This window comes from Pelophylax lessonae (genome assembly GCF_965119305.1).
Source record: "Pelophylax lessonae genome assembly, chromosome: 7".
Taxonomy (NCBI): domain Eukaryota; kingdom Metazoa; phylum Chordata; class Amphibia; order Anura; family Ranidae; genus Pelophylax; species Pelophylax lessonae.
This window is the reverse complement of record NC_138774.1, coordinates 194,821,402-194,965,580: the sequence shown is the minus strand read 5'-3', so window position 1 is coordinate 194,965,580 and position 144,179 is coordinate 194,821,402. Positions and strand designations below refer to the sequence as shown.

The window sequence follows — 144,179 nt, the reverse complement described above, 5'->3', positions numbered from 1 at the left end:
TATATATATATATATATGTATAAATATAAAAATAAATATATCAAAGAAAGTGTCACAGTGAACAAAGTGCACGTGCTGATATTCATGTGACAATCATAAATAATATAAATAATCCAAGTGATAAACCATAATCAAATGAAAAAATGTGCCAAGTCCATAATAAATTCAAAAAATCTTCTGTGCTGTGCAAATAAAGCAATAAAGGCTGATTTTATTTACACTTTATCATCAGATAATACACAGTGGCACTGAGCCAGGTCTCTGTGCTGGGGGTGCGCTGTGAACACAAACACATCAGTATATACAGGTGCATCTCATAAAATTAGAATATCATCAAAAAGTTATTTTATTTCAGTAATTCAATTCAAAAAGTAAAACTCGTATATTTTATATAGATGTGTTACACACAGAGTGATACATTTCAAACATTTCTTTCTTTTATATTTGATGATTATGGCATGAAGTGTTCTAGAGTTTCCTGCTAGAGGGCTGCGCTGACTTTGGACTTGATAAAACACAGTGGACCAACACCAGCAGATGACACAGCTTCCCCAATCATCACTGACTGTGGAAACTTCACACTGGACCTCATGCAACTTGGATTCTGTGCCTCTCCACTCCTCCTCCAGACTCTGGAACCTTAATTTCCGAATGAAATGCAAAAATGTCCATGATGATTTGGGGAGCCATGTCAGTTCTAGAGCACTTCATGCTTCCCTCTGCTGACCAGCTTAATGGAGATGCTGATTTCATTTTCCAGCAGGACTTGGCCTCTGCCCACACTGCCAAAACTACCAATACCTGTTCACATGATCACAGTATCACTGTGCTTGATTGGCCAGCAATCTCGCCTGACCTAAACCACATAGAGAATCTGTGGGGAATTGTCAAGAGGAAAATGAGAGACACCAGACCCAACAATGCAGATGAGCTGGAGGCCGCTACCAAAGCAACCTGGGCTTCCATACCACCTCAGCAGTGCCACAGGCTGATCACCTCCGTGCCACGCCACATTGATGCAGTAATTCATGCAAAAGGAGCCCCTGCCAAGTATCGAGTGCATACTATACTGTACATGGACATACTTTTCACTAAGCCAACATTTCTGTATTAAAAGTCTTTTTTTTTTTATTATTGGCCTTTATTGGTCTTTTGTAATATTCTAATTTTCTGACATACTGAATTTTGGGTTTTCACTTGCTGTAAGCCATAATCATCAAAATTAAAAGAAATAAATACTTGAAATATATCACTCTGTGTGTAACGCATCTTTATAACATATATGACTTTTTGAATTGAATTAATTAAATAAATTAAAATTTTTATGATATTCTAATTTTTTTGAGATGCACCTGTATATGTGGCCCCACAGATAAAGACCCATTTCTGTGTGACTGTATATTTGGGTACGGCCATCAGGAAGGGGTAATAAAATGTAGCAAAAAAAGTATATTTATTAAATGTTTGCATTTAGACCTGCAGGGTGCTGCGTTTGCAATCAGTGCATCATGGGTGCAATGAATAGGCTCTTGCATTGTTTACTCCAGCCCTAGGACTGTACAGAGGTGTGGTCCATGTGATAGGGTTGGAGGATGGCATTTGTGTGTATAAAAATGTATTTATGTTTTGCTTTTTTTAAATTTAAATCCATTTTTTATTATATTCATAATAATGGGGCACAGAAAGGAAGAAGGGAAACAAAACAAGGAAGTGTATAATATAATAAATCACTTGGCTATGATCACACACAGCATTGAAAGGGGACAAGACTGAGCCCATGTTGCATGAATGCAGTGCAGTATTGCATAAAATGGCCTGGTCAGGAAGGGGGTAAAACCTTCTGGTCCAGAAGTGGTTAAACATAGAGCAATCATTTGGCCAGCCTCTGCAATACCTCTTGTAAGCCACAAGATGTCAGTCTCCTGGGTTGAATAATCCCCAGTGTCACTTGGCCTAGAAGACTGAGGAAAGACAGTGAGTAAAGAGACTTTTTTTAGCCTAATGTAACCACTAAGGCAACCAGCAATCCTAAAAACAGCCAAACAGATGGAAGCGTAGACCAAAAATGTTATACCAATGCACGGCATTGACAAACACTGCCATTGGAAGGTTGTATTAATCTATTCGGCTGTTTTTGGATGTAAGGCTGATTAAATATCTGGGATAAGGCTTAGGAACGCCAAGCTGAGGAACATACAGGAGGAATATACAAAGCATTGCATGAGATTTCAGCAAGCCTTCAGCTCCAGCCTGGGAGTGTTGAATGCAGATCCTACATTGCTATTCATCTTTATTGGCCAGAAAAGTCTTTAATTTTCCCTCTGATTCAACTTCACTTTGCTGCTGGGGCCTAATCCTCCCTGACCTTATGGCTAGGCCATGCCCAGCAGCCATTTAATTAAACTGTTTGTGACCAGTGGAGGCCAACTGTCACCAGACAGGGGAAGGCAATGGGAGGCCATTACACCATGGAGGTCAATTCCCATTGAGTGCTAATGTTGGCTGCAATTCTTGGACAAGGTTATAGCAGATTGATTAGAGATAAATGGGTCTAATTTTTGTGCCAGTAATGATTTATCTACACTTACCTAAAATAAAGGGTGCATCCAGAGAGAATGATCTTATGGGCTTTGAAGTCGCCGTCATCCACCTTTATAGTGACATCACAAAATTGGTCCTCCAGCCGCAGCTCATTGAATGTGGTCCAGGCCATTCCTCTAATTGTCTGTTCCAGGATGTCAGTATTGGAACAGGCTGAGAGAGCCCCGAAATCCCAATCCATGGCCAGCGCTGGGGGTCCTGCTGTGTCCGTCCGTGACATGTCTCTGTCTCTACTCAGCTGACAGTTGGCTGTACTGCTGAGGTTACCTGACATCTCAAAACTGACCAATCACAAGCCGCCTTACTACTCTAGGTTACATTATAAAGTTTTGATGTCTGGCTATTACAGACAACGCTATTGGTTTTCCTTTCCAATGATATCAAGTCATTACCAATATACAGTACATCTGTCACTAGAAAGCCGTATTCAACCCAAAAGCAAACATTTATTATATTGCAGCTTTAATATTTTTAGATGTGGTGACTGCATTAGTATTTTTTTAGATTTTGTTTCCTTTATTCTGGTGATCCAGCCAGTAAGTCTGCTGTTTTCCCAAAAGGTCAATCTGTCCTGCAGATGTAGAAGTTAGAGGGATGAGACAAACCATTTAACACTGACAGGGGTGCCTACAAGGATCAGCTTTTATTTATTCATGTAAATCCTTTATCCCAAAAGCAACATAGCTGTTTGCTGTAACTGATTATAAAGTATTAGCTGGGGTTCAGCTTCAATTTGTTAGTGTATCTAAATCTGCCAGTCTGTCTAACATTCCCTTCCCCCCAAGGCTGACAATGCTGCTATCCCAAAGATGCCCCCTGTGCTCCTTCATCCAGAGTGAGGCGCTCTAATACAGGAGGTGTGTTACTGACCAGATCACCCGATGATAGCAGAGGGGGGAAAAAACCTAAGAAAAGAAAACAAATGCGGCCACCACATCTAATGACTGGTAAGCTGAAATATATTTTTTGTTTTGGGTTTAATACCGCATTAAAGAACTGAACCAATTTGTATAAAATCAGGCAGGCTGTTGCACTATTCCATTGGCGGTAGAATTGGGATCAGGAAATATAAAAGATTTCAATTTCTTCCAGTTCTGTTATTTCATTCTATATTCGCTTTCATGCCTCAGACTGGAAGAGGGAAGGGTAGCCCTGGGAGCCAAAATGGCTCAACAGCAAAGGAGAGAGCTGTCCGAGTTTTGATTTACTAATACAGGAGTTGTGTTACTGGTCAGATCACCAGGTGAAACCAGAGAGGAAATAAGGCTAACAAAAGAAGACTAATGCAGCCACCACATCTAATGATTAGTAAGATCAATAGATTACATTTTTGGTTTTGGGTTTACTATCGCTTTGATTTGATATGTATCGCCTGAACGAAATTCTGCAACTTTTATATGTGTTATTTACCGCTTGCCAACCGCCTGCCGCAAATATACTGCGGCAGGCTGCTCAGACACAGCGATTCGCAGGAGCGGTCCTGCAGGTAAGCGCGCACCCGCTGCCACTAGGTAGTGGGGGTGCCGATCCATGGGACCGATTGCCGCCGGGCACCCGTGATTGCTCCCCGCTGAGCAGAGATGTATAGTAACTAAGTAGAACTACTTCACTACTGTACTTAAGTACCGAAATGCGGTATCTGTACTCAGAGGCGGCTCTAGGCTCTGTGAGGCCTAAGGCAAAACTTGGACATGAGGCCCCACTCACGCCCGTAATGGGAAAAATAATTCAAGCGATAAAGATTAACTGTATAAATTGCATATATTAATAGACTTAACCTTTGTACTATGAATTCACAGTTTCTAGAATTTTCTCTAACCAATTCTTCTTTAATCAAAGATCATTAAACATCGGGTATGCATGTATATATATATATATATATATATATATATATATATATATATATGTCTGCTCTTACATCACAGTCCCCAGCATTTCCCTATAGGTCATGATTCCCTGAGTCCCTCCTTACATCAGAGTTCAGTGTCCCCCTTACATAAGAGTTCTCCTTTAAATCAGATTCTCCCCAGCATCTCCTCCTTACATCAGAGTCCACAGAATTCCTCTTTACATTAGAGTCCCCCTCTTAAATCAAATTTCACAGAGCCCCCTTTACATCAGAGTTTCCAGAGTTTCCCCCTTACACTGTAAGAGGGAACTCTGAAGACTCTGATGTAAGAGGAGTTCTGGGAACCCTGATTTAGGGGGAATGTTGGGGACTCTGAAGTAAGGGGAGTTCTGGGAACCCTGATTTAGGGGGAATGTTGGGGACTCTGAAGTAAGGGGAGTTCTGGGAACCCTGATTTAAGGGGGAATGCTGGAGACTCTGATGTAAGGAGAGTTCTGGGAACCCTGATTTGAGGGGGAAAGCTGAGGACTCTGGCGTATAAGAGAACTCTGTGGTCACCAAAGCTCCCCCTTGCATCAGAGTTTCCAGAGTCCCCCTTACACTTCCCTTCCTCAATCCGCCACAGTCTAGGGCACGACAAGTCCCACTGCAGAAGGCTGCCATACCTGAGTCCCCACAGAGGGCACTGTAAATTCCAGTATAGTGCACTGCCATTCCTCCCTGCTATGCTTGGACTTGTACTGCTCTCTGTAGGGGGCTGAGGAACTACTGCCTGCTATGCTAAGACTTGTAGTGCACTCTGTGGGGACTAAGGCATGGCAGCCTGATATTCTGGAACATCTAAAGGACCACTCCAACCAAAACTACCAATAATGTACAGAGTCCATATGTTATGTAATGTCACAGCCCCGCTACCCCTCACCTTCCACCTCGGGTGCTGTCATTGTGTAGGGCTAAGGGCTCCAGCTCCACCATGTTTGGCTTTGATGTCAGATATGCAGGACTGGCACAGCTCCACTCTCTTCCCTGGCAACTGACTCTGGCATCATGGGGGGCCTCTCCTCCTCCCCCAGCCACCCAGGGGCCATCTCCTTCTCCCCCAGCCACCCAGGGGCCATCTCCTTCTCCCCAGTGGCTCTCTACTTCTCCCCCAGCCACCCAGGGGCCCTCTCCTTCTCCCCCAACCACCCAAGGGCCCTCTCCCTCTCCCCCAGCCACCCAGGGGCCCTCTCCTTCTCCCCCAGCCACCCAGGGGCCCTCTTCTTCTCCTACAGCCATCCAGGGGCCATCTCCTTCTCCCGCAGCCACCCAGGTACCCTCTCCTTTTCCTACAGCCACCCAGGGGTAATCTCCTCTTCCCCTAGCCACCCAGGCGCCCTCTCCTTTTCCCCTAGCCACCCAGGGGCCCTCTTCTTTTCCCCATAGCCACCCAGGCGCCCTCTTCTTTTCCCCATAGCCACCCAAGGACCCTCTCCTTCTCTTCCAGCCACCCTCTCCTCCCCCAGCCACCCAGGGCCTTCTTCTTCTTCTCCTCCTCCACCAACCATTCTAGGACTCTTCCAACTTCCCTGGGACTACTCACCCCCTTTGCGTAGTAGACACCACAAATCTATGACCAGCCTGCAGAGTGACAAGTCGGGCCTGGCTACCTCTATGTTCCCGAGCCAGGGCAGAGCTCTCCTCCCAGAGCAACAACCGATGATAGCAGAGTGAGCTGACCGGGCAGTCACTTCCTACTGATGCAGGTACACACCCACCGATTCCTCCATATCTTAGGGGGTATGTGATCAGACGGCCAATCCCCAGGCAGGGAAGGCGGGGTAAGTGTCAGCGGACAACAGACACCTGGCAGCTGCAGTAAAGGGACTGCAGCACACTGCTGCAACTTTTATATCCGAGGATTTAAAGCAATATTTTATTTGGGAGATTTCCCTGACTGCGCCCTTCTAAATGTTATTGCTCCGCCACTGGCCGCGAGGCCCCTGTAGGTGCGAGGCCTTAGGCGACCGCCTAATTTGCCTAATTAGAGAGCCGCCTATGTCTGTACTTTCCTAAAGTAGAATTTTTTTCTCCTACTTCCACTTTTACTTCACTACATTTTTTCAATGATTTCAATACTTCTACTCCGATATTTTTTTTTTGTGCTGCATAGTTACTCGTTACTATTATAAAAATTACCACTGCCAGAACAGTAGATGGCAGGTTTCATGAAGCTCAAAACATGTGTATTATCAGTGCATATGAAAATAAATGCTACTGTATGTATAAATAAAAGCTGCATTTGAAAAAATAAAAAAACTATATGATGTTCAAACTTTTGACTTCTTTCTTTAATAACTACATAACACAGTACTTGTACTTTTACTTTCAGTACTTGAGTAGCAAAATTTAACCACTTTACCGCTGAGTACATGAATAGTACTGTGGCAAAGTGGCTCGTTCCCGTCTGACGACGTAGACCTACGTCGCCAGACTCCTCCCCTGTAGGCGGCGCTCGCGAGCCGCCGGAGGCACGCTCCCGCTGTTTTCATTCACAGCGGGAGTCGGGCCAGGGGAGGAGCAGCGGCGATCGCCGCTGCTCTGCCCCGATCGTCGGGGATCTAGTGTGGAGTTCCGCCCGCCTGTGTAAACACAAGCGGGCAGATCTCCTCAGTGACAGGGAGTGACAGATCGGAGTGTTCAGCATAGCTGGACATCCGATCTGTCCCTGTCTCACACAGTCACCTCCCCCCCCCACACGTCAGTAAGCACCAGGCATACATTAACCCCTCCCTCTCCAATAAAGTTAAACCCTTCCCTGCCAGTGTCATTTTTACAGTAACAGTGCATATTTATAGCACTGATTACTGCAGTAATGTCACTGGTACCCCCAAAAGTGTCAAAAATGTCAGTCAAGGGTCCGATCTGTCCGCCGCAATGTCGCAGTCCCGCAAAAAAAATCGCAGATCGCCGCCATTACTCGTTAAAAAAAAAACACCAAAAATGACATAAATCTTTCCCTTTGTTAGTAAACGCAATAACTTTTGCGCAAACCAATCAGAATACGCTTATTGTGATTTTTTTTACCAAACATGGGTAGCAGAAAACAAATTGGCGAAAAATTTAAAAAAAAATTGGTTTTTACATCTTTTTTGGGGGAATTTCATATAAAAAAATTTGAAAAATATTGTTATTTTTTCAAAATAAACGCTATTTTTTTGTTTATAGCGCAAAAAGTAAAAATCGCACAGGTGATCAAATACCACCAAAAGAAAGCTCTGTTTGTGGGAAAAAAAGGACGTCAATTTCGTTTGGGTACGGCGTCGCACGACCGCGCAATTGTCAGTTAAAGTCGCACAGCGCCGAATCGCAAAAAGTGGCCCAGACGTAAGACAGCAAAATGCTCTAGTGGTAAAGTGGTTAAAAAAAACTACTTGCAATACTTAAGTACAAAAAATGTTGAATACTTTAGTACTTCTACTCAAGTCACGTTTTGATCGAGCACTTCCACTTCTACTCAAGTCACTTTTTGATCGAGCACTTGTACTTTTACTCAAGTATGGGTTTCGAGTACTTTATACAACTCTGCCGCTGAGAGAGGATGACGGTCAGCTGTTGTAAACACAGCAGACCGTTCTTCTCTCTGAAATGATCACAGAGCGCCTGTGATCCTCCTATTTAGGATCACAGGTCTCTGTGTTCATTTCACAAGTCCCTCCCACTCACAGTTAGAAAACACCCCCTAAGCTCACACTTAACACTTTTCTCACCCCAGGGTTAACCATTTCCCTGCCAATGTCATTATTACAGTAACAGTGCATATTTTTAGTACTGATTACTGTAGTAATGTCACTGGTTCCCCCAAAAGTGTCAAAAATGTCAGTTAGGGGTCCGATCTGTCCGCCGCAATGTCGCAGTCCCGCTAAAAATCACAGATCACCGCCATTACTAATAAATAAAAAATGAAAATGAGATAAATCTTTCCCATAGTTTGAAGACGTGATAACTTTTGCGCAAACCAGTCAAAATACGCTTATTGGGATTTTTTTTTTTTTTTTTTACCAAAAATATGTAGCGGAATACAAATTGGCCTAAAAGGATGAAAAAAGTTGAGTTTTAATTTTTTTTGGGGGGAATGTTCTATAGCAGAATGTGAAAAATATTGTTTGTTTGGTTTTTTTCCAGAATTGTCGCTATTTTTTGTTTATAGTGCAAAAAATAATCGCAGAGGTGATCAAATACCACCAAAAGAAAGCTCTATTTGTGGGAGTCAAAGGACATCAATTTTATTTAGGTACAGCGTCCCACGACCGCGCAATTGTTTGGTAAGGTAACGCAGTGCCGAATCGCTTGCAGACCGCCTCATGTAGAAATACGGTGGGAGAGCGGCTCTGCTGTGCTGGATCACATTTCTAATAAGTGATCCAGCATTTCCAGGTAGGGGACGTGCGTGATAAGTCACAGCACAAGCCGATCAGCGGTTGTCGGCCGATGATTGACCACTGGCACTCACTGATCTGCGAGGAGGAAGACCGGACAGAGCTCTGCATATATAAAAAATACAGAGCTCTGTCCTATCAGTGGGGAGGTGCCACATCCCTTAGTAAGAACACCACACAGTGAATACACCTAGCACTGTTAGGCACACATTGAACCCTTTGATCGCCGTAGATGTTAACCGCTTCCCAGCCTGTGTCATTAGTACAGTGACAGTGCATTTTTTTAGCACTGATCACTGTATAAGGTTCGGTTCATACTGCTGCATCCTGAAAGTCACGCGACCTATGGTGAGACTTATGGTGACTTATGGTGAGACTTTCCCAGGAGACTTCCTGGCGACTTGAGTTCTACTTTGAGGCACAAGTCTGATAGAAGTAGTACAGGAACCTTTTCTAAAGTCGGAGTGACTTCAGAAGTGCTAATTAAGACATCTCTCATTGACTAACATGGAATATCACATGTCATGCGACTTGGGGTCTCACAAGTCGAATCCCAAGTCGCGGCAGTGTGAGCCGAACCTTAGTGTCACTGCTTCCCACAAAGTGTCAGTTATTGTCAGATTGCCCGCCATACTATCACAGTCCCGCTACAAATCTTTGATTGCCGCCATTACTAGGATTAAAAAAAAAAAATTCCAATATATTCCCAGATCATCTCAAACTCCTTGTTTCAGATTCTCGGGGTCACCTGTACATTTCCTCCTGCCTGGCTTGCCATCTCTTCTGGCAATTTTATAGATAGACAACTCCTATCCTCATATTGATTATTGGTTACAAATTAATAATGACTGCAGTAGGGAACAGACACAAAAAGCATCTTTCCAAAATAAATGTTCTGATTTATTTGATGCAATTGAAGGTTTTTATACACATGATTACGTGAGTATCACATTAATATTACAATTGTACTTTTATGATAACAAGGGGCGTAACATAGGCAGGCTAATTCTAATCAGGACAGAATGCAGACATGTAATGAAAAGATTATTAGTGCCGTGTGCAATACATACAAAATAGAATACAATAATATACAGAACTGACAAATTTCCTTTACAATACCATAGATTGTAGATGCCATAACGTTCCTGCAGACCAATCAATATAGGCTTATTAGGATTTTTTTTTTACCAAAAATATGTAGCAGAATACAAATTGGCCCAAAATTTATGAGAAATTTTTATTTATTTTATTGGTTTTACATCAGAAAGTAAAAAATATATATTTTATTCTGTAATTTAAACTTAAGTTTAATTTAATTTAAAAAAAAAAAGCTCTATTTGTGGGGAAAAAATGATATAAGTTTCATTCGTGTACAACGTTGCATGACGGCGCAATTGTAAGTTAACCACTTCAATACCGGGCACTTTCACTCCCCTTCCTCGCCTGACCAATTTTTAGTTTTCAGCGCTGTCACACTTTGAATGACAATTGCGCAGTCATGAAACACTGTACCCATATGACATTTTTAATATTTATTTCTCACAAATAGGGCTTTCTTTTGGTGGTATTTGATCACCACTGTGGTTTGTTATTTTGTACTAAACAAATAAAAAAAAGACCGAAAATTAAAAAAAAAAAAAGTTTTGCTTCGATTCTGTTAGAAAATGTTGTAAATAAGTACGTTTTCTCCTTCACTGACGGGCACTGATGAGGCCGCATTGATAGGCACTGATGAGGGGGCACTGATAAGGAGGCACCAATATGTAGCACTGATGAGGAAGCACTGATGGGCACTGATAGGCGGCACAGATATGCGTCACTGATGAGCACTCAGGCCCTGTTCACACCTGAGCGTTTTTCAGCTTGTAAAACGCTCATCTCTGAAGTTCCAAAACACCCAACAAGCAAAATCCCATTCATTTCAATGGCCCCTGTTCACATATGAGCGTTTTGTTGCTTGAAGTAAAACCCCTGAGGCTCAGAAAAGTACATGTTTTAACCTACCCAACAACAGGATAATAATTGGTTGCTGGGGGTACATAGAGGCCTATAGTCAGAGCTTTCATACTGGCTTATCCTTTCCATTGGTATGCCCAACTAGGATGCAGCCTAGCCAATAAAAATTGAGCTTTCTGACAATGTAATTAACCACTTCAATACAGGGAACTTTCCCCCCCTTCCTGCCCAGGCCAATTTTCAGGTTTTACCGCTGTTGCATTTTGAATGACAATTGCGCAGTCATGCAACACTGTACATAAACCAAATTTATGTCATTTTCCCCCCACAAATAGAGCTTTCTTTTGGTGGTATTTGATCACCGCAAGGTTTTTTCTTTTTTGCCAAACCAAAAAAAAAAAAAAAAAACGAAAAGTTTGAAAAAAAAATGTTTTTTGTTTATGTTATACAATTTTGTAAATAAATACGTTTTTTCCTGCACTGATGAGCACTGATGAGACTGCACTGACAGGCACTGATGAGGAGGCACTGATGGGGTGGCAATGATGGGGTGACACTGATAGGCGGCACTGATATTCAGCACTGATATGTGGCACTGATATGTGGCACTGATATGCAGCATTGGTGGGCACTGATAGGTGGCACTGATGGGCACTGATAGGCGGCATTGATGGGCACTGATAGGTGGCACTGATGGACACTAATGGGCACTGATAGGCGGCACTGATGGGCACTGACGTGCGGCACTGATGGGCACTAATGGGCACTGATAGGCGGCACTGGTGGGCAATAATGGGCACTGGTGGGCAGCACTGATAGATAGGGATGATGGGCACTGGTGGGCAGAACTGATGGGGAGGGCACTGGCGGGAAGCACTGGTGGGGAGGGCAAAAGGGGGCTCCCTGAGCCCTGATTGCCATCCCTGGTGGCCATAGTGGGCATCCCTGGGGTCATGGGTGGGCATCCCTGGGGTCATGGGTGGGCATCCCTGGTGGTTCTAGTGGCCCCCCCCCCGAGGGTCTGCACTGGTAATCAATGATCTGATTACCAGTGCCGACCCCCCCCCCCCCCATCAGAGGAGATGCCAATCGGCGCTCCTTTACTCATGCCTGTCAGGCACGTACTGAGGAAAGACGATCAAGGGCTCTTCCTGTTTACTATGTGACCAGCCGTGATTGGACACGGCTGGTCACATGGTAAAGAGCCTACGTCAGTAGGCTTTTTACCGAGATCGGAGATGCAGGGAGTCAGTGTGACACCTCGCATCACCGCTGTCATATGACGTCCGGTCAGGATAATGCAACCACATTCCCGCCGTCATTCTGTTATAGGGCGGGCGGGATGTGGTTAAAGTGTATGTAAAGCCAATACACATTTTGGAAAAAGTAGGGATTTAGAGTAGCACTAAAGCTCCATTCACACTACCGCGACTTGTCAGGCGACTTGTCAGCCTGACAAGTCACGGTCCCTCGCGGTCCATGCAGTGCTATGGGACCCGTTCTAATAGGAGCGACACAAGTCGCCCCGACTTAGAAAAAGGGTCCTGTACTACTTTAGGGCGACCTCGGAGCGACTTGCATAGACATTCATTATATGAAGTCCGTGCATGTCGCGCCGAAGTCGCGGTGCACGGGACTTCACAGGTTGCCCCCGAAGTCGTGCAGAAGTCGTGCCGCTGCAGTGTGAATGCGGGCTTAAGGCAAAACTTTGTTGTCATTTTGGACAGAGTAATGCCCCATACACACGTGCAGATTATCTGCAGACTTTTGTCTGCAGACTTACCAAAACCATATAATATGAGGTCAAACCTAAACACTTTCAATTTGTATGCAATCCGGCAGGCCCTTGCACTACATAGAAAAGGTAAGTCTGCAGATAATCTGCACGTGTGTATGGGGCATTAGGGAGGGCAATAACCCCAGACAATTGTCTGTGTCCCATTGAGGAAAATTTCCTTCACTTCCTGTCCCATAACCAAAACAGGAAGTGAGAGGAAATCCCTCCAAAGAGGGAATCCCTGGGTGTCACTAAGGTCACAGAAACAAGTGTCCCCATTGCAAGATTTTCCCTTTATTTCTGTTCTGGTATTAACCCATAATTTGAGATTTTCCATGACTTTCATTTTCAGTGAGAATCGTAAACAGGACAAACTGGGAGGGTAAATCTCCGTAACAGGGATACAGACAGCAATAAAAACCTGACAGGTGTTCTTATCCCTCTCTGCTCTAGCTATAATTAAAAAATAATGTTTTGCACTTAGTTTTACTATAGAGCGATTGTATACCTCGCTTTGTTATTTTTACCTACGGATAAGGCTTACCTGTAGGTAAAATAAATATCTCCTAAACGTGCACCGTTTAGGAGATATTCACCTTGCATGCAGCCGCTGACGTTAGAGGCGCATGCGGTCTGAAGATCCGGCATATCGTGCAAATCTGTGTGTCTGTGCTGTGTCTCCGGTGGGGCACCCCAGAGGTGGATCTGTTGGTATCTCGGCTCAACTGGAAGGTGCACAGGTTTGTTTATGGTCACGGGATCAGCTAGTGGATGCCACAGACGAGCTGGTGGCCCCCTGGGGCCAGTATCGTCTGATTTACGCCTTCCCTCGCCGGTCTTGGTACGCAGCGCTTACCTGATGCGGCTGGTTGCCGACACCCCTTGAAGACTACGTCTCAGGGAGGATCTGCTGTCCCAAGGGCCAATCTTCCATCCTGCTTTACAGTCGCTGGCTTTGACCACTTGGTTATTGAAAGGATAGAGGTTTGTCTGAGTCAGTGATTCCTACACTACTGAAAGCTAGGAAGTCTACTTCTAGGAACATCTACCATTGTACGTAGGAAGCGTACATTTCGTGGTGTGAGTCACTTGGTGTTCACCCTTGCTCTTTTTCGGTGGCTCGGGTCTTGACCTTCCTTCAATGGGGGGTTGAGCAGAAATTTGCCCTGAGTACCATTAAGGGCCAGGTGTCGGCCTTGGCGGTCATCTTTCAATGACCCTTGGCCACGCATACCCTGGTGCGTACCTTTATTAAGGGGGTTCAACATTTGACTCTACCAGTGCGGTCCCCACTGCCGCCTTGGGATCTCAACTTGGTGCTTTGAGCTCTACAGAAGCCTCTCTTTGAAAAAATTCGGGAGATTGCCCTGCTTACGCTATCCCAGAAGGTGGCCTTTTTGGTGGTCCTCACCTCTGCGTTCAGGGTGTCGGAATTGGCGGTGTTGTCTTGTTGTTCACCTTATTTGGTGGTTCACAAAGATAAGGCCCCTGTCCGTCGTTCCTTCCAAAGGTGGTCTCTGACTTCTTTCTGAATGAGGACATTGTGTTGCTTTCCCTGTATCCCAGGCCAAAACATCCTAAGGAAATTGCATTGCATTCCTTGGATGTGGTTCGGGCTATTCAGGTGTACCTGGCAGCTATGGAGTCTTTTAGGAAGTCAGACTCGCTTTTTGTACTTACGGATGGGCCTCGGAAAGGACTATCTGCTTCTTCTGTGATCATTTCTAGATGGATCAGACAGGCGGTGGACTCTGGCCTATTTGATTAAGGGTCAGGTTCCTCCTTTTCCTGTGAAGGCGCACTCTAGTGCTTCTTGGGCCTTCCATCAGGCATCAGTAATGCAGGTGTGCAAGGCGGCTGCACGTTTTGTTATCTTTTTCACATTGGTGCAAGGCGGCTACTTGGTCTTCTACTTGTGCACACTTCCACAAATTTGTGGATGTGTTGGCATCTGCGGATGCCTCTTTTGGATGCAAGGTTTTACAGGCTGCTGTTTAGGGGGCGTGTTCCTTCTTGGGGGGGGTGTAATGTTTTTCAGATGGGCTCCAGTTGTTTTGGTTGAGCTCCTGTTACCTGGTTGGCTACGGTTTAGCCTTGGGAATTTTTTCTTGCTGTTCCCATCCCTCATGTTTGACACTGCTTTGGGACATCCCAATGGTTAAAAACATCAGGAGCTGTCTCCGTCAATAAACAAAAGAGAAAATGGGATTTTTGACTTCCCGTAAAATCTATTTCTCTGATGTTCATTGATGGACACAGCGCCCATCCCTCTATGGAGTTATATTACTTCTGACTCTGCTTGTAACAAAACTGAGTACCTATAGCAGAGAAGGGGAGTATATCTCCTGGGACTGCCCATAGGCGTAGTCAAGTTATTTTTCTGCCTAGTGTCCTACTCCTGTGGGAGACAGTATAACCCAATGGTTAAGAAGATCAGGAGCGGTGTCCATCAGTGAACATCAGAAAAATGGATTTTATGGTAAGTCAAAAATCCCATTTTCATCTACAGATGCCCTTTATCTACAAAGGCAGTTTTGTGGTAAAGGTGAACTATCCCTTTAAGAGCCCTGTCAAGTTTTTTTCCCTCTCTCTGTCCTGTTGGGGAGATTTCCTTTCACATCCTGTCATAGGCGGCTCTCTAATTAGGCAAATTAGGCGGTCGCCTAAGGCCTCGCACCTACAGGGGCCTCGCGGCCAGTGGCGGAGCAATAACATTTAGAAGGGCGCAGTCAGGGAAATCTCCCAAATAAAATATTGCTTTAAATCCTCGGATATAAAAGTTGCAGCAGTGTGCTGCAGTCCCTTTACTGCAGCTGCCAGGTGTCTGTTGTCCGCTGACACTTACCCCGCCTTCCCTGCCTGGGGATTGGCCGTCTGATCACATACCCCCTAAGATATGGAGGAATCGGTGGGTGTGTACCTGCATCAGTAGGAAGTGACTGCCCGGTCAGCTCACTCTGCTATCATCGGTTGTTGCTCTGGGAGGAGAGCTCTGCCCTGGCTCGGGAACATAGAGGTAGCCAGGCCCGACTTGTCACTCTGCAGGCTGGTCATAGATTTGTGGTGTCTACTACGCAAAGGGGGTGAGTAGTCCCAGGGAAGTTGGAAGAGTCCTAGAATGGTTGGTGGAGGAGGAGAAGAAGAAGAAGGCCCTGGGTGGCTGGGGGAGGAGAGGGTGGCTGGAAGAGAAGGAGAGGGTCCTTGGGTGGCTATGGGGAAAAGAAGAGGGCGCCTGGGTGGCTATGGGGAAAAGAAGAGGGCCCCTGGGTGGCTAGGGGAAAAGGAGAGGGCGCCTGGGTGGCTAGGGGAAGAGGAGATTACCCCTGGGTGGCTGTAGGAAAAGGAGAGGGTACCTGGGTGGCTGCGGGAGAAGGAGATGGCCCCTGGATGGCTGTAGGAGAAGAAGAGGGCCCCTGGGTGGCTGGGGGAGAAGGAGAGGGCCCCTGGGTGGCTGGGGGAGAGGGAGAGGGCCCTTGGGTGGTTGGGGGAGAAGGAGAGGGCCCCTGGGTGGCTGGGGGAGAAGTAGAGAGCCACTGGGGAGAAGGAGATGGCCCCTGGGTGGCTGGGGGAGAAGGAGATGGCCCCTGGGTGGCTGGGGGAGGAGGAGAGGCCCCCCATGATGCCAGAGTCAGTTGCCAGGGAAGAGAGTGGAGCTGTGCCAGTCCTGCATATCTGACATCAAAGCCAAACATGGTGGAGCTGGAGCCCTTAGCCCTACACAATGACAGCACCCGAGGTGGAAGGTGAGGGGTAGCGGGGCTGTGACATTACATAACATATGGACTCTGTACATTATTGGTAGTTTTGGTTGGAGTGGTCCTTTAGATGTTCCAGAATATCAGGCTGCCATGCCTTAGTCCCCACAGAGTGCACTACAAGTCTTAGCATAGCAGGCAGTAGTTCCTCAGCCCCCTACAGAGAGCAGTACAAGTCCAAGCATAGCAGGGAGGAATGGCAGTGCACTATACTGGAATTTACAGTGCCCTCTGTGGGGACTCAGGTATGGCAGCCTTCTGCAGTGGGACTTGTCGTGCCCTAGACTGTGGCGGATTGAGGAAGGGAAGTGTAAGGGGGACTCTGGAAACTCTGATGCAAGGGGGAGCTTTGGTGACCACAGAGTTCTCTTATACGCCAGAGTCCTCAGCTTTCCCCCTCAAATCAGGGTTCCCAGAACTCTCCTTACATCAGAGTCTCCAGCATTCCCCCTTAAATCAGGGTTCCCAGAACTCCCCTTACTTCAGAGTCCCCAACATTCCCCCTAAATCAGGGTTCCCAGAACTCCCCTTACTTCAGAGTCCCCAACATTCCCCCTAAATCAGGGTTCCCAGAACTCCTCTTACATCAGAGTCTTCAGAGTTCCCTCTTACAGTGTAAGGGGGAAACTCTGGAAACTCTGATGTAAAGGGGGCTCTGTGAAATTTGATTTAAGAGGGGGACTCTAATGTAAAGAGGAATTCTGTGGACTCTGATGTAAGGAGGAGATGCTGGGGAGAATCTGATTTAAAGGAGAACTCTTATGTAAGGGGGACACTGAACTCTGATGTAAGGAGGGACTCAGGGAATCATGACCTATAGGGAAATGCTGGGGACTGTGATGTAAGAGCAGACATATATATATATATATATATATATATATATATATATATATATACATGCATACCCGATGTTTAATGATCTTTGATTAAAGAAGAATTGGTTAGAGAAAATTCTAGAAACTGTGAATTCATAGTACAAAGGTTAAGTCTATTAATATATGCAATTTATACAGTTAATCTTTATCGCTTGAATTATTTTTCCCATTACGGGCGTGAGTGGGGCCTCATGTCCAAGTTTTGCCTTAGGCCTCACAGAGCCTAGAGCCGCCTCTGCATCCTGTTCCAGAGAAACAGCAGGAAGTAAAAGGAGATTTCTCCAAATAAAGGGGATATCAGTTCTTAGGCCCTCTTCACATGGGCAGTGCCGCTGACTCACGATCTGCACTAGATTTGTCAGCAGTGGTAGGCCCATTGTTAAAAGGGGAACAAGAGGTGACATGCTGCTTTCCAAACACCTGTTTGAAGAGTGATTTCATGCTGAAATCCCTCTAGGCCGCGCCGCAACTGCATCCATTAGACATGGTAGTGGTGTGGCCCTATTTACTTCTATGGAGCACGATAACAGACGGTATTGCCTGCTGAACACAACTTGCCAACTTTTTTAACCACTTCAGCCCCGGAAAGTTTTACCCCCTGAATGACCAGGCCATTTTTTGCGATACGGCACTGACAATTGCGTGGCCGTGCAAACCTGTACCCAAATAAAATGTATGTCTTTTTTTTCCACAAATAAAGCTTTCTTTTGGTGGTATTTGCTCACATCTGCAGTTTTTTTTAATAAATTCCTTTATTGAAGGAAACATAAAAGGCATGTAATAAATCACGCAGAGAAATACACTGAACAATGTCGAGAGAAAACAAAATGCACATCCAACAGTCCAATAATAGGATATAAGCTATCATGCTGACAAGGGACTGGAACGTGAAGATGGATATCATAAAACAAATTAATACAAATAAGCAAACCCCTGGGAGCGCACCACAGAGAAATGTAGAGTGCAAAATATAGGACAATGGGTTTAAGGACCGTTCTTAGGCGATTACCGGCACCCACCGGCATCTATCACATAGCCGGCTACAGGTGCGTGGGGGGTAACACCCAGACAGTCACGAGGCGTCTCAGCGGACACTGAGGGGAACGATATAGGTATTCTCTTCAGAAAGATGAGCGAACAGATAATTAGAAATATGCCCAGAAGATAAGTCAAGAAATGAGCGAAAAAGCAAAGAGGCAAAGTCCAATCCGCGACATTCAGAGATGAGGCAGATTAGAGTCAGTAGATAGGAAGGGAAAAAGAGAGAACAGAAAAGGGGGGAGTAGAAGGGTGACTGGAAAGGGAAGGAAAGGAGAAGGGGGGGGGGGACAGCCTGGCCCGGTGTCACCTCCGCCATCAGATCAATAGATCTCGATATTCCGCCGTAAATGTGAATTCATGCCAGTAGTACCAGCGCTTCAGAAATTTTTCTCTAACTCCGTGCTCCGACGCCACCAGGTCTTCCATTTCATTGACGCATTTCACCTTACGGAGCCACATGGCTACAGTGGGGGGCTGAGTCTGTTTCCAAAGAGGGGGGATGCAACTTTTCGCCACTGTAAACAAAAGCGGCAGGAGTGATTTCCGATACGACGCCCTCGGAAACTTGTGATGGTGAAGAAGGAAGAGGGCCGGGTCCATCGTAAGAGAATGATCCGTGAATTTCTGGGCGATGCGTAGCACCGAGATCCAAAAGGGCCTCAGCCGTTCGCAGGACCAGAAGACGTGGAGGTATGACCCCACCTCCTTGCCGCATCTCCAGCAAGTATCAGTACAGGTCGGGAACATCCGACGAAGCCTCGTCGGGGTGTAATGCCATCGAGTTAGGCATTTGTAGCCCACTTCCTGGTAACGAGAGCAGAGTGAAGCACATCTGCAGTTTTTATTTTTTGCGCTATAAACAAAAAAACACCGACAGTTTTGAAAAAAATTGTTTACTTAATGCTATAAAACATACCCAATAAAATTTTTTAAAAAAAATAACATTTATTCATCAATTTAGGCCAGAATGTATTCTGCTACATATTTTTGGTAAAAAATCCCAATAAGTGTATATTTTATAGGTTTTCCCAAAAGTTATAGCCTCTACAACCTATGGGATAGATTTATGGAATTTAATTTTTTTATATACTAGTAATGGCAGCGATCAGTGACTTTTAACAGGACTGCGACATTGCGGCGGACAAATCTGACACTAAGTGACACTTTTTGGGGACCAGTGACACCAATACAATGATCAGTGCTAAAAAAAAAAAAAAAATGTGCTGTCCAAGTACTAATGACACTGGCAGAGAAGGGGTTAACATCAGGGGCAATCAAAGGGTTAAGTGTGCTCCTAGGGAGTGCTTTCTAACTGTGTGGGGGATGGCCTAACTGGAGGAAGACAGAGATCCATGTTTCTGCTTAGTAGACCAGTGATCTGCCCTGTTTACATAGACAGACTGCCATTCTGCCTCTCCTCCGAACGATCGGCAGGTCCCGGCAGACATCATGTCCACCGGACCCGCTGATTGGCTCCTGCTGTGTGCAATCACAGCAGGAGTAGGTTTCCAGCTGTGCGCACACGTGCCCCAGATCCAGAGCACGAGCCTAAGTACAGGTACGTCGGTTTACGCAGGAGAGCCACCCTGCTGCAGTTTATCTGTGTGGGGCGGTCCTTAAGTGGTTACGTTTTCTGCAAAGCCTGGGGGTCTTTGCCAGGATTAGACAAGATAAATCAAACTGGTAATTTTTCTCAGAATGTGAGATTGGGGGGGGAACCCCACGATTGAGCAACATTTTTACCACCTCTCACCCGCTCCCCCTATAGCTGGAAGGAAGTGGCCAGGGGTGTACACATGGTAGTGAGCAAGCACGTAGCAGTCGTGTGAAACGCGTCTACTATCCTACCCTGCTGTACCTTGTACCACTTATGTGAATAAAGAACTTTTCTTCATTGGATTCCGTGGTGTTTTTTTCCAGTCATTTTCTTCTTTCATGCTTCTCTCGGGGGCGAGCCGAGGTTCAGCACCCACCTTGAATCGTGGACTTTGACTACCCTGAGCGGTGTTATCTCTCTTCATTGTTCAGAGGTGTACACATGCCATGAGCCACAATGCTTTGCTTGATGGCTGTGGCAGGAATTATCAAGTGAATGGCGTAGGGCTGCAACTGCCCTGCAATTTCACAAAACGCATGCGGTTGCGAACTATAGAACACCTCCCCCACTTCTCATGTCTGCAACACAGGGGCTGACGTTTTGCAGTTCAAGGAAGTCAACTAGGCAGAGCTAATTATAGTGCTTGAGATTACAGCGTGAACGCTCTGAATTTCTAACAGGATTTACAATTTGCAGACTGCCCTATAGAAGTTTTACTGCTACAGGGTGGCCGCTGAGCGCAGGATCATGTATGTGCAGGAAGTTTTTGCGCAAAAAATAAAAATCAAATACCACCAAAAATAAACCTCCATTTCTGGGGGAAAAAAAAAAGACATACATTTTATTTAGGTACAGTATCACATGACCGTGCAATTGTCAGTTAAAGTAATGCAGCGGCTTATCGCAAAAAAAAAAATGGCCCGGTCATGAAGGGGGGGGTAAATCTTCCAGAGGTCAAGTGATTAACAGTTTTGTTTGCACCTAAACAGATATAACACAATTCTTTCAATTGTATACTTAAGCTGGCCATACAGGAGTTTGAAATTCCAGCAGGGACTGACTTTTGTACAGAGGTCGATCTAGTCGTCAGGTCATTTTTTTTTTGTTCAACCCGCTGGTTGAATGAAAAAAAAAAAAAAAACGATTAATGTATGGGCTGCCCTAATAAACCAAAAGGGAGAAAACACTAAGCTTAAATTGATTGCAAATGCAGAGCTGACTCTGCAACTTTAGGTAGATTGTATGATATCCTTGCTATGTGGTTGCTTTTAGGATACTCAGTGGAACACACCACCCCGCATATTCAACCTGTTAATATGTTGTATGTGTTGTAAGGATGCCTTCCATCCACAACCCCCCACTATAACCTTATGGTTTACTCTTATTAATCAAGCTCTCCCATTATACAAATTAACGTGAGGCTAGAGGTTGCCCCCATAAATTCCATAAAGCTTGGAATCCATGGGTGAGTTCGGACTAACAACTCTCTCTTTCACCCTCCTCTGACTAAATGTATTTCAATATACTAATGTTTTGGTACTTTGATTCCCCCCTCTTTTTTCATCTGTGGTCGAATGTAAGATGCATGTTTATTACTTTCTTATTGATTCATTTACAATGAAAGGACATAATGTATACTACATACAGTGATATTTGACTATTTTTTTGCTCTATTTCCTTTGTTTATGTTATTTTGTACATTTTGTTTTATGTTCAAAAAAAAAAAAGGGGGGGGGTGAGGGGACAATACTGATGTGTAAACATTTTTTTTACCCTAATGCAAGAATTGCATTAAGGTTAAAATGTTTAGGCTTTGTAACCACTTTGTCAGGGTTTACATACATTTTAAAGGGGCATCTACTATTCCTCTGCAGACTTTTGTAGCTTATTTATGGGTCTATTTAAAGTGATTTTAAAGGCTTTTTTTATTTTAAAAATAACAAAGATGTTATACTTGCCTGTGCAGCAGTTTTGTACAAAGCAGCCCTGATCCTCCCCTTCTTGGGTCCCTCGCCAGTGCTCCTGGCCCCTTCCTCCTGCCACGTATCCCTGGAGCAAGCAGCTTACAATGGGGGCACCCAAGCAGGCTTGCTCCCAAGCCACGGCTCCCTTAGCTTTCCCAGCTGATGAGGGAGAGTCCCCAGAGAGCCAGGGCTCTCGTACATATCGCTGAATCGCGATGGAGCTCAGGTATTGGGGGGGGGGGGGAACTGCTGTGCAGGTTTTATTTTTTGGCAAAGCTTAATTGGACAAGCTGAAGTTAAAAGCTGTCTAGCTACCATGCAAATTTGCACCCCAGATTTTCCACTCTCCAGTTTTAGTAAGTCAACCGCATTAATTATCTGCATTTAAACATATTTATAGGTTTAACCGCTTGCCGACTGCGCACAGTATATTTACTGCGGCAGTCGGCCCCGGCCAGGCAGAGTGACGTAGGTCTACGTCGCTCGCCTGTCACTCCTTCCAGAGCCAATAGCGGGCGGGCGCGCGCCCGCCGAGGCGCGCGCCCGCCTCGGCTCGTTCACGGAGGAGTGCGGGAGTGTGACTGGCGGACCCGATGTCCGCCGGTCACACTACGATCGCCGCTACAGCGGGAGAAAGACAGAGCGGCTTGTGTAAACAAGCCACCTGTCAGTTCTCCCTGTGTAAAAGTGAAGATCAAACAGTTCTACTATGTAGAACTGTTGATCTTTGTTTTTACACTAGTAGACCTGTCCCTGCACAGTTAGAATCACGCCCCTAGGACACACTTAACCCCTCCCTGTCCAATACTGTTAACCCCTTCCCTGCCAGTGTCATTTTTGCAGTAACAGTGCATATATATAGCACTGATTACTGCAGTAATGTCACTGGTACCCCCAAAAGTGTCAAAAATGTCAGTCAAGGGTCCGATCTGTCCGCCGCAATGTCGCAGTACCGCAAAAAAAAAATCGCAGATCGCCGCCATTACTCGTTAAAAAAAAAACCACCAAAAATGACAAAAATCTTTCCCTTTGTTAGTAAACGCGATAACTTTTGCGCAAACCAATCAAAATACGCTTTTTGCGATTTTTTTTACCAAACATAGGTAGCGTAAAACAAATTGGCCGAAAATTTTAAAAAATTTTGATTTTTACATTTTTTTTTGGGGGAATTTCATATAAAAAAAAGTGAAAAATATTGTTGTTTTTGCAAAAATTACGCTCTTTTTTTGTTTATAGCGCGTGATCAAAAAATCGCACAGGTGATCAAATACCACCAAAAGAAAGCTCTGTTTGTGGGAAAAAAAGGACGTGAAGTTCGTTTAGGTACAGCGTCGCACGACCGCGCGATTGTCCGTTAAAGTCACGCAGTAAAAAATCGCAAAATAACCCCTGGTCTTTTAGCAGGAAAATCCTCCGGTGGTAAAGTGGTTAATATATATATGTATTTGTTTATATGAAATATTTAATTCACACGACTGGATATTTTTATGGTATTTAGGCACACTATCATTTATATCTTAGACCCGGGTCTTACCTGGTGGGAGAATGATATTCTTCTAGGGTGGATGCTGCAGTTGTGTGTGCTAGATTTATTTTGAATAATACAGTATACATATTATACTGATTGGTTTTTTGTTTTTTTATTAGTCTTTCTTTATATGCAAGAATTGTAAAATAAAGAATCTCTGCAAAGTGATTTAAATTACATTATAAAAACAAAAAATGAACAAGCATTCACCCTCTTGCAGTCAGTATTAAAAATAGGCAAGTGTAAATTTATGGGAAAAAATAGGCAAGTGATAACAGTAGTAAGTCTATATATGAATAGGTCTCTGTCAGATTTGCACATTTCCACACTGCAATATTTCTCAATTTAGCCATTTCATGACATGAACATTATGTTTGGGATCACTGAGGGAGATTTGCTAAAACTGGTGCACACAGAATTTGGTATAGCCGTGCATAGTAACCAATCAGCTTCTAGATATGTTTTTTAAATCTTAATTGAACAAGCTAAAGTTAGAAGCTGATTGGTTACTATGCACAGCTGCACCAGATTCTGTGTGCACTAGTTTTAGTAAATCTCCCTCATCGTCTAATGCCTAGTACACACGCATCGATTATTGGCCGGGAATTTTCGGCCAACATCCGATTGGCCGATTTTCGGCTTGTTAGTATGATGCATTCAACAACCGACTCCGACTTTTCGGCCGAACAAAATCTGGTGTGCAGGCTATAAAATGTTTGTTGGCCGTCAACATAACGGCCGATTTTCCGTCAGTCAGTACAGATTTCGGCAGACAAATATCTGATGAGCAAGACTGGGCATGCTCAGAGAAGAAAAAACACAGGGAAAGTAAACCAGCACATGACATCACTTCTGAAGTAGATTTTTGTTGGCCGAGAAAATTTGTGTGCAGTCTAGGCACATTCCAACCAACAAAACACAACTTGGACAAAAGTCGGACGATCGGTCGGCCGATAATCGTTGCGTGTGTACGGGGCTTTAGGGCTCTTTCACACAGGATGTCGGACGGACTCCGCTTTTCTCAGCGGGGGATCAATCCGCTGATCCCCCGCTGAGCAGGAGAATGACAGCTGTTCTCTGCACTGTGTGCAGAGACACAGCTGTCAGAGCCCCATACATCTCTATGGGGGAATCGGATGGGAACGGACTGTCGGTCCGTTCTCATCCGATTTGCTGGACGGATGGAAAATAGGGTTTATATCTGTCCAGATTTGACGGATCGGATCGGGTGTCAGCGAACATGTCTCCGCTGACATCCGATCCCCCATAGAGATGCATGGGGGGACAGTTCAGATCCGCCAAAAAAACGGACAGGCGGATCTGAACGGTCTGCCTGTGTGAAAGGGGCCTTACTGAAAGACAAATCTTTTGGCTAGGCCCAGGTTTCTTGGAGACCCTGTCAGGTTTTCCACTAGGATTGCTATGCAATTATTCTTCTCTCACAAGTCTGTGCTGACTTATTGCAGAAGGGTGCTTAAAGTGGAATTGCAGGATAAATTATTTTCAGTCTGGTCACATGGTCTCCCCTGTGCCAGCTAGCACTGGCTGCAAGGGAGGGAGATTGACAGCAGCTGGTTACGCCTGAAGCAGTGAGGTCATCTTTAGGTCTACTATGACCCATCTATTGTTGGTGCTCCCTCCTCCCCCTGCCGTGGTGCTGGCCAACACAGGGGAGCGGGATCACATAACCAGACTGAAGTGGCCTGAAAATAGGCAAGTATACACATTTTTCTTTACAGGTTCGTAAGCATAAGTGTGTTAGGAAGGGGGAGGGGACAGTTTTAGTAGAAGTTAGGGCTATCCTGGAATTCCATTTTAACTACTCAAGTTTACTGCATAGTTAAGGAAAATGGTTAAACCATTAGGAGGGCAAGTCTTTGTGTTTTTGATAAATCCAAGAAGAGTCTCAACCACAGCAGGGCTTTAAAGTAATCTCAGGTTCACACTGGAATCTCAGGAACCTAACACCAGAGCAGAGCCCTTATCCCGGCATGGGTCCCATGACAGTCTCTTGGACACTTGCAGGGCTTTGAAGACTCATTTCCCAAAATGAACTAAGCAGAGCCCATAGTCCAGCGTGGGCCCCATAGCAGTATCTTGGATTTTATGGGTCAGATTTCGCACTGGTATAGTCTTGGAGAATCTTTTCCAAAAATGAACACCAGAGCAGAGCCCTTAGTCCGGCATGGGTTTCATAGTGGTCTCCTGGTGTTCATGGGCGATTCCTCACACTTGTTGGGTTTGAAGACGAATTTTTTAAAATGAACTGAGAAAAGTCCTTAGTCCAGCGTGGGCCCCATAGCAGTCCCTTGGATTTTATGGGTTGTTTTTCACACTGGTATGGTTTTGGAGATTTTTTTCCAAAAATGAACACCAAAGCAGAGCCTTTAGTCCGCCATGGTGGTCTCCTGGTGTTCATGGGTGACGCTTCACACTGGCAGGGCTTTGGAGACTCCTTTCCTCACCAGGCTTCCACAAAGTCCACTGATATACCGTCTTCCTGCGGCTCCGCCTGGGAGCATCCCCAAAAACAGGGCGGCTCCGGTGATGATCTGTGCGACTGCCCCCAGTACAGTGAGAGAAGTACTGCGGATCCCCAGTGCGGAATACAGCGTCCCACCAAGTGCCACCATATACAGCAGGAACCATGGATCAAGCTCTCGAAGCAGTCGACTGGGGCCCCGCAGCAGGGCGGCGGCGCACAGGCCCAGGGCGGACCCCATGGACCACAACATGGCAAATTTCCGGGCGCGGAGCAGCAGCAGAGGCACATACAGACCCGCAAGGGCGAAACACAACACAGCCATTCCTGCACACAGTGCAGCTCCAATCAGCCGCTGAGACCCTGACATCCCTGGCAGCAGAGGGTCTGGATCCACAGGAGTCCATGACCAGGACAATCCAGTGCTGGGAGGGGAGAGCCAGGCCTTCCATCCCCCTTCTGAGCGCTCCCCTGAGGATGAGGACACCGAGGAAGCACTGCCACTATTTCCAGCTTTATTTTGAGCAACGTACTCCTGCAACTGTCTACCAAGATCCGCCATAGCGGCGACACTTCCGCCTTTGTCTCTGTGTAAATAAAGATTGTCGAAAACATCCAGGCCACCGTACATAGCGGTCGCCGCTAGAGGTTTGTATCTGATTTGCTGGCGGCCATTTTGTTGGAGACCTAACAAGGTACGGGTGCGTGGTGTTTGCATTTGTCCGTCTGACTGTTTCCAGCGCAGGTTCAGAAAGCAGTAGGTGAGTGTGCTCCGCGTGATAAGGACTGCTACAGTTCTGCCCAGGAACCCCATCTACCCAATTTATGGAAATCCTGACCTTCTGCAGACATTCAGCAACTTGGGAGCCTCTGGGGCCCTATGGTCCTTCACCTTTTCCTCTGTGTGACTCCGATCTCAGCAGCATTAAAGCGGAGTTCCTGAAGTCCATATCAAGCTTTGGATAGAGTGGGTGAAGATTTAACATTTTTGTCAGGTGTTTATGTTTTGTCAGATGTCTCTTCTGCAATAAAATGCCCCTACCTACCTGCTTGATGTCTTCCCTGACAATGTAAACTGAGCTGTGCATGCAAAGCTCCGCTTACGTTGCCGGTGTTCTGCCGAAAACTCCAACTTCCCAAAATCGCAAACCACGTCACCACAACTCTACAGCAGCAGTAATTGGAGATTTGGATGAGTTGAAGTTTTCTCAGACCACCGGCAGTCTGTACACACTATAATGAGTGGATACTGTTAGGCCGCCCGCTACTAACCAACAACATGGCTGCCTCTAAGGCAGCAACAACTTTTTACCTCCTTACCCGGTGTTCTGTGAAAACAGGCAACTGGCCTTGTTCTGTAGTGTATAGGCTGCCGGTGGTCTGTGAAGAGAGCAACTCCTCCAAATCAAAAGGTTTTGTTTTTTTAGGTTTTGTTTACCTTCCTTTTAGTTCCACTTTAGAACCAATCTCCAGGAAAAAAATAAAATAAATTGTCTAGGGTACCAGGAAAAGTACCTTTATTTACCTGATCCCCCCAAACCCCCCCTCCCGGCAGCCTTCAATCTTCTCTTCTCCCCTATGCTCCAATTTGTGGACTGTACCTCCGACTCATCAAGTCCCATGCAAAGCTAGAGGCCCTGCATCGTCTTTGAGGATGTCAGAAGTCCTGCAGCTGCTGGAGCATGGGGGAGAAGGAGTTGTAGGCAGCCTGCGGGAGCCGGTGTTCCGTGAAAAAACCCTACCCGCAAAAATTCCCTACCCTTGTCACTTCCGATGCACCTACGTCATTGAACAGCTGAGCAGCTTAGCAGTGTGCATGCTCACAGCTCCAGAGGGTAGGGATATTTAACGTTACACCGCATCAGCTGTTGCCGCGGGTACATTAAAACATCTCGGCTGCAACATGAAATCATCTCCGCTCCTACCCGTCACTTCCCTGATCTCGGCTACTAAATGTAAAAGCGGCGGCGGGTCTATGAAAATATAAATCACGGAGCAGAGATCATGTTGCAGCCGAGATGTTTTAATGTACCCGCGGCAACAGCTGATGCGGTGTAACGTTACAGAACACTGCCCCGTGAGAATTCCCTACCCTCCGGAGCTGTGAGCATGCGCACTGCTAAGCTGCTCAGCTGTTCAATGATGTTTGTAAACAGGAAGTGACGAGGGTAGGGAATTTTCACGAGGTAGGGTTTTTTAACATTACACCGGAACAGGTAATTGAAAAGTTTAGTTTTTTTATTGCTACCCTAGACATATGTATTTAAAGTGGTTGTAAGCTCTGTTACACCACTTGTACCTACAGTTAAGCCTATAATAGGGCTTACCTGTAGGTACTGTAAATATCTCTTAAGCTTGCATAGTGTAGGAGATATTCAGAGTGCATGCAGCCGATTATGTCATCGCGCATGCACTCTGAAGGTCCAGCTTACCCTGCCGGACCTTCAGACCCTGTGCCGTAAACAGCGGCTCATGCATGTATGCGCGGGAGTGACATCATCAGGGCTTCGGCCATTCAAGGCGCCGGAGCCAGCAAGAAACACCACGGAAGATTATCAGCTGTCTCAGGGGTGAGTGGGCACCGTTGGAAGGGCTTAGTTCTAAGGTAAGTATTTCATAATGAGCTTGTATGGGATGCATATTCGCTCTTTATGCTTTTGTCTTACAGGTTTTTTTATTTATTTATTTTTTCTTCAAGGGGTTTTCAACCTCTTGAACCACTGCGGTGGGGTTGAAAGGATTTTATTTTTTTGCCCGGAGCTCAGAATTTTTAAATATGCCGTAAAAGCAGAACTAATCGATCTTATCTTTTACAGCCGAGGAAGCTGCTACTGTAGCCTCTATTTGATCTGCAGATGCTATGGTGCTGCATATGTGATCCATTGTGACACCAGCCATTTGATAGCTTGACCATATGGTTGAGAGCAAACATAAGCACGCTAATAACTGTAACAGTTATCTTTCAAAGCTTGCCTTGAAAGTAAGGGCTCTTTCACATGGGCGGTCTCAGCCTGCTCAGCGGGAGATCTGTCCGCTAATCCCTGCTGAGCAAGCAGGTGACAGGTCAGTGTCCGCTCCCCTTATGCAGAGCAGACACTGCACACTTCCCTCTATGGGCGAATATATATATCCATTTACATCCAACTGTCATCCGATCCGCCAGAAGGATGGGAAACAAATCCCCCATCTGTCTGTTTTTAGCAGTGCGGATTGGATGTTGCCGGAGATAAACGGACACCTGTCTGTTTACACCCACCTCTCCATAGAGGGCAATGGATGGTCCGATCGGATCTGCCTAAAAAAAAATGACAGGCGGACCCGATTGATCCCCACCATGTGAAAGGGGCCTAACTGTTTGGGGGAACCATTATTGTGGTGGGGGGGTGACTTCAATGATGCAGTCGGGGAGCGAGCATGGCCAAGGTGAGGATCAACTGGTTGTGAATGAACAGGGTGACTGACTGTCTTTTATTTGGTCAAGAACAATATTTTCAAGGATTTTGTATGCTCTTTCTGTGCTTCCTTCCACGCAGTTAAAGTGCACACCTCCTTTGTTTTTGTTTTTTTTTAACAAGTTTTTCTCTTTAGAATTCCTAATGGGGCGATCATCAAAAGACAAGCGGGATATTTATTACCGCTTGGCGAAAGAGGAAGGCTGGAGAGCGCGAAGTGCATTCAAACTGCTTCAGCTGGATGAGGAATACCAACTCTTTCAAGGTACTGCGTTGTTAGAGCTTTTATGAGGTACTGCACTGTGTTAAGCTGCTTACACATTCGGGTTTCTTTTGTTTGGCCCACTAAACAGCATGGATGAAGGAATGTCCACTGCCTGCTACTGTATTCAGACAGCCGCAGCATCCATGGATTTCTGAATACCTGAACAGTGACTGCATCTAAGTTGGTTGGAGTCGCTGTTCATTCAGGAGAGGAAGGGTAAGCAGTACAGGCCAATCAGGTGTGCTGAAAAGGAACATGTTGACAGAAGAAGAGCACAGAGTGAACAAAGAGATAACTTTATCAGTCTGTTGCTGGTCCTTTACTGTCCAATCACAGACTGGGGGCATGAATGCGTCCAAGCTGTAGTGCTTGTATGCAGTAGAGAAAAATCAGATAACCACCCAGCTGTGCTGTCTGACAGGGCTGTGTAAAAAGAAAAGGGCTTAAAGCGGAGTTCCAGCCATTCACTCACCTGTCCAACGGTCCAGCGATGCGGCCGCCCGAAGCCTCGATCCTCTCCCTCGGCGCCGGCATCACTGCTGTGGGCACCCGGCTGTGACAGTTTACGGCTTCACAGCCGGGTACCCACTGCGCATGCGCGAGTTGCGCTGCGCGTCTTGATTGGCCGGCAATCTTCTGGGACCTCTGACGTGTCCCAGAAGATTGCAGGGAGGGAGGGGGAGAGGAGAACTTCCGTTCAGGGCGCCGCGGCGCTCCGAGCGGAAGTGGGAGCGGGTGCCTGTCAAAACTAGGTACCCGCTCCCCCCCCCAAAAAAAATGACATGCCAAATGTGGCATGTCAGGGGGTCAGGACTCCCTAAAGCGGAAGTTCCACTTTTGGGTGGAACTCCGCTTTAAGAATAAGCTGTATGTTAAGGTGTATATACACTATATTACCAAAAGTATTGGGACACCTACCTTTACGCACATGAACCTTAATGGCATCCCAGTCTTAGTTTGTAGGGTTCAATACTGAGTTGGCCCACCCTTTGCAGCTATAACAGCTTCAACTCTTCTGAAAAGGCTGTCCACAAGGTTTAGGAGTGTGTCTATGGGAATCGTTGACCATTCTTCCAGAAGCGGATTGGTGATGTCAGGCACTGATGATGGACAAGAAGGCCTTGCTTAAAGTCTCTGCTCCCAAAGGTTTTTTTATCTGGTTGAGGTCAGGACTCTGTGCAGGCCAGTCAAGTTCCTGTACCCCAAATTTGCTTATCCATGTCTTTATGGACCTTGCTTTGTGCACTGGTCCAAATCATTTGGTGGAGGGAGGATTGTGGTGTGGGTTTCATCACATTTAAAGGGATGGCAGTTATGATTTTGATTATTTCATCTTAACAGGGTTGGCGCCTTCAACAATTATATGGTATGGTGTGGGTTTGTTTTTCAGGGGTTGGGCTTGGCTACTTAGTTCCAGTGAAGGGAGCTCCTTAAAGCATCAGCATACCAAGACATTTTGGACAATAAGATCCTACCAACTTTGTGGGAATCATTTGGGGATGGCCCCTTCTTGTTCTAACATGAATACGCACCAGTGCCCAAATCAAGGTCCATAAAGACATGGATGAGTGAGTTTGGGGTGGAGCAGGCCAGTCAAGTTCCTCCACCCCAAACTCACTCCTCCATGTCTTTATGGACCGTGCTTGGAGATGCCGGAAGACCAGCACCCGGGTAGAAGATGCCAATGAGGGATAATACCTTCAGTTCTGCTCTACATAGAGAATGTATTCTTAATATTGGCAAGGTCCCCAGTTATATAAATATTATATTTTTTGCTGGTATTTTTTTATATATGTCACAAAGTCTATACAGTTACAGTTTTTCTCCTTTGAAGATTGTTTACATCTCATAATGAACTGTCTGGGGGGAATTCGAAATTATTTGACAGGTAAAACGATATTCGCTCAAAGCTAACACACCAGGTTTAAAATCTTTATTTTCCTAAAAGTGACCGTTTTTTTTTGGTTCAGTCTAAAAGGATTTGGAAATTACATTTACATGGCTAAAAGGGAGCTCATTATCCTTGTGGTAAAGCTTTATGAATTCAAGTGGAACTAAACCCACCAATTTAATTTAATTTGAATGATAACTGTTAGGCCTGTTTCACATGGGCTTCAGCTTGTACAGGTACATCTTAAAAAATTAGACTCTCATCAAAAAGTTAATATATTTCAGTAATTTAATTCAGAAAGTGAAACTGATATATTTTATATAGATGTGTTACACACAGAGTAAAATATTTCAAGCTAGTAAAAACCCAAATTTCAGTATCTCAAAATATTAAAATATTACATAAGGCCAAGGAAAAAAAAAAGGATTTTTAATACAAAGATGTTGGCTTACTGAAAAGAATGTCCATGTGCAGTATAGTATGCACTATACCAACACCTGGTCGAGGCTCCTTTTGCATGAATTACTACATCAATGTGGCGTGGCATGGAGGCGATCAGCCTGTGGCACTGCTGAGGTGTTATGGAAGCCCAGGTTGCTTTGATAGCAGCCTTCAGCTCATCTGCATTGTTGGGTCTGGTGTCTCTCATCTTCCCCTTTACAATACCCCACAGATTCTCTATGGGGTTTCGGTCAGGCGAGTTTGCTGGCCAATCAAGCACAGTGATACCATGATCATTAAACCAGGTGTTGGTACATTTGGCAGTGTAGGCAGGTGCCAACTCCTGCTGGAAAATTAAATCAGCATCTCCATAAAGCTGGTCAGCAGAGGGGGGGCATGAAGTCCTCTAGAATTTCCTAGTAGAGGGCTACGCTGACTTTGCACTTAGTGTCTAATCTTAGACTTTAAACACAGTGGACCAACACCAGCAGATGACATGGCTTCCCAAATCATCACTGCCTGTGGAAACTTCACACTGGACCTCATGCAGCTTGGATTCTGTGCCTCTCCACTCTTCCTCCAGACTCAGAAGCCTCAATTTATAAATTAAATGCTAAATTTTCCACAGTACGTAATGATTTGGGGAGCCATGTTTATCTGCTAGTTTTGGTCCACTGTGTTTTATCAAGTCCATAGTCAGCACAGCCCTCTACCAGGAATATCTAGAGCACTTCATGCTTCTCTCTGGTGACCAGCTTTATGGAGATGGGGATTTTGTTTTCCAGCAGAACTTGGCACTTGCCCACACTGCCAAAACTACCAATACCTGGTTTAATGATCATGGTATCCCTGTGCTTGATTGGCCAGCAGACTCGCCTGACCTAAACCCCATAGAGAATCTGTGGGGTATTGTCAAGAGGAAGATGAGAGACACCAGAACCATATATATACAATACAGAAGAGCTGAAAGCTACTTTCAAAGCAACCTGGGCTTCCATACCACCTCAGCAGTGCCAAAGGCTGATCGCCTCCATGCCTAGCTGCAGTAATTCATGCGAAAGGAGCCCTGACCAAGTATTGGTATAGTGCATACTATACCATACATAGTCATACTTTTCAGTAAGCCAACATTTCTGTATTAAAAATCTTTTTTTTTTTTTTTTTTAATTGGTCTTATGTAATATTCTAATTTTCTAAGATACAAAATTTTGGGTTTTCACTAGCTGAAAGCCATAATCATCAAAATGTAAAAAAAAAAAAAAAAAAAAAATGCTTGAAATATATCACTCTGTAACGCATCTACATAAAATATGACTTTCACTTTTTTTAATTTAATTACTGTTAAAAATTAATTGATATTCTAATTTTTTTAGATGCATCTGTATAGAAGCAATTTGAACAGCAAGCTTTTATGAAACTTTCAGCAAGCTTTGAGCAGCTTTCTCTAAGCCCTTAAAGAGCCCTATAGCTCTTGTTTGTAAATGTGTGAGATATTTATCTATATATCTATTAGTGTGCGTTTGCTGATTGTCACTAATCCTTTGGTGCTGGCCATGTGCAAATATGCGACGTCTGGGCGGGTGGGCCAAGCGGCCGATCATGTGACAACCAATCACGTCGGTCACATGATCATATCCCCGCCTCCTGTCATGCTAAACCCTTTAAAGGGCCAAGGGGTTGAACAAGCTGCTAGCAGACTTTTAATAAGTTTCAAGTAGTGCTGAAGCCTGATAGCAGCTTGTTTAAATTGGCAATCTATACTCACATTAGGGTCTGTGTCTAACATTTGCAAACTGAAGTTAAATGGTACTTTACTTGTCACAAGCTCTGTAAATGCTTTGTAAAAGCTTGCTGTTCACACTGCTCTTATACAAATTGAAGCTTGTGTGAAACAGGCCAGTTACTAGTGTGCTTATGTCAGCTCCCAACCAAACTGTCAAGCCATCAAATGGCTGGTGTTCTAGGTAATCACATGTGCAGCACCGTGTCAACTGTAGAGCAGACAGAGAGAGCTGGCAGTTTCTTTGGCTGTAAAGAATAGGGGGGTTTAGTTTTTCACGTTAAGACTTATTTATGTAATTGTGGATTTAGCAGTTTGCTTTAAGTTCAGCTTTTGAACTGGAAAAGTTATTTGTGTTATTTTTAGAGGCTAGGTGAATTATAAGTGAGAAGTAGAGTCAAAGCTTGTTTGGCTGTACTTCTCCTGTGGATCACAGGAGTGCAGATCGTTCTGCACCCCTGTGACCTGTTTTCAGCCAAAAGCGCACGTCAGCTGACGGTACAGAGCCTGTCCTGGCTGGCTGGGGTAAGATTGCGACCATACTTTTGTACTTTGCACCCAGAAGTTTAGACTGGCACCTGGCTCAGCCTCTTAATGAGCCGTTGAGAGCCTGAGCCAGCCACTCCCGCCGCTTCCACAGCCCAGCGCTTCAGTGAGCACTGGAGGGGCAGAGCAGAGAGCCAGAGACTGACAGTCATGGCTCTCTGCTCAGAGCAGCGGAGAGAAATGGGCAATCAACAGTGTTTGATTGCTCAGTTCTCACCCTTAGAGATGGCAGGGGACAAATGCAGCATTGCATGAATTCTGCATCCAACTAGGTAAGTAGGAATTTTAAAAAACAAACAAATCCATACTCTTAAGACTAAACTCACACAGTTCTGTGTACATGCGCTTGTAAATGAGAAATCATGTTGGCTGCATGGTTCAGATCATATCATTTATAAATATCTGGAATTTAGTGCCATTGGTCTAACATGAGACTATGGAAGTGACTTGAGATATGTCTGTCTGCCAGGTGTACAGAGAGCCGTCGACCTGTGTGCAGCACCTGGCAGTTGGAGTCAGGTTCTCAGCAGAAAGCTCAGGTAAATTGATTTTTCTTAGATATTTCCCCAATAAGTAAATGAATGGTAATAACAGCCAAATCAAGGTTCTGTCCTGTCAAAAACTGGAAAAAAAAATGTCAAAGTTTTGTCTAGAGTGTGATTTTTAAAATTGCTCTGTCATAAAAAAATTAAAAAGGATCCATAATACTAGACGTTAGGAGACTCCTATCTTTGCTTTCCTGAACCGAGACAGTGGCTGAAGAATCTTCAGCATCTGACAGGCTTCCAGGTGTAATGGATGTTTAGTCCCACCTGTCAAGCCCTACGCCAGTCACTAATGTGTTCTGTACAACCATAGCACAAGGAACACGGGGATCTCGCACACCCAAAAGTGTGGTGAAAGCTGAAGATTTTTCAGCTTCTGTTGCTCTTTAAGAGAGTTGAGATAGGAATCACCACCTATTAGGGTGGTAAGTATTATTTCTGAATGCTTTTATTAAAAAAAAAAAAAAAAAAAAGGTGGTGATAGAATAACTTTAAAGCAAAACCCCATCCAAAACTTTTAGTGGCAACAGAGTCACTTGAAGGAATATGTCTTCCCTTGTCTATTTAGGGCTAATGATGAGACGTCAGAGGTGAAGATTGTTGCGGTGGATCTACAGGCCATGGCTCCACTACCTGGGGTTATTCAAATTCAAGGAGATATTACTAAGGTACTGTCTGTTGTGAGGGACCAAATGCAATCTTCAGTTTTGTTTATGTGAAATGCCAGTTTTGCTTCTAGCAAATAATCAGTAATCTCTTTACTATGGCCTGAAAGCATTAAATATGGTTGCTATGGGCAGGTCAGACCATTTTATAATAAAGGAGGCTCGTAACCTTTGTAGGAGGTGAAGCACTATCGGTGTCCAACAGAGCCAGGAATAAAAAGTAGAAATAAGCCCTGTAATTATTAATACCTTCACCAAGAGATGATAAAAAGAGGTATGTGGTCATTAACTGCAACCTATTTTGGTTTTCTGCTTTCAGGTTTCCACAGCTAATGAGATAATACGTCACTTTGAGGGGCAGCCAGCGGACCTTGTTGTGTGTGATGGGGCACCAGATGGTAATTAAGCACTTTTTCCCCAGCACCCTCTTACCATGGCCGTCACTTGACTTCTGCTATGTATAGAGGTCTATTATTAGAGGTTAAAATGTCTCTATTCCCCTTCTGTGATCCTTTTTATAGTAGCACTCAGACCTGGGGCCAGAAGTGTAGTGCTAGGAACCAATCAGGCTCTATTATTTTGCATAGTGCAAAATCAGTGAACAAGTTAGTCGGAGGGGACAGAGTGATTACTTAATTTCTATACTGCTTCCATTTTGTTGTGCATTGACAGACCAGGGTGGGTCTTGGACCAATCTACTTCATAACTGCAATTGAGTCTGCAAAGAGGTCAGGGATCTGGTTATGCTATATGGCAGGGATACTTAAATCATCAACAAGACTGGCCAAACAGCCAGTAAAAAAAATCAGCTGTGTTTTAAGTGTTATTTACTTTCCTGGAGTGCAGCTTTAAAGCCAGGTTCACAGACTGGCATGGCCAAAACTGCTCCTGATCCATTTTCCAGAAATGCACTGCAAAGCACGGTGTGCGCCGCTACAGCCCAACTGCTTTGCCTTGGTGTGTAGAGTTCCATTCAAAACTAATGGCACCGCAGTGCACCACCACAAAAGTTTGACCTCAATGGTGTCATTTTTTTTGTTTTATTTTCTGTTTCAATTGTTATTAAGTTTTTTTCTTTCCAAGATATAAGAAGAAATACAAAATATAGCAACAATAGTAACTTGCTATTGTTACATACACAGTAACATTGGTACGCATAATAAGGCAACAAGTAACAAAGTTGGACTGCCCACTATTTTTTTAATTAGGAGTCTAGGTAGCTGGTGTAGGCCGACTCACACCAGTTCTATGATGTGCAGGATGCTATTTGGGAGGGAAACATTGCCTTTTCAAATAGAAGATATAAAAGCCCTTAAAACCTAGGGCACATTTAGTACTTAACATTAGTGAAAAGCTCTATAAAACAGCAATACTTCCATCTTATAACCAGTAACATCCTAGGTCTGGATAGAAACATCTGTTCGACCAGGTAATTGAGTCCAGGGACCCCTCTACTCGTACCAAGAGTATCATGTACATGAAAAAAGGAAATCAAAGAATAGACAGATACTGGAGGAGAATGGAAAAGAGAATAGTAGGTCTAAGGTAGAAAAGAAATAAGGTGGTTCCGCCCAGGGGTCATACTCTTTCGAATGCTGCATGTCTGGTACCTGCGATTAGCTAAGCCAGGGAGACCACATTTTTCTTAAAACGCAATTGCTTGTCCCGTAAGACACTCGCAATCTTTTCGTTCAGCATGATTCAGGTGATTTTGTGCTTCATCAAGGCAAGATCAATAACTGCACTTATCCATGCAGATTCAAAAGTGATTTTAGCTGCTAAAAACAAAAAATGTTTTGTTTTTATTTCCCTATGCTCTATAATTGGCAGTCTACTTTTCAGCTGATTTTATATGCACTGGATGGACATAAAATATTGCTATTTTTACTTGAGAATGATATCCTAAACATTTTTGTGAAGTAAAGGGTGGGATTGCTATTACTAAAAGCACTCCTTATAAAAAAAAAAAAAAAAAAAAGGCCTTCTAGTGTCTGTCACATCACCCTTTCTGTTTGGCAGGTGAGGTTGTTGGTGAGGGTTATGTGCCACGGGCCATGTTTCTAATGTAATCTGTCTTTTGTCCTGTAGTTACTGGCCTACATGACATTGATGAATACATCCAAGCTCAGCTTCTGCTTGCGGTGAGTCTAAGTCCACTTATAGCTGAGGGAAAGTAAATATTCTTATTTATAAATCAGTGTTATGTGCAGGATTGCAGAATTCAAAGACATTAATACATTCCATTTCAGTAGAAAAATTTATTTTTTAAATAAACTATATTATTCTGGTTTATTCCACTGTACTGTGTACTGAACCTTATTTATCCATGTAGTGGGTCCCCCTCACACCGCATGGGTTAAATGCTTGTTTGGCAAGGGGAGAAAGAATAAAAGTACAAATTCTTTCCATATTACTTCCCTGGGCTTACTTCTCTCTGTGCAACCAATCCCCCAAAGCCACTTCTCTTTGCTGCCCAGCTGGTTGCAGCTCTCTGCCTTTATCAGGTACAAAGCAGAATCCGCAGTCCTGCATTGTATGTACATTCGCTGAGTGCCCATCTTTAGCCTGAAAGCAAAGAAGAGCACTGGCTTTTAGGGAAGTGAGAAATAAGGGAAGTATTTGTATTAATTACAATAAAAATTGTCTCAGCGCACAAGGCAGCTAACACCAATATGTGTTTCACAAGCATAAACAATAAAGAATCAATACAGAATTGTGCAGTGCTAAATATGTGCAGACTCCAGAAATACAATAGAAAATTTTAAATTAAAACATAATTGTGCAGCATGAAATAGATGCAAACTCATTGTGTTTCACATGCATATAAAATTCCACCTTCAGCCAATAAACGGTTATCAGTACACAGCATTTAACCCATGCAGTGGGGTCCTCCACAGTGGCCCACAGTGGGGATTTACATCAGTCATATTGGTCCTTATTGCAGACCATCTTCTAAAAAAAATATTCACAAATGGGGCTCATGTATGAGGGTATCTGAAAGAATTCCCATCTGACATATGACACACAATAACAAAGTATGCAGCGCTTATTAAAGTAATCACAAAGATCGTCAATAGTTGAAGTAATGACATGCACAGTACATCAAAAACGGTGACTATAAACAATGAATAAATTCCATATGGAAAGGAGTCCAATAGGAAGTCCAAAACCCAAGTGTTGAATGATTATGTACTGGCAGGTGCTACTATTGTCACTGGAACGGGGATGGTTTAGTTTCCTGCTCTTGTGTTTATAGAGCAAGGATTTTAGTTTAGTTTGAATCTCCTTTTCCTTCTAGTGAGTCTCACTCATGCCGCTGCACACTGGCATTCTATTTCCTTTAGTTTTTCTGTCTCTCTTTTCCTATTGGATGTAGTTGCCTTTGTGCATAGAGGCATTGATTGGTTAATGGAAGTGCCTTGATTTCTCCGGATTGGTCCCGTGATGGTACCTCCTGATTGGCCCCTGGTTAGAGCTTCCGGGACGATATGCCAAGTACTTCCTTTACCTTTACTGTGTGGTTAGCGGTGGCGGAAGGGGGGAGTTGGCTGGAACGCATACTGCTCCTCCCCTTTCGTTTCTTTGGGCCATTTAGTGCGGGTGATCGGCTGTGTTAGGCCACGCCCCCTGATGACATCAGGATCTGACGAAACCGGTAGGGGACCGGTGATGTCCACCGAATGAACACCTTCCAGCGTCTATCCTTTTGGAGGTAGAGGCTACATGGCTACAGCTACCACACTGTCCATCTGTGAGTCCCCCACAGGATATTGACTTCTAATGCCTTATACATCGATTAACATGTGAGTGTTTTATTGTCTTTTCAATCAATAAAGTGTTGTTGTTTGAACATACTGCACTATGAGGAGTTTTTCCTGTTTTACATGCTGATTGGGTCCATTGACACTCCCCTGAGAGGACCGGGATTGAGCACTCAGAGGCATTTCCTGTTGGCGGATATTATCTACTGGTCCATATGCTGTGGTGTGTGAGGAGTCCTTATTAATAGCGTTTGAGATCCCTGTAATGGGGATCATCTGATTATGGTAAGAGGCCATACTCACTTGGTGATTGGTGGAGGTCATATCTTCTTATTCAACACTTGGGTTTTGGACTTCCTATTGGACTCCTTTCCATATGGACTTTATTCAATGCTTATAGTCACTGTTTTTGATGTACTGTGCATATCATTACTTCAACTATTGATGATCTTTGTGATTACTTTAATAAGCGCTGCGTACTTTGTTTTTATGTTTTTTGAGTTGCGGTACAACAACTTTTTTATGCTAGCAGCTGTTATTGTAATCCACTTTTCTATTTGATCAAGCGCAGTATAATTTGTTTTTATATGACACATAATGATGTTTTTCTTGTTCAGTTTTTTTCTGTTAAAAATTGTAGGCATGCCACAAGTTTGTCTTTTGCAGCAAAAATGTATTTTTCATAGTATCTTTTACCACAGGCTCTGAACATCACCACTCATGTCCTAAGGAAAGGAGGGACTTTTGTTGCTAAGGTGGGTACTATGATGGAAAATTTACTTTTGTTGCCTTTGCACAGTTAAATATAAATCGGAAGTGGTTTGATTAGTAAGATGGTGTCTTATGTTTTAAGATATTTCGGGGGAAAGATGTCACCTTACTGTACTCCCAGTTGAAGATCTTCTTTCGAGATGTGACCTGCGCCAAGCCCAGAAGTAGTCGAAACTCCAGCATTGGTGGGTTGCATTTGTAGTTTTGGTTTGGGAGCAGAGACTGAGCTCTGTGTTAAATTATTAGCAAACTAGATGATGGATTCAAGGGAACCCGTGACAATAGCTAGTACCTGCTACTTCCTGACTCCCAGAAGTGGCTGCAAAATCTACTGAAATGGCAAAAGGATTTTATTAAGACAAATTGCCATTCAGTTAGTGTTTACATCTACTTTAAATCAAAGTTTCCTAGACTGCTCATGGACTCTTGGTGAGATCTTTGAGCTGATTTCCCAGCTGTACACAATTACTGTGCCCATTATGAGGGGTTTCCACCCTCTATGCTGGATGTTTGATTTAGGCCTCATTCACACCATACATGCAGAAAACTGATGGAAAAAAACTGCAGATTTTACTTGCAGAGACACGAGTTCACATAAGTTATCATGCACACCTTAGTGAGTTTTATGCATGTTGCAGGTTCCTGTGCAGAGACAAATCTGTACGTGATACTAGTTTTGTTTTAGTCCTGCCCTTGCACAACACGTGCAGAAAAACTGCTGTGTCTGAAACATGGTGTGAGAGAGGCTTTAGTCTAGATCTGTGGTTCTCAACTCCTGTCCTCAGGACCCACTAACAGGCCAGGTTTGCAAGATAACTAAATTACATCACAGGTAATCTCATTTTCTGCTCAGTGATTGCAGTATTCTAGTCTGCATCTACACAAGGTAATACCTAAAATCTGGCCTGTTAGTGGGTCCCGAGGACCGGAGTTGAGAACCACTGGTCTAGATTATGGAAAATGCAACAGGAGGAGGTTGAACCCTCAGAGGCTAGCGAAAACTCCCAGGTGGACAGGAACAGAGTTAGAAGTGATTGCATGGTGATCCGTTGGAGTAGCAACGGATCACCATCTAAAACATCTAAGAAGAGAGGTGCTAACTCAGCTATCCAGGCTCTACAACTAAAATACCACTTTTGAGTGGACTAAACCTTTCACATCTTCTCTTCATGACTTATTTTGTTGCCATTTTGTTTTTCCTTATACAGAAGCGTTTGTAGTGTGCCAAGGTTACAGCCCACCAGATGGCTACATACCCAATATGTCCAATCCCCTTCTGGACCACTGTTATGGTGAGTGCAGCTTTTACACATCCTAAATCTGGACGTTGAAGCAGTATGGGAGCCAGACCAAAATTGAATATTTATTCCTAAAATGGAACTGAATATTAGTTCAACAAAGTAGATCTTCTTCAACTAAGCTGTATTTAGATTTGTGGTCTTTTCGTTTATTAGATGTCGATTTTAACCAGCTAGAAGGTCCTAACCGTGTTATTGTGCCTTTCCTGGCCTGTGGAGACCTGAGCGCCTATGACTCTGATATGACTTACCCTCTTCAGGTAAATGACTCTCGTAAATTTTCATACTGGACAAAGTAACAGGTTCATTTTACTCTATGAATTATAGGCAACTTTCTCCATGCACTCCTTAGCAGCTTTGATTTGCTGCCAAGTCTGGCTGCGAAAGTGCACAATCCACCTACTGCCACATTACAGAACTTGAAACTGGCAGCCCAGACATCATAAAAAATATACTCCTGCACTACCTCTTATCGGTGTATAAATATGTGTAGGTTAACAAATTGAAGTGATAGCGGCTGCCTGCACCTAATAGTGTTCCCACAGCTACATAGTGCATAGACTTAGAAAAAAATGATGCAGTGCTGCTAATATGCATTCAAAACAATAAAGTGCGCAAAAATAGAAAGTACTACATAAACCAATAATATGTGTAAAGTATCAAAAGTGAGTACACCCCTCACATTTTTGTAAATATTTTATTATATCTTTTCATGTGACAACACTGAAGAAATTACACTTTGCTACAATGTAAAGTAGTGAGTGTACAGCTTGTATAACAGTGTAAATTTGCTGTCCCCTCAAAATAACCCAACACACAGCCATTAATGTCTAAACCGCTGGCAACAAAAGTGAGTATACCCCTAAGTGCAAATGTCCAAATTGAGCCCAATTATCCATTTTCCCCTCCCCATTGTCATGTGACTCGTTAGTGTTACAAGGTCTCAGGTGTCAATGGGGAGCAGGTGTGTTAAATTTGATGTTATCGCTCTCACTCTCTTATACTGGACACTGGAAGTTCAACATGGCACCTCATGGCAAAGAACTCTGAGGGTCTGAAAAAACAATTGTTGCTCTACGTAATGATGGCCTAGGCTATAAGAAGATTGGCAAGACCCTGAAACTGAGCTGCAGCACCGTGGCCAAGACCAGCGGTTTACTAGGACAGGTTCCACTCAGAACAGGCCTCGCCATGGTTGACCAAAGTTAAGTGGACATACTCAACGTCATATCCGGAGGTTGTCTTTGAGAAATAGACGTATGAGTGCTGCCAGCATTGCTGCAGAGGATGAAGGGGTGGGGGGTCAGCCTGTCAGTGCTAAGACCATACGCCGCACACTGCATCAAATTGGTCTGCATGGCTGTGGTCCCAGAAGGAAGCCTTTTCTAAAGATGATGCACAAGAAAGCCCGCAAACAGTTTGCTGAAGACAAGCATACTAAGGACATGGATTACTGGAACCACATCCTGTGGTCTGTTGAGACCAAGATAAACTTACTTGGTTCAGATGGTGCAAAGCGTGTGTGGAGGCAGCCAGGTGAAGAGTACAAAGACAAGTGTGTCTTGCCTACAGCGAAGCATGGTGGTGGGAGTGTCATGGTCTGGGGCTGCATGAGTGCTGCCAGCACTGGGGAATTACAGTTCATTGAGGGAACCATGAATGCCAAGATGTACTGTGACATACTGAAGCAGAGCATGATCCCCTCCCTTCAGAGACTGGACCGCAGGGCAGTATTCCAACATAACGACCACAAACACACCTCCAAGACAGCCACTGCCTAGTTAAAGAAGCTGAGGGGTAAAGGTGATGGACTGGCCAAGCATGTCTCCAGACCTAAACCCTATTGAGCATCTGTGAGGCATTCTCAAACGGAAGGTGGAGGAGCGCAAGGTCTCTAACATCCACCAACTCCATGAGGTTGTCATGGAGGAGTGAAAAAGGACTCGTGAACTCCATGCCCAAGGTCTGGTAAAGCGTTTGTTACCCTAAAAAAAAAAGATGTCAGACTGGGAGTTGCGTGAGCATCGATAGGAGCTGTGAAATCAAGTAGAAATCGGCTTTTTTTACTAAAGCACAGGCACTAGAATAGAGTTTGTAATCTAACAGAGGGGATGATGTAAAGATCACATAGTGGCTTAACAACCACTTTAAGGCAGTGCTGGAAAATAATGGTGGCCACACAAAATATTGACACTTTGGGCCCAATTTGGACATTTACACTTAGGGGTGTACTCACTTTTGTTGCCAGCAGTTTAGACATTAATGACTGTGTGTTGAGTTATTTTGAGGGGACAGCAAATTTACACTGTTATACAAGCTGTACACTCACTACTTTACATTGTAGCAAAGTGTAATTTCTTCAGTGTTGTCACATAAAAATATATAATAAAATATTTACAAAAATGTGAGGGGTGTACTCACTTTTGTGAGATACTGTATAAACCCAATGTTTTAACTTATTAATAATGTACAAGATAATTTATGTTTATAAATACTAGATACTACTTAATCACTTCTATACCGTAGTACGTCATATGACGTACTGGGCTTTGAGTGGGGATATCTGAATGATGCCTGCAGCTGCAGGCATCATTCAGATATAATTTTTTTTCAGCCGGTACATCCCTGCAGCCGCTTGATTGTTCTTTCAGGCGGCAGGGGACATCCCCCCTCCCCGCTTTCTAGTGCTTCTACGGGCTCAATGTTATAACGTCACGTCTGGCATGGCAGTTGTAAATACTGCCATTATGATCTCTGGCTTTCCAGCCCGGAGGAGAGATCTGGGGTCTTATTGACCCCAGTAGGGATCGACTGATATCGGTTTTTCGTTGTAAATACCGATATTTTGGCCACCGCATACCAATATGGGCCGATATTTTGTATATTTAAAGTTTTGAAAAATAAAAACCATTTTTGACACAAATCTTGTACTGCACATGGTAATTTTTGTTTCATGTTTAATGGCTGGCTTGCACCCTGTGGTGGGTGGCTGGCTGGCACCCTGTGGTGGGTGGCTGGCTGGCACCTTATGGTGGGTGGCTGGCTGGCACCTTATGGTGGGTGGCTGGCTGGCACCCTGTGGTGGGTGGGTGGCTGGCTGTCACCCTGTGATGGGTGGCTGGCTTGCTGGCACCCTGTGGTGGGTGGGTGGCTGGCTTGCTGGTACCCCTCGGTTGGCTGTCTGGCACGCTGTGGTGGGTGGCTGGGTGACTGGCACTCTGTGATGGTGGGGGGCTGGCTGGCATCCTATGGTGGTGGCTGGCTGGCATCCTTGGGTGGGTGGCTGGCACAGGGGCTGTGGCTGGCTGGTACAGTGCCTGTGGCTGGCTGGTGCAAGGCCCTTGGGTGGCTGGCTGGCTGGTATCCTGTGGTGGGTTGCTGGCTGTCTGGCACAGGGGCTGTGGGTTGTGGGTGGCTGGCTGGTACGGGGCCTGTGTGTGGGTGGCTGGCAGATACAGGCCCTGTGGGTGGCTGGCTGGTACAGTGCCTGTGGCTGGCTGGCTGGTACAGGGCCTGTGGGTGGCTGGCTGGCACCGGCTGCTGTTGGTGGGTGTATGGCTGTGATACACTCCCGCGAGACTAGTTCCGACTCCAGATGAGGCCCTCCAAGGCGAGGGAGGCAGCCTAAGAAGGCAGAATGACGTCACGAAAATATCAGCAATATCGGAGAAAGTGCATATCAGCCCTCGATATTTTGGCCTTGCCGATAATCGGTCGATCCCTAGACCCCAGATTTTTCCATAAAGAGGACCTGCTATGCCCTATTCTATTTACAAGGGATGTTTACATTCCTTGTAATAGAAATAAAAGTGATCAAAAAAAAAAATGTAAGGGAAAGTGTAAAAAAAAAAAATGAAAAATGTAAAATGCCCTCATCCCCGCAGGCAGAAGCGCACGCATACGTACGTTACGCCCACATATGTAAAGGGCATTCAATCCACACATGTGAGCTATCACCATGAACTTTAGCGTGAGAGCAAACAATTCTAGCCCAAGATCTCCTCTAAGTCTAAACCGGTAACCTGTAAAAGATTTTAAATTTTAAGATTTTTAAGTACCAAGTTTACCGCCATTTCACGAGTGTGTGCAATTTTAAAGCGTGACATGTTAGGTATCTATTTACTCAGTGTAACACCACCTCTTCTCACTATACAAAAAATTTAGGCTAACTTTAGTGTTTTTGGTTTTTTGTTTTTTTATTCATGAAACTAGTAGTTGTAACGACCAATTTATTCCCTAGGGTCTCTGCTAAGAAAAACGATATAATGTTTGGGGGTTCTGAGTAATTTTCTAGCAAAAAAATTATAAATTTTACATGTAGGAGCGAGTGCCAGAGTTGGCCCGGTATGGGAGTGGTTGATAAAATGCTTATAATAATGTTAATAAAATCAGTCTCTTGTGTCTTTGTTCTTCATGATAAATTTGCCTGTCACCTGTGTGCAAATTATTGGCACATAAGTGTTGGGCATATTTATCACGAAGAACAAAGACACAAGAGACTGATTTTATTATTATTATGAACTTTTTATTTAGTATCTAGAATTTATAACCATAGTTTATTATGCCCAATTTTATTACGGACACCAGCTGCTGCATTGTGGGACAGCAGAGGAAGTGTCCAGCGCTCCCCAACCAGAAGTACTCATTATAGAGCAGCAGTGAGTTGGTGAAGCAGGGGAGTGAGTAGACGGTAGGTACCTACTGCTTAAGCCCCATTCAGTAACATGAATCTGTTCCCTATTCAGTATGGGTAGACTACTGGTGCACCTTAACCTGAACACCAGGATACCCTAGTCTCTAAATCCCTAAATCTGTGAATATCCATATTTGAAAAAATTTGGCACAGGATTTGTACACCACAGAGAAAACTTTATGGAAAAACTTGTGCCTGAAAAAATAACAGGCAAATGAGGGTTTTTATAGGCATGGATGGGCAATATATTTAGAGATGGAGGGACAGATAAGGGAAACCATTTTACTGGTATAAGCTGTAGTTTGTTTTATATATTTCTATTGTGACAACCTCATATTCGATTGTGTTTAATTTTATTTTCGGTAGTTGGACACGGGTAAAGAATACTGTTACGTGCCCCCAAACCAACCCCCGATTCAACCACCCTACCAAGAGGCATGCTTTTTAAAAAAGAACAATCTACTTGCCAAGGAACGACCACCGTCTCCACTGAATCAGCCCACCACATCAACTGCTAAAGAGGAAGAAGATAATACCATCTGTGAAGGTGGGGCCATCCAAAAACTCAACATCTCTTCCTGATGAGGTCATGGATGTCCAGGATTTTAGGTTTTATTGCTTTATATTTTACACAGAGAAACCATTTTTTTATTAAAATTTTAAATGTATAAAATAAAACTTTAACTGTGTTTATAAAGTCCTGGCGTGGTCTCCTATAGGAAAGAGTTGACTTCTAATAGAGGAAGGTCAAAAAGCATAGAAATCAGGGTGTGTTCATGGCAACCAACCAGGTTGGGTGTAATCTATTCTGGGATTGTAAAAAGGGGGTTTTGCAGAACAGTCTTCCCTGTAAACTTTTCCAGGGATTTAAACGGTGGCTCAACTCGGACTTGATATTTATGTGTTGCTGTTTAGTGTATTTACATGCCAGCTTCTTGTATCTCTGAGGGAGCTCAAGTGGGGGCGAGAAATCCTTAACAAATTTTCCATTCCCAGCCAAATGCTGAAACATTACAATGCTACAGAATTAACAAAGATTGGGTAGAGCTGTCATGAAAAATCATCAAAGATTGGAGATTGCTGCTGTGAAATTGTTGAAGTCCAGTTCCAGCTGTAACTTTTTTTTTTTTTCTTCATGTTTTGGATGTACAGGGGATATTTCCCCTCCAGGTCCAGGTGATGGGTGTCGGGGCTCATTCAACACAGTCCCAACACAAGAACAAGTCAAATATTCTTGTATTCAATAGTGTAAGTTTACAATGCCCTGTGTTAGTGCCAAAAAAAAAACACACACACACTTAACTGAAATGCAGCATATTTGAATGCATCCTCAGTCAAATAGGAGATGATGGGATCTTCTCTTTCCACAATCACAACATGTAAGTTAAGGTTGTTATCTTTCAATGTTCTATGAAACCTAGATGGATGGACTTTGTCACTAGCATAGGACTACAAACATGTCTTCATTAAATAGGGGGTGGGAGAATGGTGATATTCTAATAGGTGCTGTCCAGAGGGCAGAATCTTCTTCTTAAATCTTGAATGTCCTGGGAACCTTCAGCAGTGGGTTTAATTCCTGGCAATTTCTGCCGCCCTTTGCGTGTTCAGTGTTTAAAAAAATAAAGCCCACTTTTTAGTTAATATAAAAAAAGAAAAAAAATCAGCACAAGGGCAGTACTTACATTTGATGAGAAGTGTCCTCTGTGCTGGTGTCAGGTTGTTCTAATTAAAATCTGAAGTCCTAGGCCCCCTTCTTACACCCAAAATCATAATCTTCCAGTGCTGTGTGGGGGTTAATAGGAGTGCGGGACCTGTCACAGGCACTTGTCAAGAGTGTGCGGACTATGCCCTCCCTTCCTGTCCTTCTCCATTTATAGAAGTCGTTTTATCGCTTCCATGAATGAAAAGTAATCTATGAATGGAGGGTCCACGTTCTCCATTGATAGAGCACTTTCATTAATGGAAGCTATAGTACAGCTTCTATAAATGGAGGATGGGGGTAGAAAGGGTGGACGTATTTGGCACTCTTGGCTCTGTGACTGGTCCAGCACTTGTATTAAAATATAACTAGGAGCAAAACTTTTCTTTTTTTGGATAGAGTAGAGATAGGTTTTTATTGCTGTCTGCGCCCCTGTTCAGGAGATTCACCCTTTCTATTTGTTCTGTTTAAATATTTTTTTTCTCGAAAGTAGAACTATAAGCAAACTTTTTTTTTTTTTTTTTTTTTTTTTAGTTTGGATAAAGTAAGAGGGGTTTTTTTTTTTTTTCGCCATCTGTGTCCCATTTCGGAGATTCTACTTCACTTCCTGTCCCATAACCAAACAGGAAGTGAGAGACCATCACCACAAACTAATGGAATCCCTTAGGGACCCCCAGGACACCAGAACTAGTGTCCTCATTTGAAGATTTCCCTACTATTCGTTTTCTGGGAAAACACCAAATTTGGGATTTTCTTTACTTTTGCTTTCAATGATAATGGTAAGCAGGACAAATAGAGAGGGTGAATCTCCTTAATGGGGCACAAACAGCAATAACAACCAACAGGGGTTCTAATCAATCTCTACTTTATCCAAAGTTTAAAAAACAGTTTTGTCCTTAGTTATACTTTAAATCTGGAACATTTTCAACCAGAAAATATTGAGCTCCTACACCACTGTGGCATCATCAATGTAATTAATTTGTGCCTGTACTTGAAGCTTATTTTTTGGTGCCTTTGCCCCGTCAGACACATCACGTGCCTGCGGCAAGTTCATGTTTCCCAGCTCCAGTCCACTGCTCCGTGTCGGTGACTTGAATCTGCTGTTGCGCATGGGAATGGTCACATTCTCCTGGAGGAAGTCGTACTTGTCAAGTGGAGCATGTTCGATGTGGCATAAAGTCTCATCTCCTTCACTTATGTAAGCAGCGTTGATACGAACACCTTCGTCCTCAGGCAGGCTGTACAGATCAGCCAAGGTGGTCTGGGAAGATTTGTTTTGCACCACTTCCTGGGTCAGTGACACAGCTTCTGGGCACGGCTCCACTCGGCAGAAACAATAGCGGGCAAACAAGCTGATGAAAAACATTTCTAGTGTGATTGAGTAATTGTAGATGGCTGTGGAGATAGCACAAATACAGGTCATAGCTAGTAATCATGTCTGATGATCATATCTACTGACTAACTGCTAAATATACAGCTGAATGACATATTTGAGAAATGTTAAGCCCTGTGCACACCAGCAGAATGTCAGGAGACATTTGCGGGTTAAAAAAAAAAAAACGTCCAACATTCTGCATGCGTGTATGTCGGTCTGTCTGAAAACCAGCAGCTGACCGACTCCCAATCAACCCTCTCAGCCAATGGCAGAGCGTTGATCAGAGTGTTCTGGCCAGCTCAGCTCATAGGGAGAGATCGCTGAACTAACTTTGCATGGTTAGTACAGTGGCTCAGACTGGGGCTGACAGTTTTTTTTTTTTTTTTCCATGCAACCCAGGGGTGGCACAAAAAAACTGTAGTGTGTACCAGGCTTTAGGCAAAGTAAGCAAAGCCTAAGAATGCAGTTGTGCTTTACAGTAAAACTCATTATACTAAATAAAATGCTGTGTAATCCAGAAACAAAGGTCTCCAGACTCGTGGTAGGGAGTTGATCAAGCTGGATTGCTAAAGCCTGTACACACTACAGTTTTTTTTCATGCAACTGTCAGCTCCGGTCAGAGCCGTTGTACTAACCATGCGAGTTTAGTTCAGTGATCTCCCCCACTGAGCTGTTGTGTTCTGATAGGCGGACAGCCCCTCTGCCAGAACACTCTGATCAGTACTCTCTGCCATTGGCTGAGAGTGCTGATCGGGAGTCTGTTGGCTGGTGGTTTTTCAGCATGCATATCTACAGAAGAAAGCTGATTATGGCCATCTTTTTTTTTTTTTAACCAGCAAATGTCCCTCGACGTTCTGCCCGTGTGTACAGGGCTTAAGTCTGACTCCTAAAAATTAAGATTCAGGGTAAAAAGTCACCTGAAGCTCTGGCAACAGCTTGACCTAATTCACCAAGTTAAAAGCGAAGTTTAACTTTTGCAGAAAATAACCTATACAGACGAGGGGCCCCAGTAGATATTAAAAACTGGGAAGCTGTGTAAAATGTTAATTTTTTTTGTCATACCTTCAGGCCATTTGGCCTCTCCAGAAGCCTGGCCTGGAAACTCCCAGTTAGCAACCTCCACATCCTAGCTTGGACACTCCCAGCATTACAGGAGCAAAAACCCAATGGTTTTCCCTTCCCAGCAACAAGGAAGAACATGGGGGGTAGCTAACTGAAAGTTTTTTGGTCAGGCTTCTACGGGTGCCCAAATTGCCTACAAGTATGACAATAAAATTAATGAACATTTTCCGAAGCTGCATATTTTTTATATTGGTACTAACGGTAAATGTTTTCTTTTCACCCTAATGCATTCTCTGCAATATGGTAAACATTTCAATAGCAGCTCCCCCCAGTCCCCCCCCCTCCTCATTTAAACTCTTATTCTCAATCCAGCGCCAAGACCATCTGCTGCAGCTCTTCTCTCCTCTTCCTGGTCTTACTAGAGGCTCTGACAGCAGTTAAAGATAGTCAGTTAAAACCAGCGAGGAGAGAGCAGGGGCAGGGCCGAACCACACTTTGTGTCAATGGACACACACACAGCCCGGGAGTGTACTTTCACGAGTGTTCCCCTAGCAAGCCGCTTGCTAGGGGGACACTCGCAGGAGAGGGGAGTGCTGGCGGGGGACCCCAGAAAGAAAAATCGCTGCCACTTTTTTTCTAGAAAAAAGGGTTTACAACCACTTTTGTGCTGTTATGCAATCTGGGGACTAGTAGGCAAAATTTGAAGTCAGACATTTGGCAGGAGCAGGACATCAACTATCAAACATCCTCTGACCATTGACTCTCTTCTACATATAAACACTTATTTTTTTGGTTGTACGTAGTGCCATTGCATGGCACAGTGGAAAATTATACATAATTGCATTGCAAGAAAAGATTGTAAGGTACAGAGCCAGCATGCCAGCGCTTTACTTTGTGTACTCACTCTGTGATCGGGTCTCAACAGTCCAGGGTGGCACGCAAGGGATGGCCCCTAAGGCACTCATAGTTTCCAGGATGCCATTTTGCAGACCACACAGAACCAGAACTAGCGTGATGCAGATAAATTTGGAGCGAGGACTGTAGCCTTCCAGGGCCTTCTTGGTAGCCTTGTAGAAGAGAAGGTAGCCGTAAAATGACAGGAATGTGGACAGGCCAATGATGACGTTGATATAAGAGTTTGGGTTGGTGTAATCAAGCTGATGAAAAAAAAGACAAATCAATAAATTACTTTATAAAATAAAAATAACTTTTGATGTAAATGTCACCATATTTACTTTTGCTGTCTCATATTTAGCTAACTTTATTATATAGCAATGTATGTAGGATTATGTCCTCAAACTAATAAAGTTAGGCTGATCTTTCAGTTTAAATGCTTTATACTGTATGGCCACTGGAGGGTTCTGTTTGATAGCGGTGAGGCGGGTGTCTACTTAGCTCAGTACTTACATCTCCATAGTCATATTTGTCGTCTGTCCATAAAATGAGGCCCGCAAAGAACAAAAGCGTACGGACAACAGACAACTGGTACACGGCAATATTCATCCACCTCAAATTGCTCCTGAGACACAAAAAGACAAAGAGATAATGTAAAGCCAGTATATAACACTGATAGAAAGTTTTCTACTTGGAACATGCAACGTTTTCTACTTAGAACATGCAGAGTCGCATTTGTTGGGCCTGGGGGCATTTAATATAAGTGGCGAGATTTTGTATTAACCAAAGAAATGTTTTTTTTTTTTTTGGAGGTGGTTTACTACCAATGTCATTATTTCCTTGCAATTGGTTTACTAAGATTTTTTTTACTCCAGGCAGGAAGCCAAGACAGCTGAAATACTGTACATATACTGTACAAGGGACCTGTGCCAAAGAATTTATAGATTCTGTGCATTCCTTTTTTGATTCAGATAACCTTGCCAGACAGTATAGGTAGAGTATTAAAGCGGAGTTCCACTCAATTTTTGTTTTTTTTAATAAAGTCAGCAGCTACAAAAAGTGTAGCCGCTGACTTTTAATAAACACACACTCACCTGTCCCATGATCCAGCGATGCGGCCGTCCGAAACCTCGCTCCTCTCCCTCTCCTCTACGCAGTACTGGCATTGCAAGTGTGGGGACCCAGCTGTGACAGCTTGTGGCTTCACAACAAAGAACTAAGCTTTCCCTGAGTGCTACAAACTGAAAACGTGATTTAAAATGCTTCTAAACCTTGTTTTATTTTTCTTTACCAAAAATGTTATTGAAGAAAAATGGTATGGCACATACAAAAGTTCGCTCTGACACATACAGTGAGCATTAGGTTGTGCTAAAGTCAGAGTTAGAGCAAAACCTACCCTCGCAAGGGTTTCATGAGTCATACATATAGAAATACCACTGAATACATAAAACAAAAATACGTATAACAAGAACATGACCTGATGAACAGAGGGATTACATTAGACATGGGATACAGGGAAACTTGTAACTGTAGCTTTTGGGCTCCATTCAAACCTGAACAGAGCGACTTTCAGGCGTTTTAATTTCAACGTTTTTAGGAGTGTATTTAAGAGTGTATTACAAGCATTTTAAAGCTTGAGGCGTTTTTGGCTAGTGAATAGAAAGCACAAGGGGAAAGAGAGGGGGAGAAAATTAGGGGTGAAAAGCTGCTGTTTGAGCAGAAAATGCGCAACAAAACGCTTGTAAAATTTGGAGCAACAGGCATTTTGCTTTAGGCAACAGAATGCTCAGATGTCAACAGGGGCCATTGAAATAAATGAGATTTGGCTTGTTGAGTGATTTAGAGCTACAAGCTTAAAGCTGAATGGGGCCTTAGAGGTCAGCCAGTGACATTAAAGGTGAATAAGCTAAACCGATATGATAGATGGTACTCAGGTATCGAACTAGAGGGTCATGTGGCAATGGGTTTGCAGTAAATAGAAAAAAGAAAAGGAGAGAAAGAAAAAGGGGGGGGGAAGAAACCCAAGGGGCAGGCAAGAAAGGGGAAGGAAGGGAAACTGATAGGAGGGTAGGGAGCTGGACTTTGCCATGGGGGACATCAGTTAGTTCCTGAAAGCTAGGAGAGAATGGGGCGGATATATTTGTGAGCCCTCGGGTTACAATTGGAGCAGCCGGGTAGTGAATCGCAAGACTGGCTGGTAATCAAGCCAGGGTTGCCATATGGAAAGGAAAATAATTTATCGTATATCCTCCAGTATTATTTTTTTAACAAATAAACATGTCATACTTACCTGCTCTGTGAATTGGGTTTCACACAGAGGAGCCCCAATCCTCCTCTTCTGAGATACCCAACTGGTGCTCCTGGCTACTCCTCTTCGGCAAGTGCCCCCATAGGAGGCCGCTTTTTATGGGGGTTCTTATGTGGGCTCGATATAGAGGTGCTCTCAGACACAGCTTGCCCCGCTCCCTCATCACAGGATTTGATCGATAGCAGCAGGATCCTCTATCTTGTGAGGAGAGAGTGGAGAGAGCTGCTGCTCATGGGCACAGCACCGGATTGAGATGGGGCTCAGGTAAGTATTTGGGAGGGGGGAGGGGGGTAGCTGAGCATGAAAGGTTTTTTAAAAATAATGCAGAGAATGCTCTGAGTGAGAAATCAATTTGAAAATCATCCCCTAGTATTTCTAGCTGTGGCCATCTTGAGTAAGGGCAGATTAATCATGTGCCAATTACTTCTTGGAATCCATCTGCCCTTAGCTCAGGCGTGCTGGCAGAAGGCCCATCTAGATGAAATATTACATGCCCATGAAGACTCCAGGGATGTATCACATCATTGAAACCAGGAAGCAATTGAAGAAAGCCCTGTTATCCTAGCCCTGGGGTGTTGGTTTAGAGCAGTGGTCTCCAAACTGCAGCCCAAGGGTGGGATGTCGCCCTTTGCTTGCCTTTATCTGGCCCTTGGGGCACTATTCAACCAACTGGCACCAATGGTGGAGCATCATTCCCCATACTGATTCCATCAATGGGGCACTATTCTTCTCATCGATATCAACAATGGAGCACTAATGCTCCCATTAAAACCAATGGGGCGCCGAGTCATTTTCTACCCCTACTGGCCACAGTCTGGCCCTCCCTAAAGCCTGAAGGACAGTAAACTGGCCCTTTGCTTAGAAAGCTTGGAGACCCCTGGTTTAGAGCAGGTGTATCCAAACTTCATAAACAAAGGCCCTTTAGACCTTAGGGGAGCCAGACTATGGCCAGTGGTCAGTAGAAGGAATAGTTTCCCATCTTTGTTGTCAAGGGAAGAATAGTGCCTCATCATTGATGTTAGGGGGAGGAATAGTGTCTTATTTCAGTGGGCCCAAGGACTGGATAAAGGTAAGCAAAAAGGCCGCAGTTTGGGGACCACTGGTTTAGAGCATAGAGGGGCACCTGTTCACTTGGATGTTGGGAAAACAACAGCAGCAGCAACATGGCGGAGGGTTGGGCGACACTGTCTGATCTCCCAGCACTTCCAGCATCTGGCCTTTACCACCAAAATAATCCGTGATCAATTCCAGGAACTTCCACAGCGTTATAGAGTGATATCTGAGGAAGAACAGAATACAATGAAAAAAAATGAGAAAGAGATAGAAGATATTACTGAAAAACAATCTTTGAGTGAGCCCCATTTCACCCTGGTGCGATTTGTCATGCAATTTGACAGTTCCAATTATCATGACAAGTCGCACCCTATTGTCGACAATAGAAATATTCATGTCACAGCTATTATGAAAAAGGTTCCTGCACAACTTCTTACTGATGTCATTGCGACTTGCATAGACTTTTGTTAAATGAAGTCGCAAGCCGCAATGAAATTGGCAGTACAAATTGTACTGATGTGCAGCTTTAGAATCGCGCTGGAGTAGCACAATTTCAAAGCTGCCCTGGTGTGAACGGGGGCTTATAAGTACAAAATGGCAGTGCTGTGCACTGGCAGTCCGATATCTACTCTATATTCTGCACGTAAGAAAAGTAAAGTAAGCATTTTGTTTTTACTGCTACAGGCAGGTATTCTAAAATATACTGTAAATTTTATAAATCCTATTCAGATTGTAACCGTCATACCTTTCCTGAGCTAAAAATATGATTGTTGCTTAGAATGTAATTGTCTTCCTATCTGACATTTTCTATACAGCAGCCATAATGCTTGCTGTAGAGATTCTTATCACTATCTGGTTTAAAACTACAAGTGGCTGGCAGGATATCCTGAGATTTGTAGTGCTGGTGCCTAGGCTTCACATTTGCATTGGCACGTATTAGACAATAATGTATTTATTGTATCACACATCGGACTTACATGGAAGCCACAAAGTTGCAAATGCCAGAGGAGCGAGGGATGAACATTCCAATGATGGCAGAGATGCAGAATACCTGTCATTAGAGTACAGCAAGAAATATAGTTTAATGCCATATGTAGGAGGCCACCATTATATACATTTTGACCTTACAGAGATTTGTGTCACTTAGGGCCCATTCACACTGCTCTGTAGCAAAATCGCTGTAAAAACGCATATGCATATAGGTATTGGGACACCTGCCTTCACACGCACATGAACTTTAAAGGCATCCCAGTCTTAGTCCGTAGGGTTCAATATTGAGTTGGCCCACCCTTTGCAGCTATAACAGCTTCAACTCTTCTGGGAAAGCTGTCCACAAGGTTTAGGAGTGTCTATGGGAATGTTTGACCATTCTTCCAGAAGCGCACTTGTGAGGTCAGGCACACAAGACTCGCAGTCTCCGCTCTAATTCATTCCAAAGGTGTTCTATTGGGTTGAGGTCAGGACTTTGTGCAGGCTCGTCAAGTTCCTCCACCCCAAACTCGCTCATCATGTTTTTATGAACCTTGCTTTGTGCACTGGTACGCAGTCATGTTGGAACAGGAAGGGGCCATCCCCAAACTGTTCCTACAAAGCTGGAGCATTTTGTTCAAAATGTCTTGGTTTGCGACTCCTTAAGAGTTCCCTTCACTGGAACTAAGGGGCCCAACCCAACCCCTGAAAAACAACCCCACACCATAATCCCCCCTCCACCAAATGATTTGGACCAGTGCATAAAGCGCCACACTAAGCTTTAAGACAGCTGTATGCTCTTATAAACATAGTATGCAACTCCTCCTCAGTCTGGTGAGTGTGCACAACACTTGGGAGAAATTATTTGGTGAAGGATTCGGCGTGGATCACTATATTGTTTCCCTGCATAGAAATTTTGGACATTGATCCTTTTATGTTTGTTTTAATTACATATAATAATTTATGGCCAAATATTTAACTTGCACAGGGTGTTTTAAGATTGTATATTTTATTTTCTAGCACTGCATTTCTGTTTTAAAGTCTCGCCGAGTTTGACAGGCTGCCAGCAGCAGGGCTGGGCAGTGTGCCTGTACCTTCCACTCATGCTTAAAGTAGAACTACAGGCAAAAATTTTTATTTTGGATAGAGCAAGGGAAGGTATAACCCGTCAGATGTTTTTTGTGTCCCATTGCAGAGATTTCCTTTCACCTTCTGTCCTATTGCCAAAGTGAGAGGAAATCCCTGCGAATTAAGGGAATTCCCTTGGGACCCCCTGGTCACCAGAATTAGTGTCCCCATCAGAAGATTTCCCCTCTATTACTTTTCTAAGGACAACCCAAAATGTGGGATTTTCTTATACATTCTTTTTCAATGATAATGGTAAACAGGATAAATAGGGAGAATGACTCTCCTTAATGGGGGCGCAGACCACAATAAAAACTGAAAAAGCATTCTAATCCCTCTCCATTGTATCCAAAACTAAGAAAAAAAAAAAGTTTTACCTTTAGTTATACTTTAAACTCTGGAGCCTCATGCACTGTGGCTAAACTCCCAGTGTGCATGAGGCTTTAAAGGAAAAATTGGACCTGCCATTGCTGACCTCCTTCTGGAAATGCTTTTTTGGATCACATCTGAAGAGATGCTGGGGATGCCAAGTTACACATACTGTGCTGTGTGAGAAAAAAACCTAGGCAGTTCACTGATTTTCTTATAATTATTCACTCTAGTGTAATTTGACAGGACCTAGAAGTTGTATTGTACAAGAGGGTATTAGGTTAAAAGTGTAAAACACCCAAACTTAATAGCCCATCACAGAAATTAATTCTTATGTGTATTTTCTGTTTTCTTTGAGATCACTGGGGGTCAGTGGGAGGCGTACTGCATCTGTGCCCATCTGTACCCCCTAACGCTATGTCATGCCGAGAAGGACTAACCACACAAGCAGGTTCTATGTTGTGGACTTTCTTCACATATGTACAATCTGGAATCCCTAACATGAATTACTGCTAGCAGGACAATATTTAAAGATCATGCTTCCCTCTGAACATCCCTTGTAGGTAAATTTCTGATTAGAGCCACAAATGTTCAGAGGGTTCCCACCATATCTTGGTGCCTAGCCATGACCAATAATTGCTACTATGGTAAATACAGCACTGAATTTTAGAGCCATGGAAAGCCCAGGTAAAGTTTACTTTTATTGAAGAAAGAGTGATGTGGTCAATGTTAATTAAATGAATCTGGGTTCTTCTTAAAGTGGTTGTAAACCCTTAGTCCCGGTTCACACTACTGCGACTTGTCAGGCGACTTGGCCGCCTGACAAGTCGCGGTCCATTTAATGCTATGGGAACCGTTCTAATAGGAGCGACTCAAGTCGCTCCGACTTAGAAAATAGTTCCTGCACTACTTCTGACCGAAGTCGGAGTGACTTGCATTGACTTCCATTATGTGAAGTCCGTGCAAGTCGCGCCGAAGTCGCGGTGCACGGCGACTTCACTAGTCGCCCCCGAAGTCAGATCGCCATAGTGTGAACCGACACTTACATTACCCCATTGGAGTGTCTGGCCTCAAGTGATACACAAGAGATCAAACAAATCCTCCAACATTATTTTTACCTGTTTATCTACATCTGTCTTTTCCCTACATCCATCCAAAGTGCAGAATTTACACAGGAACTCTCAGCTTTAAAAAGCAGGGGGTGGGGAGCTGACGTTACACTCGGTGAGGAGAGCTCTGAGAGCTGAAAGGAGAGAAGGGACCCATCCCCTTCACACAGCAACAGAGCTGAAGCTGTCAATCACAGACTGTGCCCTCCCCTGTCACCATTTTTCTCTTGGTGTCAGGAAAACTTGTCAGAAATGACTCATGCTTATAGCAGAGGAGAAAAGCCACAGAGAGAAATGACACTTTGTACTCCGGATTGAGACAAGTATACACTATAGAGCAGGGATCTCCAAACTATGGCCCTCTAGTTTACGTCTTCCTCTGTGTCTTTACAGAGGAAGACGTTCTAAGATTGCTGTCTAAAGTGAAGACAAATAAGTCACAGGGTCCTGATGATATACACCCAAAATTATTAAAAGAGCTTAGTGGTGAGCTGGCAAAACCATTAACAGATTTATTTAACCAATCATTAGTAACAGGAGTCGTCCCGGAAGATTGGAAATTGGCAAATGTCGTGCCCATTCACAAGAAAGGTAGTAGGGAGGAATCGAGCAACTATAGACCAGTGAGTCTGACATCAATAGTAGGCAAATTAATGGAAACCCTATTAAAGGATAGGATTGTGGAACATCTTAAATCCCATGGATTGCAAGATGAAAAACAACATGGGTTTACTTCAGGGAGATCATGTCAAACAAATCTTATAGATTTTTTTGACTGGGTGACTAAAATAATAGACGGTGGAGGTGCAGTAGACATTGCATATCTAGATTTTAGAAAGGCTTTTGACACTGTCCCACATAGAAGACTTATCAATAAACTGCAGTCATTGAGCATGGACTCCCATATTGTTGAGTGGATTAGGCAGTGGCTGAGTGACAGACAACAGAGGGTTGTAGTCAATGGAGAACATTCAGAACAAGGTCATGTTACCAGTGGGGTACCTCAGGGATCTGTAGTGGGACCAATTTTGTTTAATATCTTCATAAGTGATATTGCAAAAGGCCTCGATGGTAAGGTTTGTCTTTTTGCTGATGACACAAAGATATGTAACAGGGTTGATGTTCCTGGAGGGAAACACCAAATGGAAAAGGATTTAGGAAAACTAGAAGAATGGTCAGAACTCTGGCAACTGAAATTTAATGTGGATAAGTGCAAGATAATGCACCTGGGGCGTAAAAACCCAAGGGCAGAATATAGAATATTTGACACAGTCCTGACCTCAGTATCTGAGGAAAGGGATTTAGGAGTAATTATTTCAGAAGACTTAAAGGTGGGAAGACAATGTAATAGAGCAGCACGAAATGCCAGCAGAATGCTTGGATGTATAGGGAGAGGTATAAGCAGTAGAAAGAGAGAAGTGCTTATGCCGCTGTACAGAACACTGGTGAGACCTCACTTGGAGTATTGTGCGCAGTACTGGAGGCCATATCTCCAGAAGGATATAGATACTCTAGAGAGAGTTCAGAGAAGAGCTACTAAACTAGTACATGGATTGCAGGAAAAAACTTACCAGGAAAGGTTAAAGGACCTTAACATGTATAGCTGGAAGAAAGAAGAGACAGAGGGGATATGATAGAAACTTTTAAATACATAAAGGGAATCAACTCGGTAAAGGAGGAGAGCATATTTAAAAGAAGAAAAACTACCACAAGAGGACACAGTTTTAAATTAGAGGGGCAAAGGTTTAAAAGTAATATGAGGAAGTATTACTTTACTGAGAGAGTAGTGGATGCATGGAATAACCTTCCTGCAGAAGTGGTAGCTGCAAATACAGTGAAGGAGTTTAAGCATGCATGGGATAGGCATAAGGCTATCCTTCATATAAGATAGGGCCAGGGACTATTCATAGGATTCAGATATATTGGGCAGACTAGATGGGCCAAATGGTTCTTATCTGCCGACACATTTTATGTTTCTATGTTTCTATAGTTGTTCAGGAACTACAATTCCCATCATGCCCAGTCATGTCTGTGAATGTCAGAGTTTTACAATGCCTCATGGGGAGTGTAGTTCTGAAACAACTGGAGGGCAGTAGTTTGGATAGCTATAGAGGAATATGCTTTGTTCATATTTCATGTCTGAGGTTTACAACCACTTTAAGCTTTATTGCTGACAGAGCTGCTATATCTTATTCTTACTGGATATACTCCCAGGATCCAGAGGTAAAGGCAAGTCCTACGTGAGCTTTGGATGTTCCTCAGGAAGAATCCCATCTCCTCTAGAAATAAGGCCAACTGGACAACTCCGACCACCACGGGAACAAGGAATATCCAGAGATCCTTCTTTATCACTGAAGAGACATGAACAAATCATTGCCAAGAACACAATACACCTTTGAGTACTCTCCTGGCACTGAGCTCCAACACACAAGATTATAATGCACATCATTTTCATGCAATACCAGAATTATCAGAAATAGCTGAAAACCCATATTGGTTATAATGATCCCACTGGTCCATACATAACATCATTTCACAGAATTCACTACATAGCAATAAAAAGCCCTGCTGTGCAGGAGGGGCAAACTACTGATCCATCATGGCTGACTGTTTGGTATTATGTAGACACCAGGCCTGGATTTGTGGAGAGGGCTCGTGGGAAAATATTAGGGTGGTAAAAGAGGTACCAGTTTCATCAACCTATCAAATTTCTTCATTTTTCACTGCATAGTTGATTAATGCAAAAGTGTACTGCAGGACGAGAGATCACCCAAATTTTTCTTTTATTTCTTAGGGTAATTTTTCAATACATTTCTTTTATTTCATGGGGCAATTTTCCCATAAATTTATTTTATTTCATGGGGCAATTTTACCATAAATTTATTTTATTTCATGGGGCAATTTTCCCATAAATTTCTTTTATTTCTTAGGGCAATTTTCCCATAAATTTATTTTATTTTTTAGGGCAATTTTCCCATACATTTATTTTATTTTTTAGGGCAATTTTCCCATAAATTTATTTTATTTTTTAGGGCAATTTTCCCATAAATTTATTTTATTTCTTAGGGTAATTTTAGGTAACAAATGAGATAAATACAGTAAGTGAGCAAAGACTAAAACTGTATTAACACTAAAACATTTCACTCGGACTATGATGTCAACATCTGAACTTTGTTTATCAGGGGTTCATTGGAACCTCCCATCCTTGTTAAATAAATCAAGAATTTTTTCTACAAAGTTTAATCAGTATACAGTGATATTAAACCCAAAAATAAACATGTAATTTATTGCAGTTTACCAGATCTGAGATGCGATGGCTGCTTAACTTTTCTGTTTTTAGCCTTATTTCCCCTTTATTTTCATCTGGGATCCTGGCCAGTAATTTAGTAATTTTTCAACTTCCTTCAACAGACCAAACTAGCAGTTAGAGGCAAAACATTTACCCTGACGAGGTGCTTACAATGGTCAACTTTTTAAATTTATGTAAAATCCTAACCCCCCCCCCCCCCCAGGTGTCCCTATTGCTCCTCCATTCAGAGTGGAGCCACCATAAGACAGGAAGTGGTACTGCCCAGATCACCAGGTGAAAATGAAGGGAGGAAAAAAAAAAAAGCATAAAAATGAAAACGAATGCAGCCACCACATTTAAGGATTAGTAAACTGTAATATAGGAAATGTTTGTTTTTGGGTTTAACACAACTTTAAATTAACTTCTTTGTAATCCACTGCAGCCAGGATTTAGAGAGAACCTCACAGATCTTCACCTGCCATAGAAATCTGTGTGTGGCAGGGAATACAGGATACAGGAAACAGAGAAAGTTTCAAAGCACTGGCAGGAAATTGAAGAACTGATTCAAAACTGTTATACTGTAATATTTACTAAAGAAAGACAACAGACATGGCTGGAATAATCATAAAAGGAGGACAAGCCTGTTGATCCTTTATAACTGTTACCTTTGTGTTTTTCCAATAAGTGCCGGTTCACACTAACGCGGCACGACTTCGGGGGCGACCTGTGAAGTCGCGTGCACCCTGACTTTGGCGCGCCTTGCACGGACTTCATATAATGAATGTCTATGCAAGTCGCTCCAGGTCGCCCCGAAGTAGTACAGGACCCTTTTTCTAAGTCGGAGCGACTTGTATCGCTCCTATTAGAACGGTCCCTGTAGCACACAATGGACTGCGACGGACCGCGACTTGTCAGGCTGACAAGTCGCAGTAGTGTGAATGGACACTAATAGTCTGTCACTGAAAACATGGATTCATTGTTACAATGGGGGAGATTTACTAAAACTGGTGCATACAGAATGTAGTAACCAATCAGCTTCTAGGTTTTAGCCCTCGTTCACAACTTCATCTGAAATCGCACGATTTCAAAGCCACCACTTCATGCACAGATGTTGCACCCGAAATCTCCAAAAGTAATGCAGGAACTACTTTTGCAAATTGATACGGCGTGCCAAAGTCGGCAACTTGTCATACGATTTGACCTGTCAAATCGCTTCAGTGTAAACGAGGGCTTATTGTCAAAGCTTAATTGAACAAGCTGAAGTTACAAGTTGATCAGTGGCGGCCCGTGCATAGGGGGCGCCAGAGCGCCCCCCCCCCTAAAAAAAAAAGACAAAAAGAACAAATAAAGTTTTGAAAAAAAAAAACGTGTTTGCAGGCCTATGCGCTGGGCCTGGTGGCTATGGGGGGGGGTTTACGACCCAGAAGAGGCGCCGATTGGCTGCCTTCTGGGGGCGTAATCTGGGCGCAGGAAAAAGCGCTGAGCCACCCCCACCTTTGTGATATCCTGGCTGTGATTGGTCCAGTCTCCAGCCTGGACCAATCATCATCAAGGACATCGCTGACTCGCAATGGGGGCGGTGCCGGTGCGTGCGTCAGTCACGCACCGTCACCGCCCGATCTCCTTCCCGCCGCCCGGACCGGAAGACAGAAGACTGAAGAGGAGGACATCCACGGCGCTGCTCGTCTCCGTTCCCGGAATCCCGCCATCCCGCCGCCGTCAAAAGGAAAGTGATTGAAGCCGACCTGTGCCCTCACCTGTACCATCACCTGTGCCATGCCTATGCCATCACCTGTGCCATCCCCTGTGCCATGCCTATGCCATCACCTGTGCCATGCCTATGCCATCACCTGTGCCATCACCTGTGCCATCACCTGTGCCATGCCTATGCCATCACCTGTGCCATGCCTATACCATCACCTGTGCCATCACCTGTGCCATGCCTATACCATCACCTGTGCCATGCCTATACCATCACCTGTGCCATACCTGTGCCATCACCTGTGCCATACCTGTGCCATCACCTGTGCCATCACCTGTGCCATGCCTATACCATCACCTGTGCCATGCCTATGCCATCACCTGTGCCATCACCTGTGCCATGCCTATACCATCACCTGTGCCATGCCTATACCATCACCTGTGCCATGCCTGTACCATCACCTGTGCCATGCCTGTGCGATGCCTATACCATCACCTGTGCGATGCCTATACCATCACCTGTGCCATGCCTGTACCATCACCTGTGCCATGCCTATACCATCACCTGTGCCATGCCTATACCATCACATGTGCCATGCCTATACCATCAACTGTGCCATGCCTGTACCATGACCTCAAAGTCATGCAATTTTTTTACCACGTTTTTTGCCGCGAAGTAATACCTATTACATTTTTTTTTTTTTGCGCCCCCCAAAAATTTTGAGCACCAGCCGCCACTGAAGCTGATTAGTTACTAGGCACAGCTGCATCAGATTCTGTGTTCACCACCAGTTTTAGTACATCTCCCCCCAATGTGTCACTATATAGCGCACATATATACTGTATATATAAGAACATGTTACCTTGAAAGAATTCCGATGAAAGGGGGAAACTCCCCCCTTCAAGGGAGCAGTTGGATGGCTTCACCATGGCTGTTTTTGCTTCTGTATTCCCGTGTTATGTTCCTCGGTCTTCCATTTTTCCTGAGACAACCCCCTCTTGCTTCTGAGACATCCAGCTTATTCTTGTTCTTATTCTTCCCCCTGCACTCCTGAAGAGGATGCTCCCAGCCTGTGAGCATTAATCATTAATAGAGCCAGGTGTTGGCGTCCAGGTAACTGACTGAAGTCCACAGGTAACATCTACCTGGAAATGGGAAGAATGCCACGCCCCTTCCCCTCCGATCATCATCATCATATCACTTCAATACAGATGCTATAATCTTCAAAATCTTGCTTTGTGAATGGTGGAGATTAAGAGACAATTCCAGCAAAACAGATAAATATACAATGTATATAGCTGTAGGCAAGGCCACATTTGCCATTAGGCACAGTAGGCCTGTGCCTATAGGCGATGGAGGCCAAGAGTTTTTTATACAGTTACTTACAATGCATTTTTTCATCATCACTAAAAACTATGTCATATCATATAAAGGTATTTATCTCAATATTATAATTTGAGTAAAGACAAAAAAATATTTGCCTAAAAAGAAGGGTGTTGTTTCAGCTATCAGAGGTTGTGTTCCTCTGGGCTCCAAAGATGAATTTTAGCCATGTGTATATATGGGAAATGCACTTTCTAAAAGGACTGAAGTAGTTATACACACAGGATTATGTACTCTATACCCACCCTGCGCAGAGCCTATGGAGGGTGCTAGTTCTATAGTGCATACTACATAGTGTTGATCCGCCCTTGCCCGCACATTGGACCAATGATTGTCACCAGACTGTTGACACTCGCCATGAGTTCTCTCCGCTTTTCCCATTCATCAGAATACATAGCATGAACTTCTACTGTAAGTCTGAATAAAGCTCCCAGCTGATGTTTCTAGCAGCTCAAGTTAAAAAAAAAGAACAGATTTCAGGTATATTGGCTGAGCTGACAAAAATGATTTATTGATGTAAGGAAACAGATAAGGGAACAAAGGTTTATGTGTTTGCATAGTTTCAATAAATACTTTGTGTAAAATATCCACGTAGTATAACCATATGATGTTTTTAATAAAACTACAGCTCTCTATGTGCAGTCTTAGCATGGAATTATATAGGATCTTTTTAGTATATTGCAGCAATATATATGGCAGAATTCCAGACACCAATAAAAATAAAAACACACTGCTAGAAATAACACCGCTGCAATAAAATCAACAGTGAGCACCATAAACTTACACAGAGCATTCCAAAGCCTGAGCCAGAATGCTGCATTCATATAGAAACACATAGAAAAAATTGCTTTTTGTATGTGAAATAGCTGTACGAAACATTAACAGCATCTCTAAAAACGAGCTGACAGTAGCAGCAGCTATATTTCTATTATGACAAGTCCTCTTTGACTTTTCTCTTCTCCTCCTCTAGGATTTCTCTTGTACTACTCTACTTTTCTGGATCTTTTTTCCTTATACCCCCAAGGTTACCCCATTAGTCCAGCTCTTTAAGCTACTGGTGCCCAACCTGCAGCCCTTTGGTATCTATTATGTGGCCTTCAGGCCCACCAAGCAGCAGTCAATGTTTTCCTTTCCTAACCTAGGGTCCTTTGGTACCTTCTGTGCAGCCCTCAGCCCCACCTGTAGTAAGGGGTTAACTTATCTCCCAGCTAAGAGCACCTTCTTTACAAGAACTGACCTGCTGTCTTTGCCCTTCTGGCAGGACCCCTGATATAAGGTGGGTGCAGGGGCTGACTGGCAACTTTCGGCCCAGGGGACAAGTACAGTCCAGAGGCCCATGGTGCAGCGACTCGGCCCCCCTCCCACTCTCCCCGGCCTCCTTCTGACCCCCTTTCCAGGTTGAAGCCCCACTCCAGGTACTCTCTACTCACCGGCCGAATCTGGGTTAAAACCTGGCCAGCAGGGGGCGGTTGGGAGGAGCTGGGACAGCTTGGTTGGGGCTGGCCGGGGGAGAGTCTCCAGTGGGGCATGGAATCTGCTTTTGCTCAGACAGTTTACACCATCCGTGCTGGGGGGTAGTGGGTCAGCAGCGGGGACTTTTTACTTCTCTTCACCAGGAATAATTTAGGCATGTTTGTGGAAAAAGCATTGCAGCCTTTTTACAGGGCATCAGACCGGCCCAGGGAACAATTGCCCCCCTGGTCCATGGCCCAGTCCTACCCTGGGTGGGTGCAGCTTAGAAGTAAAGAGAACTTTGGTATACCTTGAATAGGAAGAATATAGCATTCTTGGCCTATAGATCAGTACTAGTTCCCCACATGGGCTTCCTTAGCTATGCATTGGCAGGTGTAGTGCCCCTCTATTTGTAGCCCCTCCTGTGGTCATGCAGTGGGTGGAGTTTATTCCCTATATATGCTGTCTGTGGGTGGGGCGGTGTAGAGTTGGTGTATGGGAGTAGGACATCCCTGACCAGCAAGATTTGGTTCTGTGCTTTGACGAAAGAGAGAGAGAAAGTCCCCTGCAGGGCTGAACTGTAAGGGTGACTAGAGAAGGAAACACAGGGGGAGAATGGAGGAACCTTGCCTTTGCTGACCTTTATTTAGCAGGTCCTCTCGCTTGGTTCCGGACAGCCTCAGGGCCTAAGTGAGGAACAACTCATTTGTAAGTAAAGAACACCCTATATGTGGACCTCCGGTGTGAAGTGTGTTGAAGGGAAGGGGTAGAGGGTTGAGTGGGTGATGCTCACATCCTCCTTGTTTCCCTCCTCTTTAGGCTCTAAGCAATGGTCACCTGAGAGGCCTACCCCCCCAGGTTGGGTTCATCTGGTTTATGCTAGGCTCCTTGTACAGGGTCACTTTACTACACATGGGGTGTCTTTGATTTGTGCCATCTTCATCGATGCCCGGGGACAAGACCAAGCCTGTCATGGGGGAGTACTTGACCTTTAGACTGTCCTCTACTCATAGAGATGAATGTACACCATGTACACTTGCACTGCAACTGTTCTCCAGTTAACTCTCGGGTCCCCGTGACAATGTACACCTTCTCTGTAATTTGCATTTAGGAGTAATATGCAAGTCCTGTTCACATCTACCTGTCCAGGGTTTTCCACTGCTATCCCCAGAAGTGTAGTGGGCCCACCCATGTACTAAACTTAATTCTTGAACCTCTGTACCTCTTTACAGGTTGGGAACCTCTGCAGCACGAATCTGTCCCTGTTGCTCTGGAAGAAAGATCGCTGGCGGAGGAAGTGCGGACAACATCTCCATCGCTGCTAGAGGCCATTCCACCTGTAACAGGTACGGGTTGTCGACAGGCTGCTATAAAACTTCCACTAACCTAGGTAACCACTTGTTTCTTCACACTACTCCACTCCGATATCTTCATTCATACGCCAATGTGTTCACTAATTCAGTGAACTATGTATGCTGGTTGCTTGCAATACAGCCCATTCAGTAACTTGAGACCAGGCAGAGACAATGAGTTAATACTTTACTTAAGAAAAGTGCAAAAATTAGCATCTCAAAGTCCAACATACAGGAACAGGATTTCCCTACCTCCCTTCTCTTAACTACATGCTTGTGCTGCCCCAGGCATACCTGCAAAGGTGAAGTCCAAGCAATTATAAGTCCTTCAGAGGCATTCTCATGTTGGTGCAAGTTCTTCTGCATTCTACATTCTGCAGTGCTGGTGTTTTCGGGTCGAAACCCAGGTTCAGATGGCTTTACATAGCAGCATTCTTCTTGCAGGGAGGCTCTTGGTACCCTTCAAAAGCCCTTGGAGATCCTCACTCAGAGTAGCCCCTGTGCAAATCATTGGAAGATCATTTGGCATACAGAATGGAATGGGACAGGAACTGGGTCCTAAATGTCCGAGTTCTCTCTCTCTCAAGGGCTCAACCCAACTCTTGTACTGGACAACTGTCCCATTTATATAACACAGGATTAGTGGGCCAGACCCAGAGAAGAACCTGCCAAAAAACAAAGATCTGTCAAAGGCATTAACTCCTACCTTCCCAGCCGGACAGTGCCCAACTGGCTATTATGACCTGCTTAAACCTGCAGTAAAGCGTTGAAGATGCTTTTCTACTGGACATTCTTTGAATACTGTTACAGGCCTCAGGCTGGAAGTATGTGTGACAACATGATGGAGTTTCACCAAAAAGGCAGGTATGCATACCTCCCAACTGTTCGAGATGGAAATGGGAGGGAATTATAAAAACAGATTAGGTAAATTTCCAAGTGCTTTTTTCTTACCGCTACTATCCCTTTATATTGGCTTTTGAAATATACAACGGTAGCAATTTAAACATTGGTTGAAAGGTTTAACACTGGGAAACACTTTTTGAAAGATAAAAAGTGCACTTTATATACAACTATATAGATCAGACCAAATTGAGGGACAAATTGGGAGAAAGGATGGATAGAGGGACCAAATAAGGGACAGTCCCTCAAAATCAGGGACAGTTGGGAGCTATGGGTATGTGACTATCCCATCTGGGGAAGAAGTGGGACAGCATAGTACAAACAGGGCCCTTACATATGGGACTTGAAACACCAGCAGTGACTTTGAGGGAAAAGAGGAATTTAAAGGTTTACTAAATGATATTCCTTATTTGGATTGAAACCTGAAGTACCTTATTTATATTGCCAAATGTTTGGAAATGTTACTCTTTATTTAGGTAAAGAATATGGACTTTCCTCCTGGCTACAGTGCTGGTATTCAGGAGGATGCCTGGTGACTGTGGAGGCCATTGGAGTACAGTGACCTCATTGTCATGTTGAAGAAACCAGTGGTGAGATGATTTGAGCTTTGTGACATGGTGCATTATCCTGCTGGAAGGAGCCATCAGAAGATGGGTACACTGTAGTCATAAAGGGATGGACATGGTCAGCAACAATACTCAGGTAGGCCTTGGCGTTTAAACAATGCTCAAGTGGTACTAAGGGGCCCAAAGTGTGCCAAGAGAAAACCCCCCACACTATTTCACCACCACGCCGAACCATTGATACAAGGCAGGATGGATCTATGCTTTCAAGTTATTTAAGCCCCGTACACACGTACTGATCGTCGGCCGAACGATCGGCCGTCTTTTGTCCAGGGCTGTCGTGTCTGATGAAAACTGCAAAAGACTGCACACGAATTTTGTCGGCCAACAACAGCCGACTGCAGAAGTGGTGTCATGTGATGGTTAACTTTGGTTGTCTTTTTTCTTTTCTGAGCATGCCCAGTCTTGCTAATCTGCTGTCTGTCAGCCAAAATCTGTACTGACTGGCGAACAATCGGCCGTTCTGGTGACAGCCAACAAAAATTTTAAAGTCTGCACGACAGATTCTGTTCGGCCGAAAATGCGCTGTCGGCTGTCGGAAGCATCATACTAACAAGCCTACAATCGGCCGATCGTTCGGCGGCCGAATATTTACGGCCGACGATCGGTACGTGTGTACGGGGCTTTACACCAAATTCTGATCCTACCATCTGAATGTTGCAGCTGATATAGAGAATTATCAGACCAGGCAACGTTTTTCCAATCTTCTATTGTCCAAAAATGTGTCCACACAACTGACGCTTACTGGATATTTTCGGACTATTCTCTGTAAACTCTGGAGATGGTTGTGCATGAAAATCCTGGTAAATCAGCAGTTTTTGAAATACTCAGACAAGCCCGTCTGGCACCAACAAACTTGCCACGTTCAAAGTCACCCAAATCCCCTATCTTCCCTATTCTGATGCTCGGTTTGAACTTCAGCAAGTTGTCTTCACCAAGTCTAGATGCCTAAACGCATTGAGTTGCTACCATGTGGTTGGCTGATTAACAAATTGTGTTGCCAAGCAATTGAACAGGTGTACCTAATAAAGTGGCTGGTGAGTGTATATTTATTATAAACATAAAATCTGTTTCCAGATCATCCAGATATTTCTTTTTACATGGGAAATCTGTTTGTAGCAAGATTCTCTACTAGTGTAATGTATATGTGTGCACATGTTCATGTTATTGTTCTGAGCCTAGCATGTCCACACTGTGTTGCAGGAGATGTTGCCACTGTACAAATGAACAATACCAGTACAATGTGAAGGGAGATGTTTAAAAAGCTCTCCATGAATAACATTTAAAAGGCCTCTTTTAGTATTGCAGTTGTTTAGCAAATGTTTTGTGGTCAGCGTGCCAGTTTACAGCTGTGATTGCTGAGCTGCTGGTCTTGTAAACATCAGCCATGAAAAAACAAGTGACAATGTAAGAGGTGACATAACAGATCACTGCATGTGACAGCAAAGTCAGCTGGTGATGAAAGAGTTAATTCTGACAGGCCGGAGCGTCAGCGTTTGGGTCAGGGGTCGGCAACACGCTCTCTATGGCTGGATCAGCAATTCTGACCCTGATTGTGCACATTCTCTGCACATTTCTGGAATCTGCCCCTTCTCTCGTGAACTGGGGGCTTTCAGGGAGGGGCATTAAATATGGGCGGTGCCTGCTGATGACTGATTACCTGCAGATTCTATCCCTCAGTCACTGAAAGCCAGCCACTGGGGCAAGATGCCAGAGGCAAAAGGTATGTACCCAGGGTGCATGTGTGCTGGCTGATAGACCCTCACAACATGCAGACACCTCACACCTCAAAGACCCCCATGAAAGATGGGTGCCTCGCATCTAACGGACCCCATAACAAAGGGACTCCACACATCTGACTGACCCCCATAACAGAGGGACTTCACACATCTGACTGACCCCCATAACAGAGGGACTCCACACACCTGACTGACCCCCATAACAGAGGGACTCCACACATCTGACTGACCCCCATAACAGAGGGACTTTGAAAACCTGATAGAGACCATTTGCACATCTAACAGACCTTCAAAACAGAGGGACTCCACAAATCTGATGAGACCTTCAAAACAGAGGGACTCCACAAATCTGATGAGACCTTCATAACAGAGGGACTCCACAAATCTGACGAGACCTTGATAACAGAAAGACTATGCAAAACTGACGAGAGCTCATAACAGAGGGACTCCACAAATCTGATGAGACCTTCATAACAGAGGTACTCTGCACATCCGAAGAGAGCTCATAACAGAGTAACTTCACATGCATTTTGAGACCTCATAAAAGAGGGACTCCACAAATCTGACGAGACCTCATACGAGAAAGACTCCACAAATCTGATAAGACCTCATAACAGAGGGACTCCGCACATCTGACAAGATCTCATAACTAAGGTACTCTGCACTTGTGACGAGACCTCATAACAGAGAGGCTCCACATTCGTATTGAGGCCTACTAACAGAGGGACCCCCACAAATCTGACGAGACCTAATAACAGAGGGAATCCACACATCTGGCAAGACCTCATAATAGAGGTAATCTGCACAACTAATAAGACCTCATAATAGAAGGACTCTGCCTGTGTATTGAGACCTTAAAACAGAAGGACTCTATACATCTGACGAGACCTTATTACAGAGGGACTCCACAAATCTGACAAGACTTCGCACATCTGAGAAGACCTCATAAACAGATATACTCGGCACATCTGACAAGACCTCATAACAGAGGGACTCCACGTGTGTATTGAGACCTTAAAACAGAAGGACTCCATACATCTGACGAGACCTCATAACAGAGGGACTCCATACATCTGACGAGACCTCATAACAGAAGGACTCCTTACATCTGACGAGACCTCATAACAGAAGGACTACGTACATCTGAGGAGACCTCATAACAGAAGGACTCCGTACATCTGACGAGACCTCATAACAGAAGGACTCCGTACATCTGACGAGACCTCATAACAGAAGGACTCCGTACATCTGACGAGACCTCATAACAGAAGGACTCCGTACATCTGAGGAGACCTCATAACAGAAGGACTCCGTACATCTGACGAGACCTCATAACAGAAGGACTCCGTACATCTGAGGAGACCTCATAACAGAAGGACTCCGTACATCTGACGAGACCTCATAACAGAAGGACTCCGTACATCTGACGAGACCTCATAACAGAAGGACTCCGTACATCTGAGGAGACCTCATAACAGAAGGACTCCGTACATCTGACGAGACCTCATAACAGAAGGACTCCGTACATCTGACGAGACCTCATAACAGAAGGACTACGTACATCTGAGGAGACCTCATAACAGAAGGACTCCGTACATCTGACGAGACCTCATAACAGAAGGACTCCGTACATCTGACGAGACCTCATAACAGAAGGACTCCGTACATCTGACGAGACCTCATAACAGAAGGACTCCGTACATCTGAGGAGACCTCATAACAGAAGGACTCCGTACATCTGACGAGACCTCATAACAGAAGGACTCCGTACATCTGAGGAGACCTCATAACAGAAGGACTCCGTACATCTGACGAGACCTCATAACAGAAGGACTCCGTACATCTGACGAGACCTCATAACAGAAGGACTCCGTACATCTGAGGAGACCTCATAACAGAAGGACTCCGTACATCTGACGAGACCTCATAACAGAAGGACTCCGTACATCTGACGAGACCTCATAACAGAAGGACTCCGTACGTGACCTCATAACAGAAGGACTCCGTACATCTGACGAGACCTCATAACAGAAGGACTCCGTACATCTGACGAGACCTCATAACAGAAGGACTCCGTACATCTGACGAGACCTCATAACAGAGGGACTCCGCATATTTTTTGAGGCCTCATAACAAAGGGATGCTGCATACCATAGGTGCTCTGAGTGATTTGCTGTTTTTTACAGCTTTATTTCTGCAATCCTTGTTACAGTTATATATGTAATTAGCATCTTGTATACTTTCATTGCCACAGCTGTAACTAATATGTGGGGGTTAATTAAAAGCTGTAAACAAAATGACTGCTGTAATAGCATTTATGAATAGGGTTGCCACCTTTTGGTTCCTGGAAATAATGAACAGGAATATTGCACAGCAGCAAATGTGGGTGCTTTTTAAAGGTAGACACTGTTTACATTTGACTATTTTTACTAAATAAATAACTGCATTGTATTATTATATCTGTTAGCAGCTGAGATTTAAAGCTGACCAGCATACACATTTAATGCAACTCTGTAATCATTAATACGCCCTTATATGTACTTTTTTTAATACAAGCTGTATAAGTACTTGAAAATGACGTAGATTCAGCCTCTTGCAGTCCACTGTACAGCCTGTATAGTAGAGTTTAAAGATAGGGTAAGGGAAGTAGCAGAAGGAGCCAATCAGGGGTGTGCTAGACAACAAGGAGCATGGTCATAGGAGGAGAGAGCAAAGAGATGAGGTCGTTGGTCTGCTTTTTCTTTTTCAGAGGTTCATTCACAAGGTGGGGGTGGGATCTGTATGTAAAAGTGAAACTGCTGCAGAGAAAAGCCAGTTGCAATCCCTATGCAGGGGTGTGCTATGGGCCAGAGCTGTATAAATCTCAGGACAGGATAAACACGAATGCAAATCATTTTGGCAAGTAAAACAATTCCCCTATAGGTATTTAATCTGTGTGTTTTACTGTTTGATCTGAATTCATATTTAAGGTCCGTAAATGAAATATTGACAGATTTTTTTTTTTTTTTTAAGAAGATAAAAGCATACAATTTACTATAGTGTCTGATGATGAAAGAGCTTATCAGTTTGAATGACTAGTGAACTGTGATAGAAATGACAAGAATGCAGTGCACAGCAGCAATTGAGTATGTAGTGGTGTACAGAGTAAACCAGGTGTGTTCTTTCTGCACCTATAATGTAAAATGCCAGCTATTCCTGACTATTAGTTTGTTCCATGCCTCACACTACAATGGCTTGGCATTGCAGGAGCATTGCTGGAAAATCCCTAGGCAGGTCACTGTCAGGTACAGGTTGACCATACCTGGAAACATTTCAAATTCCCTGAGCCTGAGACATTGGAAACATCAAGATTAATCAAGAGATACCATTAATATGCATTCTATAGGTAATGTCGCAGAGTGATTGAATACCATATTGTATCCATTTGACTCATGTATTGTTTAATTAAAAAATATATTAGTTCCCTAATGGTGTCTCCTACCTTAGGATTTGTTAAAAAGTTACAATATTGTAGTCCAATCACTAGGGGAGGGAGTCTGTGCTATGGTAGAAGTGATCTCGAGGGCAGTAAAGCCCCCGCAGTCGGGTACTGCCCCCATCATCCTTTTGTGATTCCTGGGCTCATCTGGCCCTTCCGTTAGCCACGGTCCAAAGTAGGAGGATTCAAAAGCCCCCAATCTCGCACTGCCCCAATCATTCTTTTATGGTTCTTGGGCTCATCTGGCCTTTCTGTTAGCCACGGTCAAAAGGAGGAGGACTCAAAAGCTCCCCAATCCTGCACTGCCCCGGTCATCCTTTTGTGGTTAATCTGGCCATTGTGTTAGCCAAGGTCCAAAGAAGGAGGGCTCAAAAGCCCCCCAATCGTGCACTGCGATGATCATCCTTTTATGCTTCCTGGGCTCATCTGTCCCTTCTGTTAGCCAAGGTATAAAGTAGGAGGACTCAAAAGCTCCCCAATCCCGCACTGCCCCGGTCATCCGTCTGTGGTTCCTGGGCTAATCTGGCCATTGTGTTAGCCAAGGTCCAAAGCAGGAGGACTCAAAATGGAGCAGAATCTCCTGCAGGCCAAATATTCCCAGAAGTGCTCAGCTATGGGTATTTCCTGCTTTAGAGCTGACCTAATCCATGCAGCAGACCAGGGACTTAAGCCCCGTACACACGTAGCGATTGTCGGCCGTAAATATTCGGCCACCGTCCGATCGGCCAATTGTCGGCTTGTTAGTATGATGCTTCCGACAACCGACTGCGACTTTTCGGCCAAACAGAATCTGGTGTGCAGACTTTAAAATCTGTGTTGGCCAACACCAGAACGGCCGATTGTTCGTCAGTCAGTACAGATTTTGGCCGACAAACAGCAGATGAGCAAGACTGGGCATGCTCAGAGAAGAAAAAACACACGGAAAGTTAACCATCACATGATATCACTTCTGCAGTCGGCTGTTGTTGGCCGACAAAATTCGTGTGCAGTCTTTAGCACTTTTCAACCGACAGGACAGCACCGGACAAAAGACGGACGATCGTTCGGCCGACAATCAGTGCGTGTGCAGTGCTTTACTGTCCCTGATCTGCATTGACTGCTGACAAAGGAGGCATATGGATGTCTACACTAGGAGAAACCATCACTTCATATTATCTCACAGGGGGCTCTAGCAGATATAAGTAAAATCCTGACAGTAGTTTTAAAATGTTTTGGCTGGACATGTACTTTAAAGCAGACCTTGCAATAAAAATAATCTTAGCTTCCCACACTACATCTTAAATCACTACCTAAAAAAAAAAGACATTTCTCATGATCCCTCAGAAAGGCTGAGTGAAATCACTGGTACCTAGGTGAACAGGTCAGAACTTTTTACTGTTATTTCGTTTTTTTAACAAGTTTATTCTAATGATCTGAAATTGATCAAATATGACTCAGTTTTGCTTCTTAGCACAAACTTTTTAGATAATTATTGTCAGAAACAGACAATGATTATTATGGGCCTTTAGACATCATGGGACAACCATTCTGGAAGACTAGGTTGGTATTTGCTGATCACAATTTCTATCATTATTATTTTCACAAGCCAAATAAACTGTTTCAGTATAGTGTTTGGTAATTAGGCAGCACTTACATGACGTGAGTGGAAAGAAACAATCAGATCCATTAGATGTCATTGTTGTGACAGAGATTTACCATCATCTCTAAGATGATCTCTGAGAGTGATTTTAAAGAGTCATTTATTTTTATACAGGAAAAATGAAGAAATACTTTATCCTATGTCTGAACCAAAGCTCAGTGCTGTTGATTTAACCATTTAAGCCCCGGAGGATTTTCCTGCTCAAAGACCAGGCCCAATTTTGCGATTCGGCACTGCGTGACTTTAACGGACAATTGCGCGGTCGTGCGACGCTGTAGCAAAATCAAATTGACGTCCTATTTTTCCCACAAACAGAGCTTTCTTTTGGTGGTATTTGATCACCTGTGCGATTTTTATTTTTTGCACTATAAACAAAAAAAGAGCATCAATTTTGAAAAAAATAACAATATTTTCCACATTTTTTTATATGAAATTCCCCAAAAAAAATGTAAAAATCAAAATTTTTTAACATTTTAGGCCAATTTGTTTTCTGCTACATATTTTTGGTAAAAAAAATTGCAATAACCGTATTTTGATTGGTTTGCGCAAAAGTTATTGCGTTTACTAACTAAGGGAAAGATTTATGTAATTTTTATTGTTTTTTTTTAATGAGTAATGGCGGCGATCTGCGATTTTCTTTGCGGGACTGTGACATTGCTGCGGACAGATCGAACCCCTGACTAACATTTTTGACACTTTTTGGGGTACCAGTGACATTACTACAGTAATCAGTGCTATACATATGCACTTTTACTGTAAAAATGACACTGGCAGGGAAGGGGTTAACTTTATTAGTGATCAAGAAGTTAAGTGCGTCCCTAGGGGTGTGTTTATAACTGTAAAGGGGCGTGGCTTGTGATGTAACCACAGAGACATACGATCCTACATAGCAGGATCATATGATCTCTGCTGTTACACCAGGGAGAATGACAGGCGGCTTTGTTTACATTAGCCGCCTGCCTTTCTCCCTCTCCGCGGGAGATCGCGAGTGACCGGCAGACATCGGAGCCGCTGGTCACACGCGCAGGGATGCAGGGGAACGAGCAGGGGCAGGAGCGCGCCTCCGGAGGCGCGCGCGCGCCCCCTGCAGGCTCCTGGGCAAGCGACGTAGTTCTACGTCGCTTTGCCCAGGAGGGGCTGACTGCTGCAGTAAATATACTGTAGGTGGTCGGCAAGCGGTTAAAATGTTGTAGCAGGTCTGGCGACTATAACAAGAAAAAACAGACTCCTCACTACCTGCTGCTCTTGATGGGTCATTTGCCCACTCTTTAGCAGACTTAGGAGGGAGACTGCATTAGGTTTTGGTAAGTTAATATTAAATAGGATGATATAAATTAAAATGGTGCATTTGAGTTGTTTTACTGTCCAATTTATGAATTCAGGTAAGGTGGGCTAAGTAGTTTTGGTTCAACCTTATTACTGGTTGGCTGAATCTTTTAGGCCAGAAATGGTTCTTCCTTAACCACTTCAGCCCTGGAAATGTTTTACCCCCTTAATGACCAGGCCATTTTTTGCGATTCGGGACTGAGTTGTTTTAACTGACAATTGCGTGGTCATGCAACGCCGTACCCAAATACAATTGATGTCCTTTTTCCCCACAAATAGAGCTTTCTTTTGGTGATATTTGATCAGCTCCGCGGTTTTTCTTTTTGCGCTATAAACAAAAAAAAGTGTGTCAATTTTGAAAGAACACCAATATTTTCTGCTTTCTGCTATAAAACATTCCCAATAAAAAAAATTGAAAAAAATCAAATTTTTTTAACAGTTTAGGCCAATTTGTATTCTGCTACATATTTTTGGCTAAAAAAAATCCCAAAAAGCGTATAATAATTGATTTGCATAAAAGTTATCGCGTGTACAAACTAGGGGAAAGATTTGTAATTTTTTATTTTTTTACTAGTAATGGCGGCGATCTGCGATTTTTAGCGGTACTGCGACATTGCGGTGGACAGATTGGAACCCTAACTGACATTTTTGACACTTTTGGGGGGACCAGTGACATTACTACAGTAATCAGTGCTAAAAATATGCACTGTTACTGTAATAATGACATTGGCAGGAAACGGGTTAACACTAGGGGTGATCAAAGAGTTAAGTGTGTTCCTTATATGTGCTTTCTAACTGTTTTGGGGATGGATTTAACAGAGGCAGAGAGAGATCGCTGATTCAGCTTAGCTGAATCACAGGATCTTTCCCTGCCTCTATGACAGGAGAGCCGTCTTGCATTGTTTACATACCAGACGGCTCTCCTGTCAGTATTGCCAAAGATCGAGCCCGCTCCTCCAGCGGTCTGCCTCCCACTGTGTCTAATCCAAAACCATGTGCACATATAATCACGTAGATCTGCGTGATTATGTGCAGCCGAGCCGCCCTGCCACAGTAAATCTGCGTGGGGCGGTCGGAAAGTGGTAAAATCCATTATACTGAGCTGAAATACTGTACAGGATTTATGCAATGGAGCATTTACAGACAAAGCTTTTAAATCATTTGGAATTTCTCCCCTATCTCTTTAAAGTGTTTGTTATTCTATTCATATTCTTGATATGTGCCTTCTGTACCATGTACTTGTATGAAACAGTGTCCTGTTCTCTTTGTATTGCTTTGTGTAAAATCCCTGGTGTTCCTGCTAGTCCTCTTGCTTTCCTATTAAAAACTGACCACACTAAGCAGGAGAGCACAGCCTGGTCAGTTCTCTAGCTACTCACTGGAAAGTTCAGTTGCTGTTGCTTCCCCTCGCCCCCAGCTTGTATGCAGCTGAGAACAGAGGGAATAGTGGAAATGTGATCACTTTTATAGAAGGGATCAAAAGGTACGTAATTATAATGCTTTTTTATACCTATACACAAATGTTTTGCCTTTCATTTCAAGTTTAAACAGAATGGGTTGTTTTACAAGGTGATCAATTACAATCACTTTAATAGCCTAAGATATTATTTTTATTCCATACATTTTTATGCTTATTGGAAGAGTTTGGGCAGGTTTGCTCCCACACAAACTTGAAGAGACAAAGAACTTTGGTTAAAAACAACATTTTTATTTAAGTATGTATTCTTAGCTCAAAAAGTACCTTCCATTGCTCTCAGCCTCCTCCAACTTCTTTGTTTTTTTTGCTGCCATGATTCAACTTCCTGTTAGAGGATAGCTATGTTCATTCTTCATAGTCCTACTGTATGTGGGAATGCAGCTACTCTCTCACTGAGATGAACTATGGGATCTGTAGCGTGCATAGAACAGTACACACGACTGCAACTGCTCGTTCCAAGCAAACAGATGTGAAGGGGAAAATGAGAGGTTTAGTAGCTCATAGAGGATGTTACAAGGACACAGAAAAACACAGTAAGGCCTCTTTCACACGGAGCGGACCGTATTGCGATCCGCTCCGGCACTTTTATTTTTATTTTACGGACACGGATGACACTTGTGTCATTCGGTCCGTATGTCCGCATATCATCCCATCCGTTTGCGGATGATATACGGACATAATATATGTCTATGGGATTGAGGATGTCAGCGGATGACACTGCTGACATCCGATTTTGCGTCCTTTCTGTTTTTTAAACGGAAGAAAAATAGGATTCTGTTCCGTTCCAAAAAACGGAACAGAACTGAAAGGATGCAAATCGGATGTCAGCAGATGGTCATCCGCTAACATCCGCAATCCCATTGACATGCATTATGTCCATATATCACCCGCAAACGGATGGGGTGTTATACGGACATATGGAAACGCCCGTGTGAAAGAGGCCTAAGAAACATCTCTAATGGAAAACAGGTTACAGGGCAATGAAGTAGTGGATGTACTGTATATAGATTATTTTTAAAGAAAAAGGTTATTTGCTTAGTGGCCTTTTAATAATCAGCCAAGATATGGGCATCTAATCTGTGAGTTCGCTAGCCTACAACTTTCCTTGATTTTTTTTTCTTACTCTTACAGGTGAGAAGTCAGACAAACCTCTGTACAAGGTGAGTGGGAGACACTAATGATTTTTATCTTGCACCTGAAGTGGTTGTAACCCTAAAAAAAAAAAAAGGATCCTGATCCTTCCAAGTAGAATACACAGCATAGTGCTTGTCATTTGTCCCTCTCTGTGTTCTAAGACAGCTGGTTAATCCTGCCTGTTTCTGTGTTCCCCTATGTAAACTGACTACGGTAATCATGGCTGCTGATCCCTGATACCGTGGTCAGTTTCTGTGCCTCTGTCATCCCACTGTTCTCCTCTCTCCCCTTTCCTCCCTGCCTGTCACCTCAGTCTGTGTGTCAGCCATCTCCTACCCGCCCTTATTACTAGTGATAAAATATGTAATCTTTATCTGTGCTTTTTAAATATTATTCTATAAAATACCTTATTTACAGCTCCACTGGGTGCTCAAGTGACCTCCCGGCCCTCTCCTTCCATCTGACGTCAGCAGGGAAGCACAGCCCTTCCCACTGTAGTGCTCAGATCAAGGAGAACACCGGCAGGTAATGTAAGTATCCAGCGGTGCTGAAGAAGGGAATTTTGCGCAATCATTTTTAAAAAACACAGATACGGCACATTAAATCTTCATGTAAGAGAGGAGATTACATGTTTTATCACTAGTGACTTTTCAACCACTTTAATTTACCACTAGGTTTTTGTTGTTTTTTAAACCTACCTTTAATCTCAATTTAATTCGCCAACAATGTCCTCCCTCCTCTGTAATCTCATCTTTTCTTATACCTCCACTCTTCTCTCTATTCCAGTTTTTCCCAAACTCCAGCATTCCTTTCACTCCAGTCTTTTTGATGTTTGTTTTTTTATTTCTCTGGAATCTTCATGTCTTTACTCTCTTGACAGTTACTTGCTGACTCATCTATCCCTCACTTCTCTTTAATCTCTCCATCTCCGAACACTCCATCTTTGGGCCCTCTTTATTGTATCCTATTTGACTCTGTGGGGTTGATTTACTAAAGGCAAATAGACTGTGCACTTTGCAAAATGCAGTTTCACGCCGCAAGAGCAATTGCTTCAGAGCTTAGTAAACGAGGTAAAGATTCACTTTGCAAAGAATACCCAATCACATTCAAGGAAAATTAAAAAATAAATGTATTTTTGCTTGAACAGAACATAATGGGATGATGGAAGTCAGCAGAGCTTCCCCTTTTTTACTGTGTTCTGTATTTCTAATCTTTCCTGGGATCTCCTCCCCAAGTCTCCATTTTTATCTTTTGGATTATATCCATCTTCCTTCTTTCAGAATATCCATCCTGACTCTCTGCCTGATAAAAATATTCTCTGCAATTTTCTATAGACCTTTATATAGAGTTTCTTCATGAACTCTTCAACTCTTCTTTCTACCAAATCTCATTTCTACTAGAATCCCCTCCATAACCCCGTTCTACCAAAATTTCTCCCATAGCCCTCCACATTTCATCTCTACCATATTCTCCTCTATAACTTTCCACCTCTCATCTCAACCAGATTCTCCTCTATAACTCTCCTCTTGTCATCTCTGTCAGACTCTCCTCTATACCTCTCCTCCTATCAACTCTTCCAGATTCTCCTCTATACCTCTCCTCCTATCAACTCTTCCAGATTCTCCTCTATACCTCTCCTCCTATCAACTCTTCCAGATTCTCCTCCTGTCATTTCTTCCAGATTCTCCTCTATACCTCTCCTCCTGTCATCTCGGTCAGACTCTCCTCTATACCTCTCCTCCTGTCAACTCTTCCAGACTCTCCTCTATACCTCTCCTCCCGTCATCTCTTCCAGATTCTCCTCTATACCTCTCCTCCTGTCAACTCTTCCAGATTCTCCTCTATACCTCCCCTTCTATCATCTCTTTCAGATTCTCCTCTATACCTCTCCTCCTGTCATCTCTTCCAGATTCTCCTCTATACCTCTCCTCCTGTCATCTCTTCCAGATTCTCCTCTATACCTCTCCTCCTGTCATCTCTTCCAGATTCTCCTCTATAACTCTTCTCCTGTCATCTCTTCCAGATTCTCCTCTATACCTCTCCTCCTGTTAACTCTTCCAGATTCTCCTCTCTACCTCTTCTTCTGGCATCTCTTCCAGACTCTCCTCTATACCTCTCCTCCTGTCATCTCTTCCAGATTCTTCTATATAACTCTTCACCGGTCACCTATGCCAGATTATTCTCTATAACTCGTCACCTGGCATCTCTGCTAAAATCTTAACCATAACTCTTCACCTGTCATCTCTGCCAGAATCTTCTCCATTATTCTCTTTTTTTTCTCCATAGATTCCCCTACAACACAAGCACAGAGTGCAACAGAAAAAAACACATGTTAAGAAGCAAAGAGGTAATCAAGCACAATATGTAAAGAAACATATACAATCTGAAAAATGGCCCAAATTTTCTTTCTTCTCAATTATGCTTCATCAATGGTGTGCCACAAAGCACAGCTTCTGGACAAGAGTGGCTATTGGATTCAGCTTAAAATACATTTAGAAAAAGGCAGCCCGTACATTATTAATGTTTCCCAGGACCAAATCCAGTAGACCAATCTTAGCTCCCTCTTGCAGAGCTACACCCATTGCTGAGATTTTCCCCATCCGACACTTCAAGGTTGTGTTGGATGCTTGCATCTCATCGCTGTGGTCCCCCCACCCCCTCTTCATCGCTAAAATTATACATCCCCCACAACAGCATCCAATGGACATGCAATCTTTCAACGCAACTAAGAAGTGTCGAATGCTGAAGATTTCAGTGGCAGGTGTAAATCTGCAAGAGAGTGAAGTTTGAATTGACTGGAGTCAGTACTGGTAAGTGTAATTAATGTAATTTGTCAGCTGCCTATTTCAGTACATTTGCATTGACTGAAACAAGTATACAGATCAGGAAATTTAGAAGTTCCTATGCCTATTTCAGATCAGTGACTTGCAGATGGAGAAAACAGTAATGGCAAAACCTCGGTTTTCCCAAAAAGAGGTTCCTTTAATAAAAGATGCTAATTCATAAGGCTGCATGCTTGGATATTGCATAGGGAACTTTGCATCTTACTGTATCTGCAATCCTGTCACTTTGCAACCAAATTTAACTGCATCTTGGCTGGGTAGGTGATATTTCTCTTCAGGTGGATAATCAGAAACAAAAAATTCAGAGCACACTTATTAGCTAGTCTGCAAACAAGCCAAATTGTCCCTGTCTCACAATTTATGTTAACCACTTTACAACCGGAGGATTTTGCTGTCTTCCGTCCAGGCCACTTTTTGCGATTCGGCGCTGTGCGACTTCAACTGACAATTGCGCGGTCGTGCAACGCCGTACCCAAACGAAATTTACGTCCTTTTTCTCCCACAAACAGAGCTTTCTTTTGGTGGTATTTGATCACCTGTGCGATTTTTACTTTTTGCGCTATAAACAAAAAAAGAGCGTTTATTTTGAAAAAATAACAATATTTTTCACATTTTTTTATATGAAATTCCCCCCAAAAAAGATGTAAAAACCAATTTTTTTAAAAGTTTTTTGCCAATTTGTTTTATGCTACATATGTTTGGTAAAAAAAATCGCAATAAGCGTATTTTGATTGGTTTGCGCAAAAGTTATTGCGTTTACTAACAAAGGGAAAGATTTCTGTCATTTTTGGTGTTTTTTTTTTAACGCGTAATGGCGGCGATCTGCGATTTTTTTTGCGGGACTGCGACATTGCGGCGGACAGACCGGACCCCTGACTGACATTTTTGACACTTTTGGGGGTACCAGTGACATTACTGCAGTAATCAGTGCTATATATATGCACTGTTACTGTAAAAATGACACTGGCAGGGAAGGGGTTAATTTTATTGGAGAGGGAGGGGTTAATGTATGCCTGGTGCTTACTGACGTGTAGGGGGGGAGGTGACTATGTGATTCATGGACAGATCGGATGTCCAGCTATGCTGAACAGTCCGATCTGTCACTCCCTGTCACTATGGAGATCCGCCCGCTGTGTTTACACACAGCGGGCGGATCTCCAGACTCGATCCCCGACGATCGGGTAAGAGCAGCGGCGATCGCCGCTGCTCCTCCCCTGGCCCGACTCCCGCTGTGAATGAAAACAGCGGGAGCGAGCCTCCGGCGGCGCGCAAGCGCCGCCCAGAAGGGGAGGAGTCCAGTCACGTTAATACTACGTGACTGGACGGGAACGAGCCACACTGCCGCAGTACTATTACCGTAAGCGGTAGTAAAGTGGTTAAAAACAGAGTGTTCTGTTGTACACATGTGCCAAAATATGTGGAAGCCGCAGTGCCCTCGTCAAGTCTACTCTGTATACTGTGGTCCTAACTCTCTATTTTTGAGATTCTCCATGTTGGAGCATATATAGCAGTGGATAAATTAAGGGCAGATTTGCTTGAAGGGAGTCCACTCCTCCTTAAAGGCACAGGCACACATTGGATGCCCAGCAAAAGCACAATGGCAGCAGAAGGCAATGTGTCCACACACCAAATCAGGGAACAAGCTATACAAAAAGATGGCAACCATCCCAATTTTTATCTAACCTTTGCCGTAAGATACACATGAAAAGGCAACCCACATCACAAACAAAAATCTTCCAGCACACTTACCAGTTAGCCTGCAAACAAACCAAACTGTCCATGTTTAACAATTAATGTTAAAAACAGAGGGTCTGATTGCACAGATTTGCAAATATATGTGGAAGCCGCAGTGCCCTCGTCAAGGCTACTCTGTATACTGTGGTCCCGCACTTTCCCCTAAAGGCACAGGGACACATTGGATGCCCAGCAAGAGCGCAATGGCAGCTGAAGGCATCCAGTCCCCACACCAAATCAGTAAACAAGATATACAAAAAGATGGCAACCACCCCAATTATTAACTATCCTCAGTTGGATAATGCAATCTATCTTATGTGGTTAAAGACCCAATCCACCCAAAAGAGTTATTTATTTTTTTCTTTTTACAAATTTTTACATCCCAATTCACTTTCCTGAACCTCCCTCCCTCCAGGACAGCCGACGCGAGCGAAGCAGTAATTTCCAGTCCTTTATCCGGATGGCGCTGGAGACTCTGCTGGGTTCATGCCGAAGGAAGCGCGGGGTCCGTCTTACGTCCGCAGACCACATTCAGCCAGCCAAAACTTTAATGTCTTGGCACAGACAAACGCTTCCAGTCAGGCCTTTCTTGTTGGTACGATCTTCAAGGGGGCTCTGAGAATGTGAGTGAAGATAAACAAGAGTGAGTGAATGACTGATCACAAGCTACGTGCACAAGTCTCCTGTTTGTTCGTGAGATTGCTTGGCTCTTGGAATAAACATTATTTTGCAATGTTTTTGTGTTGATTTTTTTATTTCTACACACTGTAGAGCTGTCCATGAATATCTCCATTACTATCAATCTGGCGATTGTAGAGAATCGAGTTTCACAATGCTGCTGGGGTACGAGAGAATCATGGGGCTGTCACTGCTGACCATTCCTTCTGAAAGTGCTAGATGCCTAGGTTTCCATGTGTGCCAATATCACTGATCTGTAACAAGAAATTAGATAATGAATTCTGACACGTATTTATACCATGCTTGTTCCAGGTCTGTGACTCAAAAGCTATTCCTATCAGGCATAGCCAGGCAAATGTAAATACAGCAATGGCAGCCCCTGTACTTCTGTGATAGTAGGGTCACTTTCAGTAAAGTCATGTGGGTGAGGAAAAATAACTTGTATTTTAGATTCAGATTACTCACTAGTGAAATGAGTATCAAGGTGGCAATCAACCAGGAACAATCATGCAATCTCCTTTGTAATCTGCATCTTTGAGCTACACTATATTACCAAAAGTATTGGTGCGCCTGTTTTTTACACGCACATGAACTTTAATAACATCCCAGTCTTAGTCCGTAGGGATTCATTTTTACTTGGCCCACCCTTTGCAGTTATAAACAGCTTCAACTCTTCTAGGAAGGCTGTCCACAAGGTTTAGGAGTGTGTCTATGGGAATGTTTGACCATTCTTCCAGAAACGCACTTGTGAGGTCAGGGACTGACTTTGGAAGTTCTAATTAGTCCCAAAGGTGTTCTATCTGGTTGAGGTCAGTACTCTCTGCAGGTCATTAAAGTTCCTCCACCCCAAACTCGCTCATCCATGTTTTTATGGACCTTGCTTTGTGTACTGGTGCTCAGTCATGTTGGAACAGGAAGGGACCATCCCCAAACTGTTCCCACAAAGTTGGAAGCATGAAATAGTCCAAAATGTCTTGGTTTGCTGAAGCCTTAAGAGTTCCCTTCACTGGAACTAAGGAGCCAAGCCCAACCCTTGAAAAACAATATAATGGAATAATCCCCCCTCCACCAAATGATTTGGACCAAAGGCAGAGCTTAGCAGGTGATTTTTATTCCCCTAATGTAGGAGTAAACTCCCATGTATGATTTTTACCTAAAGAGTTCCCTTCACTAGAATTAGGGGGCCAAGCCCAACCCCACCCCATTAATCCTCCCTCCACCAAATGATTTGGACTAGTGCACAAAGCAAGGCCATAAAGACATAGATGAGCAAGTTTGGGGTGGAGGAACTTGACAGGCCTGCACAGAGTCCTGATCTCAAGCAGATAGAACACCTTTGGAATGAATTAGAGCTTCCAAAGGCAGTGCCTGACCTGACAAATCGCTTCTAGAAGAATGGTCAAACATTCCCATAGACACACTCCTAAACCTTGTGGACAGCCTGCCCAGAAGAGTTGAAGCTGTTATAGCTGTAAAGGTTGGGCCAACTCAATATTGACCCTACGGATTAAGACTGGGATGCCATTAAAGTTCATGTGCGTGTAAAGGCAGGCATCCCAATATTTTTGGTAATATAGTGTAGCTCAAATATGCAGATTACAAAGGAGATTGCTTGATTGTTCCTGGTTAATTACTCAATAGTGAAGTGAGTATCAAGGTGACAATCTGAATCTAAAATACAAGTTTTTTTTTTCCTTACCCACATGACTTTACTTAAAGTGTCCCCACTATGACAGAAGTACAAGGGCTGCCATTGCTGTATTTACATTTGCCTGGCTATGTCTGATGGGAATAGCTTTTGAGTCACAGACCTGGAACAAGCATGGTATAAATAAGTGTCAGAATTCATGATCTCATTTCTTGTTACAGGTCAATGATTTTGGCACACATGGAAGCCTAGGCATCTAGTACTTTCAGAAGGAATGGACAGCAGTGACAGCCCTATGATTCTCTCATACCCCAGCAGCATTGTGAAACTGCTGAAGCTGTTATAGCTGCAAAGGGTGGGCCAACTCAATATGGTTTACTCTATTTCACCCTAACACTAAAATATCTAAAGGTACAGGCATCCAGGATCTAAGACTAACCTGTCTAGCCCTGTAAAGAAGAAATCAGTATACATACCTTTCTTGAATCTGCTCCGGTCCGGTCTCCAGCGGTGGAAGCTCTGCGGAGGAGACAGCCGACAATGGCTGGAAAATGGGAAGTGATGTCACCTATAGATTTACTGTGGGGCTTCCGTTGTCGGCTGCCTCTTCTTCACCCGCCTCCACAGTGAAGCCGTCGCTGACAGCTCAGCATGGGACCGGACCGGCTTCAGAAAAGTTATGTATACTAATTTATTCTTTACAGGGCCAGCTAGGTTAGTCTTAGATCATGAATGCCTGTAGATTTAGAGATTTTAGTGTAAGGGTGGACTTCCATTTTCAAGTAAACCTGAAGAAACAGTACCCCACCCCAAACTGCCAAGAAACCCACTGCCTCCTGGTAAAACTTCTAAAAATCTTGGGTATGTAGAAACACCTGCCTGGTAAAAAACTGAGAGAGAGGGTTTGGTATTTTTACTTTCAGAACTGTCTGTATCGGTACAGCACAAGTTACCTGTAAAAACTGGTCTGTTTTTGATGCAAACGTTTTGGCTTCAGACATTTTTTTTGATTTTGGATGGATTGAGAAAGGACCATTGCTTCAAAATGTTTTGATACACTTTGTAATTCGGGCAGCAATAAAAGCTTTGCCTCCTATTTACAATGCCCAGATTTGCTGAAAGAAAATCATTTAAGGATAAGCCACTGAGAGGTTTAATGATGTACTTCAAATTCTTATGGGTTTGAGATGACCCACTGACTTGACCTGAGAAAGCAGCAGTACAGTACAATCTCTGTGCAGCACTAACAGGGCGCACAGTCTGCATCTGTAACAGGCAAATATGTACCCATATAATCACAAACTATACATACAAGCAGAGATTTAACATTTTTAATAAATCTATATTAATTTATAGATAATAAGGTTATCTATATATTTAACTGATTGCTTTAGGACTTCCTTAAAATGAAACAAAAAGTTCACTAGTGTATTTAAAATTTATATAAAAATATTGCACACAATCTGTACAAAAACAACTTTATTGGCAAAAATCACAGAAAGTAAGAGAGAGGTCATGATCTTTCCAGACACCCCTAGTGATGGACAGCTAACTGTTGCTATCACAGGAGGCAGAATGTGTATACATAATAATGGTGCTGCAAGTCTATTAGTCAATGGAGCACACAGGCTGTTCTCAGTATGGTCCCAGAGTTCATATCCCGATCACTTACTATCCAGTCATAAACTTCCCCTGTGCGCCAGCTCTTCCCAGCTACCTTGCTTGCTCTGCAATATTGTATGGCAGAAGTTGGTCACACCCATGAGGTGGAGGTGGTGTTCACTGGTGGATATCACACAGCCAGCAATGACTGTGACCTCCCCTCAGCCAAGCAGCCGATAAAACACCCAGGATCCGAAAGTCAGCCAATGGCCAGCCCAGCCAAGGTCTGACCACTTGTTAAGGGTGTGTGCCATCCCGTACCCCTGAAAAAAATAAGGATATGATTAACAAACATGTGAAAGAATATTCATACATACTGTAAAAACACTAGGCCAATGAATACCCATAGTATTGATGTATACAGACATCCCCTATATAATTCCTCCGGTCTCAGTTTTAGGGGTGACTTAAGAGTGAGTGGGGGGTTTTGGGAAGGCAATGTGAGCAATACTGTGCAAAAAAAAAGTCCCCACCAAGCGTTGAGAGGCAGGCAGTATTTGAATAAGGAAAGATAGGACTGCGATTTGTCCCTTTTGCTCAAGGCCAAATACTGATCCAAACCAGACTGGAGGAAGGACAGTATACGGGCCTCACACCATGCAACATAGACCTTCTATATAAAAAGTCTGACTGCGAGAATTTGAGTATCTAGCTTTCAGCAGCGTAGGGGTGACAGATTCTGACAGGCTCCCAATTTGCAGTGCCTGGAATTTAACAGCCATATTGTTAAACACAGCAACTGGGAAGCAGAATAGTGAACAAACCCTTGAAACAGAAGGTCCAGATGATCTAGGAGTGCCCATGGAGAGTCTGCAAGGAGTTTGAGGATGTCTAAGTACTAAGCCCGCCTGTGCCAGTTTGGTGTAATGGAGGATCACTGGAGTTCCCTCTATTTTGATCCTGCGGAGCAAATGAGGGAGGACCTGTAGAGACGGAGAGGTGGAGGGAAGGTGTAAATCAGGCTAAACTGATCTCACAAAATAACCAGAGCATTCAATAGGAAGGCTCAAAAGTCCTTAGATCTGGCAACAAATCTATTCATTCTGTTGTTGAACCTGGACACCAGAAGATCTTCAGCTAGTAACTCCTATTTGTGGCAAAAGGTTTGAAACATTTTCAGGAGTGAAGACCATTTGCACGAAGCAAAGAGAAAATCCACTTGCCAAATCTCCACACTTAGTATATGAAATGTGTAACAGCCTCTTTTTAGGCAGCGCGACTTCTGGTGCTTCTGTGATGGTTGATGTAGGCCAATGCTGTGTCCCTGTCTGACTGGATTCTGGTCATGTGACCATAATATCAAGAGGTCTTGAGAAGAAGGGACAACCAAATCCCCAAGTTCCAGGATGTTGATATTAAGCCAAGCTTTCTCAAGCAAACCCCTGTACCTAGAATGTATGCAGGAAGCCCTTGCCTGATAGGCCACCATCTGTTGTGAGAACCTTCTATGCCATAAGAAGAAAAAAATATTTCTGACTCCAGTGCCTGACAAGAAATCTACCATGTCAGGTAGAATCTGGCCTACCTGGTCGGATGCATAGGGTGCTCCAAAATGTTTGTCCCACACAGGAGGCCACCATCAGACCCAGAGCTTTTAGACCGAAGGGTCCAAGAATGTGGGCTGGGTGCAGAAGGATTCTGGATGGACTATATACCAGAGGTGGGGGACTTGAGTCACATGACTTGACTTAAGTCAGACCTAAGTCACCAGTTTCAGGACTTGAGACTTGCTTGACTAAAATTAATAAAAGAAAGACTCGACTTGACTTTGACTTGGTATTCATGACTTGAGACTTGACACATATGACTCGAAATGACTTTACTTTTTTAAGTTATTAAATATTTGCATTTTCTTAAGATGTGTTGAAGCAAAATTAATGTGCCTGTTATGTTCCTGACACCACAGTCACCTAAAGCGGAGTTCCGGCATCAAAAAACATTTTTTGATAAAAATATCCCCGGCACAGTCAGGGCTAGTGCCTTTCAGCAATGATAGCCTCTGAACTGTCCCCTGTTTCACTTCCCTTTTAGAAGAAATACTTACCTTGAAAATGTCTTGTCCAGCGCTGCCATCTCAGGTGTGGGCAGCTGAAGCCAGAGCTTCCTCTTGGGTCCCAGAATGCCCTACTTGTCACTTCCGGTGCAGGCACGACATCCCTGCACAGCTTCTGGGCATGTCCAGAAGCTGTTTAGCAGGGAATGACGCGCCTGCACCGGAAGGGACGAGCAGGGCCGGTGCAAGTGCATTGACTCCTGGGAGCGATGACGTTCAGCTCCCAGGGGTCAATGCAAGCAGAAAGTGACGGCGCGGCCGCAGAGGGAGGAAGTGGGAAGAAGGTAAGTATATTTTCTTCAAAAACAAGGTAAGTAAAGCAAAAAAAAAAAATCATCATTATCCATTTCTTTTTCAGGTTACTTAGAGCAAACGGATGCCAAATTTTCATTTTTTTTCCTGATTTTTAGGACACTGGCTGTTTAACAATGGATTTTGAGCTGTTTGGGCATTCAAAGTGTTTCTTTAATATGCCAAGAAAAAAAGCACTAAGCAGTTTTGTTAATGTTGAAAATAAAACAAAACCTTTCCTGACCACTGACTTAACTGATTTAAAGATGAAAATTGGGGTAGATCAGTATTTTGACTTGATTTGTGACTTGACCAAAATAAATGACTTGACTTGCTTGCTTTTCGGTACAGTAACTTGGGACTTGCTTGAGACTTGAAGGGTAAGACTTGAGACTTGCTTGTGACTTGAAGGGTAAGACTTGAGACTTGCTTGTGACTTGAAGGGTAAGACTTGAGACTTGCTTGTGACTTGCACATGTGTGACTTACTCCCATGTCTGCTATATACAATACCAGGCCCAGCTACTCCAAGCAGTGAGTAGGGTTCAGTGGTGAGTTCTGGAAAATGAAGAACCATCTATATGTCTGCAGAGCCTGTACTCTCTGTTGGACATTGGCTGACAGGGTCTGAGAAGACTGGTCCTTTAGCAGGAGATCCTCCTTGCATCTTACATCATGAATACCTTGACAGCAAACCAGAGCTAAAACTGGGGAGAGCACTTTGGTAAAGACCAGAGGTGCTGAGGACAGGCCAAACAGAAGGGCAACAAATTGGTAATGTTGAGTGCTCAAAGCAAAACACTAGTGTTGACGATGTGGGGAAATGTAAGTGAGCATCCATGATGTCCACAGAGACCAGAAAGTCCCCAAGAAGGAGGGAAGCAAGGACTGATCTGGTAGAACTTTTTGGATTTGCAGAAAAAAGTTGGGAGTCTAGAATGAGGTGAATGACTCAATTTACCTTGGAAACAGTGAGAAAGTTTGAATAAAAACCCTGAAATCATTCCTCAATCAGGAAACCCCCCAGGGAGAGAAACTGCTGAATATCAGTGTACAAATCTACCTGCCTTTTTAGGGAGAATATCAAATTTGAAACGCTAGATAGAAGCCCCTGGATATGAAATTCTGGAACCAAACATCTGAAATATTTTGGAACCAGAGAGCTGAGAAGGCAAACAGACGTCCCTTCAACTATGACAAATGTGGACACCCCTCATTTGGAGGAAGGCTTGTTCACAGATTAGGTGGGTTGGAAGTCCACATCTTCTAATGGAAATGTGCCCTCAATTTGACTTAAGGCTGGAGAGTCGAGACCTGAGAAGGATGAAAGAAACGGACGTAAATGTACTTCATCCTTTTTTATACATTCACATCAGTTTTTTTTCTGCGGACATAAAAAGACTTGGATGTAAGCAGATGTAAATGGACATATGTCCGTTTTCATCCATCTGCCCATTGACATACAGTCTGGATCTGTCTGAAAAACTAACAAACAAATTTAGACTAATTGCTTGGGTGAAAGGGCCCTTGGATTGCAGAGGATAAACTCTCTTCCTGACCTAAGTTTGCAGACTAGGAGCGATTGTCGGATGGGGTCCACTTGCAACCCCTGCAGTCTGCAGCCTCCAAATGTGCTGCTAGCCTTCACATTAGGGCGGATATGGTGACAGAAAATTCTAGAAAATATAGATAGGGAGGAGGAAGAGTGTGTGCTGGAGGGCACAATAGATACCTTAGAGGAAGCTAAAGAGTAAGAATGAAGACAGTGGTCAGGGCTAAGAGAACTAGGGTCTTTTGGGAAGAGACTATAGCTCCCCTACAAACTGACTGTAAGCCTGTAGGGACCCCTGACCCAGTGCCTTTGAGCCTCAGATCTGCCATGTGCAGTGCTACAGTGTCTCCAGAGGGGTACTTACAGTTAGTGCGGGGTGGGAAGGGTTAAAGCCGCCTGTGCCAAGCACTCTTAACATTTGGAGGCCAGGTAGCATTCTCAGATCACTGTTCTGTTTATTTGCAGGAACAGTGCTGAAGCAATCCCCTGCCAGGGTTATAAAGAAAATGGTGTGCGCATGAGCAGTAAGCTCTGTGATACCAAGACTTACACAGTGCAATAGCAGTCCCTAGTTGTGGCCCAAGGAAAATACAGGAAGCTTCTAAATGGCATAAATGGCTCAAAATTTAAATATAAACGTGCACCCAAACTGGAGCTCCTTCCTATGTTAAATGTATGTCACAGTCAGTGCTGCACTGGGCCCCAGGGTATTGGAGCACAGCACACTAGGTCCAGGGAGGAGCCCAAACTTACTGGAGCAGATCATTTTCTTTCAGGAGCAGGAAGTTATGGACAAGCCCCATCCTGGCTTTCAATTCCTGGTTGGCCTACCCCCCCCCCCCCCAGTGGGATCTTCAAAGACAGGGCTCAATAAGTTGATTACTATGGTCCTGGACCTGTAAAGCACCTTGTGGCTGGATCTAGTTCCTGAAGGAACATTAGAGGCTGACCCCACTTTTTCTTCAAAGCAGGGTCTGAATAGGGTCAACTGGAGTCAACTAATGCAAAAAGCTGAAAAAGGGAGCCACAGAGCTCGAAAGGAAAAGGAAAAAAAGGTTTCATCTAAGACAAAAAATTGAGGCTTGCTTAGACTGGGAGTGGTTACTTAGGTAATGTACCTGCAGTTGTTTTTTTTTCAGTTTCTAATCACCTGAAGGTAGCTGTATATAACCCAATAAGATTACAGATCTTGTATCCTGCACTGTATGATTAGGAAATGGAGGATGCCATTGCTATCCTCCTTCTAAAAATGCCAATTCACTGGCTGTCCCTGTCAATGCTTTTGGAGTCTCTAGTTACCCCCTTTTGCGATACGGCACTGCGTTACATTAACTGACAACTGCGCGGTTGTGCAACGCTGTACCCAAATAACATTTAAGTCCTTTTTTTCCCCACAAATAGAGTTTTCTTTTGGTGCTATTTGATCACCTGTGCGATTTTCATTTTTTGTGCTATAAACAAAAAAAAAAGCGACAATCTTGAAAAAAAAAACAAAAAACAATATTTTTTACTTTCTGCTATAAAACACAGCCAAAATACAAATAAAAATCAAATTTTTTCATCAGTTTAGGCCAATATGTATTCTGCTACATATTTTTGAGAAAAAAAATCCCAATAAGTGTATATTGATTGGTTTGTGCAAAAGTAATCGCATCTACAAACGATGCAATATTTTTTTTTACTAGCAATCGTGGCAATCAGCGATTTTTAGCAGGACTACGACATTGCGACGAACAAATCAGACATCTAACTTACACTTTTTGGGGACCAGTGACATTATTACAGTGATAAGGGCCAAAAAAAAATTAACTATCACAGCACTAATGACACTGGCAGGGAAGGGGTTAACATCAGGAGTAATCAAAGGGTTAAGTGTGTCCCTAGGGGGTGCTTGCTAGCTGTGTGGGGGATGGTCTGACTGGTGGAAGACAGAGATCCTGGTTCCTGCTTAGCAGGAACACAAGATCTCCATCTTGTCCCCTTGCAGAAAGGCGATCTGCCTTGTGTACATAGGCAGATCGCTGTTCTGCCTCTCCCAGGGATGATCACGGGTGGCCGGCGGACATTGGGTCTGCCGGATCTGTTGATTGACATCCCCGCTAGCCATCCATGGTGCGATCAGGCCTCTGGTGGTGCGATCGCGCCATCTAGTGGCTATTGAATGAAACGACGTACAGGTACGTCATTTCGCGCAATAGCGCCACTTTGCCGCAGTATATACGCAGCGGCTGGTTGGCAAGTGGTTAAAAAAAAAATCTAATCTTTACAACCGCTTTAAGTTGTCAGGGAACATCGTGCTGGGGTCCCTGGTATTTCTGATAGGGGTGTGCTCTCAGCTGCATGTCCCTTCACTGTGCTTTTAATTGCCGATGCTGAAGTGAAAATGCTCATTGCCCTTTTAATGGCACTATTGACTAAGTATTGTCATCTTATAAATGGAAGTGACATCCAGGCAGGGTTTCTGGCTGGACTGCTTTCCTTTTCAGAACATTCACATATGCAAATTACTGAGCACAAAAAAAGCCCCCAAAAAAACAAAAATTGCAGAAGCTATACCTCCTCCTCGCTGGCATCTTCAGAATCCGTGTCAAACAGTGAGCCAAGGTATATCAGGTGAAATAAGGCTAGAGCACCGAATAGAATGTTTATCAGGTAGACAGGGAGGCTCTGTGGGCAAGAAGAAGCATATGGTGAACTGTCACCATAAATGTAGCGGTAACATGAAAAAACTCACAGAAGGCATACCAGAGTGGGTGCCAAGCTGCACAATGTACTCTCACCTTCTTGTTGCGGTGGGCACAGGTAGGAGAACATTTCTTGGAAAGAATGCAGGCACTGAAGATCTCTGCTAGTTTCTTCCTCAGTACTGAAACAAAACAACAGGATAGCCAATCATTAAACCTGTCACTTTGGGATTTTCTTATTTATTAATAGGTTTGATGCCACAATGCTGCTTTTCAGATAGCTTTCTGTGTAAATTGCTGGCCTATTCCTTAGCATAAAGCCTGACACGTGTATTTACCAATAAATGATAGTGTTATATTACATATATGTATATATATTCTGTGTACTGAACACAGAAGATCTGTAAGACTGCCATGCAGCTGGCATTTTCAGAAGTACTTATACTTCTCCATTAGCAGGGCTAAATTTGAAGACGTGTCAGGGATTCACAACGGTCTATGAGAGTTATGCATCGACTCACCATGTTCAACGTACGTTAGGAATCCCAAAGATAAAAGCACAGCTGCCAGATGGAAACTGAGTCCCTGAAAAGCACATATAAATATAGTACATATAATAAGATTGAGTTCCCTGAAAACAGCAAATTGGAATTACGAGTCTGTTTCATGATAAAGTCTAGGACAAACAGATTATGATTGTGAAAGAAAATAGGATGCGCTAACCAGAAAATTATGCGGCAGCACTGAAATGGGGAAAATAAATGTGAAAAAAGGTATAGTGCGCTCAACACAATCATAAATATTAAACATATGACATCTGGGATGACCCAAATATTATGGTGATCTTCATAGAGTGTGGAAAAAAATACTCTGTACTGCTGAAGAACTCTTCTCCTTCTGCTATCTAACACTCGTCTCCCTAAATCGTATCTAAACCCAAAAACAAGAACTAACATATAATGCAGCCTACCAGTCCTTAAATACAGTGGCTGCATTTGTTTATTTTTCAGGCTTTTTTCCTTTTATCTTCATTTGTTGATTTTTAAGAATAACAGGCTGGACTTCAAACATTTCTACCTTTGTTCGTCTCCATTACCTGATGGATGGATGAGAATAGTAGTTTACACAGGAAAGACAAGGATGTTTGTGCTTTCCTTTCAGTTCACTTGAAGTGATAAGGACGTGTATTTTCGGTTCTTGCTAAAAATGCTTTTAGCCTGAATAAAGAAACCTAATACAGCCATCACGCCTAAGGACTGGTAAGCTGCAATATATATAGAATTTTTGTTTTGGGGTTTAGATATGCTTTATATACTTTAGGCTGCTGGAAGTCTTTGCCCTTCCTCCTTTTAACTCTCCATTCAAATGACTTTGGATGATTTTGCTCCTACCATTACTTATTTCTTTCCTCCAGAAATATTATGTCCCTCCTGAAATACTCTGCTCCTTCCGCCAACTTATTCTCCTCTCCTGAAATACTCTGTACTGCTGTCCTGATTATCTCTGCTGTGACCTATGTGCAAATGTGGGTTACTCACATGTAATAAAGCACTTGCAGCATATGTCACTATAATGGCTTGGAAAGTTCCGAGTTTCATGGCATTTTTAAAGACATCTGAAAAAAAAAAAAAAAAGATCAGAAAGGACCGATAAGTTTAACCAAGTAATTTAAAGTAAATTTGTCCACTAAGCAGACTACAGCCTACCAATGCAGGTACTTAGCCATAACTGTATGTACTTTTAGATGCCTTCTCCAGCATCTCAGGCTCCCTAAACTCCATGGTGACATCCACATTCCTGGTAAAGTAAAGCGTTCACCTACATAGTGGCCAGAAAGGTCACCTTATAAATTAATGCATCAGCACATTTTTTGGCATTGCGCACCCATCCAGCAGTTTTGGGTGGAGGTACTGTATATGGATTGTTAAGTCGGTCAAATTACCACAAGACATTCCCCAGCAGTCTGTCTGCTGGGCCTGGTAGACCCATTAGCACCCAAAAAGGTGATCTGTACGCTACTTAGACTGCTCTTGTACTGAAACCAGTGGCCCCCACAATCATAGCCTGGAAGGCGTTAATAAATACTTTACCGCTATACGAAGCTACGTATCTTAATAAAGGGGTAGCTGATACATTTAAAAAAAGGTGTGGGGCAGTTGGATAGATGATAGTTTTACAGCATCAGATTCATTGTTCCTTGGTTAAAGTTTCGTATTGTGGGCAAGATGATTAATATATGTAGGCCTTGATGGGCACCTGACTCAGTTACTGTTGGTACTGCCTCTTTAAATCTTACTTTATTTCATTTCATGTACTTTTTTACAAGAAAATTGGCACTACTATTGGTCTGGGAGCTGCATTGTTCACTGGTGCTGATGCATTGTAGTGCTGAATATTGAATCTGTCTCCAGGTTTGTGAAAATTTTAATAAAAAAAAAAAAAAAAAGTAATGGATCAGGAAGGGGGGGATGGCCCTGCCACTGGAGTGATAAATCTAAATAGCTCTCCAGGGCTTGAGTCACCCATGATGCCGGAGAAGGCATCTAAAGCATGCAAGGACTATTATTGTAGCGTTACACATGGTTTGACACCAAAAAGGTACTGACATTGACAAAAAATATAGGTATATACCTGGCAGGATGGCACCCCTGTGAGAAAGAACTGTGTGTCTAATTGTATGCAGGGAGAACAGTGGGGCTCTACCCATATATGTGATATGAAAGACTTACATGTGTGTAGCCAGCGAGACATTGGCAAGTTCCAGCTTGTCACCACATCAACCATGGAGCGAGGAATCTCCACATTCAGAGGATGAGATACAGCCAAGTCCCTGGGACAGGCAGAGAGCAGGTATTAGAAACAGTACATCTGTACAATTGTAAATTCAACACTTTCATAAATTAAAAAGAAAAAACAGAAGTGGCATGCTGCCATTTTATTTAGATATATGATCAATTTCCAATACGTTTTATGCATTTCTACTTTTTCAGTGACATTTAGGCCTAAATTCTTACGGTGTTCTTTGTTCCAGGTGGACAGGCTTACACTGACCACAGATCATTAAAAAAATTGCATGCGATGTTCCCAATTTTCTGCACTAAGGCTGGCCACAGACAGAGCAAAATTTCCTTCCTGCAACCACAGGTTGTAGGAAAGAAATTCCTTTGATTCCCCTATCAAAACAGACAGTGTTGACAGGGGAATCCCTCCCATGGAGCCATTGTGTTCTCCCAGCGGAGGAAGCTGTACCTGCCAAGAGAACACAGTGATTATTGTCAGTGGCTATAACAGCTGCTAGCACTAATCATCGCATGTAAAATTCCAGCAGGCTGGTTGTACCCAAGTTGATCAATTGATCAACTTGGGTGCAGTCAGTCTGCCCATACACAATTCCAATCGATTCAAACCGATCTGTCTATGACTGGCTTTAACCACTTAAGGACTGCCCACCGTACATATACTGCGGCAGGGCGGCCCTTAAGCGCAAAATCACGTATATGTACATGATTTTGCTTTAAGGCTCTAGGGGGCCATGCGCACCGCTGGAGTCACGCTCCCGCTGTGATTAGACACAGTGGGAGCCAGTCCGCGGGACCGGCGACCGTGATCGCCGCTGGCCTCCCGCGATTGTCAAGGAGACTGACAGAACAGCCGTCTATGTAAACAAGGCAGACGGCTGTTCTGTCAGACAGGAAGGGAGAGATGTGTGTTCCTACTAATCAGTAAGCAGTCAGTCCATCCCCCTACAGTTAGAAAACATTCCTTAGGAGCACACTTAAACCCCTTGATCACTTCCCTGCCAGTGTCATTTATACAGTAACAGTACATATTATTTTGCACTGGTCACTATATTGGGGTCACTGGTCCCCAAAAACTGTCACTTTGTGTCCGCCGCCATTACTAATAAAAAAAAAAAAAAAGTCCATATATCTATCCCATAGTTTGTAAACGCTATAACTTTTACGCAAACCAATTAATATACACTTTTTTGGGATTTATTTTTAGCAAAAATATGTAGCAGCATACAAATTGGCCTAAACTGATAAAGAAATTAGATTTGTTTAATTTTTATTGTGAATGTTTTATAGTAGAAAGTAAAAAATATTGTTTTTGTTTTTCAAAATTGTCAGTCTTTTTTTGTTTATAGCGCAAAAAATAAAAACCACAGAGGTGATCAAATACCATCAAAAGAAAGCTCTATTTGTGGGGGGGGGGGGAAGACATTTTATTTGGGTACAGTGTCGCACGACTGCGCAATTGTCAGTTAAAGCAACGCAGTGCCGTATCGCAAAAAAATGGCATGGTCATTAAGGCTCCATTCACACCTGGGCGTTTTTGAGTGTTTTTTAGCTCCAAAAACGCTAAAAAAAAACGTTCCAAAACGCCCAACAAGTAAAACCCCATTCATTTAAATGGCCCCTGTTCACATCTGAGCGTTTTGCAAAACACCTGTAGCTGAAAAAAGTACATGAGCTTCTTTTTGGGCTGATTACCAGCGTTTTTGATAGATGTCAATGCCTGCCTCCAAAAACGCCTGAAAAAAAAAACGCCTGAAAATCGCGGTAAAATCGCGGTTAAAAAACACTGTAAAACGCTATGCTCAAGTGTGAATGCAGCCTTTGGGGGTAAAACCTTCTGGGGCTGAAGTGGTTTAGCACGTAGGCAGGTGGAGGCAAAGTCAGTACATGCTGTTAGGGAAGAGGGCATGAGGCTCCATTTACACCTGAGCATATCATTTTCAGGTGTTTTTTTGGGCGTTTTTTCGTGCGTTCTTTTGCAGATGCTTGGAGGCAGGCATTGACATCTAACAAAAAATGCTGGTAATCTGCCAAAAAAAAAAAAAAAAAAAAAAAAAGCATATACTTTTTTGAGCTTCAGGCATTTTGCTTTTTTGCTTCAGGCGACAAAACACTCATATGTGAACAGGGGCCATTGAAATGAATGGGATTTTGCTTGTTGGGCGTTTTGAGACTTCAGAGATGAGCGTTTTACAAGCTGAAAAACACTCAGGTGTGAACAGGGCCCTAAACTTGTTAATTCATCCTGTGTGGGTTGGGGAGGCGCAGTGACAAAGCAGAAGATGGCAACCAACAACAAAGGAGATGGGCGATAGACAAAAGAAAGAAAAGTTCCCATATACACAGAAAGCAACTCTCACCAGTGAACGTGATCCTTCTCCTCGGTGAAGCCAGCTCCAGACAGGACCGTCGTCACTTCTGACAGAAAACACACAAAATAATTGCTGAAGTGGAATGATGAGGTGTTTTCATAGGCACGCAGCCACCTGGAGAGTGGACAAAATGCTCAGTAAATTACAGTTTGTTAATCCTTACACTTCCCACTTTTTCCTGTATCATGCAGCTTATTTCATAAACCCAATTATAGCATATACGGCCTTGTTTACCTACTTAGCCCTCATTGTGCCTCATACAAAGTGAGGCACGCATTTTGAAAGTGAACTGGGGCTATTCAGGTGAAAAATCGGACCAAAAAAATATAAGATATATTAAAAGAAATAAATTGTCTCTCTCGGCTTTCTCACTTTTTATTGGCCTAAAGACAGTAGCGGGAGCCATTGTCAATCACAGCCAGTGAGGAGGAAGCAGGGGTGGGATGGGACGAGCCGTGCTCTGTGCATCTTATGAACAGGCAAAGGCAGCTCAGGAATGAACACACACAAGTGTCCCCATAGCAAGCAGCTTGCTATGGTTGGCACTAGTGATCGACCGATATTGTTTTTTTGTTGACGATACCGATACCGATATTTTGGCCATTGCATATCGGCCGATATTTTCGTACATTTAAACATTTTTATTTTTATCACTTGACAGGTACTCTTGTGGAGGGATCTGGGGGGTCTAAAAGACCCCAAACCCCTCCTCTGCAAGTTTGGCTGTTCTGAATGCTGTCATTTTTTTTAATCTGGGGCTGAGTACCCAGAAATGATGTCATGACATCACTTCCGGCTTTTTACATGGAGACCCGATCAGAGCCGATTGTGGCTTTGATCGGGTCTTCGACGGCCGTGCCCGGGTCTCCTGATGGGACGGGAGACCCAGACCGAGCTGGTTTGACGTCCCTTCCTGCTCCTTGTAAGGATAGCCGAGCAGCTTCTCAGCCACATCGGTTGTCATTACAAGAGAGCCGACCGTCAGCTATAGACGTCGGTACCGGGGTGATACTTCTAGCTGCAAGCATCACTCTGGTACAAGCACTTTCCGAAATATCGGCAATATCGGTCACCTTGGTGGCCGATTCCGATATATATCGGGGAAAGTGCAGATCGGCCCTTGATATATCGGCTTTGCCGATAATCGGTTGATCCCTAGTGGGCACTCAGTGCCAGGTGGGGCCAGGAGTGCCAGCAGGGGACCCGAGAAGAGGACGATTGGGGCTGCTCTGTGCAATGCTTTTTAAGGCGAAAAGATAACATGTTTGTTATAAAAAAAACAAAAAGCAACAAAAAAACCTTTAGAATCACTGGAACACTAAACGATATCCTTATTTTCCAAAAATAATCTACACACATTCACTGCTTAATGGCGCTGTTCTTTAGGTTTCATGAAATTGTTTTTTAAGGGGTTATTCTGCCTCCTTGTAATGTCCTCTGAACCCAGTGGGTATACAGTGGGTCCATGGAGTACAACTACAAATGTAGCCACCCTCTAAAAGAAAGTCAGACCACAGTAGCAAAACCAACTTCACCGTAGGAAAAAGAAAAAAAAAAATTAAAAGTCAGCAGCTACAAATACTGTAACTGCTAACTTTTAATAAAACATGCACTTACCAGTCTGGAGAGCCAGCACTGTGTTCACCGGGGCTGGTTCTTCGCTGGTCTTCAGGTTCCTGGCACTGCCATCTTGGATTTGGGAAGCCAGCTGTGACTTCCTGGTGCTTCACAGCCAGCTTTCCACTGTGCATGCGCGATATCACACTGTGCATGTGAAAGGACCCGCTGCCTCCTGGGATCTGTAACGTGTCCTAGGAGGTTGCGGCCAGGAGTGGGGGGCCAACTGTCCGAAATAGGTACAAACACCAAGAAAAAGGAAATATAAAAAAATACAACATTGAAAAGGTAGTAGAGGAGGGCGGTTGAGGAGGGACAGTGGAACTTCCCCTTTTAGGTGAAGTTATGCTTTAGGAATAAATACTTGAATAGAATAATTTTTTTTAAACTTAGTGTCATTTAAAATGATTTACTGTAGGTAGTCACATTCGTTATGGAGTCATAATTCAATTGGCCGGGGCTTCCAGGTTTTAGTATCCTTTAGTTAGAAAAGGGTTAAATGTGTGTGAAAGGAAACCTGTTGTGAGAGATATGTACACTGCTTATGTCTTCTTCTAACAATGCTAGTTGCCTGGCTGTCTCCGGCTTCACTGACCCATAACAAGAATAGAGCAAATGGGCCCAGGCCACACTTAGTCCTGGTCAGCCACTAAGAAAGAGACTTAGACGACTAGTCTGTTTGGATGGAGGTCATGTTCTTACCAATAAGGAAAAGCTGGGAAGAAGTGTTAGACTTACCGTACGACAAGCCCCCTGTTATATAGAGAAGCAGAAACACAGATGAGTGAAAGGTACAGCAGAGAAGTAGAAAACAAAAAAGTTAATTTAGTATCCTAGTGCGAAAACAAACAAAAAAAAAAACACACACAGATGGAATGCAAAATGGCAGCTACCAAGAACAGCCAATCAGAAATGAGCAACAGACATGACTGCAGTATCCCTGTTACTTGCTTTGCATTTTACGTTTTTACTGAAGATGCTCGCAGAAACAGAAGTGCGCATAGAAATATCATATGTAGTCAGGATTAATGAGTTAAATTAAATTTAACCCTCTCGCTGCCAGGCCCTGCACTCCACTTTTATACTCAGCTGGCCTGACCATTTTTTGCAATTTTTCCATTGCCTTTTTATTTTTCACTTGTAGCTTTCAGAGTTTGTAAAATACCATCCAAACCATATATCTTCTGAAAGCATAGAACTGGTAGAATAAAAAGAAGGTGCTACTGATTTTTAAGGCCCCACGATATTTGCGCAAATGTTTATCGAAACAATATTTTTGCTAAAATTATACACTAAAATCATTATTGGCAGATAAAAACACAGCAAAGTTTACAAAGTTCCTACTAAATATAAAAGCGTAACCTGTATTGAGTTAGTAAATAAAGATTTGTAACTTTTTAAATTGCGCCTTTTTTGCGAAAGGGTGAAAATCAAAAACGTACGCAAAAAAATGTAAATATCCAAATTTCTCTAAAAATCTGAAGGTTTTTATTTTTCCCTTACAGCTTTAAAAAAAAAAAGGTGCTACTATTTGTTAGGACCCCGCAATGTTTGCGTAAATATCAAAACAATATTTTCACAAAAAGTATACTAAAATCATTATTAGCAGATACCAATACAACAATTTTTACAATATTTCTGTTAAATTCCTACTAAATATAAAAGCTTAACCTGTATTGAGTCAATGAATAATAAATATTTGTTATTTTTACAAAATCGCAAAAATCAAAAAGTACTTAAAAATCGCTCTAAAATTTTGGAGGTTTTCATTTTTTACTTACAGCTTGGAGAATTTGAAATAAAACCCCCCAAACCATAAACTTTCTGAAAACACATGACCTGTAGGATATAAAGAAGAACACCTGTGCATTCCTATGCAGCCACTGCGTCCCAATTGACATCAATGGGATTGCGCACATGGAATGCGCAGAATACCTGTACATCCCTGTGCAGCTATGCATGGCCTCGCCGTAGTATGTCCCGTGTGAACAAGGCCTTTGATCTTCTTTAGACTTGCAGTTGGGGGGAGGCAAAAATGCGCTAAAGAGAAGCAAAAGTCTTACCCCAAAAAATTAAAAGTCAGCAGCTACAAATACTGCAGCTGCCGACTTTTCATACAAGGACATTTACCTGTCCAGGGATCCAGTGATGTCAGCATTCGACCTGATTCTTCAATCGGCTTCGGGTGTTGGTGGCGGCATTTTCACTTAGGCCGCTTTCACACATGCGGACCATTCAGATCCGCCTGTCACTTTTCAGGCGGATCTGAATGAATGCCCCATGCATCTCTATGGGGCAGCAGATGTCAGCGGAGACATGTCCACTGACATCCGATCCATCAAATCCGGAAGGATGGAAACCCTATTTTCCATCTGTCTGGCAGATCGGATTGGATGAGAACGGACAGGCGGTCCATTGTCATCCGATTCCCCCATAGAGGACAGCGGGGATATGACACCTCCGTCTCTGCACACAGAGCGAGACGGAGCTGTCATCCGCCTGCTCAGCAGGGATCAGCGGATCAATCCCCCGCTGAGCAGAACGGCTCAGTTGACGGAACGGAGCCGTGTGAAAGGGGCCTAAGGGAAACTGGCAGGGAAGACTTCCGGCCTCCCAGTCGGTTTTCTACTGCTCATGAGTGAGTAGCGCTGCGCTTTGTGAATGGTCTCGCATTCTTCTGTGTGTGTGTCTCAGAAGGCTGCAGAGGGAAGGAGGAGGGGCCAAACAGCTTTGTACATTGCCATGGCGATCTTACCCAGAAGCGGGAGTAGGTACCCCAGAAGCAGGAGCAGATACCTGTCAAAACCAGGTAGCCCCAAAAAGTGCCAAATGTGGCAGTGGAGAGGGGGAGGGTGCCAACAAGGGGAGCTTCCCTTTTTGGGTGGAGCTCTGCTTTAAGCTGTAATAGGCAATGGACAGGGTGCTGATGCCACGTTGCTTTGCGCCCGTGGCAAACTTGACCCAACTTGTAGCGATGTCTTCCCCTGAACACTACACATTCATGTCAAGGGGAAGCACCGCAAACTCCCCGCAACCTTGTGCAATGCAAGTGTTTGCGGTGCATTGGTTGGTAAAATGGGGTTAAAGCTGGTAGTGAGGAGGCATTACATTGCTTTCTCACCGCCTGTCAGTAGCCTCTGAAGTTCGATCCAAATGTGGATTGGGCTTCAGAGGCAAGGGAGATTTAGGCCCCTTTCACATGATCCGACCCATCAGGTCCACCTGTTCGTTTTTTAGGCGGACCTAATCGGGCCACCTATTCTTCTCTATGGGAAGGCGGATGTCAGTGGATATGTGTCCGCTGACACCCGCCTGGCATCCGATCCGACAAGATCCGCTGAAAACAGGCGGATGGCGATACTTTCGCCATCCGTCCAGCGGGTCAGATTGAATGGGATTGAATGAAAATGGATAGGCTATCCGTTTTCATCCGATCTCCCCATAGAGGAGAGTGGGACCCTAATAGGTTCGCCTCTGCACAGTGAGCATAGACGGGCCCCTCGGACAGCGATCCCCGCTGAGCAAGCGGAATCCGTCATGTGAAAGGGACCCTAGACACATGTCTAAATCTACCCTTACTATTTTTTTTCTGTTTTTAGTTTTTAGTTTTTTTTTACATTTTATTCTCAATACTTTTTTTGAGGGGGGCACTTTGGAGAGACATCAGGGGTCTGGACAGACCTCTAATGTCTCTTTTTTTAAACAGAGAAAGGTCTAAAGACAGTCCCTTTCTCTGCAGCCTGAGCTGCACTGTATTTGAATGGATAAGGAGTTTGTATAGGCTCCTATTGATTGGTAAAATGAAACATTGTTTCATTCACAAACTGACACATAGTAAACACAGTTTTAAGAATGCAGAAGCGATCTGTAAGGAATGCTGACTGCATTCCTTTAGGCCCCATGCACACAGGGCGTCAGAAAAAACAAGCTGCAGAGCCACTTCTAACGCCAGGAAAAAGCAGGTGTAAAAACGTGCTTTTAGTAGCTTTTTCCATTCGCGTTATTGCACATTTGGACACGTTGGCTTTTAGTAGCGTTTTTTCTGCCTCCATTCAAAATCAATGGTTGCCTAGGAGCGGTCTTTGATATGGCTTTCAGCCTATCGATTTGAATGGAAGTTGCATCACAAGTCAGATCAGGATGATCCTACTTGTGGTGCGACTTGCGCTCTGAGAATCTTGAGGGGGAAGACCAGAGAAGACCGGAAGAAGATTTTTAATAAACTTCTCAAAACGTCTCCTGTCATTATTTATACACACTGCCTTTTATGGGGTGAATGGGTAGGGGTACAATGTACCCCATACCCATTCACATAGGGAGGGGGTCCAGGATCTGAGGCTTCCAGATTCCAATAAGCCCCCTGCCCACAGACCCCCACAACCACTGCCCAGGGTTGTTGGGAAGAGGCCCTTGTCCTCATCAACATGGGGGCAAGGTGCTTTGGGGTGGTGGGGTGCAGAGCTCCCCCTGCCCCAAAGCAACCCCCCCATGTTGAGGGCGTGTGGCTTGGTATGGTTCAGGGGGGGTGGGGCCGCTTGCTCGTCCCCTCCCCTTTCCTGGCCTGCCGGGCTGCATGCTCAAATAAGGGTCTGGTATAGATTTTGGGGGGACCCCACAGTGTTTTTTCGGCATGGTGGTCCCCTCAAAATCCATACCAAACCCAAAGGGCCTGGTTTGGAACCTGGGGGGGGGACCCCCACGCCGTGTTTTTCCCCATTTTGGCGTGGAGTTCCCCTCAAGACCCTTAGAATGCAAGTTGCACCACAAGCCCGACACTTGTGATGCAACTTCCATTCAAATCAATGGACTCCCATAGGGAACCATTGATTTTCACATAAAAAAAAAAAAAAAAAAAAAGACATATAACGTGACTTAGCGCTGTATAAGCAACGTTAAGCAATATTATCCAGCCTTTAGCAGCGTCAAGACGTTTGTACAGCTCTGACGCTGGTCCTCAGAATGCGCAGGCCCTGGGTTTTTTTTTGCAGCTTAAAAAAGCCTATGCCACTTGGAGCTCCTAAGAGCCTGTGTGTGCATGAGGCCATAGAATAACATGGAGGGGCGTTTTTAAGATGCAAAAAAAAAAAAACGCCTGACGTTCATAACAGCAGCTGCAAAAATGCCCTGTGTGCATGGGGCCTTAGGGTAGGAAGGGAGCTGGTAAAACACGTTTACTGGACCCCTCGGTGGGAGCCAGCAGGAGGGCAGAGGAGAGAATCTGACAGCTGCAGGACAGCCAGAGAAGGATCGGAGTTTGCGGGGGGGGGGGGGGGGGCGCGCTTTAGATGTCAGCATAGGCAAGTGAAGGGGTGGGAGACACAGTGGCAGAGCAGTGGTGGCTGGGGGTTGTGTCACATTTTGGGTAAATTGCTCTGATCACAGCTATTAATATGTTCAGCAGTGTCTGCTGAACAATTATGATATAAGTTCATGGTCACTGAAGTGGCCATGAGCTTATAGCAGAAGGACAACTGAGGTACGTACCGTGTACGGACCTGGCCATTTGCAAGCAGTGCTGTAGGTCCGTATGCGGTACGGACCTTGCAGTTAAAGGGTTAAAGGGGTTTCCCAGCTTTAAAGTATCATATTCTATACCTTCTCCCCCCAAATATACAAAATACATTGCTATGTCAATCTTTCTTCCTTTTGTGTGGTTTACATTTAGATTACTTTGTTGCTGTATTTTTGTAATAGGACTTAGAACTATGTGTGATTCTAATATATCCAGAAAGCAGCTTTGTGTTATATGTAAGGCCAATGGAAATACAGCCAATACTAGAGGGGAAAAAACTGGCTAAAAAGTAACAGCTTTAGAAAAAGTTTCAGGATGGCATGAATGAACCAAAAAGATTAAAATTAGCAGACAGCAGGCACCCCCCTTAAAGATAATAAAATAAATATCCTAAAGCAGACCTTTTAAAGAGCGAGGGCCACCTAAGTGATTAGGTAGCCGGCTGTGGGCCACAAGGAACTATGGGGTTTTACCGCCCCCCGAACTGCAAATGTAAACAAACCCTTACTGTCCTGAGCTCTGTATAAGGCTGCTTTCACACTGATACATTGCGGTTTACCCACACCATAAGTGCAGCACAGTGCACTGACTGCTTTTCTGTGGGTTAGCTGCACTGAGCCATAGACGATTGGGACAGGAGTCGGCGCTACAAGGGAAGAATCAGCTTTTTTCAGCTCCTGCTCCTTTCCACGGCTGCCTGCTTCCTCTGCTGCGGGCACCAGTGCCATGCACTCTGATGCTCTGGGATGGCAGGTCGGCAATGCCTTGATCGCTATCTGGGCTTACAGAATCACCATCGCAGAGCATGGGCATGCGCTTCCCTGGTTTGAGGTTGTGGGCCACATCAGAGGGCTCCGTGGGCTGGGCACCTTGTCCTAAAGAGGCACTAGCATATATAACCAGGATTACACAGAGAATAAAGGAACTGCTCCAAAATAACAAAAAGGTTATACGTGGTTTATACAGAGAACATCAATTTTTTTCTGTTTTCACTCTACAAACAAAATGTTAACCTTTACTATTTTAGAACAGTCAAGTCAATAAAACATTAATTCTGAATGGTGAGTTTGAGTTCCTGCTAAATACACCTTGGTGCCCGGCTGAATATATAATGCTTACCAGACATTCTGATGGTACAATCTCCTTTAGATGTATTGTACCAACTTCTTTATAGTATAAAAAGCCTACCTAAAGCCTGGTACACTCTATAGGTTTTTTCCCATTTAACCCAGCCAGCGGGTTAAAAAAAAAAAAAAAAAAATGGTCAGCTCCAGTTGGAGCTGCTGTACTCCCTATGAGAAGTAAGTACGGCAATCTCCCCCGCTGAGCTGTTGTGTTCTGACAGGGGGACGCTTCCCCACCAGAACACTCTGATCAGCGCTCTCTGCCATTGGCTGAGAGCACAGATCGGGAGTCGGTCGGGTGCAGGTTTTCCAACATGCACATCCGACAGAAGTGGGCCAAACATACATACGGGCCGAATGTCGGCCGTTTTCTTTGAACCGGCAAATGTTAGCCCATCAGGACTGCCATCAGGGGGGAACAGCCCATACACATGTAGGTGGCCTGGGTGTCCCGAGGGCCCCAGCTGCCAAGGCTCCAACCAATGAGACCAAGTTGTTGAAGCTGTAGTAACTAGCAATTGCTAAAGCAGGGCAGCCATGGAGTGAGTCACTGCCTTTACAGATGTCTATGCTGGATTAGGCCGTCTCTTTTCTTGATTGGGCTGTCTCTTTGCTGAATATATGGGAATGTCTCTTTGCTGAATATATGGGAATGTCTATTTGCTGAATATATGGGGATGTCTCCTTGCTGAATGTCTCTTTGCTGAATATACAGGAATGTGGCTTTGCTGGATTTTGATGTCTTTTTGCTGGATTGGGATGTCCCTTTGCTGAAAATTTGGGGAATATATGGGGAGTTCTAATATAGTAAGTTGTAATCGTGTTAAAATAAAAGTGGGTGCACTGTGGGATGACCAGTGGATGGATTCTGTATGACAGCCAGTGAATGGGCCCTGGGGAATGTTGGTGGTCAGACCCGGGGGGCCCAGGCCTAAAGCTTTGTAAGGGGCCCCAAAATTTCTGATGGCTGCCCTGCGGCCCGTGTGTACCCAGCTTAACCAAACTGTGTGATTAGGTAGGCTCTAGCACTACAGAACTGTTGGCCTAAAAGAAGAATGTACAATCAGAATGTTGTAAAGCTGGTTACACAATGAGCAAACCTGGGGGATGGGGTCAGGAGGTAGATTTTTACACACAGCTAACCAAGTATACTTTGTAAGTTGTGGTCGTCATGTTTATCCTCTAAGCATCTGCCATTCCATACACATTTTAAAGACTATGGCTGTGACCATATATAAATATATTGCACTCAACTTCTGCTTGAAAGGTAAAGATCCTGTCTTTAATATAAGTGCCTGTCCACATCTGAGCATTCCAGCCATTCACTCCTTTTCAACCTTCAGAATGCGTTGAGAGGACTCCCAAACAGGCATAGGAATTTATTGTGCAGGCTAGTTTTTTTTTTTGACTGGGTGGTTACGTCATGGATCTCCCCATAAACAGGCTATTCTTGCCAAAATTAATGATAAAACTACTACTATCATGTCAATCGGACAAGAATATAACCACAGATTAATACCAATCAAATTTTATACCTAAAAACATTTTATACCTAAAGTTCAACTTGAGTTGAACGTCATGTTATCGGCCATTTCAGGCTGATGAAAGAATGTCTATTACATGAGAGTTTCCGGGGAGGAAATCAGTCGGCAGGAATACATCATCTCAGACAATCAAATCTTTAGCCTAATCACTGCCCTTTCTGTTTATCTTCTGAGGCATGTTAATGGTATTCTTCAAGTTAGAGGCGTAAATAGAACCTTCACGGCCCCGGTGCAAGAAACCATAAAGGTCCCCCCCGATCCCTGGCTGGCGTTCCACCACCTACAGTGGTGGAACGCCAGGGCCTGGTCGCAAGTGCGACCTTTGCGACCCTGGTAGTTCCACCACTGGTGTCAGTAGTGTTTTTTTTACAATTTAATTTATTATTTTTTACAAACTTTGTTAGGAGCCTGTTGTTAGGGGGCTTTGGTGAGATATCAGGGGTTTAAAAAGACCTCTGATGTTTCACCTTTGAGACAGAGAAAGGAGACTGAGGACACAGCCCTCAACCTCCATCTCTGCAGTCCCAGCTGCACAGAATGAATGGACAGGAATACATCTGTACAGAGTTTCCCCAGATCCCAGAATGACATGGAGAACTGACTCTATTCACATTTACTAGCCCATTCCCTGCTCTCCATCTTGAAACATCCACCTGCAGCATCCGGCAGGAGAGGGGAGGGAGAAGTTGGGGCAGCACTGGGGGGGGGGGGGGATAACGGCCTGGGGGCAGCAGGAGGTGGATAGGAGGGACAGAATGTAGAGGAACCAATCCCCTCCATTTTCCTCCTGCAGCCTTTCAGCGACTGAAAATGGAGAGGATTGCTCTCTTTATATGCCACCCCCCACTGCCCCTTCTCTATATGCCACAGTTGTGACCCCTGTACATACACCTCTGATGCCTCCATCCTGAAACAAACCCTCTCCACTCTCCTAATCTTCTCCAGGACATATTTTCTTAACCCTCCATATTTGCTCCACCCCCCTCAGAACAGCACCCCACAACCCCCCCTCCCCCCCCCCAATCTTGGGGGCACCCGAGGCACTTGACTCGCATCTCTACAGGGCGCCAGGGGCCCAAGATGTATACAGCAATAAACACAGACCTCAGATCATCAGCATGCCTCTTTCAGTTCAAAGTTCCTCCTCCCATCTGTGTACAGGAGAACATCGGCACCAAGGAGGAGGAGCTGGCTTCAGTGAGGTCAGTGAGGTATGTACTGTGCAGGCAATCGGCGGGGAGACATGCTGGCTGCCACAGAGGGGGCGATTGCCACCTGTGGGACCCTGGGCACCCTGCAAGAGATGCTGGGCAGGTGTCCCGGATGCCCATGCTGGCGTGCCTAATTAGGCAGGTAACCTGAGCTCAGTGCTTGAACTTGTCCCAGCACTGGGCTCCAGGAATTGGTACAGAGTGCCTAAACTGGCTTATGCTGGGAGAGGGACCCAGGGCCACCCCACAATGGCGGAACACTGGATCTGGGTCGCCAGTGCAATCTTTGCGACCCTGGTAGTTCTGCCACTGCTTCAAAGTCATCTACATTTTGTGGTATAGGTTAAGGGTATTTTCTGCTGCTAAGCTGGGAATGCTAGATACAAGACAGAAGAAAAGACAGACATATGAAGTTTGAGGTGATGAAAGACACAGGTGATTCACAGAGGACAGAGTGGTGTACCTGGCTTTGCGTTTCTTGCTGAAGAATTCATGTTAGAAGAATAGAAGGAAAAAAAGAGAACTCTGAAAATCGGACATCACATATCAGATATCAAGAGAGAATACAACAGACGGCCAGCCTCTCACAGCCAATGACACTTCTTATTTTGAACCCTCTGCAAACGAGTCCCATTTTCTATGTACAGTAAGTGCACTGTATCTGTTTACACAATATTAATTGTAGGACAGGAAATAAAATGTGACCTACAACACTTTGCTTGCAGCAGAAATACTGAAATTCAGCTTCTGTTATCACTAATAGAAGTCACCCCATCGCTGGTTAAAACGTTCTTGGTAATTATTAGTGAGGGACCAACTTCATTGGATAATTTAGGTTGAATTTTAGTGATTAGGTTACCTACCTGACAGGATATACAGACAGGAAACATAAGAGAAATAGAGAATCAGGAGAGCATGGTAATAACAAACAGAAGAAGATGCAGAATTAAGAGAGGAAGCAAGATAGAAAAGTTAAGAAGGTGAAAATAACAGATGAGATAACAAAAGACAAAAAGGAAAGGGAAAAAATAATCAGAGAAGATGGAAATGTAATAATGGAGGTAAGAAAGGGGAGGAATGAATAAGGAAGGGTCAGAAATAATAGAATGGGAGAGAATAGGGAGAATGTAATAAAGAAGGGTCAGAGATAATGGAATAGGAGAGAGTATGGAGAAAGAAATAAGGAAGGGTCAAAGATAATAGAATGGGAGAGAATAGGGAGGAAGGAATAAGGAAAGTTCAGAGGTAATGGAATGGACGAGAATGGGGAGGAAGGAATAAGGAAGAGTCAGAGATAATGGAATAGGAGAAAATGGAGAAGAAGAGATAAAGAAGGATCAGAAAGGATGAATGGGCATGATGTTACACATTTTCTGAGAATGCCCAAAGATCCAGCCCATCTGGAAAGAAGTCACAGATCCGATTAAACAACTCACTGTGCCTCCATGGACTTGAGTGACAAATCAACAGCGTGTCTCCTACACATGACGGACAGACCTATCTTGAATTATAAATCCTTCCTGACCATTCATCTACTGAATGCAGTTAAGGCCTGTGTTCAAATTCTACAAAATGGGGCAGTCTAGCAACCCCACCTCAAAAACTTTATGGTTTTCCAAAGTCAATGAAATTCTAAACATAGAGGATCTCAAATTCACCTTAAAACAACTCAGAAGAGAAATTTAGGCAGACTTAGAGACCATGGCAGTATTTCACATTCACGGACACTTAAATCTCATCTAAATGCCTACTCACAGGGGTAGATAACCTCCCCCACCCCCGTACAATAGACATGTTTCGTGTGACACTACCTAGCGGATTTATCCCAACTCTCTATTTTTTCCTTTTTATTCCCCTGATTACCTCCCAGGGAGGAATAGCCGTTTCCCTGTCCCTTAAGGGGATTCACCTGGCAAATTATTAATTGTCTCTTGCAATCTAACATTTCTTCTCCTTTCAACCTACACTATAATCCAATTAGTTGGTCATCCTAATTTTGTTCCCATTTCAAAAAATCCCACATCGTTCCAATTTTGTTATTCCTATCCCTGATTACCCTTACCTGCTCAAGATAGCATATAGGCAGGATATGTTTGCTTCTCAGTATTCTACTGTAAATTTGACATGTTCGACATGGTATGCACTTTTACCCGACCTTTATCTTACTGATATTTGTGAAACTTATGTCAAAATTGTATTCCATATGAATTAGATTGTATGATCTTTTTACACTTATGGTTGTTATTGAATGTGATATGCTTGTAATGTGACATTTCTAAATAAAGAATTACAAAAAAAGAAAAAGGATGAATGGGAATGGGGAGGAAGGTAGAAGGAAGGATAAGGACAGAGGGGTAGGAAGCAGAGACAGGATAGACACATAAGACAGTTCCAGCTGGAGACAGAAAATAGCAGAGAGATCCAGACACAGCACATAGGTACAGATTGTTACATTTTCCCATATATAAGCAAATACAATTTTAAAGAGAAAGGAAAAAAAAAAAAACAAACAATCTTACTTCCTCAGCAGTCGGTCTCCATATATAGGGATAAAGTAGGGGAACAGGTATGGAGACACACAAGTAGACATCAGCAGGCAGAAGATGCTCAGAATCAGACTGCGCAGCACACGGCGAAACCAGCTGAATGTCTGTACCAAACACAAAGAAAACAGGATCAGAGCAAGTCATTATGTGGAGACTGGAGAGTTGGGTCAGCCACAGTGCACTGCGGGCAATAGAGCCCTTGACATTGCCGTGAGTGAACAAACAACATGCAAAACTCCAATTCCTCATCAAACACTGGACCTAATTTTCCATACTAGAAAATATTAGAACTTATATTAGAAAACCATTGTATTGGAAGCCAAGCAGCTGCCTTTCACTGTCGCACCTGCGCTGACATTCTAAAAGCACAAAACTGACTGGTTACAGTAGTAAACATGAGAGTGTCTGTCAAAAAATAAAAAAAATTAAGTATGCAGTCAGGCTAAAAGGTTTAGGCTCCTTCTGTCCGTTTCTCAGGATTTCCATAGCTTCTTTAAAAAAAAAAAAAAAATCTGTTGCATATAGAGCTCAAAAGCTCAAGCATAAATGTACTGTAAATAGGTCAGAACAGCAGCTCTTTGGTCTCCCTCTTTTAATTATGTAGTAACAAATACTAATCTGCATTAATTTGTGTTTTGGTTTTTTATACCTTCTTGGAAGTCAACTTAAATGAAATGATATTACAATGAGATAATGTTCATCAGGTATATGACATAAATGTCATATATATGTAGCATAAAAATTGCATCAAGCTGTCAAAGTAATGAGCACCACTGACTGACTCTGTGCACAGCTGATGATAATAAATCTACCATTCTGAGTAAGAATTTGGGCATAATTTTGTTTAGATACCAGAAAAATACCCTAAGGCACCTTTCACACGGCCGCTCAGTTTATTTTGTCCGCTGCGGCACTTTTTTTTTTTACGGACACAGATGACACTTGTGTCATCCGGTCTGTATGTACGCATATCATCCCATCCGTTTGCGGATGATATACAGACATAATGTATGTCAATGGGATTGCGGATGTCAGCGGATGACACCACTGACATCCGATTTTGCGTCCTTTCCGTTTTTTTTAAACGGAAGAAAAATAGGGTTCTGTTCCGTTCCAAAAAACGGAACAGAACTGAAAGGACGCAAATCGGATGTCAGCGGATGGTCATCCGCTGACATCCGCAATCCAATTGACATGCATTATGTCCGTATATCACCCGCAAACGGATGGGGTGATTTACTGACATACGGAACGCCCATGTGAAAGGAGCCTAACACTGGCTTCGCTACCTAGTGAGTTGCTGACCTGGACCAAGTATGTGGATTAGTAATTAAGACCTTTTAGACTTTACTGGCTGTATACATGTTCTAGGTCACTGACTTTCCAGTTAGTGAAGTCAGGATAGGGATGACAGCCCTAAGACTGTACCAGTTAGCTAAAGCAGTTCCCATAACTTGTCCCCCATAAACGCACATGGTCCAATTAATTATACCCAGGCATCCCATGCCGATTTCCCTCTTAAAAGTTCCTCACCAATTTCTGTCCATTTAAGGCCTGCTGGTAGCTGGTAAAACTGATCCAAGGTCCAAAGATGACAGTGCCAACAAAGTAGACATATCCCATGAACTCCACAGGAGACGGGATGCAGCGGACGATGCCACGGTCTACATCAAAACCGAGAGATACAGCCTTCATCGCTACTATCATTTGTGCACCTATAGAAAGTTAAAAGACATGATAAGAAAAAGAGGAGAGGGGACAGGATGTATTTAGTCAATACAATGGAGTGTCTGATTGTAGATACAGAGCCTCCAGTGGGTGTTATCAAGGTTATCAAGGATACAATAATGTATATTTCCTTCCAGAAGCTGAATACAAAGAATTTATTTAAGTGGCTCAACACTATGCCCATACAGGGAAAAGTATTAAGAGCAGGGAGTGTAAGGAGTCTAAGACCACACACTTACATTCTATTTTCACCTTCTGCACACATCAGAGCCAAAGAAAAATCTAGTACATCTAGGTATAAAGGTGCATGTGACTGGCCAATCACCAGGCTCATTTACTGTCATACAGCCCTGTGTAAGCTCCAACCCAGTGTGTATTAGAACTTACGCAGTGATTTTGCAGGGGCCTCTAGTGAGCCAAAAAGGCAGCAGGTAATACACAGAGGTAGGTATATTCTCCTTACCTTACCGGTTTTGATATGGTCACTTGGCTCTGACTGGGTACATCTTAGGTTTGCTTTGATCAATTCTTTATATACTAATTTAGCAAATGCGATTAGCAAAAGCATATTATTTCCTTAAAGAGACCCAGCCACCATGGCACACAAACATCTCTAGTTAAAGTAATCACATACGCCTATACTAGGCTGTATTAGTTAGAAAACTCTTTGCCTCCTTGTGCCAAAAATCTTTTTAATGACCTCTGACTCATTCTAGATGAACCCAGCTGCTCTCTTACCCCAGCTCTGCTCCGGTGAAGGTCCTGGGAATATTTGCAGATAGTATAAGGCTTCCTCGGCGCCTTGGCTAACGCTATGACTCCTTAGTGTCAGAAGTAATTAAGAACAAGAGTTCTGTTTTAAACACAGTGAGGGCAACGATTTAAAAAAATTTAGCCAAACATATACCTATGTGAGTTTTTAAGATGCTTATCTTAATTGGCATGGAGTGGTGACCGGGTCTCTTTGTGCAGTAAAAAAATAAAATAAAAAAATGAATATTAGTTTATGGATCATATAAAACATATTAAGCAATTTCTCAAATAATGTACTTATGTAGATAAATAGATAGCGTTTTATTTTTACAAGTTGCTCTCTCCCTATAGGGTGCAGTCTGTGGATGTTAACCAATGAACGGGGATTTCTTTAATAAATACAAAGAAAATTTGAGTACTAACCTCTCATTTTATGCCAACTTGCTGTATCCACCATATGCATCTCACTGTCAACACAGGAAACATGCAAATCAAATAAATGCCAAACAACACAAGTATGGGTGTAAAGACATTTGCCTAAATGGCTCATACACAGGCTTTAACGTAATTAATGTGCTACTACCATGATATAATTTTTGAAAAAGGCACATTACTCTTATCTACCATTTTGGATTGATTTTTTATGCTTTTTCTGCGATGGTTGCATATGGAGACCTCTGCACTGACTATATCTGCACTGACTATATGTGTAATACACAGGGAACTCTGAGGTTTCTTCAAATATAACCAATCTATTTTGTACTTTTGGATGGGTCTTTAGATTAGATGGAGAAGGCAAGCCATGGGACTACCACTGAGGTCTACTGAAGTTAAATGCTTTATAGTTGCAGCCACGTCCTCCCAGGGCCAAATTTTAGGGTAATGCCAGAAGACATGTAAGATTGTGCCCACCACAAACAAGTAGCACCCAACATGTATCTGGGTCTTCTCCATTTTATGCAACAAATAAGAGACCCAGTACCATCTGGACTGGATCTTCTATCCCGTTATCTGGTATTGATTTGCTATGGAAGATTTGTGTGCAAAATGAAGGAACTTATCTACTTGTTTGGGAGTGAAAGGGATACCCAGGTCTGATTCCCAGTGGTGTTCAAATTGCAGGTAGGAAGTGTCAGATAGCATAGTAAAGAGTCCATACATAAGTGACAGCATGTGTCTCGAAGGTTCTTTAGATAGGCGGCACTTGGGTGCGAACTGCATCAGCCAACATGGAATAAAGTTAGCCCTCTTAAATATCTGGAGGAAGTGTCTCAGCTGAGTACTGCTCCATAACAGGTCTATTTTGATGTACTGGTCTGTATTACAACAGTGGGGTGCTGTTAAATACTGGTCACTTCTATACCTCAGATAACCTGACCACATGACACTGTGTATAAGCCCATTGGATGTGCATTTTGTGCCTGGTTGGTATTATTGAATGGCTTTTATGTACAAAATTATTTTGGTGCTTAGTAATATATCTGTGCTGTTTTGCCATAAATATGAGGTTACTGAAATGTTTTAGGAATATAGCATACACTTATTTACCTTTGCGTTACATTGGTATAGCGTGCGACCAAAAGACACTGGAGGATCCAATTTTATTCCCAATATTTAAGAAGGTGCTACTGGCAATAATAATCTACTTTTAAAAGCTGGTTGTTAACAGGTCCTTTTCCATAAGCAAGAATACATACAGTATCTCACAAAAGTGAGTACACCCCTCACATTTTTGTAAATATTATATATCTTTTTATGTGACAACACTGAAGAAATGACACTTTGCTACAAAGTAAAGTAGTGAGTGTACAGCTTGTATAACAGTGTACATTTGTTGTTCCCTCAAAACAACTCAACACGCAGCCATTAATGTCTAAACCGCTGGCAACAAAAGTGAGTACACCCCTATGTGAAGGTGTCTAAATTGGGCCCAATTAGCCATTTTCCCTCCCCGTTGTCATGTGACTCGCTAGTGTTACAAGGTCTCAGGTGTGAATGGGGAGCAGGTGTGTAAATTTGGTGTTATCGCTCTCAGTCTCTCATACTGGTCACTGGAAGTTCAACATGGCACCTCATGGCAAAGAACTCTCTGAAGAATTGTTGCTCTACATAAAGATGGCCTAGGCTATAAGAAGATTGCCAAGATGCTGAAACTGAGCTGCAGAACGGTGGCCAAGACCATACAGCGGTTTAACAGGACAGCTTCCACTAACCAAATTTCCACTAACCCCAAATTTAACACACCTACTCCCCATTCACACCAAAGAAGTTGAGTGCACGTGCTCAGCGTCATATCCAGAGGATGTCTTTGGGAAATAGACGTATGAGTGCTGCCAGCATTGCTGCAGAGGTTGAAGGGGGGGGAGGTCAGCCTGTCAGTGCTCAGACCATACGCTGCACACTGCATCAAATAGGTCTGCATGGCTGTCATCCCAGAAGCCTCTCCTAAAGATGATGCACAAGAAAGCCTGCAAACAGTTTGCTGAAGAAAAAACAGACTAAGCACGTGGATTACTGGAACCATGTCCTGTGGTCTGATGAGACCAAGATAAACTTATTTGGTTCAGATGGAGTACAAAGACAAGTGTGTCTTGCCTACAGTCAAGCATGGTGGTGGAAGTGCCATGGTCTGGGGCTGCATGAGTGCTGCCGGCACTGGGGAGCTACAGTTCATTGAGGGAACCATGAATGCCAACATGTACTGTGACATACTGAAGCAGAGCACGATCCCCTCTATTTGGGGACTGGGCCGCAGGGCAGTATTCCAACATGACAACGACCCCAAACACATCTCCAAGATGACCACTGCCTTGCTAAAGAAGCTGAGGGTAAAGGTGATGGACTGGCCAAGCATGTCTCCAGACCTAAACCCTCTTGAGCATCTGTGGGGCATTCTGAAACAGAAGGTGGAGAAGTGCAAGGTCTCTAACATCCACCAGCTCTGTGATGTTGTCATGGAGGAGTAGAAGAGGACTCCAGTGGCAATCTGTAAAGCTCTGGTGAACTCCATGCCCAAGAGGGTTAAGGCAGTGCTGAAAAATAATGGTGGCCACACAAAATATTGACACTTAGGGCCCAGTTTGGACATTTTCACTTAGAGGTGTACTCACTTTTGGTGCCAGCGGTTTAGACATTAATGGCTGTGTGCTGAGTTATTTTGAGGGGACAGCAAATTTACACTGTTATACAAGCTGTGCACTCACTACTTTACATTGTAGCAAAGTGTCATTTCTTCAGTGTTGTCAGATGAAAAGATAATAAAATATTTACAAAAATGTGAGGGTGTACTCACTTTTGTGAGATACTGTGTATATATTTACTGTACTACACAAGTTACTGCTTGTGTTTGAATGATAGCATGATCATCAATGAGGAAATCAGTGGTCTACACTCTCTGATAAAGGGAGAAAAGAAAATTTCTCCTCACAGTGCAAGAGTTAAATACTCAATAAGTAAGGAATAGACAGAGGGCACACCAGCCTAGCGCATTATCTTTAAAACAGTTTATTGTAAACATACGTACACATTATACTCAGAAGACAATTGTGAAAATTGTGGGCAAGTATAAGCAATATGGGACCACCGAAGATCTCCACTGGGCTTCATCTGCTACCGCAGGCCATGGAAGGATGTGGACCTCCAAAAAAAGGCTTACGCATTTTGGGGTGTTCCCCCTTCATCAGAGCTACCTAGCTCTGATGAAGGGGGAACACCCCGAAACGCGTAAATGGTTTTTTTGGAGGTGCATATCCTTCCACGGCCTGCGGTAGCAGATGATGCCCAGTGGAGATCTTCGGTGGTCCCATATTGCTTATACTTGCCCATGTTTCATAATTGTCTTCGGAGTATAATGTGTACGTATGTTTACAATAAACTGTTTTAAAGATAATGCGCTAGGCTGGTGTGCCCTCTGTTTATTCCTTTTGCAGAACCTGTTTGGGTTACCACGACCCGTTGAGAGTGGCAGCACAGCCGGAATAACTTCAATCAGACCTAAATTGCATTTTTTGGGATATTAGCCACCCCTCAAGCGCAGGGGTCAATTGCTTTTTGTGATGGCTCTTCAACCTGTACACTTCCGGAATGTCACAGATCAAGATATGAAATGTACATGCTAACATTGCACCTGTGACATCCCCAAAGTGAAGAAAAGACTATGTGCAAATTGTAGGAACACATTGCAGCCAATCAGATTTCAGTTTTGGAAATACTAGTGAAACAAATTCTGATTGGTTGCTTTGAGCTTGCTGATTTTCAGAGCACTGGCTTCTCACCCCATGAGGAGGTAGATCAGGACGGTGATGGAGAGGAGGACCCCGCGGTGCTGAGAGTGCCGGCACAGGAACAGGACCAGGTAACACAGCAGGCTCATGAGGACCACCCAGATCATCTGCAGGCGGAAGAAGTGATAGAGGCAGAAGAAACCACCGGCGATTGTAAACAGGTGTTTGATATGAGACGGGAGGCCTGCAGGGATGGAGAACAATAAAAGTCGGTTTCATACAAATGCAATCTGCAAAGAAATTCCACTGTACTCCTGATTACCGCCATTTACAAAGTGTAAGCAATCTCCTAAGGAAAATCTGTCATTATAGAAATACAAAGGCTGACTTTGCTAACGTCCTTCAAAACATGCCGGCTTCCTGGCTTTAATACTTTCAGAGTAACTGATCTGGATCAAGCAAGCAAACATTGAAGTCAGAAATGCTGAATACTAAAGAAGTATTAAAGCCAGATTATCAGCATGACAGACGGGCAACTAGCATTTTCACACAGGTCAGCAACAGCAGCCTAAATTTCGCCCCTGACAGTCTCCTTTGATGCAAACTTTTTTAAATCAGTGCTTACATGCGATGTTTACCAATCACAGGGCCTCGTTTACCAAATCATCTGAAATAAGAAATCTGTGTTGCTTGGGGCCACCAATCAGCTGGACCCTTTTTACTTTCTAGCCTAGCATTAAAAATGACAGTTGGTCATGTACAGGCCAGACAGTTCTAATATCAGCATTTTGGTGAATGTGGCCATCCCAAGCTATACATAGAGGATCTCACCCAGCCTCCAGAGCACCCGACAGCCCAGGCACATGAGTAGCAGCACCCAGATCTGCTCCAGCCCTTGCAGAGCGGTGGGAATAACGCAGCCATGGAGCAGTTGCTCGTAGAACTCCCTGCGGCTGAAGGCGGCCATGTCTGGTCCTGGAAAAATGGGGGTTCAGCGGTCACAACCTGCAGGCAGCAAACACACATTCCATCATCCACTGTACAGAAAGGCATGTATATCTATACAGATCCATAGAAATACAGAACATGATCAGAAATAAAGGCACAGATATATTACCCAGCAACAGCTCCAATTCTGCTCTATTCCATCCCTTCTCTCATTCTCTCCCCAGGAAAGGGGGATGCTTTCATCAACAGTGCTTAGTCTTAACAAATGAGAGGAGACCAGAGGAAAAATGCACCAATCAATAACCAGGACTACAGCTCATAGCCCAATCCAAACAGAGCCATGCCTGTCCAATAACAGAGCAGGACAGATGCAGACTCGCCAATCAAAGCCTAAAAAATTAGCAAAGCCTGCATGCCACCGAGCAAAAGCAATACTGTCTGACTAATCCGAGACCAGGAACTACACAGCTAGACCAATCAGAGTGCAGGAACATGCCAATGACCCAGACTGTCAAGGTTTTTGGTGATTGCCAGGAACACGAGCCAATGGGATTGAGGGAGGGGTGGGATTAGTAGGGAGACACAGCATTGAAAATGTAAAGAAAAGAATAGACGTGTGCAGAGAATGCCTAGTGCCTCGTGTATAAGGGACAGCATCGTGTCACTGTAAATACAAGAATCCATGGATTACTGATCATACCATAACATTATCTCCATGAGGTTACAATGAAACACGTCTGCATTCTTCTTTTGGCATTCGATTCTGCTGCCATCTAGTGTCGAAATTTGCTATTGCATGTAGATATTGGTTATACTTCTACTTATACAGTGCATCCGGAAAGTATTCACAGCGCTTCACTTTTTACACATTTTGTTATGTTACAGTCTTATTCCAAAATGTATTAAATTCATTATTTTCTTCAAAATTCTACAGACTCGCTCAGGAGACTCTAGGGGGCGAGCGCGCGCGCAGCGCCGGTGGCGCGCTCCCGCACGTTCCTTGGAGAGCCAGCGCATGTGACCAGCGGCTCCGATGTCCGCCGGCTACTCACGATCTCCTGCAGCAGAGGGAGAAAGACAGACGGATGATGTAAACACAGCCATCTGTCATTCTCCCTGATGTAAGCACAGAGGCTATGCGATCCTGCTATATAGGATCACATGTCTCTGTGATTACTTCACAAGCCACGCCCCATGACCATTAGAATCACGCCCCTAAGGACACACTTAACCCCTTGATCACCAGTAATGTTAGCCCTGCCAGTGTCATTTTTACAGTAACAGTGCATATTTTTTAGCACTGATTAGTGTAGTAATGTCACTGTTACCCCCAAAAGTGTAAAAAATGTCAGTCAGGGGTCCGATTTGTCCGCCACAATGTCGCAGTCCCGCAAAAAATATTGCAGATCGCCGCCATTTCTAGTTTAAAAAAAACCATAAAAATGACATAAATCTTTCCTGTAGTTAGTAAACGCAATAACTTTTGTGCAAACCAATCAAAATACGCTTATTGCAATTTTTTTTACCAAAAATATGTAGCAGAAAACAAAATGGCCTAAAATGTTAAAAATGTTTGATTTTTAACTTTTTTTTTTTTTGAAAATTTCATATAAAAAAATGTGAAAAATGTTGTTATTTTTTTCAAATGTGTCGCACTTTTTTTGTTTAAAGCGCAAAAAAAAAATCGCACAGGTGATCAAACACCACCAAAAGAAAGCTCTGTTTGTGGGAAAAAAAGGACGTCAATTTCGTTTGGGTACAGCATCGCACAACCGCGCAATTGTCCGTTAAATTTACGCAGTGCCAAATCGCAAAATAGGGCCTGGTCATTGAGCAGCCAAATCCTCCGGGGCTAAAGTGGTTAATCTATTTTGGAATAAGGCTGTAACATAACAAAATGTGGAAAAAGTGAAGAGCTGTGAATACTTTCCGGATGCACTGTATACCCTCACCGGCCACGTTATTAGGTACACCTTGCTAGTCCCGGGTTGGACCTCCTTTTGCCTTCAGAACTGCCTTCATTCTTCATGGCATAGATTCAACAAGGTTGGAAACATTCCTCAGATTTTCCTCCATAGTGACATGATAGCATCACGCAGTTGCTGCAGATTTGTTGGCTGCACATCCATGATGTCAATCTCCCGTTCCACCACATCCCAAAGGTGCCCTATTGGATGAGATCTGGTGAGTGTGGAGGCCATTGGAGTACAGTGATCTCATTGTCATGTTGAAGAAACCAGTGGTGAGATGATTTGAGCTTTGTGACATGGAGCATTATCCTGCTGGAAGAAGCCAACAGAAGATGGGTACACTGTAGTCATAAAGGGATGGACATGGTCAGCAACAATACTCAGGTAGGCTGAGGCATTTAAAAGATGTTCAGTTGGTACTAAGGGGCCTAAAGTGTGCAAAGAAAATATCCCCCACACCATTACACCACCACCAGTCTGAAATGTTGATACAAGGCAGGATGGATCCATGCTTTCATGTTGTTTATGTCAAATTCTGACCCTACCATCTGAATGTCAAAACTGAGCTAGCTGAAATTGAGGCTCATCAGACCAGGCAACGTTTTTCCAATCTTCTATTGTCCAATTTTGTGCAAATGGTAGCCTCAGTTTCCTGTTCTTAACTGACAGGAGTGGCACCTGGTGTGGTCTTCTGCCACTGTAGCCCATCTGCTTCAAGGTTCAATGTGTTGTGCATCCAGAGATAGTATTCTGCATACCTTCGTTGTAACGAGTGGTTATTTGAGCCTGCCCATTCTTCTCTGACCTCTGACAATAACAAGACATTTTCGTCCACACAACACATCGCTCACTGGATATTTTCTCTTTTTCTGACCATTCTCTGTAAACCCTAGAGATGGTTGTGTGTGAAAATCCCAGTAGGTCAGCAGTTTTTTAAATATTCAGACCGGCCCATTTGGTAACAACAACAATGCCACGTTCAAAGTCACCTAAATCCCCTTTCTTCCCTATTCTGATGCGCAGTTTTAACTTCAGCAAGTCATCTCCATCACGTCTAAATGCCTAAATGCATTATGTTGCCACCATGTGATTGGCTGATTGGCAATTTGTGTTATCAATTAATTGAACAAATGTGCCTAAAAAGGGGCTGGTGATTGTATTCCCTCCATCTCCATGGAATCGTCTGTCATCTGGGGTCACATTTTGTTATCTCACATGGGTGCAGCGTACCCGCTTCCAAAAATGTATACCAATCAGCCATAACTATATGGCCACCTATCTAATATTGATTAGTAATATTGTTTCTGGCACCAAAACAGCGTTGACCCATCACCGCATGGACTCCACTAGACCTCTGAATTATTCTGGGACATCTGGCACCAAACCATCAGTAACAGATCCTTTCCCCGGCACCTCTAACACTGAGAACCGAGCGATCAAACACCGCCGATCTCTAGGTCCTCAGAGCTCCCTGAGCAGAGAGCTGGTGACTGTCAGTCACAGCTCTCTGCTCCTCCCCCACACACACACTCACACACTCATTGGAGCACTGAGAGGCTGAGCTGGGTGCTGGTCCAGGAATCCCGACTCAATTGTCACGATCTTTCCCGAGCCTGGACCGGCTCTGTGACGTCAGCCGACAGCGGGCTTCGGCCTGCTTAAAACGGGTCACAGGAGTGTACTTTTCCTTTAACCACTTAGCGACCGCCCACCGCAGTTTTGCTGCGGCAGGCAGCCGCTCCTGGGCAAAGTGACGTAGTATTACGTCGCTCGCTCAGGAGACTCTAGGGGGCGAGCGTGCCCCGCCGCCAGCACGCTTTCGCCCCCCCCCCTTAGCTGGGGAGCCAGTGCGTGTGACAGGCGGCTCCAATGGCCGCCGGCGCTGACAGAGAAGGACAGACGGCTGATGTAAACACAGCCGTCTGTCATTCTCCCTTAGATGATCACAGAGGCTATGTGATCCTGCTATATAGGATCACATTGTCTCTGTAAAGATCTCACAAGCCACGCCCCTCTACAGTTAGAATCACGCCCCTAGGGTCACATTTAACGCCTTAATCACCAGTACAGTTAACCCCTTCCCTGCCAGTGTCATTTTTACAGTAACAGTGCATATTTTTAGCACTGATTACTGTAATAATGTCACTGGTACCCCCAAAAGTGTCAAAAATGTCAGTCAAGGGTCTGATCTGTCCGCCGCAATGTCGCAGTCCCGCAAAAAATCGCAGATCGCCACCATTACTAGTAAAAAAAAAAACAATAAAAATGACATAAATCTTTCCCATAGTTAGTAAACGCAATAACTTTGGCTTTATACCAAAAATATGTAGCAGAAAACAAATTGGCCTAAAATGTTAAAAAATTTTGATTTTTACATTTTGTTTTTTAGAATTTCGTATAAAAGAATGTGAAAAATATTATTTTTTCAAAATTGTCACTATTTTTTTGTTTATAGTGCAAAAAATAAAAATCGCACCAAAAGAAAGCTCTATTTGTGGGGAAAAGAAGGACGTCAATTTTGTTTGAATACAGCGTCACACGACCGCGCAATTGTCCGTTAAAGTAACGCAGTGCCGAATCGCAAAATAGGGCCTGGTCATTGAGCAGCCAAATCCTCCGGTGTTAAAGTGGTTAAAATAGAACTTCACTCTCCCAACCAACATTAATTTTTTTACTTCTCATGCTGCTAGCATTAGTAAAAAGATAGGAAAGTATATCATATTTACTTGTTTTAAACTTTTTTTTTTTTTTTTTTACATTTCTTCAGTTACTTCCTGGTTTCCATGCCTAGGCAAATTATGTCATACATCCCAGGAGTCTTCAGGAGGGGAGGAGGTGTTTTCTAAGGCCCTTGAGCTAAGGGCAGGAAGTAAATGCTACATGAATTATTTGCCCTTACTTAAGATGCCCACGGCCAGAAATCCTAGGGGGGAGTTTTTCAAGGAGATTTCTCACCAAAATAAAACATGGAGACATGGATGAATGGAGGAGTTTACTTTGAATATTAAAAATGAATTAAATAGCGTTTTTGGTGCTCAGATGCAGTGAAGATCCGCTTTAAGTCCTGTAAAGCTGGCCATAGACGGTTTGTATCTCAGCTGGTTCAGCAGGACCAGCCAAGATTAGAACCCTGTATGGGCAGGCTGATTGTACCTAAGTTGATTGAAAGACTGGGTACAACCAGCATGTCGGATATTCCATGTGATTATTTCTAGTTGCCATAGCCGCTAGCAGTAATTATTGTGTGTTCTCTCGGTGGCAAGGACGGCTCCCTGCACCTGGGAGAACACTCCTTGGCAGGGAGAACACAATAGCTCTTCGGGGAGGCATTCTCCCATCAACACTGACTGTATCAATGGGGGAATTGAGCAATTTGGTTACAGGAAAGAAAATCGCACCGTCTATGGCCAGCTTAAAGTGGAGTTCCACCTTAAATTTATACTTACCTCCATATTCTCGCTCCGGGTCACCTGAAAAACAAATAGATAATCGCAATTTTTTTTTTTTTTTTACTTACCTCGTATAGAATAAAATATACTTACCTTACTTCCTTCTTCCTCCCCTCGGCGGCCACGGCGATTCGTCACTTCCTGGCTTTGCAATGATTCCTGGGAGCTGAACGTCATCGCTCCCAGGAATCAATGCGCCTGCACCGGCCCCGGCGTCAGTTCCGGTGCGCGCGAGTCATTCCCTTCTAAACAGCTTCTGGGCATGCCCAGAAGCTGTGGAGGGATGACGCGCGCTCACCGGAAGTGACGGCGGGGCCGGTGCAGTGCATCGTGGGACCAAAGAAGACGGAAGAGGACGCAGAAGAGGATCGCGCTGGCTTCAAGCTGCCCACACCTGAGATGGCAGCACTGGACTATACATTTTCAAGGTAAGTATTTCTCCTAAAAGGTAAGTGCAACCCGGGACAGATCAGAGGCTAGCCATTGTGGAATGTACTAGCCCTGACTGTCCCGGGGGTATTTTTATTAAAAAAAGTATACCCAGGGTGGAACTCCGCTTTAAGTTGTGAGGTGGGGCCTCCGTGTATCGGACTTGTTTTTCCTGCACATCCCACAGATGCTTAATTGGACTGAGAACTGGAGAATTCGGAGGCCAAGTTAACACCTCAAACTCATTGTGTGTCTCAAAAAATTTTGTGCAGCGTGGCAGCTTGCATTATCCTGCTGAAAGAGGCCATTGCCATACTGTTTTCATGAAGGGGTGTACTTGGTCACCAACAATGTTTACTGTAGGTAGGTGGTATGTGTCAAAGTAACATCCTCATGAATAGCGGGACCCAAGGTTTTCCAGCAGAACATTTCCCATAGCATCACACTGCCTCCGCCCATCTGGACTTCTTCCCATACTGCATCCTAGTGCCACCTCTTCCTCAAGTAAGCAACAGATATGCACCCAACCATCCATGTGATGTAAGAGAAAACATGATTCATCAGACCAGGCCACCTTCATCCATTACTCCATGCTCCAGTTCTGATGTTCACATGACCATTATAGGCACTTTTGGCTGTAGACACGGGTCACCATGGGCACCCTGACCACTGCAGATACACAGTCCCATACACAACAAACCGCGACACCCATTTATTTTTTCTGCCACGTGTCAGTGGGTAATAAAGGTATGGCTGATCGGTGTGTACATGAAGGAAAATGTAGTAGGAGGAAAGAGACTTCTTACCCAAGTCCATATTGAAACACCCTTAGCTGCCCTGTTCTATTACCACTTGAGGACTGCCCTGCGCAGATATACTTTGGCAGGGCGGCCCTCCTGCGTGAACCGATGTGCCTGTACATCGGCTTGTTTTCTGGGTCTGGGGCGAATGCGCTGCCGGCGACCCGATCCCGCTGTGATTGGACGCATTGGGTCCCGCTGATCATTCAGAGGAGAGGCAGAACGGTGGTCTGTCTATGTAAACAAGGCAGACTGCCACCCTGTCACAGAGGAAGATGGGGATCTTGTGTTTCTGCTAAGCAGAAACATGGATCTCTGTCTTCCTCCAGTTAAGCCATCCCCCACACAGTTAGAAAGCACTCCCTAGGAGCACGTCTAAAGCTTTAATCGCCCCTGATGTTAACCCCTTCCCTGACAGTGTCATTTATACAGTGACAGTGTATTTTTTTTAGCACTGATCACTGTATTGGTGTCATTGGTCCCCAAAAAGTGTCACTTAGTGTCAGGTTTGTCCGCCGTAATGTCGCAGTCCCGTTTAAAATCGCTGATCACCATCATTACTAGTAAAAAAAAATAAAAAATACAATGTATATGTAAAGTGCTGCGTAAATTGACAGCGCTATATAAGTACCTGAAATAAATAAATACAAACAATAAAAATTCCATAACTCCATCCCCTAGTTTGTAGACACGATAACTTTTGCTCAAACCAATCACTATACACTTCTTGGGATTTTTTTTACCAAAAATATGTAGCAGAATACAAATTGTCCTAAATTGATGAATACATTTGCTTTTTTACATTTTTTTATTGGGAATGTTTTATAGCAGAAAGTAAAAAATATTGTTTTTTTTTTTTAAAACTGTCGGCCTTTTTTCGTTTATAGCGCAAAAAATAAAAACCACAGAGGTGATCAAATAGCACCAAAAGAAAGCTCTATTTGTGGGGGGTAAAAGGACATCAATTTTATTTGGATACAGCTTCGCACGACCGCGCAATTGTCCGTTAATGTAACGCAGTGGCGAATTGCAAAAAAGGGCCTGGTCATTAAGGGGGTAAAACCAACCCACCTGCTCCATTCTTTTGGTAGTGAGGGGGCAGTCAGGTGAAATATAAACACAGTATGGCTGGCCATACATTATACAATTTTCGTCTATAGTTTTCCTTTAGATTTACCAAAACAATATAGTATGAGGTCACACCTAAACACTTTCAATTCATATGCAAACAGGCAGGCCCTCTTCACTACATAGTTGAAGGTAAATCTAAAGGAAATTGAATAAGAAAATTGTATCATTTATGGCCAGCCTATGTATGCACCTGGTTTGCGATTTCTCCTTCTAACCGATAAAATGGCCGCCTAAACATTAGGCGACAGGCTTTCTCGCCGCTCAGCACTGCCCCTAGAGTTTAGTAGTAGTATTGCTCCCCTGCCATGGTGATACACAGGGAGGAGCGGACGCCTTGCCAGCTGCAGAATTAAGCCAATCACAGCCTGGCCCGGTTTCTTTCTCCACTCATCGACCAACCAGACGGCGTGGAACGAGCGTCTTGCGAGGTTCATTGACCACGGGGAGTGACCTCCCCCCCCTTCATTTAGACCAATAGGGCAGCGGGCCTTTTAAATGGGTCGACAAGGTGTTGCTTGAAATGAAGCGCTGTGGTTGGATGGCACATGACAGACCCGTGATACGATTGGAGGAAAGGTGACAGTAGGCGTGGGAAGTGCTATACTCTATGCAGGAAGATGCAGGTTATAGAGAAGAGCTGGATTGACTGGAGGGACAGAGCAATCAGGAGGACACAAGTAAGTCTACATGCTCAGCCTTTCATTTCTATATAATATACAGTATATAATGATCATATGGTATAATATCATTTGCTAGAGGTTTCTTCCTGTAGAACATTTCCTGCCTCTGTTATAAAGCATGCCATTGCAGAGAAGTCCTGACTGTATGCAGGGTTTTGCAGTGCATTTGGAAATCTAGTTATAAGGACCCCCTCCCACTTCCACATATAAAAGATCCCCCACATTATTACTCACAATATTTGTATGGATGATATAATGTCACAAAGGGAGAAGAAAACGAGGCTTTAACAGTGTTGGCTACCCCATTCAGCAAAAAAGATACAGAAATCTTAAACATTCTAACTTTATTCATATCCAAAAAGATTACAATTCATTAGTAATATCAATCGTAACAAATTAAATCAATGCACAATATTACACACATTCATTGGACAATCCAATCCATAATAAAGTCACCCCCCTCAGTATAAAGAAGCTCGATCTCTCCCACAGATTCACTGTGTATACAGTGTAACCAATGTGCACGTAGGAGGGCAGAGCTACTTCCAACACGTTTCGCCTGTGCGGCTTCCTCAGGAGTATTAGATGAAGAGGGTTCAAATAGGTGACTATGAAGAAAAAATTAGTCTGGTAATATTGGCTAGGTCGATACAATATCATGATTATTAATGTCCCAGCAATTTATAGAATTTGTTTCAGGGCCAGTTCACACCACATGCAGTCCAGTGCGTTTTTTTCTGCATTAAAAACGCATGGAAAGTAGGTTATATGGTTTTTTAATGGCATAGTTCTCACCAGTGCGTTCCAGTTCCAGAAAAAGTAGAACATGCATTTTTTTCCTGCACTGAAATGTACTGGAACGCTGTAAAATGCATCAAAAATGCACTGGAATGCACCAAACGCACTGGAACCACATGTCTTTATTTAAAGCGGAGTTCCACCCTAAAATGTAACTTCGGTCCATCCTCTTGCTCCGGGTCACCTGAAAAACAAATGAATAATCGCAATTTTTTTTTTTTTACTTACCTGGTTACCTCTTCCTCCCTCGGCGGCCACGGCGAGTCGTCACTTCCTGGCTTGCAATGATTCCTGGGAGCTGAACGTCATCGCTCCCAGGAATCAATGCGCCTGCACCGACCCCGACGTCAGTTCCGGTGCAGGCGCCGTCATACCTTGCTAAACAGCTTCTGGGCATGCCCAGAAGCTGTGCAGGGATGACGCTGCAGCCCCGGAAGTGACAGCGGGGCCGGTGCAGTGCATCGTGGGACCGAAGAGGACGGTAGAGGACGCAGAAGAGGATCACGCTGGCTTCAGCTGCCCACACCTGAGATGGCAGCGCTGGAGAAGACATTTTCAAGGTAAGTATTTCTTCTAAAAGGTAAGTGCAACCCGGGACAGATCAGAGGCTATCCATTGTGGAATGCACTAGCCCTGACTGTCCCGGGAGTATTTTTATGTATTTTTTGTTTTTTTTGTTTTAGGTGGAATTCCGCTTTAAGATTAAGAAAAAAGAGGGGGGGGGGGGAAATGCACTGGACTGCATCAAAAACGCACCAAAAATGCGTCAAATGCACTGGAGCGCATAAAAAATGCACATGCAGAAAAGCATCTGGAACGCATCCGAACTGCGTTTTTATTGTGTGAACTGGCCCTTAATGTAGTTTTCTACATTTTCTAAATTGCTGCATTTGTGTATTTAAAAAGCCAATATAACGGAACAGTAGTGGTAAAAGGATAAGTCCACCCTAACACTAAAATCCCTGCATCTACAGACATCCACGATCTAACACTAACCTATCTAGCCCTGTAAAGAAGAAATCGCTATATATCCCTTTTTTGAAGCCGATCCGGTCTCGTCCCGTGCTGAACTGTCAGCCGCGGTTTCGCTGTGGTGGTGTGTGCAGAAGAGGCAGCCAACAACTTAAGCCCTATAGTAAGTCTGAGGGTGACGTCACTCCTCATTCATTTCACATCCATTATCTGCTGTGTCCTCTGCCGAGCTTCCGCCACTGGAGACCGGATTGGCTTCAAAAAAGGTTTGTATACTGATTTCTTCTTTACAGGGCTAGATAGGTTAGTGTTAGATCGTAAATGTCTGTAGATGCAGGGATTTTAGTGTTAGGGTGGACTTACACTTTAACTCATCATTTTTTTTTTTTGTATAATTTTCCTTTAGGCCCCTTTCACACTTGTGCGACCTAAAAGTAATGCGATTTTATAGCAATTTTTTTGCCGCAATTTTGACTGGACCTTATGCCTATGTCTATGGACCTCAAAACGCATCAAAGTTGGACCAAAGTAGTGCAGGGACTACTTTGAAGTCGTTGCAACTTGAAGTCGCACAGATATGAACAGTACTCATTGGAAATCATGAAGTACGACTTGTCATGCGACTTTGCAGCCCCAAATCGCAGGACAAGTCGCACAAGTGTGAAAGGGGCGAGGCAAGGGGGTGTGTCCTATGTCTGCATTCTTTTACTAATAGGTGTCCCTCGTTCCCATCCCAGCTCAAAAAGTTGGGAGGTATGCAATCCACAGGCTATCATGGTTTCCAATGAGTTCAATACTTTGTGAAGCTCTGACTTTGAACTTTCTGTGCTGCCCAGACCAGCCAATTAGACTCTTGTTGTCCCAGCACGTGGTAGGCTAAAGCAAAGTGGTATTGGTAGCTGGGGAATACATCAGCAGTTCCTATTTACTTTGTCAGTTCACTATTGACATTTTAACCTTTCTTCCACAGAAAAAGCAACATGGCACCGGAAGCAGGGGCACCCATTCCTCACCCTTACTGGCCTCGTGATCTGCACATCGAGGGTTACCGACCCAATGATCGCGCCATGTGGGAGATTTTGGCCTTCCTGTTCTCAGTATCCGGGGTGTTTCTGGTTGGGACCTGGTTCCTGGCTGGCCGGGTTGTTGGGATCAGCACTGTTCGTCGTCTCGTCCTCTGCTGGTTCATGGTCTGTGGTTTCATCCATGGTGTCATTGAAGGGTGGTTCGCTCTCTACTATCCCATCATTCCAAGGGACCAGGCATTCCTTTCACAGCTGTGTAAGTGGAATAAGATTTAAAGTAGAACTTTAGGCACATTTTTTTATTTTATTTTTTTTCATTTTGGATAGAGTAAGGGAGGGTTATAACCCCTGTCAGAGTTTTTTCGCCATCTGTGTTCTGTTGGGGAGATTTATCTTCACTTCCTGTCCCATAGCCAAACAGCAAGAGAGGGGAAATCCCTGCAGATTCAGGGAATTTATTGGGGACCCTCAGGTCACCAGAACTAGTGTCCCCATTGGAAGTTTTCCCCTTTATTACTTTTCTGGGGACAACCCAAAATTTGGGATTTTTTTTTTTTTTTTACCTTCCCTTTCAATGATAATGGTAAACAGGACAAATAGAGAGGGTGAATCTCCCTAATGGAGATACAGACAGCAATACAAACTGACAGAGGTTCTAATCCCTCTCCACTCTATCCTAAAAAAAGAAGTTATACTTTAAAATGCATCTAAACGCAAAAACTTTTTTTTTTCTTCGATAGAGTAGGGAAGGGCTTTGACACCTGTCAGGTTTTTATCACTGTCTGTGTACCCACTGGGAAAATTCACCCTGTCAGTTTGTCCAAATTTTGCAGTTGTCACTGAAACAGGAGGTGAGGGTAAATATTCCAGTGGGGACACCTGGTCCAGTGTCAGCTGTCTAAGAGGGAATTTAATCTTTTATTGGAGGGATTTCCTCTCATTACCTGTTGTGTTTTTGCAACAGGAAACCAAGGGACATCTGCTTCTTCAATATATCACAGAAAGCAAAAAAAAAAAAAAAAGGATTATAACTTTTTCCTACTCTTTACAAAATTTAGTAAAAAACGTTTTGGCTTTGTATATTCTTTAACCACTTGCCCAGTGCCGGGACAAGGTACCCAGCGCCCAGGGCAAAGATACCAAACTGCGCTCCCCCTTCCCTTAGGGTTAGGGTTAAGGCGCCCCCACCCCTGCAATAAACCATTGCTCCCAGGGCAGCCATCCCTCCTGCCCACCCCTTGTCCCGGCCCTGCACTTGCCTACAGGGCACTTTCACCCCCTTCCTGCCTAGGCCAATTTTCAGTTTTTACAATTTCGCGGTCATGCAACACTGTACCCAATCTTATTTTTTTTATCATTTTTTGAGGCAGATAGAGCTTTCTTTTGGTGGTATTAATTCCCCACTGGGTTTTTTCATTTTTTGCTAAACAAACTAAAAAATATCGAAAATTTTGAAAAAGAAAATAATTTATTTTCTTAGTACTTGTTATAGAATTTTGCAAATAAGTAATTTTTCTTCTTCACTGATGTGTGATGAGGCTGCACTGATGGGCAATGGCAGCCATCACTGGTGGGCACTGATTGGCAGCACTAGTGGGCACAGATTAACTGCACTGATAATCAGGACACTATATGATATTTTTATTTACAAAATCATTGATTTTTATCCACCCTGGTAATGACTAAGCGCTAACATTTGAGCAAAACGCATCCTACCTCTTTGTCCCCTCCTCTATCTGTTAACTACTTGTCACCTGAAAGTGCAGCCGCCTGGAATTATTTGCTTTAGGATAACATTATAGTTTTTAGATCAGTATTACAAGAAGACATCAAGTCTTTTTAAATAAAAAGAGATAGGGATGCACCGAAATGAAATTCTTGGCCGAAGCCGAAGCCGAATAATAATAAAATGCTTGGCCGAAGGCCGAAGGCCGAATACCGAACGCGGTGTTTCGCATTTTTTAACATAAAATATGCCCATTAGCGTGCCCCTTAACATAAAATATGCCCATCAGAGTGCCCCTTAACATAAAATATGCTCATCAGAGTGCCCCTTAACATAAAATATGCTCATCAGCATGTCCCTTAGCATAAAATAAGGGGCACGCTGATGGGCTCATTTTATGTTAGGGGGCACTCTGATGGGCACATTTTATGTTAGGGGGCACTCTGATGGGCACATTTTATGTCAGGGGGCACGCTGATGGGCACATTTTATGTCAGGGGGCACGCTGATGGGCACATTTTATGTTAGGGGGCACTCTGATGGGCAAAACAAAACATTTAAATCAGCATTGCTCTTAACATAAAATATGCCCATTAGCGTGCCCCTTAAAATGAAATATGCCCATCAGAGTGCCCCTTAACATAAAATATGCTCATCAGCATGTCCCTTAGCATAAAATAAGGGGCACGCTGATGGCCACATTTTATGTCAAGGGGCACTTTATAGGGCACTGTGGCAACAACATATGGCAGTCTGCACACTAATGCTTGTGCAGCTGCCAGCAACTGTATTCTTCTCTCCCAAATGTGCTCAGCTGCACATCACATACCTCTATAACTGCAGCCAGAGCCAAATGCCGCGAACAGGGGGGGCGGGGCGTGGACCAAGTGTGAAGGAGCCGCCAGTCAGGAGCAGGGGGCGGGACGCGCGCGTGACGTCACACCCCCCTACGCGGCCGGACAGGACACCAGCGGGAAGGGAGCCGCGAGCCGCGGTCAGGGCGGAAGCTACAGAGATACATATCAGAGGGTTACTGCAGAGGACATAATAGAGGACCGCGAGCCGCAATGAGGTGAGAGACATTGTTCGGCTTAAATTATTCGGCCTTTTGATTTATTCGGCCGAACACCGAAAGTGCCATTTTCCCTATTTTCGGCCGAATAATGTTCGGCCGCCGATTATTCGGTGCATCCCTAAAAAGAGAGTTTAGCTCCGACAGTTTATGTATTTTTCTGTACAATGTCCACTATGCTTATCATTGATCTTTCCGTTGTATCTCATTTTAGGGAAGGAATATGGCAAAGGAGACAGCAGATACATTATGTGAGTATCAGGAGGTGCCACCTATGAATATTTGTTTCTTACTCAAATCCTGATGAAGAATAGCAGCACTGCATTTAGAAGGCCCAGACATTAACCACTTAAGCCCCGGAAGATTTTACCCCCTTCCTGACCAGGGCCTATTTTGCGATTCGGCACTGCGTGACCTTAACGGACAATTGCGCGGTTGTGCAACCCAAATGAAATTGACGTCCTTTTTTTCCCACAAACAGAGCTTTCTTTTGGTGGTATTTGATCACCTGTGCGATTTTTTTGATCATGCGCTATAAACAAAAAAACAGCGACAATTTTGCAAAAATAACAATCTTTTTCAAATTTTTTTATATGAAATTCCCCCCAAAAAAATGTAAAAATCAAAATTTTTTAACATTTTAGGCTAATTTGTTTATTGCGTTTACTAACTAAGGGAAAGATTTTTGTCATTTTTTTTTTTTTTTTTTAACGAGTAATGGCGGCGATCTACGATTTTTTTTTTTTTTTTGCGGGACTGCGACATTGCGGCTGACAGATCGGACCCTTGACTGACATTTTTGACACTTTTGGGGGTATTAGTGACATTACTGCAGTAATCAGTGCTATACATATGCACTGTTACTGTAAAAATGACACTGGCAGGGAAGGGGTTAACTTTATTGGAGAAGGAGGGGTTAAGTGTGTCCCTAGGGGTGTGATTCTTACTGTGCAGGGATGTGGCTTTTCATGTAACAGCAGAAATCTATGATCCTACATAGCAGGACCATATGATCTCTGCTGTTACACAAGGGAGAATGACAGGCGGCTTTTGTTTACATTAGCCGCCTGCCTTTCTCCCTCTGTAACTGACGATCGCGAGTCACCGGCGGACATCGTGTCCGCCGGTCACACGCGCGGGGATCCCAGTGAGCGAGCGGGGGCGGGAGTGCGCCTCCGGCGGCGCGCGCTCGCCCCCTTTTTCTACATTTTGTTATGTTACAGCCTTATTTCAAAATTGATTCAATTCATTAATTTTCCTCAAAATTCTACAACAACACCCCATAATGACAACATGAAAGAAATTTGTTTGAAATCTTTGCAAATTTATTAAGTATAAAAAAAGAAAAAAATCACAGGTACATAAGTATTCACAGCCTTTGCCATGACACTTAAAATTGAGCTCAGGTGCATTCTGTTTCCACTGATCATTCTTGAGATGTTTCTACAACTTGATTGGAGTCCACCCCCGTGGTAAATTCAGTTGATTGGACATGATTTGGAAAGGCACACACCTGTCTATATAAGGTCCCACAGTTAACAGTGTATGTCAGAGCACAAACCAAGCCATGAAGTCCAAGGAATTGTCTGTAGACCTCCGATACAGGTTTGTATCGAGGTACAGATCTGGGGAAGGGTACAGAAAAGTTTCTGCAGCATTGGAGGTCCCAGTGAGCACAGTGCCCTCCATTATGCGTAAATGGAAGACGTTTGGAACCACCAGGACTCTTCCTAGAGCGGGCCGCCCGGTCAAACGGAACAATTGGGGGAGGAGGGCCTTAGCCAGGGAGGTGACCAAGAACGCGATAGTCACTCTGACAGAGCTCCAGAATTTTTCTGTGGAGAGAGGAGAATCTTCCAGAAGAATAACCATCTTGGCAGCACTCCACCAATCAGGCCTGTATGGTAGAGTGGGCAGACAGAAGCCACTCTTCAGTAACAGGCACATGACGACCCACCTGGAGTTTGCCAAAATGCACCTGAAAAACTCTCAGAGGACCAAAATTCTCTGGTCTGATGAAACAAATATTGAACTCTTTGGCCTGAATGGCAAGTGTCATGTCTGGAGTAAACTAGGCACCACTCATCACCTGGTCAATACCATCCCTACAGTGAAGCATGGTGGTGGTAGCATCATGCTGTGGGGATGTTTTTTAGCGGCAGGAAATGGGAGACTTGTCAGGATTGAGGGAAAGATGAATGCAGCAATGTATAGAGACATCCTTAGTGAAAACCTGCTCCAGAGCGCTCTGGGCCTCAGACGGGGGCAAAGGTTCATCTTCCAACAGGACAGCGACCCTAAGCACACAGCCAAGATAACAAAGGAGTGGTTATGGGACAACTCTGTGAATGTCCTTAAAGCAGTAGTATACCACTTTTTGTGACTTTTAACTATTGGTAAGCCTATAATAAGGCTTACCTGTAGGTACAATTAATATCTCCTAAACCTGCACGGTTTAGGAGATATTTGCACTGCATGCAGCCACTGACGCGAGCGGCGCATGCGCCCTGAAGGTCCGGCGGACCTTCAGAGTTCCTTGCCAGTAAGTGCCAGAAAATGACTCCCGCGCGCATGCGCGGGAGTGACGTCATCGCGGCTCCGGCCACTCACAGCGCCGGAGCCGCCGAACCTGAAAGAGATGCCGAGGGATCATGTCAGCTCCCACAGCGGTGTCCGGGGGTCTGTGTCGGGCTTCGTTCTAAGTTCAGTATTTCATATTGAGCTAGTATGCGATGCATACTAGCTCATTATGCCTTTGTCTTGCAGGGGTTTTTTTTTTTTTTTTTTTAGTATACTACCGCTTTAAGTGGCCCAGCCAGAGCCCAGACTTGAACCTGTTTGAACATCTCTGGATAGATCTGAAAATGGCTGTGCACCAACGCTCCCCATCCAACCTGATGGATCGTGAGAGGTCCTGCAAAGAAGAATGGGAGAAACTGCCCAAAAATAGGTGTGCCAAGCTTGTAGCATCATACTCAAAAAGACTTGAGGCTGTAATTGGTGCCAGAGGTGCTTCAACAAAGTATTGAGCAAAGTCTGTGAATACTTCTGTACATGAGATTTTTTTTTTTTTTCATTTTATTTATTTTTTTATAAATTTGCAAAGATTTCAAACAAATGTCTTTCATGTTGTAGTTATGGGGTATTATTTGCAGAAATTTGAGGAAAAAAATAAATTAAATCAATTTTGGAAAAAGGCTGTAACATAACAAAATAAGGAAAAAGTGAATCTCTGTGAATACTTTCCGGATGCACAGTATATCTTCTCATTACTATTTTCAGACATCAGCTTGTCTTTTTGTTCTTTTCCATGATATCTTATATCTTGCCATTCCTCCCACAGAGCTGATAATTTCACTGTTTGCATGGAAACCATCACAGCCTTGGCCTGGGGTCCGCTCAGCGTCTGGACTGTCTTCTCCTTCTTGCAGAATAAGCCGTACCGTTTCGTGCTGCAGCTCATCGTGTCACTTGGTAAGGGGAAGGCGTGCATGGGGACTGGGCATTGAGTCCATGTATAGACTAGTCTAGAGCAGTGAACATTGTGTTGTGATGACAGCCAATTACTCTTTTGCCTAGAACTGGAAAGTGTTAGAACCTTTGTCAAATCTATATTGCGGTCTGTGTCCATATAAGGAAATTCCTACACACTTCCTGTCTTGATGACCAATGTACAATAATTGTTCTCCCAAAAGCTGCTATTTCAATTACACACAGCCATCAGCTTTAGCACTCGCCAGAAAGGTCAGACCCACGTTTCTGAAGGTCTATAGAGACTTACAGCCTCCCGATCATCAGTTCTCCAGGTAATCACTTGTAGCCAGGGCTGGCCCAAGACATTGTGCTGCCTGGGTCCAAGAATGAAATGCCCCCCTCCCCCCAAAAAAAAAAAAAAAATTAAAATAATAATGCCCACCAAAAGGCCCCCACATCCATTTTTTATATAAATATAGCATTTATAAAATATTATATATACTGTTATCTTCTTCCATAACTCACCACCAGACCGGTCCACCAAACACCCACTGTCTGTCCTCAGTCCTCCTGTCACTCCTGTGTCTGCCGCAAGCCACCGCCCTAGAAGTTCCAGCCTGCCCTGCGTGAAATGGAGTGCACTGGTCTCTGACGTCATTGTGCACACCATGATCACGTGAGGGACATTCTCCAGAGGAAACGCTCTGCCTCCTCATACTCTTGCACTACAGATGGCAGTATGAGATGAGGAAACTCATAACGCGCCGCAAACTGATGACACACAAAACTGCTGGAAAAAAAATCTTGGGAATCATTTTGCTGCCCCTCCCCAAGTGCTGCCTGGGTCCAATGGACCCAGCGGGACCCATGTTAGGGCCGGCCCTGCTTGTAGCAACAGAAATTGCTTCGTGTTATTCCTCCTTCTAGCTCTCTGGTCATTCATTAACTCCACAGCAGTCCAGCTAAACAGGATTACAGTTTCTAATCACAGAGGACGTTACAACTCTGCTCCAATTTATTGGAGAGGAACTCGGCACACAGTCATAGGATTAAATCAAAGTTATTGGATTAAAACATGTCAGCCATGCTAGCACTGGCGTTTGTAATTATTTTTACTTTGTTTTAAATAAATTATACTGTGTTATACTGTGCTGGCATTGTTTGTTTTAAAGTCTGTGACTGTATATCAAGTTGCTGCCCGATATACTGGAGGAGAAGTGGAAAGTCGTAGGGGATTTGCAGCTGTAATTATGTTTAGGGCCCATGCACACAGGGGCATCAAGCTGCTGTGAGTCCCTTCCAGCATTCTTGTGAGCCCGGGAGGGACGGGTGCAGCATCCAGCTCCTCCGCCTGCAGCCTGTCAATGTCTATAGCAGGCTGCATTTGCTGTATCGAATGGTACTCGCATTTAGGGGCCCTATAAGGGCCGAATGCCCAGAATGCAGACGCATTGATGATCAGGAAGCTGTAACCTAAGCATTAGGAGACCTTCAGTCATGTGAAACTGACATTTCTGGTGAGTGCTGAAGCTGATGAGAATTTGTGAGTAATTGAAGACATGGCTATAGGAGCGCTGGTATTGTTATCTGGTGACACAGGAGCAGAGTGATGAATAGGGATGCACCGATCCGATATTCGGATCGGATATTGGCCCCGATACTGGCAAAATAGCTGGATCGGGGATCGGTAAAATTTAGCAGACCCACGGGCCGATCCGGGGCGTCACTACTCTCCAGGCTTCTGACCCTCCCTCAATCACTTCAATAGGAGAAAGAAAAAGCTTTTACTCATCTAATTCTACAGTTGCAGGCATTCTTCTTCTGTTTTTTTTCGGTATCCACATCACTGGCTGTGTGATGTGGACATTTCCTAGGTATCTGCCGATCCCGATACCGATCCGGAAGTATTATTTTGTTATAAGCTCACAAAACAGTACTTCCGGATCGGGATCGGCAATTTCACAAAGCAAAAGATTGGGATCTGGACCAAAAAAGTCGGATTGGTGCATCCCTAGTGATGAACGTCAATATATACAAGTGTGGTCTCGATGTTTGTGAACTGATTGTTCACCACTGTCACACTCTGACACAGAAGGGGACGCTTGTATAGGAAGTGAAAGGAAATTTCCTCAGTTGTCACTAAAGCAGCCCATAGATGATAGATGACCCAAGTTTCTTTCTGTGTTAATGTGGAATGCCTCCCACAGTGCTGTTGTGTTCTGTGGGGGGGGTTGGATGTGGCAGGGGGCACGGGGAGCCTTCCTGGCTGGCAGAACACGATTACTGCTAGAGGTTATAGCCCCCAGCAGTAATCTTATGTAAAATATCCAACAGTCTGGTTGTATCCAAGTTGATTGATGATGGATCAGCTTGGGTACAGTCAGTCTGCCCATGCATAGATCAAATCTTGGGCTGTTCCCTGTTGAACCAGCCGTATTTCAATCCAAGTATGGCAGGCTTAAGATTCCTATAAGATAAAGCAACTTGAAAAAAGGGGAACACATAATGTTCAAAAAATGTGGGACTTTGCATGAGGTGTGACCAGTATACACATAATGATAATATATCACATATACATCTGCTGGTAAGCATTAAGAAGCAACACATTATGTGTTTATTAACATATCCATAGCAGTTAACATAAAGTACAATAAATACAAGACAAGTAAAGGGGGACATAAATGGAGTACATATGGATAACATGATAGGACCATAAAAAATAATATAAAAAATAATAGCAAAATTAAAACAGAAGGCCTATAGTGTAAATGAATATTGGTAATAGGATGCATGTTGAATGTGGCAGAAGAATTTGAATGGTCTCCATGGCTAGATATAGCAACTTAGTGGTTAGCACTTTTGCCTAGCAGCAAAAGGGTCGCTGGTTCAAATCCCAACCACGACACTACCTGCCTGAAGTTTGCATGGTCTCCCTGTGCTTGTGTGGGTTTCCTCCGGGTACTCCGGTTTCCTTCCACACTTCAAAGACATGCTGGTAGTTTAATTTAATTCTGTCTAAATTGGCCTTATTATGTGTATGTATGAATGTGAGTTAGGGACCTTAGATTGTAAGCTCCTTGAGGGCAGGGACTGATGTGAATGTATAATGTATATGTAAAGCACTGCATAAATTGACGGCGCTATATAATATAAGTACCTGAAATAAATAAATAAACTTGTGCTAGTGCAAGCATTTACAGATTGCCTCAGTGCACCCAGCTATAGCTTTTTGTATGTTTATATTGACTAAACTCCTGGAAAAATGCAAATATTCATAAAGAGCTATTCTAATAGCTTTATACAACTAAACATGGGGCACAAAAATATTTCTACTCATTTCCAGGGAAAAAAAAACTCTGTGTTCTATATAGAGTCCCCATTCCAATGACATGGAAGAATGTCAAAGCCTTTATTAGGGGAGGCTGGCACAGACTGTGTGCCTCCCATTGACATTCAGTATGAGTGGAACAGGCATCAGTGGTCTTTTACAGTAAACAGTGCAAAGTTCAGTACCTAGTGGAAAACAATTTATTGACGTCAGACTAGAACTAGTTAGGTTTTAATTGGTTGCTGTAGGAATTGCACTTTGCACTTAACTCTTTGATCCTGCACTTATTGATTGAATAGGTCTGCAAATATCAGGACTCTTCTCTTCTCTTTCTTTGCAGGTCAGCTTTATGGAGATGTCCTGTATTTCTACACAGAATACCGGGAAGGTTTCAGTCACAGCGAGATGTGGCATCCGATCTATTTCTGGTTTTACTTTGTATTCATGAACGCTCTGTGGATTATCTTCCCATTTTTGCTGATCGTGGATGCCTGGGTCAACCTTAGCCAAGTACAAGGGACAGCAGATGCTGCGCGGCCTAAAAGCAAGGCCAAACGGAACTGAAGGTGGCCAACAGAAAGTGGACAACCTGTTTAGAGAGTACAGGACCGTTATTTGAAATACAGAGCTGTGTACAGTGCCCAGTTATTCTTTTATCATGTTTTATCTGTCAAGATGGACATAGTCTTTGTCAAAAGAAGATTTTTATTTTTTTTTTTGTAACAGTTGCTGCTTTTGAAATGTTTAGTTCATACTTTTAGCTTTGACATTAATATCACATTTTACACAACTGTGCTCAGACTGTGTGTGATCCTTACTTGGCCGCAGTAAAACGCCCCAAAAACACCAAAAAAATGTTTTCCAGGTCTTGTAGAACCACTGTAGGCAAGAAAATGGCTAAAAAGGCAAAGCCAAAAGATGGTTGCCATAAGGCTGTATGCAGTTAAGAACATTGATACTTAATTCTAAAACCGGGATCTCCAAACAAAGGGCCAGTTACCTGTCATTCAGACTTTAGGGGGGCTAGACTGTGGCCAGTAAGAGTAGAGAATGTCCCAACATCAGAGGGATAACTTTGCGGCGTCGCACTGATTTCCAAAAGGAGTTCCTGCACTACTTTTGGTGACTTCGGGGGCAGTTTCAATAGACAACTGTGCATGAAGCCGCACACATGTCTTTTAAAGTCGCCCCCCCAAAGTCTGACTGAACTGCGGCTTTAAAATCGTGCGAGTTCAGATAAACTCGTACGATTTCAAAGCTCGTTTAGTGTGAACGAGGGCTAAAGGCAAATACACTGTGCACTTTGCAATGCAGTGGCACTCATTTTCCCCAGAGCATAGTGAACGTGGCAAAGTTCTGCTTGAATCCATCAGCCAATCATGTGCAGGCAATTTATTTATTTTCTTGCACCTGATTGGGTATTCTTTACAAAGCTCTGGGGAACGTGAGTGCAACTGCAATTTTCTTGGAAAGTGCACAGTCTGTTTGCCTTTTTGTAAATCAATCTCAATGTCTCAGGGTTGGTGGTCAGTCAGAGTAAATAAATTACATAGCCCCTGTGGTCAGTAATAAGAGCAGCTGTCCACCGTGGTTGGAGTGAGTGGGGGAAATTGTCCCCAAGCATTTAGTATATTAGTGGGAGTAATTATGTCCTGTTGATAGCAGTGGAAGGAATATTACCCAATCGTTGGTGTCAGGGGGAGGAATAGTGCCCCACTGTTGGTGTCAGTAGGAGGAATTGGGGCCCACGGTTGGTGTCAGTAGGAGGAATAGGGGCCCACGGTTGGTGTCAGTAGGAGGAATAGGGGCCCACTGTTGTGGAGTGGAGTCAATGTAAGGAATGGTGCCTTATCATTGGTTGTCAGTTGGAGGAATAGTGTCTCTGATCAGTAGAAATAATGGTTCCCCAAGGACCAGATAAAGGCAAACAAAAGCTCACATCCAGTCACAGGCCGCAGTTTGGAGAGTACTGTTCTACAACATCATAGATTTTACAAAATGATCTGCATACAGCTTAACAGGCAGGACCCTAAGCAATATATTCAACATGAATCCTGCACTGTAGTCTGTAACTGATGGGCGGTCTGCTGCACATCTGGTATCAATAAATTAAATATACATTCAGCAAAAACCTATTGCTATGGTTTGCATCCCACTGGCAAACTGTGCAGAGATCAACAGCCTGTTGTATGTTGTCAGATATCTATGAAGCCACTTTTAGTCAATTATTAAACAGTTGCTATTGGTTTTAAACTGCAATTCCATGCACTGGCTGTTCAATTTACACAATTTGCCTACATCGTCTGTGAATAACTGCTGTACAGTTAATGCCTTTTTATTTCAGTGATTTGTGTGATGTGTTTAAATCACTGTATATACCTAAAGTAGTATAAATCT

The 144,179-nt window shown here is 43.7% G+C and overlaps 6 protein-coding genes and 1 long non-coding RNA gene across 8 annotated transcripts in view; 3 read left to right on the top strand and 4 right to left on the bottom strand.

Annotated features, from left to right (window-relative positions):
- LOC309560565 (synaptonemal complex central element protein 1-like) overlaps nt 1-13,249 on the bottom strand; it is a gene marked incomplete at its 5' end in the record, with an annotated part of 145,026 nt that extends 131,777 nt beyond the window's left edge. Inside the window, one exon of the mRNA XM_082264190.1 lies at nt 13,198-13,249. Coding sequence (XP_082120316.1) covers nt 13,198-13,249 — 52 coding nt within the window. The remainder of the gene's footprint in view (nt 1-13,197) is intronic.
- A 12,133-nt stretch (nt 13,250-25,382) lies between these two features.
- Nucleotides 25,383-26,451, bottom strand: SFT2D3 (SFT2 domain containing 3). The gene has a single exon (XM_082262657.1). It carries the CDS (start codon nt 26,403-26,405, stop codon nt 25,791-25,793), a length of 615 nt encoding a protein of 204 aa, XP_082118783.1. The 5' UTR covers nt 26,406-26,451; the 3' UTR covers nt 25,383-25,790.
- A 56-nt stretch (nt 26,452-26,507) lies between these two features.
- On the top strand, nt 26,508-46,648 carry FTSJ1 (FtsJ RNA 2'-O-methyltransferase 1). The gene is made up of 11 exons (XM_082262656.1): nt 26,508-26,604; nt 29,432-29,560; nt 34,688-34,757; nt 35,332-35,431; nt 35,748-35,826; nt 37,517-37,569; nt 39,891-39,944; nt 40,043-40,145; nt 41,169-41,252; nt 41,415-41,518; nt 46,318-46,648. The coding sequence occupies exons 2-11, from the start codon at nt 29,440-29,442 to the stop codon at nt 46,531-46,533; spliced, it is 984 nt and encodes a 327-aa protein (XP_082118782.1). The 5' UTR covers nt 26,508-26,604; nt 29,432-29,439; the 3' UTR covers nt 46,534-46,648.
- A 1,903-nt stretch (nt 46,649-48,551) lies between these two features.
- Nucleotides 48,552-64,194, bottom strand: LOC309560949 (organic solute transporter subunit alpha-like). Its single transcript, XM_082264647.1, has 7 exons — nt 63,768-64,194; nt 60,114-60,265; nt 55,320-55,393; nt 54,413-54,568; nt 51,495-51,606; nt 50,992-51,244; nt 48,552-49,045 (listed from the first exon to the last, which is right to left on the bottom strand). The coding sequence occupies exons 1-7, from the start codon at nt 63,832-63,834 to the stop codon at nt 48,597-48,599; spliced, it is 1,263 nt and encodes a 420-aa protein (XP_082120773.1). The 5' UTR covers nt 63,835-64,194; the 3' UTR covers nt 48,552-48,596.
- Nucleotides 64,195-69,949: 5,755 nt separating this feature from the next.
- Nucleotides 69,950-84,698, top strand: LOC309560950. 2 transcript variants are annotated; one of them, XR_014225539.1, is made up of 4 exons: nt 69,950-70,338; nt 79,406-79,434; nt 81,695-81,755; nt 84,401-84,698. It is a non-coding gene; the product is annotated as an uncharacterized lncRNA (long non-coding RNA). The 2 variants fall into 2 exon arrangements; XR_014225540.1 differs by lacking the exon at nt 69,950-70,338 and having other exon boundaries at nt 79,241-79,434.
- Nucleotides 84,699-87,884: 3,186 nt separating this feature from the next.
- On the bottom strand, nt 87,885-121,226 carry PORCN (porcupine O-acyltransferase). Its single transcript, XM_082263829.1, has 13 exons — nt 121,098-121,226; nt 120,812-120,985; nt 120,032-120,224; nt 116,181-116,224; nt 114,810-114,991; nt 113,250-113,380; nt 99,711-99,836; nt 97,282-97,382; nt 96,091-96,167; nt 95,074-95,137; nt 94,649-94,734; nt 94,425-94,535; nt 87,885-88,236 (listed from the first exon to the last, which is right to left on the bottom strand). The coding sequence occupies exons 2-13, from the start codon at nt 120,945-120,947 to the stop codon at nt 88,135-88,137; spliced, it is 1,353 nt and encodes a 450-aa protein (XP_082119955.1). The 5' UTR covers nt 120,948-120,985; nt 121,098-121,226; the 3' UTR covers nt 87,885-88,134.
- An 8,009-nt stretch (nt 121,227-129,235) lies between these two features.
- On the top strand, nt 129,236-142,572 carry EBP (EBP cholestenol delta-isomerase). The gene is made up of 5 exons (XM_082264408.1): nt 129,236-129,384; nt 132,128-132,438; nt 135,195-135,231; nt 138,324-138,454; nt 142,123-142,572. Exons 2-5 carry the CDS (start codon nt 132,138-132,140, stop codon nt 142,344-142,346), a joined length of 693 nt encoding a protein of 230 aa, XP_082120534.1. The 5' UTR covers nt 129,236-129,384; nt 132,128-132,137; the 3' UTR covers nt 142,347-142,572.
- The last annotated feature ends 1,607 nt before the right edge of the window (nt 142,573-144,179 follow it).

Excerpts from the sequence above, each read along its gene's own strand:
- SFT2D3 (XM_082262657.1), bottom strand. The coding sequence starts at position 26,405 with ATGGCGGATCTTGGTAGACAGTTGCAGGAGTACGTTGCTCAAAATAAA.
- FTSJ1 (XM_082262656.1), top strand. The coding sequence starts at position 29,440 with ATGGGGCGATCATCAAAAGACAAGCGGGATATTTATTACCGCTTGGCG. Across the intron at positions 35,827-37,516 it reads GTGTGATGGGGCACCAGATG|TTACTGGCCTACATGACATT; the intron begins GTAATTAAGCAC and ends TTTGTCCTGTAG. Across the intron at positions 40,146-41,168 it reads TAGTCGAAACTCCAGCATTG|AAGCGTTTGTAGTGTGCCAA; the intron begins GTGGGTTGCATT and ends TTCCTTATACAG.
- LOC309560949 (XM_082264647.1), bottom strand. The coding sequence starts at position 63,834 with ATGGTGAAGCCATCCAACTGCTCCCTTGAAGGGGGGAGTTTCCCCCTT. Across the intron at positions 54,569-55,319 it reads TGCAACTTTGTGGCTTCCAT|ATATCACTCTATAACGCTGT; the intron begins GTAAGTCCGATG and ends GTTCTTCCTCAG. Across the intron at positions 49,046-50,991 it reads TGTTGAGACCCGATCACAGA|CCATCTACAATTACTCAATC; the intron begins GTGAGTACACAA and ends CTATCTCCACAG.
- PORCN (XM_082263829.1), bottom strand. The coding sequence starts at position 120,947 with ATGGCCGCCTTCAGCCGCAGGGAGTTCTACGAGCAACTGCTCCATGGC. Across the intron at positions 96,168-97,281 it reads GTCTCGCTGGCTACACACAT|ATGTCTTTAAAAATGCCATG; the intron begins GTAAGTCTTTCA and ends TTTTTTTTTCAG. Across the intron at positions 95,138-96,090 it reads CTGCAAGTGCTTTATTACAT|GGACTCAGTTTCCATCTGGC; the intron begins GTGAGTAACCCA and ends TGTGCTTTTCAG.
- EBP (XM_082264408.1), top strand. The coding sequence starts at position 132,138 with ATGGCACCGGAAGCAGGGGCACCCATTCCTCACCCTTACTGGCCTCGT. Across the intron at positions 132,439-135,194 it reads GGCATTCCTTTCACAGCTGT|GGAAGGAATATGGCAAAGGA; the intron begins GTAAGTGGAATA and ends ATCTCATTTTAG. Across the intron at positions 135,232-138,323 it reads GGAGACAGCAGATACATTAT|AGCTGATAATTTCACTGTTT; the intron begins GTGAGTATCAGG and ends TTCCTCCCACAG.